The 120,826-nt window shown below is 47.2% G+C and overlaps 1 protein-coding gene across 7 annotated transcripts; it reads right to left on the minus strand.

Annotated features, from left to right (window-relative positions):
• Positions 1-2,747: 2,747 nt before the first annotated feature.
• Positions 2,748-60,186, minus strand: ARHGAP45 (Rho GTPase activating protein 45). Of its 7 annotated transcripts, none has more exons than XM_029613404.1 (23): positions 59,966-60,186; positions 57,159-57,495; positions 52,496-52,639; positions 32,279-32,363; positions 31,658-31,730; positions 30,931-31,009; positions 30,588-30,725; positions 30,310-30,374; positions 30,057-30,167; positions 29,454-29,534; positions 28,169-28,348; positions 27,936-28,073; positions 27,653-27,843; positions 13,881-14,023; positions 11,463-11,564; positions 10,830-10,931; positions 10,541-10,710; positions 9,795-9,983; positions 8,422-8,559; positions 5,485-5,699; positions 4,688-4,943; positions 4,339-4,441; positions 2,748-4,250 (listed from the first exon to the last, which is right to left on the minus strand). In XM_029613404.1, exons 1-23 carry the CDS (start codon positions 60,053-60,055, stop codon positions 3,730-3,732), a joined length of 3,651 nt encoding a protein of 1,216 aa, XP_029469264.1. In that variant the 5' UTR covers positions 60,056-60,186; the 3' UTR covers positions 2,748-3,729. The 7 variants fall into 7 exon arrangements, with proteins under 7 accessions (XP_029469264.1, XP_029469263.1, XP_029469267.1 ...); XM_029613403.1 differs by lacking the exon at positions 59,966-60,186 and adding an exon at positions 59,126-59,891; XM_029613407.1 differs by lacking the exon at positions 59,966-60,186 and adding an exon at positions 58,959-59,083.
• Positions 60,187-120,826: the final 60,640 nt, after the last annotated feature.

The following is a 120,826-nucleotide window of genomic DNA, read 5'->3' on the forward strand; positions in this document are numbered from 1 at the left end:
GAGAATAAAAGGGAAAGTATCGAATTGCTTCTATATCGATCCATGGTGCAACCGCACCTTGAATTTTGTGTACAGGTCTGGTTGCCCCCATCTCAGAGATATAACGAAACTAGAAAAGGGCAACAAAAATGATAAAGGGGATAGAACAGCCCCCTTGTGATGAGAGGCTATGCAGAATAGTCCTCTTCAGCTTAGAAAAGAGATGACTAAAAGGGGACATGATAGCAGTTTTATAAAATCATGAGTAGAGTGGAATGGGCAAAGAAAGGATGGTTATTTATCTTTTTAAGTAATGCTAACATTAAACTAACAACCAGCAGGTTTAAAACAAATCGTAGAACGTACTTTTCCGCTTGCCTCACAGTCGACTTGTAGAATTTGTTGCCAGAGGATGTGGTAAAGGTGACTAGCACAGCAGGGTTTAAGAGGTTTGGACAAGTTCCTAGAGGGAAAAGCATTGCCATCCCTGGGAGTGAGGAACAGGAAATAAATCTGCTTTTGTGGATATGCCAGGTACTTGTGACCCAAACTAGTCACCGTCAGAGACAGGATATCGAGCTTGATGCCCCTTGGCGTGACCCAGCATGGCCCGCTTTCTTAACGCACCCCAAAGGGGGCACCATGCAATATTTGTTAGGGGATCGCGTTAGCAAGGAGGCACTGGGGTCACTTGCGCGACCCTAGCACATCCTTGCTAACAAGAATCTGATCGGTTTTCGTGACGCGGCCGTCCGCCAGTAAGGAAAACCGACGCCGAAGGCTCAGGAAGCGAATGCTTGTCAGTCGAGCGTCTGTTTCCTAAACCTGTCTTTTTTTTTTTTTTTAAACTTTTTAGGTTTCCTTAATTTTTCATCCTACTTAATATCACAACGATATTAAGTAGGAGGCAGTACAGAAAAGCAGATTTTTTTTTCTGCTCTTCTGTACTTGTTTTAGATGCGCTCAGCTATTAACGCCTGCTCCAGGCAGGCGTTAATGGATGACAGTTAAATGTGCACCCGAGACGCACTTTTCTTTTTTTTTTTTTGTATCAGGAGTGAATGCCTAATATCCTCATTCCCGTGCATTTGCATGTGATTAGCGCTATTAGACTCACTCCGTGTGGGACGCGTGTTGAATAGGCGCTAATCCCCTTATTGCATTAGGGGATTGATTAGCGCCTATTCTACCCGCGTCTGTCTGCGGGTTAAACAGCGCGCTCGGCTCACGCCCCGTATTGCATGGGCCCCTATGTGATCAGCACCTACAGGGTGGAAGAACGGAAGAGAGCTGGGGAGTTAGGGAGGGGCTGGGTGAGTTGTGTGAGGAGGGACCGAGGAGATGGGTTTGTGTGAAAGAGTTGTTGGAATGAGTGGATAGACGTGGGTTGGGAGGGGGACAATAAAAGAAAAGGTGAAAGGGGAGAGAGAGTATAGGGTGGGAAAAGTGATAGAGCAAGGGTAGGGAGAAGGTAAGATGGGAGTGGGTGCAGGGCTGAAGCTGGGAAGGGGCACGTCCCTCTCCTCTCCTCTCCTCTCTCCGGGTCTCCCTCCTTCCCACCCCCGTTGCCCATATTTCATCCTGATCTTTCTTCCTTCTCAACCCTCATCCGCCCTTTTTTTTTTTCCCATTCCTGATTATTCCCGCTTCCCTCTTCTCTTCTTTGAGATCTCCTCCACATTAATACTTGAAATTCCTTACCCACTAAACATTAAGCTCTCAAAAGAACAAACTCAAAGAGTCAGCAAAAGAGCAAAGTTGAAAACAACTTTTATCAATGCATTTCCCAGGGCACTGGACACCTATAAGATCTGACTTGGTTTTGTAACGTTACATGAATGGTAGGAAAGCTGAAGATGCAGATTAATTGCTATTGTTAAAATGTGATGAGATAACAATTGTATTTTGAAACTGCAAGAATGCTGAGATTGCACTTGTTTTATGTAATTTTGTATCTTATAAATAAAAAAAACAAAAAAAACCTTTATTTTCAAAATATATACAAAACGAATAGCCATCATTAGGTAAATGACTTACATCTATGTAAATGTGCTCCATGATTTCCTCATTTTCCGCAGAATTTACGCCTGAGCTGCCGCAGGAAACTTTTCTCATATCACTCCATCGGCTCCCTCTTCGTTTCTGCAAACAGTTCAAGCTCCTCTTACCCCTGAGAAGCCTTCACACTGCAGCTCCTCTCTTAACCCTCCCTGTGACCTCCATGTAGCAGGCAGGTCTCTTATCTGGGCCCTTCTCTTGAACTGCCTGTTCTCAACGCCCTGCTTTCCACTTTGCTGTGTTCGACCTCTGGAACAGACTTCCTGAGTGGATGTGTTAAGCTCCCATTCGAATCGCCACCTTTTTTGAGGCTGTTTTTAAACCTTAAACACACCCCTCACCCCCCCCCCGATTCTCCCATTTATGGTCTTATGGATTTGAACCATTTTCTTAATGAATTAAATTCCCAAAGTCTCTTTTGCCCTGTATGTTTGTCTCTACTGAGAAGGGACTGGCCCTTATGTGTATCTGAACAGTGCTGCCTACACTAAGTAGTGCTAAAGGAACAATAAGCGACAGTAACTTATTTGGGCGCTTGCAGGTCGGGGAGAGCAGGTATGGTCGTGTCTTTGACGGAGGTGTACGGCAGGGCTAGCAGCTTCACTCGGTCCCAGCTACCTCCCCCAATCCCTAGGCCACTGCTCCTGTCAACTGAAACATTATCTTCTTAAGGTTTATTTGTAATGTGAAGAAAACACATTCTAGAAGCATTTAGAACAGGTGGAATATTTATTTTCAAGCATGACTGCACAGGACCTAATGCAACCCAGGGCACATGGGTATCTGGTTACAGCAGGGTAGAATATTAAGCCCAAATAGCCAGAGCCTGAAGAAGTCTCAGGCAACCCGCATCATACACACTTCCAGCTGGATCTTGATGCCACAAAACCTCTTCTAACAAAAGTAGGGAGTAACACACACGTCTACTGCCAGCAAAAAAAAGTGTGTTCCCTCCCTGTCCCGCCAGCCGTGGCTGTACCGTACCCTGGCCATGGGCATCTTTCCACCTTTTTTTAACCCTGGCATGTTTCTAACACCAAGCTGTCACCCTGCTGGGCTCATTTGCTTTCTGTTAAATGAATCCAGGCTATCTTTTATCTACTTTTACTCTCTTTATATCTTTAAAAGTAGTTCTAGCACTTTTGTGCCATTTATCAATGCAAAGAAAGAAAGAAAGGCGCACAGAGAAATAAATTATCCTTCCGCGTGTGTCCATCCAGAGAATTAGGAACTGTTCCCTGTATTACACCCTGCAGGGATATTTCTTGCATTGTTCCACCTAGGAGAACAAAAGGTACCTTGTGTTGTGTGTGCATCTCTGTGTGTTGTGAGGTTTCTGAATGTAATGAGCCTTTAAACTTGTACTTTGCAGTGACCGCAGCCCCTGGAGCTGCCACGTGCTCGGCCTGGACCTTACAAATCAGCAGGTTCTCGGGCTCAGAGCAAACACGGGGCTGTAAGATAGTCCTGGTCTAGTGATGGCAGCGCTGCCGTTCTCAGGGATAGGAGAAGCATCTCACAGTAAACAATTTTAGCTTGTGACACTCTTCTCTCTGGGTTTCTGAGTCGGTCCCTTTTTTGTGAGTGCCAGAAAAGTAGAGAGAGGCTCTAAAGTTTCTGGGAGAAGCAGTCGAGCAGCCCCTGCTCTTGTCTCTGCATTGGCCAGCTCCGGTCGCTCAGGTTCTGCCAAATTCAGATGAACTCAGGCTGTTTGTCCTCGGTGGTGCCTAGCACAATATTTCCATTCCACAGACAGACGGGGGGCAGCTGGCACCTGCAGCACCATGGCGGCAGCTGGTCCTCCGTGGACAGCAATGTGTTGTTGGACTGATTTGTGTTATATTGAGAAAGTAAGTTTTCATTCGCCCTGGAGTCTGCACCTAACTGCTCCTCTGTGTGCTGCAGGCGCTGGCACATGGCAGCGTTGTCCTCTGTCTCTCTCTGCTCATCTCCAGTGGGTGGCTGGATGCAAGAAACAAGGACATCTGATTGGCCCAGGCTGCAGGTGCGGCTTCGCGGGCCCTCACTGCTGTCATCTGCGTATGGAATGTCGTCCGCACTGGTCACACTTCCTTGCTTGGTGAATTGTCTTTTCTTGGTCTGTACCATTACTTCTGCTGAAGCTGTAGGGCTTCGGTCGCACGGTGCGTCTTCCAGCTCTGAGTCAGAGTCTTCGGAATGATCCCTGAACTCTGCGGAGTCCAAAGAATGTTCTGGAAGCAAGAGGATAAATAATGAGAGTGAGGCCTCGCGGCAGCTCAGGCCCGATAGGAAGGGAGGTGCAGGGCTGCCGTTACATACCTCTAAAGGCCTGGCAGTGCAAATCCACTTCCTCTGGTCTGCAGACCTTCTCCTCTGCTGCTAAGGGCACACACACATCATTTCTCTGTGGACAAGTGCTGTCCTGGAAAGAAAGAGAGAGAGAGAGAGAGAGAGGGAGCCCACAGTCAGTGTTAGAAGTAGTACTAACAGTCTAATAAAAGCTCTTTCTCAGAACTGTGACTAATTCTTAGAGTAGTACAGATGGGGAGAGACTCCTGGTAAATTACTCACTAGTCTATTAAACCAGCAGATGTTCATTATGCCTCCTACTTTATCCAGGACTCTGAAATACTTCCTGCTCAGACCCTGGGTCTCAGGTCTCCCTCACCTTGCTCGACTGGCCGGGAGTTGCTTCCTTGGGATCCATTGTGCCGGCGCGTGACACGGATGTGCCGGTCTCATTTTCAAAAACAGTGGGGTAGAAGACGATGAGGATCTCCACGACTCGGGCCTGGTGTGGATAGTCTACCAGAGAGGAGAGGGAGACGGTGGCCTCGGTGGGCCGAGGCCGCATCAGTGTTGGCCCGAAGACAATTCCCAGATTACTTGGGGTCATTTTATTGTCCTCTTCCAGCTCAGAAATTCTAATGCACAGACGGAAGAGAAGGACCGGTTATATCTGTGGTGGGAGAAGGCCTACATGTCCTTGCCGAGAGGCATCCGTTGAGGCTTTGAGAATCCCCCCCCCCCCCCCCCCCGAGCGCCACAATAATTCCACTCTGCAGCCAGCACCTGAATGTAGACCTTTCAGATGTTCCTCTCTTTCATCTATTTATTAACAAAGTCATGCACCAGCACCAGCAGAAAGCTGGGTTGGTTCCTGGTGTTCTCTACATTGCAGATCCTCAAGCTGGCAAATACACAGAGGTATCATTGCACAGGAGGGAGGATCTCTCTCAACGGAAAGGAGACTCTGGACCGTGGATCACAGGGCATAGACTGAGGAGTATTTCTTTACAGAAAGGGTGGGGCACAGGGAGTCTCTGAAGGAGTGAGAGGGATTGTAGACTAGCTAGGCCGTATGGGCTTTTTTCTGCTGTCGTGTTTCTGTTTGGAAAATAACGGGGAAATAAAACACACACACACACACAGAGCCCCATCTCCTTTCCCCTCTGGTCGTCTCACCTCTTCAGATGCTGGATGATGTATTGCAGGGTCGCCAGGTTCTCTGGCGGCAGCTCTTGGAGTAAGTCCTTCAGCTTTAGCGCTATAGACAGCAGCTGCTTGTCTGTCTCTAGTCCCCGGGCCACTACTTCGAGAGCTATACCATCCTGCAGGCTCTCCTTGGCTAGGCCCATCAGGTCATTGTAGAAGCGAAACAGCATTATGGGTTCTGGCAACTGAAAACAGAATGCAGACAGCAGGCTTGTGGGATTTCTTAGCTCAGTAGGAGCAGATAATGACAAATTGTCTGATCTAAGCACAGAAACAGAACCTGAAATTAACTCCAAGGCAGCTTCTTCCAGTCATTCCCATGGTTCATTCAAAATAAGCCTGTTAGACATGGTAAACAGGTACCTTTCCTGTAACTTCATAAGATGGCATGTCACCTCGCTCTTTTTTTTTTGCAGGAATGGGCACCCTAGGACCTTGCAGATAATTGCAGAAGTCAGGGAGGTTCATCAGACCCCAGAACACAGTCACAAATGACTTAACGCTGTCCATAGTTGATTTGTTCCAAAGAGATGTATTGTCAATTGAAATTAAAGTGCTATATAAGGGGCAATATTTTGTACCATTCATGGCACATGATCCCTTTCTGATCAGGGTTCCAATTGCAAGCGCATTTTTTTTTTTTTTTTTAAGATCAAATTAGATTTTGAGAATTTACAGGAATATCCTGGAAAGTCTGTGCAAATATGGTTTTTGGAGTTTGACTGGTAGAGTAACCAACACACAAATATATATAAGCAAACATACAGAGAGAGTGAAATTTCATCCCAGCACAGCTGAAGGCCATGCGTTAGGGCTCCTTCTGGAACCCTGAGTCCTGGGCCCTAACTCCAGCCACCAGGGGTCACCATCGTGCAATGACCGGGGCTCCCTCGTCAAAGGCTGTGAGCACTGCCTCTGCAATAGCGCCAGCCAGTCTGAGCAGCAGAATACCAACATCAAACTCGGGTTTCTCCCCGTGGCAGAATGCAGCATTGACATGCTCAGCTGGCCTTGAGATAAGCGATAAGAAGCATTGTAAGTAGATTGTAAGGTTAAATATCTTTTGTGATTTTGAGGCCAAGGTAATAGATCCTGCAATAAGACTCTGCGCTGAAATTCAGCCTACAGTTTCCTAATGCAGGTGCTAAAAAAAAAAAAAAGAAAATGTAACCCGATGCAGTAAGCAATTGCTATGCAAACAAATCAGGAGTTAAAAATGTGCAAAAAAACCCCCGAGTTAAAATGTGCACTCAGCACAGGTTGATTGCATGCTTTAACTTGGATGGGGGAGGGGAGTGTCTCTTGGACAGGATTTATGTGCACAGCATTCATGTTCTGCATGCATAAAAGACTTTGTGCACACAAAACACGACTTATTGTGTTCAAAAATACTCTCAGTGCAGAAAACATTTTTTGTGCACATAAATCGTATTCATGGGCAGAAAATATGCTTTGTGTGCCAAACGCATGTTTTCCGTGCAAAATTCCCAGCGTCAGAACTCTTGCTTCTGCGCATAGACTGACACTAGTGCCAGAAACTTTACTCCACCACTGACTGGAAGTAAAATTCCCAGCACCAAGAAAACCCGAGTTGAGCCAGCGCATCTCTGCGTACTGGGGGGGTAATCGCTAATGCCTTCATTAACACGGGATTTCCACGCCACAGTTTTAGCAACATATTTTTTGTTTTCAAAGCTGCTTGCTGCATCGGGAATACACTTTGCATACACCTGAGAGTAAAACTGTGCTCTGCTGAGTGCACCTCATGGCATCCAGTCCTTTGTTTGACCAGGTAAGATTAGCCTAAACCATCTCATTTGGTTTGGAAACCAGAAACCTCCTGGGTGTTTTTCTGCTGTTTCTTCTGGGGGTGGTTTAGAGCAATTATACCTGGAGAGTTGAACATTAACAGTCCTTCTAACTGGAACCCAGAGCAGACTGGGTGAGAGATCTCTCTTCTATGTCTGTGGACGCTGGGTAAATGTTTGAAGCCACGCTATTTAGTAATTCTTGCATGACTTGTCATTGTTCCTCTTTCCCATGAGAAACAGAAAAGGCAGAATAAATAAATATGAACTTTCAAAGAGCGTACACACATTTAAAACACCTTTATAGAAATGTTTGGGGGTAATTATCAAAGAAAATATATTTGTTTCTGGGTAAACTGAACATCTAGGCAAACTGGACTTTGGGAAGTGTTTTAAACCTTGCGTTTGCCTATAAGGAGCATATTCCTCTGTGGCTGTTAGTACATGTTTAGTGCTGATATAAAAGCTGAGTTTGTTTCTCAGACTTCCCTGTTACTGGAGCCTGCTATCTGTTAAGAGATCTCCCTTGAGAGAAGCTGGTGGAGGCAAAATGCAGGAACTCTATGGGGCCTGCTGATGCACTGGGGACTTCTGGCTCTCATCTCACATATGCAACTGTGACTTTGCATGAAGGGAGAAACTGAACCCTGCATTCTGGAGGACTTTTATTATAGATTCATTTCAAAGGGAATTTGTCAAAATTGATTTTGTTAATAAATTGATTTGCTATTAATTTGGGCCTATGCTATAAGTGGTGTACGTTATTAAAAACTGAATGACGGATGACTTTTTTTGAAATGCTTTTTTTTGAAGGAGCTTTTTCATTATTTATTTGAGGTAGGTTTGTGGGTGTCCTTGTCATCGGCTACACTATAAGAGCTGATGCCATTGCTCCTATTTTGAAATGTGCATCACAACTTGCCATCTATCTGGAGCCACCTGTCAGATTTTCACCAGGAAAGAAAGTTTTAAGGGTCGATTGACATTTCGGAGGCTGAAGGGTCCATTGCTTAGGGCAAATATTCCCACCATAGCCCCAGTCGTGGCACGGAGGACTCTAGTGTGCGAAGAATGGGATTGCGAGTGGCGCGGGGCTTACCTGCCGCAGGTAGAGTTTAAGAACGTTGCTGAGGTCATGAGGAGAGGCCTGGGAGAGCTCCACAAGCTCCTTTCCATTCTCAAAGGCCTGGCACAGTTTTTCTACGCGGGTCTTTACCCCGTTCACGCGGTAGATTCCCTGTGGTAGGAGGCAAAGGAGAGGGTAAAGCAAGCTTAGCCCAGACGCACATGTCACCCCGAGAAGTGATTGAAGGGGGCCGGCCTCCCCCTCTGCACTCTAGGCGAGGCGGCAGAGGATTGCGCTCGGTACATTTTTATTTCTTTCGGTATGTACGGGTTTCAGAATGCTCAGGGGACATTTATCAAAGAACAGTCCAACAGATACACAGCAGATGGATGAAGGAAAGAAATTCCTGGAGCCAAGGGGAATGTCACCTTCATTTTCATCACTCGCACACGATATCACCTCGAACACTGAAATTTTAACTGGCCCACCGCATCCAAATGATTTCATGTGACAAGCGTGTCTACGCGGATTTTATGTGTTTTGTCTAGATTAAACAAAGACAGGTAATTAAAAAACCAAAAAAATTTTTAAGGGGAGAAGAGGAAGGTTTCATATAATTTCGTCGTATCGCTGCATCCAGCAGTGTTTATGATTTTAATCACTAACCAACCTCCTCCCACCCATGGTAGTTTTCTATTATTACTTAGCGTGTACCATTCATGTGCATTGATATATATTTGCGGTGTTGAAATTTAAAACAGTGTACTGAATCGAAAACTATTTTATAAATATGTAGTGTGACTCACTAACTACTGTAGCAAAAATTCAAATAAATTTCTTTCAAAAACACCGACACTTTTTTTTTAATATTGGCAAAAAGCTGAAAACAAAAGTCAAATTCTCAAAACTTATCTTCTTATGTGTCCATATCCCATGTCCATGTCCCAACAGGGCCTTGTTTTGAATTAACGATTCTTCATCAGGGGACGTGCTGTTGTATCCAGATAGTTGATATTGTTCGGCGTTTTGCTAAATTCAACTGGCCGTACAAATATATATCAATGCACATGAATGGTACACGCTAAGTAATAACAGAAACCACCACGGGTGGGAGGAGGTTGGTTAGTGATTAAAATCATAAACACTGCTGGATGCCGTGATACGACGAAATTATATGAAACCTTCCTCTTCTCCCCTTAAAAACTTTTTTGGTTTTTTAATTACCTGTCTTTGTTTAATCTAGACAAAACACATAAAATCCGCATAGACACGCTTATCACATGAAATCATTTGGATGCGGTGGACCAGTTAAAATTTCAATATTCGAGGTGATATCGTGTGCGAGTGATACCAATATTATATCCCTCAGAATACATACTTAGTGCATCGTTAATTTGGTATTTCACCTTCATTTTCATGGCACGCCTCTCGATCTCTGTGATACATTTCTTGATGATGAAAGGGACGCCGTCGGCGCTGTCCCGCAGTGCATGGGAGAAGTCTCTGCCAAAGAGCAGCAGCTTGCCCTGGAGCTTCTTGTGTCCACACTGGATGGCCAGAGTCTCCAGACACTTTTTGTGGCAGGCCAGATAACACTGGGGAGAGAGAGAGAGAGAGAGAGAGGTGGGGGAGGGGTGACTACAACTGCAGATACAGGGCAGGGCCAACCCCTGGGAATCCAGAGGGAGGCATCAGTGAGCAGAAAGGGGAGGGGGGGTCTTTTAGTTAGATACCCCCTTGTGCGGCAGCCCTGGTTGTGGTGACAGATGTGTCCTTTTCCTTCTCAATACTTACTCTTAATATGCCTCAAACCACAATTTTTAAACTGATGTGGGCACAGAGTTCCTAATCCAGTTTGCCTTTCCAGTTCAAGTACAGTCCTGTCACGTTCTGAGTCACTCACGACCGTGCAAGCTGTCCTGCCACTGGACCAGGTTTGATGTGATCTCATACGTGGTGCCGTTTAATACCACAAGGGTCACATGTTCTTCTTTGGCCAATCAGATACATGCATTATTTTGCTCTCTCACTGAGTTGTTTCCGCCCTTAAGTAAATGTAGCATCGGTTACGAAAGACCTGACAGTCTGGGCCTGCCTGACTCCATCGCACCTCTGTCTGCCTTCCCGTGGGTGTTAAGCGGCAGTCACATACCTCCTCACACTCTGCTCCCTGGAAGTACACGTAGCTGTTGCACTCTCGGCACTTTGATGGTGTGCGCAGCTTCCGGAGACGGTGCGTCTGGGCGGCTTTCGATAACCCTATGTTTCGGAAAGGACCCGTGGGCAGTGGCATTGTAATTTCTGGGGATATGCCATTAATACCTAGAAGCAAGAGCAAAAGCTGAAGACCGCCCTGCCTAACGAGTCACCCCCCAAGCACAAGGGCCCGATTTGCCTCATGCCCTGTCATTCCAGAAGGGACACTGCGCCTGGCTACCTACTTTGCTCAAAGGAGTCAGTGTTCCCCTCTTTTGCATCAAGCTCTTCAGTTGAGGACACAGTGCCATTGGAGGATGTTCGTGGAAGCTTCCTGGAAAATTCACCTTCGGAATCAAAAATAAATTGGCAAGAATAATAATGAACTGTTTCCCCGTCCGTGTCTCTCACACCATTTCCTACAGAAGAGGTAGGCAACTCTGGTCCTGGAGTGCCACAAACAGGTCTGGTTTTTTCAGGACATCTACAATGAATATGTATGAGGTATATTTGCATACAACAGAGGTAGTACATGCATTACTATCTCATCATATTCATTGTGGATATCCTGAAAAACAGAGCTGTTTGTGGCACTCCAGGTCCCGAGTTGTCTACCCCTATCCTACAACTTTTTTTTATAGCCAGTGCCTGTACAATATTCCCTATAGCAGCTCCTGCTGGCAGAGGCTGTGACTACAGGAGCTGCAAGCTCCTCCGGACAACACTCCTGCACCATGCTCTACAGTACCACCTGCTGGAAGAGACCGGAAGTGCAGAAGTTGTGAGCTCTCTACTGCTGTAGAAAAGGGTGCTGGAGCATCAAAGCAAGTGGATCTCACTGTACACTGTACATGTGGTGGGACTTTTGGCTGATCTACCTGAGTTGGTGGATGAAGAGTCTGTAGCATTGCTACCACCAATGCTATCTGTGTCGCTGATAGCTGTCGGCCAGGATTTGTGCCCCTGATGCCCTCGTCCTCCTGAGGATTGAAGCAGAGCACAAGTTAGTAAGCAGGGGTCTGTAATGACATTCCTTATCACTGAGGTTTATTACCCACAGCTATACATATGAAGACAGGCACAAGGGTTGCTCTAAACCAGTGGTTCCCAGCCCTGTCCTGGGGACTCCCCCAGCCAGTCAGGTTTTCAAGATATCCACCATGAATATGCATGAGACAAAGTTTGCATGTTATAGAGGCAGTGCATGCACATTTTCTCTCATGCATATTCATGGTGGATATCCTGAAAACCCAACTGGCTGGGGGGTCCCCAGGACAGGGTTGGGAACCACTGCTCTAAACTCTGCAGTGCCCTGATATCTGTTGCATGCCCTTTATAAGAGAGATCTGAATAAAGAGATGCCCCATGTCAGCCTGCTGGTTCCGTTGCAATGCGCAGAGGATTCCCAGCTCCAGTCTTCCATTCCCTAGGGATTCTGTGGTGGTATTGGTTATAACCTGTGAAGGGGGTGTTCAGAGACATTGTGCAAGAGTGACACCTAGTGGACAGACAGTGTTCTGGAAGGAGCTCTGGTGCACAAACCCTGGCTGAGGACTATCGCCACAATGACTGGACCAGGGGAAGGCAACTCTGGCCTTGGAGTGCCACAAGTAAGTCTGGTTTCCAGGACATTCACAATGAATAGGCATGAAATAGGTTTGCATACAATGGAGGCAGTGCATGCAAATATACTTCATGCCTATTCATTGTGGATATCCTGATGATCAGACCTGGTTTATGGCACTCCAAGACCAGAATTGCCTACCCCTGGGCTGGACCAGAGTGAATTGGAAGGGAATATAAAATAAGGGAAAAATCCCTGGTTAGTTACAACTGAAGGTTCATAGGACCAGACCCCAGCCTGGCTCTGAAAAAGTTGGAAGCCCAAATGATCAGCAAGAAACTGTCTGGCCCTGCTGCCACCCAAAAAAAATAAAGAGCTGCCCCATCTTTGGAAGAAGCCTTGCACTGCCACAAAATATGAATTTGTCTCTTGGCTCTGATGTATTTGTCTTTTTGGATTTCAAAGGGGCATGAGATAAACACTGTGGATCCCTAATAGGCTAGAGGAAGGGAATACATAAAAAAGCTAAATCTAAGAGAAACATGGGGGTAACCTGCACAGAATGGCAGTTATTACCCTTAAGAGAAACATGGGAGTAACCTGCACGGAGCGGCAGTTACTTCCCTTAAGAGAAACATGGGGGTAACCTGCACGGAGCGGCAGTTACTACCCTTAAGAGAAACATGAGGGTAACCTGCACAGAGCAGCAGTTACTGCCCTTAAGAGAAACATGGGGGTAACCTGCACGGAGCGGCAGTTACTACCCTTAAGAGAAACATGGGAGTAACCTGCACGGAGCGGCAGTTACTACCCTTAAGAGAAACATGGGAGTAACCTGCATGGAGCGGCAGTTACTACCCTTAAGAGAAACATGGGAGTAACCTGCACGGAGCGGCAGTTACTACCCTTAAGAGAAACATGGGAGTAACCTGCACGGAGCGGCAGTTACTACCCTTAAGAGAAACATGGGGTACCCTGCACGGAGCGGCAGTGACTGCCTTGGGAAGCTTGCTGGGCAGACTGGATGGACCATTTTGGTCTTTTTCTGCCGTCATTACTATGTTACTATGTTAGTTGTTTTTTTGTTTTTACAGTATTTGGAAAACACCTTTTATTACTGCCACAAGAAATTCAGTGTGGGCTGTATATATATGAACGATTGCTGCCGCTCACGCTGTATTCTTGCTTTTGCCGGACAGCTTGAGGTTTAGATAAGGATCAGCACAGCAGTGCTGTAATTGATTAGATTCATAGGGGTAAGAGTGGAGGAGGTATGGGAAGCCCTGAACACTGATATCTTCGCTGCAATAAAATACAATTGCAGAGCAATGGTGAGGCATCTCAATTCCTTTGTTTCACCTGGCACCTGGATTCTTGTGTTGCCTACTGCTGGAAGGCACTGGGCCTCTCTTCTTGGGAATTTGGTAGGGGCAGGCAGAAGCATGTGACCTCAGACCTGCTAAGTTGATGAGACCGGGTGACCTCCCAGGAAGCAGTCTAAAGTGATGAATTAACAAGGTTTATGATTCAGCTTGCTCTAAGACAGCCGGCTGAAACTGATGCATACCATTTTTTTTTTGTCAACACTTTTAAGTCTATAAAAATATGTAAGTATAGGTGGAATCTCTGCTACCCGATCTGTACAATGCACATGACACACATGAGGGTCTGGACTCTCAGTCTAACAACCCAGAGCCTGCTCTTTAGAGGGTCAGACACAAGACACACTAACCCCTCCTTTCGATGTTAGTGCCCCGCTGGTCCTTCTGCGCAGCTCCGGCCTCACAACTGCCTGCCTCTTTACCCTCGGAGCCACTACTGGATGAAATATCACCGGCATTGAAGCTGGATTTCCGTGTCCTGATCCAGGGAGACCTGAAGGAGAGAGAATGTCCAGCTGTCAGATGAGAAATCTTTGTATCTGCAGGGTGGCTCTATACAGCTCCATGGCAGGGAGCCAAGCTGACCCAAGTCCTGGTTTTACCCCATTGCATGCATGGATCGTGGTCCTGCTTTTCTTCGGCTGCTCGACAGGAAAATCAGAACTGCATCTCCATACATGTGGTGGCACTGGCTCAGCTTTTCCCCAGATATCGTAATATGGGAGGCAGATCCCTCGGGCCTCCTTCCACTGGCTGTCATAAAATAGGCCTGCACTTACCCCCCAGGCCTTTGACATTTTTTTTTTAAATTTAAAACTTTATTGCAGACAACTAATTCACATACAGATATTTATCCACAGTCAACATAATGATTAAGGCATTTTTCGGCTAATAGCCAAGTACTCATTAGAAGCCTTTGCTTATAAACAAAAGCTGCTTATATAACCACAATATTTGCTTATGACACGACATTAATAAAATCTGTGTATCACAAACTTCCTTATAACTATTAAAACCTCTGGTTCATAATACCCTGAGTACATAATAAACCGCATGATACTAAGTTGTCTCTTGTTTTTAATTTTAAATCCCCCCCCCCTTTTCCCTCCCTCCCCCCTCCCTCCCATCCCCTTCCCTTATGCTTTAATCTGACCTAAAAGAAAAGAGAGAAAGATACCAGTGCACTCATTCATGACTGCAGGAGAGAAGTGTCACCTGTTCCAGGGGAAGCCCCCTTGATGTGTTACAATTGAGCTGAGCTCCAGACCAAGTATGGCGACCAAAATCTTTTAAAAACGATTCCACCCGTTTGTGTTTAAATGCGGTTCATCTTTGTTTAGACGATAAAGTTCGTCTGTCCGCAGCTGCACTGCCGCTAATGAAGGGGGGGAGGGGCACTCGGTCTCCCCACACCCGGGCCAATTCCCACCTGGCGGCGGTGATCACTGATTTAACTCATTTCTGCTGGAGGGTGGATAGCTGATCAGCAAGGGGCAGTTAATAAGGCAGATCCCGGGGTTAAAGCTATTTTCCGCTGAAGGACTGACTGCAACCAATCCGATATTTGAAGCCAATATTGTGTTATCAGTGGGCACATCCACCACAAATGAAAGACGGTAAACCCCGTGCACCACAGCCCTTCCAACAAATGTCTGGGCTGTTAGGATTTAGCCTATGGAGTTTATCCGGCATATAATACCATCGGTATAATCATTTATATCCATTTTCAATTAAGATGGCCGATGTTACATTTCTAGCCTAGGGATCGGAAGGTTGCGTCCCAGAAATCGTCCCCTTGCTCCCTTTCCCAGGTCTTGCCTCCCAAGCTCGGATATGTGCGGGGGGTTCCCAATTCTGCCCTGGTTGAACAGTTTATAAAGTTCGGACATCGGTTTTTGTAATTCATCTGACAACTTGCAGTCATTTTCAGAGACCTTTTTATTAAGATCCTGTTTTATCTTGGCAGGAAGTGCCACAACTGCATATAATGAAGATATTCTGAGGAAGGCGATTTTCAATTTCTGTTGAATTTTATTAAAATCTGTGATTCCCGGTGATTTCCAAATCTGGTCCAATTTAGTCATACCTTTCTTTATCCAATTAGCAAATGGAAGGCGAGTTTCACCACCCAAAAAATCTTTTATGATGGAAAAGCCAGGAACTGACCGATAATGATTTGGAACCAATAAGCGTAGCTTTCCATTTTTCCCGTGTTAAGAGTGTCTGTTGTAACGGTGGTGCTAGGGCTGCTATACACGGCCAGGTCCTTTTAGGTGGCCATGGCAGTGCCTGAATTGGCATCTGGCCAATAATTGCTTGTTCCCGTTGAGCCCAGGTTCTATGCCACTCAATGATTGCTTTCGTTTGAGATGCAGCGTGATACCAGAGGAGGTTTGGAACAGCCGGGCCCCCTTGTGCTTTCGATTTAGAATAATATTTTCTGGGCTCCTCTAGGGCGTTTCCCTTTCCAAATAAATGTCATCATTCTGCGCTGCCACTTTTTAAGTGTCGCCACGAGGGATACCGTAAGGTATAGTTTGGAAAAGATAGCTGAGTCTAGGGAGAATGTTCATTTTTGTTGTTGCTATGCGTCCTAACCATGATATATGATAACGATCCCATTCCTCGAGTTCCCAAAAGATTTGTGATAACAATGGAGGATAGTTTAATTGAAAGAGGTCCTTATTCGCTGCGATATAAATTCCCAAATATTTGATTTTGTCCCTGGCCCAACGAAATGGAAAGCCCTGCTTGAGCTCCTTTTCCAAGTCAGCTGGTAGTGTGACATTTAAGGATCTCTGTCTTATCCCAATTTATGGAAAATCCAGATACGGGACTAAAATTCCCAATAACTTTTACTAACTCTGGTAAGGATGCCATGGGATCTGCTATTGTGAGAAGCACATCGTCTGCAAACACTGATAATTTTCATGTATATCCCCCTGCATGAATGCCCAAGATTAAGGGGTTTTGATGTATCCCTTGGGCTAGAGGTTCTATGAAAAGGGCGAACAACAGCGGGGAGAGAGAGCAATCCCTGCCGTGTCCCCCGCCCCACAGGCAGGGAGTCAGAATGTCCCCTGTTTACCTTAACGCTCACTCTGGGTGAATCAATAAAGATTGTAAAGCCACTCTAGGTAGGAGGGGGCCAAAGCATATTTTCCGAAGCACTTGAAACAAGAAGGGCCAGTGCACTAAATCAAATGCCTTTTCGGCATCTATGGCCATCAACAGAGAAGGAATTTGTTTTTGTTTCGCCCACCATATTGAATCAAGAGTCTTGCGGACATTGTCCGAGGCCATTCTTCCCGGGATAAACCCTGCTTGCTCCGTATGTATTATTTGGGCTATACAACTATTAAGTCGATTGGCCAAAATCTTAGCCAAAAGTTTCAGGTCCACATCTATGAGGGAGATAGAGCAGTATGAGTGATGAGTTCCGTTCCCGGTTTAGCTATAACTGAGATTCCTGCCAAATTCGAATTCTGTCCCAAGGATCCCCCATTCTGCAAATGGTTAAACATGGTGGTCAAGGGCAGTATTAGCTCATGACGAAAGCTTTGGTAAAAACGTGCTGTAAAGCCATCTAAACAAGGAGACTTATTGGGTTTTAATTGTTTGATGGCGATCTCCACCTCCTGAGGGATTATATCTGTATCCAAAATAATGCTCTGCGCTTCAGTCAGAACTGGGAGGTCAGTGCCTTCCAGAAACTGATCTATATTAGCTAGGATAATATTCTGATTAGCTTTACACAATTCAGAGTAGAAGCGGAGGAAGCGCTGCCTTATCTCATCGTTTTTTGTTATACAGATTCCTGACTCATCCTTGATTTTAGATATTATAGTTTGGGAGCGTTTCACCTTCAATTTGTTAGCAAGTAATCTGCCTGCCTTATTACCTCCTTCAAAATAGATCTGTTTGACCTGTTCCATAGTGAACGCTTGATACGCCCGTCGGTCACAGACGGCTGCAACCTCTCATGCTCACCTCTTTTTTCCCTGCACCGTCAATTCTAGGAAGAATGGCGGCCTCCGCCAACCAACGCTGACCTCCCCGGCATCCCCGGGATGGCGTGGGCGCTGCCAACCGCCATCTTGTCTCTGGAATCATCTAAGAAGCGCGCGTGCGCAAGGGCCTCCTTTGGCGGGAACATCTGGGGCATCCCCTCCGGATGACGTCAACTCGCTGCTGTACTTAAGCTGACCTGCCCTCAGCTGCTACGAGTTAGCAAGGAGTTCCCTCGTTGCTGAATCCGCTCCATTCTTGGACTTCCAATTCCTGATTTCGCTCTTGGCGTGTGGACATTCTGGGTACCCGCTCCTCGGGGGCCCTTCCGCGTTCCTGGCTATCCGCTCCTCGGAGGGCCTTCCTGCCTTGGATATCTACCTGACCCACTTCTTGGGACACTCTCCTGGAACTACCAATTGTGAGTACCTTACTACAGACTTCAATGATACTAGCTTTACTGAAGCTTCTCTGCGGTGTACCCCGTGCCTCGGGCCACTACCGTTTTTTCTTCAGTAGAAGTTGTTCCAGTATAGCCTGAGCTGCAGAGTATTGCTGCACCAGCTACAAGATCCACTTCCGGGTTCCTGCACCTCAGTCTTCTCATCATCATCATCTACAGTACAGACATCCTCAGCGTACCCTGCTCTGCGGGCCACTACCGGATCTGTACTTCTGAGGTAATCTCTACTTGTCTGAAGGGACTTCCTGGCGTACCCCGCTCTGCAGGCCACTACTGGATCTTCACATCAGTGGTATCACCCTGGGTATACCCCACTGCTCAGAACTATACTTATTTGCATCTCTTGTTCTGCGGACTCTGCCTTTCCTGCCTTCATAATAAAGTCTCTATCATACAGCTGTGTCCTACTACCGATGGTGAGGCTCACAGGGCTACTCTCTGTGGGCAGAGACACCTCTCATCTCGGCCCAGGGTTCACATCCTTGCAAAAACATAACAATGCTATTTTAGCTGAATTGAGCTCTAGTAATCTGGATCTACAGATCTCTAGTTTATGGCGATTAATTTGCGTAGGGTTATCTTTATGGCTCTGTTCTAATTGTGTTAATTGTTGCAATAAATCTACCCTTTCTCGGAATGATTGCTTTTTAACATAGGATGCCCTTGCTATAAACTTGTCCCGCATCACGGCCTTCAGGCAGTCCCAGAGTACAACGGGGGAGATATCATTCAGTCTCCAGAAGCGACAGCCCAAATCATATTTTGGAAAGGAGAGTTCAAGCCAAACCGGTGCAAAGTCTGACCAGATTATAGGTTCTATAGATACCCTCTGAATCCGGTTTGCTATCTCTCTATTGACCAATAGTATATCTATCCTCGCGTAAGTATTATGTGGTTTTGAATAGAAAGTGTAATTTTTTGAGCGAGGATAAAAAAACCTCCAGGCATCTAAGACATTGTTACATGATATAAATCTCTTAAATTGAGTTCTATGTTTGCCGGAGACCGAACCACAGCCTGAAGAATTATCTAACACAGGGTTCACAGTAATGTTACAATCACCTGCTATGAGTAGATGACCCTCCGCTTGTCGCAAGAGTATATCCCCCACACTTGTAAAAAAACCCAAAACCATTGGTGTCAGTTGGGTGCATATATATTAAGCAGGGATGGACCCAAAAAACAAATCGGAAACCGATCCAGTTGGCTGTATTAGAGTGAAAACAATAGGAATCGGATGATCACACGAAGCCCTTTATTATGTGCCCGACTCTGGCCGAGTTTCGCTCATAGAGCTGCCTCAGGGGCAACTACAACAAAACAATATATCAATAAATATCCAAATTACACAATGGCGCATTAAAAATTGAAATCATAAAAACATGTATACATGTACAAACTCAAATCATAAAAACATACATGTATAAAAACTAACAACATGAATACTGTAAAACATGTATGAATATACTTATCAAATCATAAAACAAAAAACATCTATAAATAAAATAAATTCAAAAAACACCATACTTAGAAATATGAACTTTACAACATAAATAACTGTATGAACTCATGGATAATATATAAATATAAATAAAACTCAATTATATGCAAACATTAAAGAAGTGTAGACAGAAAGTGGAACAAAAACACAAAGGAACCGGAGAGGCTAACTAATTCACATTGGAATGCATAATAAAAAAATACTAAAATGGAGTCTGTATATAATACATCATTAATTATATAATAAAGATCTTACTTCAATCGGCAGGATATGAAAAAATGCCTGCTTGGCTGTTGTCACATGTCACACTGTAGCAAATATTAGTTCCTATATGGAAAGAACTTTTTTTCTTTCAATTGTGAATATTATGTACAAATTAAGGGAGTAGCGATGGGGTCACCTATGGCCCCATCAATTGCGAATCTTTACGTTGCGAATTTTGAAAGAATGTTTTTAACAGATCATAGGTACAAGACTAATGTCCTACTATGGAAAAGGTACATTGATGATGTGTTTTTATTATGGAGAGGTAGTGAATGTGAATTACAAAGTTTTGTGGAATGGCTCAATGGACTCGATTCAAATTTACATTTTAAAGTGCAGTTTGATTCAAAAGAGATCTCATTTTTGGATATACTGATAAAGAGAGATCATATAGGTTTTACCACTGATGTTTATCGAAAACCCACAGATAAGAATAAATTTTTAGTTTACGACAGTTGTCATAACAAATCACTCATAAAAAATTTGCCATACAGTCAATTCTTACGTCTAAAAAGATTATGTACTGATAATAAGACATTCAAAAAGAGATCTGAAGAAACAAAAGCACGATTTTTAGAAAAAGGTTACCCAGAGAATTGTATTAATGAGTCAATTAAGAGATTTGGATGGGTTCCGTGTTATCCAATTTTATACAAATGTTGAGGTATTGTTCCAATGATATGGCATATTTACTTTTGATCTCCATATAGGAACTAATATTTGCTACAGTGTGACATGTGACAACAGCCCAGCAGGCATTTTTTCATATCCTGCCGATTGAAGTAAGATCTTTATTATATAATTAATGATGTATTATATACAGACTCCATTTTAGTATTTTTTTATTATGCATTCCAATGTGAATTAGTTAGCCTCTCCGGTTCCTTTGTGTTTTTGTTCCACTTTCTGTCTACACTTCTTTAATGTTTGCATATAATTGAGTTTTATTTATATTTATATATTATCCATGAGTTCATACAGTTATTTATGTTGTAAAGTTCATATTTCTAAGTATGGTGTTTTTTGAATTTATTTTATTTATAGATGTTTTTTGTTTTATGATTTGATAAGTATATTCATACATGTTTTACAGTATTCATGTTGTTAGTTTTTATACATGTATGTTTTTATGATTTGAGTTTGTACATGTATACATGTTTTTATGATTTCAATTTTTAATGCGCCATTGTGTAATTTGGATATTTATTGATATATTGTTTTGTTGTAGTTGCCCCTGAGGCAGCTCTATGAGCGAAACTCGGCCAGAGTCGGGCACATAATAAAGGACTTCGTGTGATCATCCGATTCCTATTGTTTTCACTATATATTAAGCAGGGAATATTTTTCCCCTGCCACTGTAATTACAACCATAATGTATCTCCCCTTCTGGGTCTCTATAACAGGATACCAAATTGAATGCAAAATCTTTTTTGAAAAATATCCCCACCCCTGCATTCTTGTTTCGTTTTGAACTCGAGGACCACATTTGAAATGGGAACTGTTAAGAACACATTCAATGTTCAAGTCTCCTTTTTAAATGAGTTTCCTGCAACATCACTATGGCCGCGTTTAATCTAAGGAGGTCAGCATATAACAGCTTTTGTGTCCTGGGGGTATTCAGGCCTTTGACATTTAATGTCATTATTTTAAAGGAAGCCATGATGAATTTGCCAAGCTTCTGTGGAAAACACCTTATTCTGGTGGTAGCTATTATAATACATGACTCCTTTGTCATAAACTCCCCCTTTATAGGGCCCCTAGGTTTTCGATCCACCCCCTCATCCACAAGTGTCACCTTCTGGCATCTTTCAATCATATTAGCAAAGTACCCATTCCCCTGAAAACCCTCCCTCCCTTCCCTTCTCCGGGAACCTTGCTCAGGCTGTGTTGCATTTGTTGGTCGCAGACAGCTGCAACCGCTCTGCCTTACCTCTTTTTCTCCCCATTCTCTCTCTTTGGGCAAGGTGGCTGCCTCCGGTGCCGAGGGTCTCGGCGTTTCCAAACCAGCATGGGCATCCACATCCACCATGCTCACTCCCGTGGCCTCCTAGGGCGCGAGCGCGCACATCTCCTATGCTCAAATATACGTCATGGCGGGAACCTCGGGGGCGGCCCCACCGCATGACGTCAGTACCTCCGGGTATATCTAGCCTCCGCTTCCGCTACCACCTTGAGTTAGCAAGGACTTTGGTTTAAGCTACTCTGTCCGCTTTAAGCTGCTTGCTTAGACGCTGCTTCACTCCAAGGGCCTCGCTCCAGTAGAAACTCAAGATACCCGCTCCTCGGGGGTCTCTCGCTTCCAACTACCCTTCGAGGTCCTCTCTAACTAGACAACCGTTCCTCAGGGGTCTTTCTCTCTCTTCTACATTTCAGGATATCGGACCATCGGGTACTCACTCCTCGAGGGCCTACCAGCCATTATATCCTGCACCACGGATCTTCGGTCCCAACTTTCCATCATCAGGAAGACGCCATCATTCCTGTGAATTCCTCTACGATCCGGTGCACCAGCTCCACCTACCAGCTGCGAATTTACACGCACTGCGGGCTTCCGCCTATCGTGAAACATCTGGGTGAGGCTTCACATCTGAGCCTGTTGAACGTACTGGCACTTCTTGGATCAGTGCATTACAATAAAGCCTCTATCCATACTGTGTCTGCTATCTGAGTTCAGCCTATCGCAGTAGTTCCCCACGGGGCCCCTCCCCGTGGGAGGAGTCCTCCATTGCGACAAAGGGTCCACAATGCCACAAACACAACAGATTGCTAACTCCATGGACTTAGCTCAGCTCGCAGCCCTGCAGGCCATCCCTGGCCTAGCCTAGCAGATCACAGAACAACAAAAGTCTTTGGAGAGCCTAGCCTTCAATCAGTTACACGCTCAGCTGAACTCTTCAGCTCTTCCTGTGAAGGAATTGCTGTCACCAGTGGTAACCCTTAAGACCACTGTACCTTTATCCACACCTACCCGCTTTACGGGTGAAGCCAAGATGTGCAGAGGGTTTGTTAATTAATGCAGCATGCATTTTTCATTACAGCCTACCCTCTTTCCCACTGAAGCTTCAAAGACCATCTCCATCCTGTCGTTTTTAGGAGGACGAGCCCTGGCCTGGCTTCACCATTATGGGAACGTGAAGATCCTATCCTGAATGACCTACTAGGATTTCTAAAACTTTTTAAGTCTGTGTTTGATGACACAGTTCGCCAGACCATCGCTGGATCCGCCTTGCTCAACCTTCAGCAAGGTAACAAGCCACTTACAGACTTTGCTATTGAATTTAAGACTCTAGCATCTGAACTACATTGGGACACTGGATGCTTACGTGCCATATTCATGGAGGGTCTCAACTCTCGCATAAAGGATGAATTAGTGGCTCGCGATTTGCATGATTCCCTTGAGTCCCTGATGGAACTAACAGGGAGAATTGACCGCCGTATCCATGATCGTACTCAAGAGGCTAAGAGTCCACGAAGGTCTACAGTGGGGGCTAACCATCCTAAACCTGTGCCTATTGCTTCCAGCTTACCGTCTGCACCCCTAGAGGAGGAAGAGCCTATGCAACTAGGCCGAAGCCATTTGACCTCTAAGGAGAGACGTTATCGCAAGCGCATGGGGTTGTGTATGTACTGTGGCCAATCGGGTAATGCAGTCCAAACCTGTCCCATTTGTCCGGGATACTGACGGGCCTGGAATCTGCAGGAGGACTTCTCCTGGGCCTCACCTCTCCTACTCTTCCAATATCATGACCCATATCTTTGCTTTGCGGAGGTCTTGAGTTTCAGAGTCTTGCCCTCATTGACTCCGGTGCCGGAGGTAATTTTATTCTGAAGCGCTTGATTGAACATCTACGGATTCCTACCACACCAATAGCTAAGCCTCTGCTATTGTCATCCATCCATGGAGAATCATTTCCTAGAGAAGTTTCATTGACCACTCAGGCCATCGGCCTGCGCACTGGAGCTCTACATTCTGAATCATTTTCTTTTCTAGTGTTGGAAAAAGCCATGCATCCGGTGGTATTGGGGCTGCCGTGGCTTCAAGACCATATGCCACAATTTAATTGGGCTACCTTGGAACTGTCCCGGTGGGGACCAGACTGTCATGGTCGGTGTCTTGCTGAAGTTTCACCGCTCATCTGCATGCCCACTACCCCATCATTACCTGGCTTACCTCCACAATACACCTCCTTCCAGGATGTTTTCTCAAAGCAAGCAGCTGATGTTCTTCCGCCACATAGAGAGTTCGATTGTGCCATAAATCTGAAGCCAAATTCAGAACCTCCCAAAGGACGAGTTTACCCTCTTTCAGTAGCTGAGATTAAAGCTATGTCTACCTACATACAAGAAAACCTGCAAAAGGGATTTATCAGACTTTCCAAATCTTTTTCGTGGGGAAAAAGGATGGCACCTTACACCCCTGCATCGACTACAGGGGTCTGAATGAGATTACCATCAAGGACAGGTACCTCCTGCCCTTAATATCTGAACTGTTTGATAGACTCCAAGGGGCCAAAATATTCTCCAAATTGGACCTAAAAGGAGCTTACAACTTGGTGCGTATTCAAGAAGGAGATGAATGGAAGACTGCTTTTAACACCCATGATGGACACTTTAAATACCTCGTCATGTCCTTCGGTTTAAGTAACGCACCCGCAGTCTTTCAAATTATGATTGAACGACATCTTACGGGACTTACTGTATCAATGTGTAGTAGTATATCTCGATGATATACTGATCTTTTCTCAAGATCTGCAAAGTCATCAGGAGGATGTTAAGAAAGTCCTAAGACGCCTGTGTGAGTACCATCTTTACGCAAAGCTTGAGAAGTGCGAATTCCACAAAGAGGCTGTACCCTTCTTGAGTTACATTGTTTCTAAGAATGGTTTTCAAATGGACCCCAAGAAACTTGAGAGTATCCGGAACTGGCCTCAACCCACAGGCCTGAAGGCATTGCGTCACTTCTTGGGATTCACCAATTACTACCGATCCTTTATTAGAAACTACTCATCATTGACAGTCCCTCTAACTGCTATAACCAAGAAGGGAGCCAACCCAGCCAATTGGTCTCCTGAAGCCATCTCAGCCTTCCTGATGCTCAAAGAGACTTTTCAAAAGAAGCCATGTCTCCGCCACCTTGACCTACACCGTCCTTTCATCGTGGAGGTCGACACATCTGACGTTGGTGTGAGGGCAGTTCTAAGTCAGTACAGCGAATCCAATGTGCTCCATCCTTGCTCCTTGTTTTCTAAGCAGATTTTGGTCAGTGGGTCTTTGTCGGACATTTTTGAGCTTGGAAGCAGTACCAGACAGGGGTGCCTCTTGTCTCCCTTGCTGTTTGTGCTTGGATTAGAGCCATTGGCAATCCAGCTTCGTAGTTTGCCCTCTTCTCAAGAGATTCAGATTAAGCGTAAGGAATTGAAGTTGAACATGCTCGCGGACGATCTTTTACTTTTCATTGACAACCCGCAATGGTGTCTCCGGGAGATTACCAGCACGATTACTGATTTGTTTTTTTTTTTCCAGTCTGTGGATTAATTATGATAAATATGAGCTTTTCCCCTACATATTACCTTGATAGATCGATGGGTGGGCTCCTTTCCACTGCAATGGACTAAGGACCAGTTTCGGTATCTAGGGATTCATTTAGCTCGCACTGTGGAGGAACTATGTTCTTTTAATTTTTACGCGACTTCAGATAAGATAAAATCCTTCCTCCAGCGGTGGAAATCTTTACCTTTGTCGCTGCCGGGGAGAAGTGCTTTGGTTAATATGGTTGCTCTCCCCAGTGTGTTATACCCCTTTCAAATGTTGCCTTTGTGGATGGAGAATAACAGAGCACGGAAATTCCGGTCGCTTCTGGGATTGTGTGCTTGGAACAACAGAAGGGCGCGGATCCGCTATGATGTGTTGAGACTGGGCAGGGGAAGAAAGGCAGGGTAGATCTGCTGGACCTGAGAGCGTATAATGCAGCTTGTTTCCTCTGCCTACTGCAGGAATGGGTTTCAGGCAAACGAAAGTTTGAAGTGGAAGGCCTCTCCTTAATTAACAGTCAATTTGGTACATGCGAAGCGGATTACTCTCTGATCTTTAAGAGTATCCGCCTTCTGCTTGGTAGCTGTTGAGAATGCGTGGCTGTGGTGGTGAGGGCTTATGGGGCGCGATTGCTCGGGTGTCGTCTTTTCTTACCCTGCTGGGGAATTTGCAGTTTTTGCCTGGGCTCCAGTGCGCCGTGTTTCCAGATTGGGCTAGCAAGGGGCTGCATAACATGGCATCCTTAGTGGAGCCGGATACCCCCTTGTTGGCTTTCCTTTCAGCAATTGCAGGTGGAAAGGGAGCTGCCGAATAGTCAGGTTTTTTTTGCACTTCTGCAGGCCAGCCTGCATTATGGGGGTCAGTGTTTGTGCTGGACAGCTGTCTCGGGTTGTTCTCACGGATGAGGAAGACATTTTTCTCGATACTGCTCCTAAATTTAATAAAATTTCAGTGCGGGCCTCTCATTTAAAAGCACTTCTGCCCTCCTCTCATGTGGCCTGTTTGGCGGCACAGTGGAGCGAGGATTTGGGGAATCCATGTGTTTGGCCTTTGCGCCGATTCACAAATATCTCCTGGCTGTGGGCATGCGAGAGATCCAGTTTAAACTGCTGCACAGAGTATACATTGCAAGAGCTTAGGGGGTGAAAATGCGGCTTTGGGCATCTGACTATTGTATTAAATGTAACACCCGTATTGAGGCCTTATGTCCAGTGTTCACTGGCTGCTTTAAGCTACAAGGGTTTTGGCATGAGATTACAGACTTCTTAGATGAATTTGAGGGGGGGGGGGGGGGTGGAGTTCCTTGATCCAGGCTGTTAATCTATTTGCATATTTATGGATAAGAATATCCGACTCCCGCGGGGGTGGGGTGGGGTGTGTGTGCGGTTTTTAGCGCCGGCACTGTTGCTTGCTAAGAAAACCAGCGATGCCCCCGAGTTGGCGCATTGGAAAGCGCTGATGCGGAGCACTGCGCAAGCTGAGAAGCTGCGGCAGAAAAGATCTGCTCCCCCTCAAAAAACGGGCATTCACAGCTCTTGAAGGCTATTTTTTACTTTGGGAAAACGTTTTAAGGAAAAGCGTGAAGGTGATCCATTTTGCCTGGGTTCAAACAGTGCGGGCTTCGTTATAGCTTTCCAAGCTTGGGTGGTGGAGTGAGTGGGTGAAATGGGGTGAGACTGTGGTGTGTTTGTGTGTGTTGGGGATTCGGTTACTATTGTAAAATGATATTTGAGCCTAAGTTTGTTAATTCATGGGATATTCTTTTTGCCACGATTTGATGGGTATTTGGGCCGATTCCCTGTCTGATTGTTGGCTCAAATAAACAGATTGATAAATAAATAAATAAATAAATGTTTGGTGGGGAAAAGGGGCAGAAATTGGGGAAAATGCATGGAAAGGAACATCCCGGATTGTACACGGAGCCCCACTCATGGCCGGACTTCCACGAAAGCGCATGACACGCAGCCCCTGATTTCCAGATGAGCATTTTGCTGGTACAGTCTCTCCAGGGGTGAAAGAGCCGGGGGGGGACCTCTCCAGCTAGCTTCATTTTCCCACAGCATCCTGGCAGCTTTTCTCAACAATGAAACTCAAATCCCGGAATGCGTGGGGATGTAAGAGAGTTATTCCGCCTCGGAGAAACCTAGTGGTGGTCGAAAGCCTCTTGCAGGTAGAAGCTAGAGAGAAACTCGAAGGTTTTGAGAACCCGTGAAAGAAAGAAAGATGTCACAATTTTTTTTTTTTTTTTTAAAGGCGTTCCGAGTCTCTGTGAAAAGAGTCAGGGTGTGGATTCATAAAAAGAAGACGACTTCAAACCTCGCTGGTCATGTAAAACCCCCCCCCCCCCCACTTACCATGTGATCTGAGGCACGTAAGGTTGAAAATCGTACTGGGTGTCGGGCTCGTCCCCTCGCTGCAGCTGCCTGACATAGGAGGCGTACTGCTGCCCCAGGTCGTACAGCTTGCTGCTTTCGCAGAGGGTCTGGAAGTGCACCGGGAGCGGGGCCGTCTGCATGTGCATCATCTGATAGTAGGAGATGGTGGCCTGCAGCGTACACAGAGAGACAAGCGTCAGCCCGGCCCTGCTCCTGGAGGGAACCTGCACAGGGGGGCCGGCAATGGGGCAAAGACTCTTACCGCCTTGAGGATCTGGTCGCTTTGCTTGATCACATCCTGGATCTGTCGGAGCACGTTCACTTTTGTGTCCTCCAGCTCCTGCTTCTGTGTCTTCGCGTCGGCGATGCAAGTGCGGTACGTCGCCATTGCTTCCTCCGCCTGCAAAGGACAAGTCGGGGGGGGTCAAGCCGGCCTTGGGGCTGGAAGGGGGCAGAAGTCTCTTCTCGTGCCCCCCATCGACCCCCCTTCCTCACCTTGTTCTTGGCTTCCTCCTCCAGTTTGCGCTTCTTGTCCAGCGTCTTGGTGGTCAGGTTACTGCTGGTGTTCAGCTGCTCCTCCTCTGCCTTCACAGTCACGTATTTTGCTTTCTCGTATTCCTCACTGCGCTGCATGTAGCCCTGCTTTGACTTCCGCAGGTTGGACTCTGCCTCTTGCTGAAGGAGCAAATCAGAAACCCCCATGCAGGGAAAGAGAGGGTAGAAGAAATTGAAAAGCCAACGTTAACATGAATGGAATCCTTAAAACCGACCTAAACAGTTGTCAAGGACGAAGAGAAACGTGCTTGTCATGTGCCCAGCCTGAGGCTCGGCCCAGCAAGATACCCAGGTCCTGGTGCTGCCCTTCTGTCCCCATTAAATGCTAGAGCGCTCCTGTTAACCTCCAGTCTTTCACTGTTTCATTGCGGTTTACTGGTGCCTGTTACACTGAACTCTCTCATTATGAGTAGGGACCTTCGTTTTTATCATTTATTATAATGAACAAAAACAGGAGAAAGTCAGTGGGGGGGAAAAAAAAAAGGGTCATATTTTACACTGTTTTTCTCTTGATTTTGTTCGTTATTATAAACACTGATAAATTCCCAGGAAAAAATAAAATAAAAAATAAAAGCGAAGGTCCATAATTAGGAGCCACAAGAGAGAATGAGGGAGTAGAAGCAGGTTATACACATATAGGTAACAGGTGACTGTTTCGTTTCAAGGTCTGGAAAAGAATAAAAAAAAAAAGAGTTTATTGCAATTTATCTGCAGTGTGAGCTTGCATCTGTTAGATGGCACCAGAGACCGACTAACTGTGAGATTATTATACTATTTTCCAATCGATAATAGATGGATGCAGTGATATCACAGGATATGGGCGCAGCTAGTCTGTCAACTTATTGCCATGTATGGAAACCTAGAAAACTGAGAAGATAATATGGAAATTTGTGATTTATCCCTATACGTGAAACACAAAGAGAAGAGCTTTTGTTTGCTTTGCTTTTCTGTCTGTCTTTCTCTCTGCTTTTGCTGTCGTGCCTTTCTTTTTTTTATTTCTGTCAATGATTTCTGTAACTAGCAATAAAGAATACACTAGTTCCAAGACAGTCTCCTTGTGATATATGAAGGAAGAGACGCCGCCTCAAAGATGGATTTACAGTTTACACTATTCTTGACTTGTAAAATGAGAACTCAAAATAGGAGACAGGACCCCCTCACCCCCGTGTTCTCCTACCCTTTGTACAAGGCCCACCCTTATGACATGCAGGGTTGCTCATCATACCAGTTTCCTCTGTGCTCGCTGCCACTGCTCCTTAATCTCCTTCCTTTTCTTCTCGTGCTCCAGGCGCCTCACGGCCAGCGGCTGAACAAGAAACATGCCACGGGGTTAAAAAGGTAGAATGCATATAGAAAGGGAGTGGGGAGAGAAATCATAGCTACGTATCCCATTTCTAAAGAAAAAGGGGATTTAACAGATCTCTGGTGGAGAGGCTCACGGTGCTTATGTGTGTGCCTTTAATGTACCGGCTTTAGGCTGGTATACCAGCACTAACTGAGCACATGTTCTACCTATATGCCAGTCCTCCAGTATCATATGATCCTGGAGGAAGGAAGGGATTGGGGATCTTATCTGGTGGAAGATCAAAGAAAGGGGTCTGATCTGGGAGGGTCCACTGGAAGAGCTTTAAAGGGTGTCTTATCTAAAGGTGGGTTGGGCTTTTTTTTATTTACCTAGAAGGGGTCACATCTAGAGGAAGATCAAGGGGGTTTCACCTGCAGGAGAGTTGCAGGTATCTAACCTGAGGAAGATTATAAGGGGCTCACCCAAGACTGAAGTGGTCTCGCCCGGAGATTTGTGGAGGTATCACCTGGGGAAGGGTCTCACCTGAAGGAGAGTTTGATTTTGCAGGGTGCTTGCTGCTTGTAGGACCCCATGGCCATAATCTGTATCCTGCTCCAGGGCCAGTGAATAGATGGAGAGGAAAGGCATGTGAGGCTGGGGAGAAGGACAAGAGCAGTTAAGAGGCAGAATATGTGACGCTGAAGGCTGAATAAGTGAACAGGTATTAAGAGCCAATCCTTCTGTGATGCCTCCATGTGCTCCATGGCTTATAGGGAAAGGAGAAGCTGTGCTTTACCTCCTGCGTGATCATTTGCCTGCAGGTGTTCACCAGCTTCTGTAGCCCTTTAGCAAACTCCATCTCTGAAAGACAAGGAGAAGGAAAGTGCACGGTTAATGGCACAGCGCTCCCAAGCATCCCCTGACTCCCTGCACTAAAATCCCATCCGCTCCACTGACCCTCCCCCCCCACCCACCGTCCACATCTGGCAGCTGCCATGTGCTATGCCCACTTTCAAGCCACACAACGCCCCATTCCCCCCCCCCCAACCACTCGGCAGACAGCCCCCATCTCACCCAGGGTGGTCCTCTTCTCCAGGTAGTAAATGAGATCCTTCATGTACTTGGAGATATTCTTGGAGTATTGCAGAGCTGCATCCACACCACCCTCGTAGCGCTGCAGCATGATATCCACTGCCTCTGCAGATGGGCTACCTGTAACAGGGACACTGTGACATGCTCGGCACGCACACGCGTTCTCTATCCCTTTCTCCATTAGCGATCCGGGTGTTTTCTGTCCATTCTGCAGTGAACTGACCTCCTACCAGGCCTCTCCATTGACCTTCACAGTCTCATTTCTGCCATATTGGGGTTGGTTTTTTTTTTTTTAAATTTCTGAAACATGAGAAGTGACACTCACCTAAATCCACATATTCAGGATGAAGCTGTGTATAATCTGCTCCTGGCCCTGGGATCCCACCGTAGAGATTCTCCATTGACTGCAGGTGGCAAGATGGAGAGGAGAAGAGAAATCACAGGGGAGTTTGGGGGAAGGACGCTGGAATAGCAGCTTCTAGTGAAGATGTTGGAAGGAAATCTGGAGAGTTCAACCCCTATGGGGATTTGCAGTGACCGGAGGATACCGCAGATACTGGACCAAGGTGGAAGTCCATTCAATGCTCCATTATATTAAACACTATACATTGCTGTAACTATCCAGTATCATTTACTAGACTTAGAACATGGACACCTAGCAGTAAAGGGTATGGGTGGGGGAAGGGGAGTGGGGGTAGATCACATCCCACCGTATGCAATGGTTCAGACCCATTTCTCCCACAAAATCCCCTGTTCTTCCTGAAGCCCCCCTAGAAGAAAGTCCGCAGTCCCCTCCTGTACGTTGGAGGGGCAGTTCTACAGTCCCAATGCCATTTCTATGTACTTGGCAGGGGCAGCGGCAGTACCAGTACCACTGCAAGGTATCCGGCAGGGGCAGCTCCGCAGCACCAGTGCCTTCCATCAGTACTTGGCAGAGGAAGCTCTCCTGTGCCAGTACCACCTGTCAGTACCTCTGGCAGGAAAGCAGATGCACTAAGATGGCCATGCTGGGCTAGGCTTTGCATGCTTCTTTTTAACGTGGCAGAGCCCACCTGATAGTTGTCCCCTGGAGGCAGTGAGAGGAGTGTGCTGCTGTCCACTTCACCCATGAGGAATTCTGAGACACTGAAAGAGCAGAGACAGGAGAAAGGGCCCATCACCATTACAGAAGGCTGTGAGAGGGGAGGAGGAGGAGGATGGCGGCAGATAATTGGTGTACACTGTGCTATACGGAGAAAATGCTGACTATACCAGATCCAAGTCTGGCCCTGTTTAATTTAGTTTAGTTGCTTGATATACCACTTGTCAATAAAATATTAGAGTAGTTTACAAAAAAAAATGCAGATAATCATCATACAGAAAACACTATATATATTCAATATACACATACAATATAATAAAACTAATCAATATACAAAAATCAGCATACGTATCAACAAAAAACATACATCATAGGTCATAAAATATGAAAGAACAGAACAATTGCCTTATTCTTATCCCCTGCTAGCTCCTTATCATAAATATGTACACAGCTCAACCCCTACACTGACTTTACCTTTCCTCCTTTCATCACCTTGATCACTCTGGCGACACCCTTCTCCCCCCCCCCCCCCCCCCCCCCCCCCCCACACACACACACACTTATGGGAGGGGACCTCCCTAGGCCCACTTACGTGCTGCTGAAGACCACAGCAATGGTCTCAAGAGACTTCTCAAAATCTCTCTTGTCCAGCTCGTTATTGGACTCATAATGGAAGCCTAAATCAATGAGAAATACAGACGGTTAAGAATACCCTTTACAGACCTGAACACTCAGATAAATCAGCCTTTCCTGTTCCCTGGGCTGAATAAATTGATTCGTATACGGATCGGACCTTGCAGCTTACCCTTATCTCGTGGATGGTACCACCAGTCTCATTATAAGGCCCTCAAATTCTTCCCTCGCACATTCACTCCACAGACTTCCCTATTGCTCTGCTGTCTCTCACCTGGAAGACCATGCAATTTCCTTGGCTTGTTGTGACAGTAGATCATCTCACTTTAGTCTATCACATTGGAAGATCAAATGGATAGAATGTTGCAGTCTTTTGTTAGAATAACGTTAAGTGATTTTCCAAAGCCTGGTCATTGGTGTGCATTGTAGTGGAATAATTTATCGCGGCTTCCCTCTGCAGCTACCAGTCCAAGGAAACATACAATCACAGGCATTTTGAGGCACAGGCAGGTAACGTAACCTTGCCCATAAAAAAAAAAAGGCTTCATAGCAGAGATATGACCCAGCCCTGTGTACGAGCTTTATCCATTGTTTTAGCAGTTTTCAACATCAAGAGTAAGCCCCGGGACATGAAGGCGTGGTTTGTGCCTCCTACTCCTCTTACCGGCTGGCCTAGCCGAGCACTGTCTCTTCTCTAGTCATGTTGTCCCATGTGAGCCTGCTACTCCGAGATAAGGCAGAGAAGTAAGCAGGGAGGCTCTGAGCTTGTTTGCAACAAAACAAATTTCTTAGGAGCAAGGGTGAAGAGGCTGCTGTGTGCTTTGAGGGGCTCCTCGTGGCCACATTGAGAGACCGCTGTTATCAGCTTCATGGGGTTCCATATGTGTCTGTGGTTCATGAGTCTGTTTTCAAGGGTTCAAAAGCTCAGTTTGTGGGGTTTCATGTTTCTGTTTTGGTATTTACTGAGCAATTTTGAGGTTCATGGGTCTGTTTTGAAAGTTCACTGATCTGTTTTGGAGGCCTTGGATCTGCTTTGGGGTTCATGGAACCGATTCTGGGGTTGTGCTTAAGGGCGGCTAGAGAGGAATCAGCAGGACTTCCTTTGCTGCCTTCGTGTGCAGTCAGTGAAACCAAGAGGCAGTTAATCACCAGCTCTCTTTGCAGTTCACTATGGAGGAACTTCCTGTAACCATGGTGACCTTGTGGTATCCAGGAAATGAGGGCCGTGACGCACACGCTCTGTGTGGTGTGGCCGCCACCCTTCCCTCCCTCACTACTCAGCAACAAATAAAACAATTTCCTACAAAAAAACACTAAACTCTTCCACATACTCACTGCTTTTTGCCAGGGTCCTGTCAGAGAGCACCATAAGCTTTCCACTTCTCACACCTGATCCTACTCTGCATTAGAGGTCAGGACGAGGAGGGACGATGGCAAAATGATAAACGCAAGGAATTACTTCCACAAATTTTTATAGGATTTTAAATAGGATATTTCTGTCCCTTTGCCCAAGAAAGTTCATGAATGAGGCGCAACGCAAATTTTACAATAAAACAACCTTATGAGTCCAGGTCCTAAGCACCAGGCTGAGGTAGGCTTGGTTTCACCCTACTGTATCTATGGTCTTGTAACCCCAATTTCTCCAAGTAATGTGATAAATATGTGATTTTTTATTGTGTTTTGTATATTTGTTACTTATGTAAGTTTTAATATTGGTTGTACACCACTTTTGCAATCTTTCAGGATCAGGAAGGTGGTTTAGAAAATAAATAGTAAATAAATAATATGACTGCAGTCTTAATCCACACGGATACATAGAAATAAAAGTCAACAAAAAGATGTAGTTGATACCTTCTATCGGATTAACGCAATACATATCTGACTAGCTTTCAAGACCTATACTTCATCTGGTTAGTGCAAAATGTCTTTCAAAGCTAGTAAAACATGTATTAAATTAGGCCAATAAAAGGATCTCACCTACAACTTGTTTACTGACCTTTATTTCTACAATTTGTGTACGAAAAGCTGGACTACATCAGTGCTCTAACTCAGGCTATCTCCCAGTCATTAGGTCCACAAGCTTGACTGCCTACATTGCTCTAGCTCATCGTCACCGCCCACTGTAATAAGGATATCTCAGCTGACCACCTGCAGGAGGAGTGCAAAAAACTGAAAGGGGCATTTGAAAGAAGTGGAAGAATGGTCAACAGTTTTTAAACCATGCATGAGTGCAAAAAAAAATAAAATAAAATCATGCATCTGGGTAGCACAAACATTCATTAGCAACTTATCAATTAGGAGGACAAGAAACAGTTAAACCAGAAAGAAATCAAAGATTAATTATCTCAGATGTATAAGAAACATAGGCTTATGCCTTAGGTGACAAATTCTGAAGACACCAAAAACTTGGATTTCCACCTGCTACTCTCTGACTTCCAGGGGGGGAGAAGGAGGAGGGAATCCCAAGTTCTCTGCCTATGGGCACCGTGGCCTTAAATCTGGCCCTGCAGATGCCCTAAAGATTTCCATCCAGAGCAGTAAAGCCACAGGGATTGCTAATAGTATGCCTAGGTACATAAGGAGAGGTAGCACCTGCAGGAAGAAGGAGGTAATATTGCTCTTGTATAAATAACTAGGGAGACCCCCACCTGCAGTGCTGCCATTCAGTTCTGGAGGCTGTACCTTCATAAGGACACTGCAATGATGCGTACAGTTCACAAAATGGCTACAGGAAAATTGGTTCTTATCTGCTAATTTCCGTTCCTGTAGTACCATAGATCAGTCCAGACCCTAGTATTTCTGTCTCCAGCAGATGGTGGAGGTGCAAAATACTGTAGTCTGAGTTTGAGGGTCCTGTTGACCTTCTTTAAGTTGAGTATAGGCCAGAATGTGCCCTCCTTTTTGGGCACCATGAAATAAATGGAGTAATAGCCGGCCCCTCGAAGTTCTGGAGGAATTGGTACAATGGCCCCTAACTCCCTGAGGCAGCGAACAGTGTCCTCTTCTGCTCGTAAAAGCACAGGGAGACGAGGAAGCAATCTCAAAGTGGACGAGCAAATTCTAAAGCATAGCCTTGTCTTATTATGCTGAGAACCCACTGGTCCACTCCTCGTAGAACAGAGCCAGCGAGCCCCCTATCACTGGGAAGGAGGAGTGAACCGGCCTTGCTTCATTGAGAAACCTTGGCTTTTCCCGCTCCTTGGGAGGAACCGTCTCTTCCCCCACGTCGACCATGAAAGGACTGGCTCCATGATTGCTGCCTGCCCGAGATCTGCCTGGAGGAAGAACCCGACGACCTGGATGCTCTATACCTTCGATTTCCTTGAAACCGGGAGTGCGAGGGAAAGGGGTTTTTCAACTTCGACTTATCCTCCGGCAGCTTGTTGACTTTATTCTCTCCTAGAGATTTGATCAAGTCCTCTAATTCCTTGCCAAAGAGTAGCTTCCCTTTGAACGGCAAGGAACTCAGCTGCGCCTTGGAAGAAATGTCCGCCGACTGATTCCACAACCAGAGAAGCCATCGAGCGGAGACCACCAACACCATGGACTGGGCCGAAGTCCAGAGCAGACATATAGGGCATCTGTGCTGTAGGCCACCACAGCTTGAAGCCACTCCGCCTGCAAGGCCTCCGAACCAGAAAGGGCTTTCCCGTCTTGCAAGCGCTTCATCCAGCGAAGACAGACTCATAACATAAAGCTGCCACACATAGCTGCCCACGCCCCCAAAGCCGAAACCTCAAAGATCTTCTTGAGATGGGCTTCCAACATCCTATCCTGGAGGTCCTTGAGAACAGTGGCCCCTAACACCGGAATTGTCGTCTTTTTGGTCACTATAGACACCGCCGCATCTTGTTGTGCTCGGGGGTGGACCCTTGTCCTGGAGCAGTGGAGAACGGCTCCCTGGTAGGGACCAGGAAGCACCTGCCCCCAGGGGGGCGGAGCACTGGAGGAGACAGAGGCTAAGATGAGCTTCACCAATGGAAGCCTGAGGGCCCCTGGGAAGAGCCTATAGGGACCCGGGCCACTTGGACTTAGGTGGGCCTCACAGGGTCTCCTGGAGAGATGGGTAGACAGGTGTACCCACAGACAGGAGAGGAGCACGGTCAGGTTCGAGACTGGAGTTCAGCTAGAGCAAGGAGGACCAGAACAGTGTAGGTGACGACAAGGCTAGGAACAGAGCCAGAATCTGGAGACAAGGTCAAGCAGGCAGAGGTCAAAATCCAGGGGTCAGTCCGAGGAGTGGTCAACAAAGCAGGGGTCAGGTCCCAGAGGTCAGATGAGGTCACAGGCAGGCCGAGGTCGGAAAGCAGGTAGCAGGCAGACGGGTAAAGGAGCAGGCTGAGGTCAGAGGGTGTTGTGTCCGTCAGTTACCGACTCCCCCTTTCTGTCCTCCTCACCTCTTTGGCGCCTCCCTCTTCATCCGCGGGAAGATTGGCTGCTGCGGCGTCTTCCTGCCATGGTACTCTGGCGACCCTGGACTGGCTCCATGCTGCTAACTGCCATGTTTCGTGGAGGCCTAGGGGCGCGCGCGCGGCGCACCCCGACTGAAGTACCGGCGATGGCGCGAACCTCGGGGGCGCCCCCGACGATGGAGTCACCCGTGACGGATATTTAAGGTCTTAGAATTTGCTAACACATCGAGTTAGCAAGGATAAGGAATGACAACGGATTTGGATTCATTCTATCTAAGCTACTCTGCCTCCTCGGACTAACTAGGGGTTCCTGCTCCTCGGGAGCCTCGCTCTCTCTTACTTTATAGATTGCAGTCTGGAACCGGTACTCGCTCCTCGAGGGCCCTTGTTCCCGGACTTCTTCGAATTCACTTCTGCCTGGAAGTCAGCACTGCCTACTACATCTGTGAGTTACCATCGCTCTCTCAGAGCTTTCCCTGGAACCAGGTACTTGCTCCTCGAGGGCCTATACATTCCAGTTCCTGGGCTTCTATGAGACATTATGTGAGTCTTACCCATCAAGTTCGGTACATGAACTTTGCTTACCCTGCCTACTCACTAAACTCAGTTTCTCTACAGCTCAGCCTCCAGGGATCGCTGTTCCAGCTTCTGAGGGACTACAGCCCAGCCGGGCATTCCAGCTCACTACTGCCACCTCTGGTGGTTCAGTATACTGTCTAATAAAAGAACTAGTGTGTGTCTGTCACCATACTCTGAGCCTGACCGGTGGTCCCTCTCGGGGGTCTTCCCTGGGGGTGTGGTCACCTGCCACTGGTCCAAGGATCCACCCATTACTCTCCTAAATACTACAGATTGCTAACTCCTCATGGAGAACACACCAGATTGCTAACTCCTATCTGATTGCTCCTCCCATCAGATAGTGGTTTCATTACAGATTGCTAACTCCTCATGGAGACCACATCAGATTGCTAACTCCATGGATCCGGCACAACTGAGTGCTTTGCAGACCATACCGGGCCTGGCCCAGCGCATTGTGGAGCAGCAAGAAGCCTTGGAGAAACTTACTGCAGCATTTCATCAGCTACACACACCAAAGGTTCAAGGCACAGCCTCCAACCAAGAAGGTCAGTCACCGGAGGTAACTTTGAAGACTGCTGTACTGCTGGCGGCTCCAGTCCGCTTTTCCGGAGAAATCCAGAAGACCCGAGACTTTTTGAACCAGTGCTGCATGCACTTTGCCTTACAACCATCTCTATTTCCTACAGCTCTCTCCAAGACTACCTACATCCTTTCATACTTGGATGGTAGCACCCTGTCTTGGGCATCCACCTTGTGGGAATGCAAGGACTCTCTTTTGCAGGACATAGAAGGATTTATGGACTTGTTTAAATCCATTTTTGATGCCCCTGCTCGAACTGTTGCTGGTTCTGCTTTAGTGGATTTGAAGTAAGGCAGCAGATGTTTGGCTGAATTTGCCATATAGTTCAAAACTCTTGCAGCAGAACTCTGCTGGGACCCCAGATGTCTCAAGACTCTCTTTTGCAGAGGCCTGGATAACCATTTGAAGGAAGAGCTGGCTGCTCACCAGACACCTGACTCGCTGGATGAATTAATAGCCTTGGCCACTCGGATTGATCAACGACTCCAGGACAAGGTGAAGGAACTCCGGCCTAGGGTGTTACCCGGGTTGAAACAGGCCAGTGTTGTCTCTACACCTCAGATGGTTCCAGTAATTCCTGCTGCCGAATCAGATGAACCAATGCAACTTGGTCCTGGACACTTCACTTCCAAAGAGAGAAGATTTCGGAAGAAGAGTGGCCTTTGCATGTACTGTGGTCAGCCCAGCCACGAGGTCTCTACATGCTCAAATCCGCCCAGGTTCCAAGAACCTCCATGCTGATGCACTATCAAGATCATTTGAACCTGAAGACGTCCCTGAAGTCCCTAGCTTTATCATAGATCCCGCCTGCATATCCCTTGCTGTGACCACTACAGTCCCTACTGGAAAGACCGTCGTTCCACGTAGAGTACGTGAACAAGTTCTGAAATGGGCTCATGATTCCAAGTTGGCAGGACACCCGGGTCATGCCAGGACCTTAGAGATGCTACAAAGACACTATTGGTGGCCCAACTTGGTGCAAGACTCTCGAAACTATGTGGACTCATGTCCCGTCTGCGCCCAACAGAAACTGCCTACTGGGAAGCCTTGGGGCTTACTTCAACCACTTCCAGCACCTACTGAGCCATGATCTAGCATCTCAATGGACTTTATTATAGACCTGTCTCCATCCCAGAACAATACCGTAATTTGGGTCATCATTGACCGTTTTTTGAAGATGGGTCACTTTATTCCCTTGCCGGGCCTTCCTTTGGCCCCAGAATTAGCCTAGTTGTTTTTGAAAAATATTTTTCGCCTCCATGGACTCCCCAAGGAGATTATATCCGATCGGGGACCACAGTTTTACTGCCAAGTATTGGCATTCCCTATGTAAGAAGTTTAATATTGCCCTAAGTTTCACATCGGCCTATCATCCACAGCCAATGATCAAGCTGAAAGGAACAATCGGACCTTGAAGACATTCCTCCGCTCCTATGTAAATGAACCACAGGATAATTGGTCTGATCTTCTTCCCTGGGCAGAGCTTTCGCACAATACCCATGTTGCTGCAGCCACCGATGTATCTCCATTCTCTGTGGTATTTGGATGGCAACCTCGGCTGCCTCTTCCAGTTCCTCTTCCAGTTCCTTCTCCAGTGGCGCAATCCATGGCTCACACCATTCGTCAAGTGTAGAACCATACCGGGCCTGGCCCAGCGCATTCTGGAGCAGCAAAAGCTTTGGAGAAACTTACTGCAGCATTTCATCAGCTTCATCGCACAGTTGCACTGTTACTAGGACCTCATTACAGTCACACTGTTACCAGGGCCTCATTGTGCAGTCAGGGATTCAGGAGTTGAGCCTCTTTAAGATGCTCAAGGTTCTTATGGTCAGTGAAGATGGTAAACTTATGTTGCGCCCCTTCCAACCAGGGGCGCCACTCTTGAAGTGCCAACTTGACTGCGAGGAGTTCTCAGTCACCAACGGTATAACATTGTTCCATAGGAGAGAACTTATGTGAGTAGAATGAATAGGGTATCAGTTTACCCTTGGGAGAAAATTGGCTCAAGACAGCTCCTGCGCCAGTTGCAGAGGTGTCAACTTCTACGACGAATGGACGTCTAGGGTCCGGATGCTGAAGGCAAGGGCCAGAACAAAAAGCCTCCTTAATTGTCTGAAAGGCAGCTTGTGCTTTAGGTGTCCATACCCGAGTGTTGGCCCCTTTCCTGGTCATAGCGGTAAGCGGGGCAACTAAAGTAGAATAATTGGCAGTGAAGCTCCGGTAATAATTGGTAAAGTCAAGGAAACATTGTAAGGTCCGTAGGCCTACTGGCTGGGGCCAGTTGCGGATCCCCTGGACTTTCTCTGGATCCATAGAGAAACCTCGATCGGATAAGATATACCCTAAGAAGGGTAAGCGATTACGCTCAAACAGGCATTTTTCCAACTTGGCATACAGATGGTTCTCTCAGATGTTGAAGGATGATCCGAACATGATCTCGATGAGAGTCAAGGTCTTTGGAAAAGATCAGGATGTCATCAAGATATATGACTACGGAGGAGTACAGGAAGTCTTGGAAGATTTCGTTCATAAAGCATTGAAAGACCGCTGGGGCATTGCATAACCCAAAGGGCATCACAGTATATTCGTAGTGACAGTCCCTCGTATTAAATGCGGTTTTCCAGATATCTTCAGGTTGGAGGCGTAACAGGTTGTATGCACCTCTCAGATCCAACTTGGTGAAGACCCATGCCCCTTCAAGGCGGTCGAACAGCTCACTGATAAGGGGCAGGGGATATTGGTCTTTGTGAGTTATGGCATTGAGCCCCCTGTAATCAATACAAGGGCGTAGACCACCGTCCTTTTTCTTAACGAAGAAGAACCCCGCGCCAGCAGGGGAATCAGAAGGATGAATGAACCCCTTTTCTAGGTTCTCTTTAATATACTCAGACATAGCTTGGGTCTCGGGTTGAGACAATGGGTACGTTCAACCTTTGAGAGGCGTTGTGCTCGGCAGAAGTTCAATAGGGCAATTGAACTTGTGTAACGGAGGCAAGGTATCCACTTTCTGCTTCGAGAAGACATCTTTGAAGTCAGAGTACTGCAGAGGCAAACCAGGTAAAGTAACAGATTTCAGAACAGGGTCTACTGGAGATACAGAATGTAAACAGGTCTTCTGGCATTTAGAACCCCACTGCACCAACTGCAGGGAATGCCAATCAAACTGGGGTTTGTGGGCCTGGAGCTAGGGCAGCCCCAGGATAACTGGATGTGTCGATCGTTTTAATACATAGGACATCCCCTCTTCATGGAGAGTGCCCACGGTAAGACGAACAGCCACTGTTTGGTGGGTGATGAGCCCTGGAAGATGTTCTCCCTGGATGGAGGCGATGCGGAGGCTCACCTCTAATGGCTGAAGAGGAATGTTCAGAAGTTTGACAATGTCATCCATAATGAAGCTGCCACTTGCTCCAGTATTGACAAGGGCAGTGGTAGCAAAGGTGTGGGCCTTGATGCCCAAAGACACGGGAAGCAAGAGTTGAGGGCCAGTAACAGTTGCGCCTAAGCTTGGGACCCCCGCCGGGCTTAGGCATTGCAGTTTCCCAGACGAACTGGGCAAGACTGCAGACGATGTCCAGAAGTGCATACAGCAGTTCAGCTTTCCTGAGTATACTAAAAATATACAAAAGTTAATAATAACGTAAAAATCATAATATCGGATAACTAAAAGAAAAATAATTATAAAGACATTTTGAAAGCATCTGTCATACCAAATAAACTGTCTCTCTTAAGACCAATAGTAGAAAATATTCCACAGCGACGTCTGGCTGAACGCTTGTGCAGAATAAAGAATTCCTGGTGTTCACCAGTCCTTCTAATCTATTGGTTGCTATTACAGTAAAGGCAAAGACCCTCCTTCCGCCGACGGAGATGTTCGGTCGGAGACAATCGCCCAAGGTTCACCTCCATAAGTTCCATCACAGAAGAAGGTGACAGTGCTGAAGTCTTCACTAGAGGACTGGGAACAAACGTGGGACGTGATGTAGGAGAGCAGGGAGCCTTTACTTCTAGGCGTCTTTGCTGGAGATTTATTTATTTATTTATTTACTATTTTTCTATACCGGCTTTCAAGACAAGTGTCACATCAAACCGGTTTACATTTAACAGGGTGTGCATTATACAGTGAACTCGAGCAACTATAATTGGTGCAGAAATTGCAGTTACAATAAAACAGGGAGGTACACAACTGGGAGCAGAGGAAGAAGAAGAAAAGAGAGATTGATTGACAGTAAATTATATACAACGATTATTTACAGAGATGCAAAATTAATTCCAATGTGGAAGAAATGAAGTCGTGAATGAGGTTGATGACAGAGTGTTGGTGTTTAAACCCATTTATAACAATGTGTTTGTGATGACGGTGGCAGGGGTCAGTCTGTGTCTGGATTGGCTTTTTTAAAAAGCCAGGTTTTTAGCCTTTTCCTGAAAGTTGGTAGGCATGGTTCCTGGCGCAGTTCAGCTGGGATCGAGTTCCATAAAAGTAGCCCTGCTGTTGATAGCGCTCTGTCTTTGAGTGATTTGTGTTGAAAGGTTTTTGCATGTGGAACATGTAGTGATTCTTTATAACATTCCCTAATGGGTCTGACGGAGGTGTGTTTTTTGAAAGGAATTTGTAAGTTTAGCGGGGCGTGTTGATGGATGACTTTGTAAATGATGGTGATGGACTTGTACATAATTCTGTAGTGAATAGGTAGCCAATGAAGGGCTTTCAGGATTGGGGAGATGTGGTCGAATCTCCTGGAGTTAGTCAGAATTCTGGCAGCTGTATTCTGCACCATCTGTAGAGGTTTGGTATGGGAAGCAGGGAGACCTAGTAGAATAGAATTACAATAATCTAACTTGGAAAAGATTATTGCTTGTAAAATTGTTCTGAAGTCCTGGGAGTGGAAGAGTGGCCTAATTCTTTTAAGGATATGTAACTTGTGAAAGCAATCCTTGGTCGTTTGGTTGATGAATGGTTTTAGGTTGAGACGGTTGTCGATGATAACTCCTAGGTCTCTTACGTGAGAGGTTTGCAGGTTGGCTGGAGGGTTTGAGGAGATGTTATTGTTTTCCGGGGCTATAATAAGAAATTCCGTTTTTGAAGCATTGAGAATTAAGTTTAGACTGTTGAGGAGGTATTTGATCTCAATTAGGCAGCTGTCCCAGAATTCTAATGTTTTTGTAATGGATTATTTTACAGGGATTACGATCTGAACATTGTCTGCGAATAGGAAGTGTTTCAGGTTTAGTTTTATTAGGAGTTGGCAGAGTGAGAGCAGGTAAACATTAAAAAGGGTGGGTGAAAGGGAAGAGCCCTGTGGAACCCCTAGCGAGGATGTATGGTAGTGAGAATATTTGTTATGAATTTTGACCTTGTATCCTCTGTTCTCCAGAAAGGTTTTAAACCAGGTCAGTGCTGTGCCTGTAACTCCGATGTTTGCCAGCTGGTTTAGTAGGATGTGATGGTTGACCGTATCGAATGCCGCCGAAAAGTCAAGAAGGATTAGAAGGTAAGCGTGACCTTTATCGATGCCAGCTAGGAGGAAGTCTGTAAGAGAGAGTAGTAGCGTTTCCGTGCCTAATGCTTTGCGGAATCCAAATTGATTAGGGGATAGAATTTGGTGATCCTCGATGTAATTAGATAATTGTGTGTTTACTAGTTTTTCCATGACTTTTGCTATAAACGGGAGGTTGGAAATGGGTCGGAAATTGTTGGGTTCACTGGTGTTTAGATGATGATTGATCTTCCCGGCAAGGGAAATCAGGTCCTCTAGAGACGTGGGAGTCTCTCGGACGGAGAGCGCATCTTTGAGAGTGCAGGAGAGTCTATCTAGGAAGATGGCTTGCAGACAATCTTCTTGACACCCAAGCTCAGTAGCCAGAGTCCTAAACTCCACCGTATAGTCGGAGAGGGTCCGTGATCCTTGACGAAGGTGGAGTAGGTTATGGCTGGCAACAGCTTGGCAGCCTGGATCTCCGAAGGTCTGCTTGAAGAGAGCAATGAATTCAGATAACTTGGAAAGTATGGGATCAGAGTGTTCCCGTAAGGGGATGAAGGTCACCTTGGTGATTTCATTCAGTAACAACGAGGGTTGCAGTGCAAATTGCGTGAAGCACTGGTTAAGGAATCCACAATAGGAGCATGGATCCCCATTGTATCGAGGAGGTGCAGGAAGTGCCAATGATGCTTTGGGAAGCATGGAGGCCGATAGGTCCACAGGATTGGCAAAGCTGTATCCTGTAGCTGGGAAAGAAGCTCTTCCACCGAAGAAGCCAGCGATTCCAAAGCTTGGTGATGTTGTTTGACTGTGGCGGCCAAACCCGGTAGGGCCCTGGAGGCGGGAGACTCCGCCGAGTCCATGGCCTTGGCAACCTGTTGCACTCGGGGGTGAACCCTTGTCCTGGAGCAGTGGAGAACGGCTCCCTGGTAGAGACCAGGAAGCACCTGCCCCCAGGGGGCGGAGCACTGGAGGAGACAAAGGCTAGGATGAGCTTCACCACTGGAAGCCCGAGGTCCCCCCGGGAGGAGCCCGTAGGGACCCAGGCCACTTGGACTTAGGTGGGCCTCACAAAGTCTCCTGATGAGATGGTAGACAGGCGTGCCCACAGACAGGAAAGGAGCGTGATCAGGTTCGAGACTGGAGTTCAGATGGAGCAAGGAGGACCAGAACAGCGTAGGTGATGACAAGGCTAGGAACAGAGTCAGAATCTGGAGACATGGGCAAGCAGGCAGAGGTCAGAATCCGGAGTCAGTCCGAGGAGTGGTCAACAGAGCAGGGGTCAGGTTCCGGAGGTCAGACGAGGTCACAGGCAGGCCGAGGTCGGAAGGCAGGCAGCAGGCAGATGGGTCTAGGAGCAGGCTGAGGTCAGAGGCAGGCAGCAGGCAGGCAGGTCAAGGAGCATGCTGAAGTCAGAAGGCAGGCAGCAAGCAGGCAGGGTCAAGGAGCAAGCCGAGGTCAGTACCAGTGAAACAGTCCTACCTGGGGAGACGGACAGACAAACACAGGAACAGAAGGACGTAGGAATACTGGGATCCTGGAACAAGACTGGAACAAGGTTCAGACGCAGTGACAATCTAGCAAGGAACAAACCCGATTGACAAGGCAAGGAAGTACAGGCAGGGACTTCCTTATATCAGGGAATCAATCAGGATGCGCTGCAGAGCTAGGACTCGCCCCTGGCCCTACAAGAGGCCGGACGGTCTGCACGCGCATGTGTAGGGGCGTGGCCAATGCCACTGAGGACACCGAGCTCCGGCGTGAGGCTTGGTGTATAGTGGAGGGCCCGGCGACCATCGCCGCAAGATGCCGAGGCCTGGAAGAGCTCGCAGCTACCACTAGGGAGGCTGACCCTGGGACCTGCCGTGGAACCAGAGAGGTGAGCAGGCCTATGCACGGGCCGGGCGCGGACAGGATGCGTAACACATCTACCTTAGGAATCTTCAGGAGGTCCAGCATGTCTTCCGGCAATGGTTATAACTTGTCCATCACCTGACTGACCTTCAGCCCATGACAGGACTGTCCCACTCTCTAAACAAGAGGGCACTGACAGACATATGAAAAGAGAAAGACTTGGCGGGGCCGCGAAGACCTAACATGACCAGAGCCATGGCCCCCAGCTCGGTGACCTCCGGAGGGGACTCAATTCCTAGCTCCTCCGGAACTGCGGGGATAAGGGGTCCCAGTTCCTTTTTGCAGAACAAGTGGACCACTTAGGGCCATCATCCTCGACGATTGAGGCCGCCAACAACTAATCCTGGCTCTAATCGACTGGATCGTGGTCCACCTCATGAGAATCTGTCCCCTGCGGGTCATCCTGTGCAGAAGTCTCCTCAGAGGAATCCCTTTCTGGCTGCGAAGCCATGGATCGAAGGGGACGCTTGGACCTGGCAGATGCCTCCTTCTCCTGGAGCCTGGAACAACTGGAGACAGGTATCGAGGAACTGGACCATACGAGGACATCTGAAGACAAGACAGGAACATTTGGACATCTGAAGACGAGGACATCAGAAGACAGGAACTTCTGGACATCTGAAGACGAAGAGACGGGATCTGACGAGAGACCAGGAACAGTGGACGAAGACAAGACGAAGATCCTGGAACCACAGATGAAGACGGCAAGGGAATTCCCACAAAGACAGAGTACCTTGAAGAAGCTGGACAGAAGAGAGGTCCAGGAGCGGACTGGCTCCTTGAGAAGGTGCTGGAGGACTGGCGAAGGGCCCTTTTATACGGCAGAAGTGGAGATGCCCGGATGACATCATCAATCAGGGCCACAGGACCTCTCCCGCTGCGGGCCCTTTAAATAAGCAGGAGAGGTGCGGCCTCGTGTCTAGGAGGCAGGGCCATGGAGAGCGGCGCCCATGCCGTGAAGAGGCAGCAGGAGCGGCACCAGGCTGCAAGGCAGGTCCCAGGTCGGCGGCTCCTCTAGCCGCAGGATACTGGCTCGGAGGCGGCCTCCAGGTCGCAGGAGTGGAACAGAATGGTGGCTCCAAGCCACGTGGGCAGCAGGGCGTGCGGCAGCCCTGCCTCTCAGGAGAGGACGTCGGCAGCGGCGGCCCTGCCCGCCAAAGGAAGAGGATGACATCGGCGGCCTCCAGGCCACGTGGAAGCGTGGCAGCAGCGGCCCTGCCTGCTGCAGAAGAATGGCGTGGGCAGCCTCTGGGCCGCAGAGGCTGAACGGACGGTGGAGGTAAGAGGCTGCTCATGGCTAGGCCCACGAGCAGCTTCGCAACATTATGGAGGGGCAGGACAAAGTCAGAGGAAAAAGGGGAGGAGGAGTCTGAGTCATTCCCCCCCCCCGGGACTCCTCAGAAAATTCGACCCCCCCCCCCCAGAGGCTCCTGGCTGCGGGGATAATGGAGGAGGGGATTCCCCCACCCCTGCACAGCCTGAGCGGGAGCCGCAAAAGCAGACAAAATGGCCTCCGTTACCACGCTGAGTGGGAACTGGTCCCTTGAGGCCAGCTGAGAGGAGCGAGCTACCGGGATGAGCCTCCACGACTCCCGGCAAACCAGTGAGGTACTTCCCGCCCCCTTCCCGGTGGTGCCCTCCCCCCCCGGGGAGGCAGCGGGAACATAAGCCAGCACGCAAAAAGCGTGAACGGGACTCCCCACACGCGGTACAGGCTGTGCCACGAGCCATTGGGAAAATGGGGCTGGCCTAGGAAAGCTCAGAAGAGAACAGTGCAGCGCCGGGGGAGCAGGGAAAGAACCGGAGTGGAGGCTACCGCAGCGCCTACCTGACCTGACCGAAAGAGAGAACTTCCCCCCACCGAGCTCTGAGGTCTGCTCCGATCCGAGGTCCTGATTTGATTTTTTTTTTTTGTAAAACTTTATGAAAACACGATTCAGGCTCCAAAGCTCCCCCAGATCTGCCCCAGGGTGAATGAGCCAGGACCCCCGGTATTGCCCTGATGGCTGAGCTTACAGGGTCCCTGACCCTCTGCTCGTCTGCCTCAAAAACCAGGAGGGATGTCCCACCAGGACCTGCCAACCCCCTTGAAGGTGAAGAAAACTCTTCTAATGCTGCTTTTTCTTTTTTTCCAAACTCAGACTGCAGGATTTTGCACCTCCACCATCTGCTGGAGGCAGAGAAATATTGGGGTCTGGACTGATCTGGGTACATACAGGGAACAAAAAGATAAAAGGCCTGCAACGCAAACCCTACAAAGAAAGGCTTAACATATGCAAAATCTACTCCCTGGAGAACAGAAAGGAAAAGGGATATAACAGAAATATTCAAATATTTAGCAGCACTGAATAAATTGCAGGCAGGGGAAATTCTCCAAAGAAAAAAAAATGCACGAAGCAGGGGTCATGATATGAATTGGGAGGGATGATGGCTCAGAGGATGCCTGGCATTACCACCAGCAAAGGTGGTAAGAAACCAAACTTGTGACAGAATTTAAGCATGCTTGGGATAGGATTGCCAACTTTACAAAAAAAAAAAAAAAATGGTCGCTACAATCTATCAGCGGCCAGTCCAAGGCCCAATCACAGCATCAGAAGCAGATTTAGATTATGAAGGCACTTGTGGACAAAATCAGCTCATATTCCTCTCTCAGGTTCCATGATGGCCATGTCCTCTCCCCTCTTCCATATGAAAGGTGGGGCCTGGGAGAGAAGCACCCGCTGACTCCATCTCCAGCCCTATGCGCCTCCATATGTTAAATCTGCTACGACTGCACTTGAGCTTCAGCCTGGTCCCTGTTTCAAGAATTAAAAGTCTGCAGGGCAGTGCAGAGGATTCCATGCCAGTCTGGAGGCTAACAGTCAGCAATAAGAATGGCACTTGCACTGGCTGGTACTTTCTGGTCCTGCCAGACACTGGCCTCGCTTGAAGAAAATCTGCCAGGCTGGCAAAATACTGATTGATTGACCACCCTGGATGAGACAGATACAGAGGGCAATGGTAAGAACAGTGGTGGGGAGATGTTAAGTAAAAGAAATAGGGCCTGGGAATCGTGCAATCTGACTGCACGATGCGGCCCTCGATTGCATGATGAGGCCTTGGTAATAGTGTGATTGCACAATGAGGCTCTGATAACAGTGCAACTGCACAAACAGACCCTAGTAACAATAGAACTCATGATGAGGCCCTAGTAACAGTGCAACTGTGTGATGAAGCTTGGTAATAGCGTGACTGCACAATGAGGACCTGGTAACAGTGTGACTGTAATGAGATCCTAGTAACAGTGCAACTGTGCGATGAAGTTTGGTAATGGCGTGACTGCACAATGAGGCCCTGGTAACAGTGTGACTGTAATGAGATCCTAGTAACAGTGCAACTGTGCGATGGAGCTTGGTAATAGCGTGACTGCACAATGAGGCCCTGGTAACAGTGTGACTGTAATGAGGTCCTAGTAACAGTGCAACTGTGCGATGGAGCTTGGTAATAGCGTGACTGCACAATGAGGATCTGGTAACAGTGTGACTGTAATGAGATCCTAGTAACAGTGCAACTGTGCGATGAAGCTTGGTAATAGCGTGACTGCACAATGAGGCCCTGGTACAGTGTGACTGTAATGAGATCCTAGTAACAGTGCAACTGTGCGATGGAGCTTGGTAATAGCGTGACTGCACAATGAGGCCCTGGTAACAGTGTGACTGTAATGAGATCCTAGTAACAGTGCAACTGTGCGATGAAGTTTGGTAATAGCGTGACTGCACAATGAGGATCTGGTAACAGTGTGACTGTAATGAGATCCTAGTAACAGTGCAACTGTGCGATGGAGCTTGGTAATAGCGTGACTGCACAATGAGGACCTGGTAACAGTGTGACTGTAATGAGATCCTAGTAACAGTGCAACTGTGCGATGAAGTTTGGTAATAGCGTGACTGCACAATGAGGATCTGGTAACAGTGTGACTGAAATGAGATCCTAGTAACAGTGCAACTGTGCGATGGAGCTTGGTAATAGCGTGACTGCACAATGAGGCCCTGGTAACAGTGTGACTGTAATGAGGTCCTAGTAACAGTGCAACTGTGCGATGAAGCTTGGTAATAGCGTGACTGCACAATGAGGCCCTGGTAACAGTGTGACTGTAATGAGATCCTAGTAACAGTGCAACTGTGCGATGAAGCTTGGTAATAGCGTGACTGCACAATGAGGCCCTGGTAACAGGTGTGACTGTAATGAGGTCCTAGAAACAGTGCAATTGTGCGATGAAGCTTGGTAATAGCGTGACTGCACAATGAGGACCTGGTAACGGTGTGACTGTAATGAGATCCTAGTAACAGTGCAACTGTGCGATGAAGTTTGGTAATAGCGTGACTGCACAATGAGGACCTGGTAACAGTGTGACTGTAATGAGATCCTAGTAACAGTGCAACTGTGCGATGAAGTTTGGTAATAGCGTGACTGCACAATGAGGACCTGGTAACAGTATGACTGTAATGAGATCCTAGTAACAGTGCAACTGTGCGATGAAGTTTGGTAATAGCGTGACTGCACAATGAGGACCTGGTAACAGTATGACTGTAATGAGATCCTAGTAACAGTGCAACTGTGCGATGAAGTTCGGTAATAGCGTGACTGCACAATGAGGATCTGGTAACAGTGTGACTGTAATGAGATCCTAGTAACAGTGCAACTGTGCGATGGAGCTTGGTAATAGCGTGACTGCACAATGAGGCCCTGGTAACAGTGTGACTGTAATGAGGTCCTAGTAACAGTGCAACTGTGCGATGAAGCTTGGTAATAGCGTGACTGCACAATGAGGCCCTGGTAAGGTGACTGTATGAGGTCCTAGTAACAGTGCGAACATGTGAGATGAGGCCTTGGTAATAGCGTGACTGCACAATGAGGACCTGGTAACGGTGTGACTGTAATGAGATCCTAGTAACAGTGCAACTGTGCGATGAAGCTTGGTAATAGCGTGACTGCACAATGAGGCCCTGGTAACGGTGTGACTGTAATGAGGTCCTAGTAACAGTGCAACTGTGCGATGAAGCTTGGTAATAGCGTGACTGCACAATGAGGCCCTGGTAACGGTGTGACTGTAATGAGGTCCTAGTAACAGTGCAACTGTGAGATGAAGCTTGGTAATAGCGTGACTGCACAATGAGGACCTGGTAACGGTGTGACTGTAATGAGATCCTAGTAACAGTGCAACTGTGCGATGAAGCTTGGTAATAGCGTGACTGCACAATGAGGCCCTGGTAACGGTGTGACTGTAATGAGGTCCTAGTAACAGTGCAACTGTGAGATGAAGCTTGGTAATAGCGTGACTGCACAATGAGGCCCTGGTAACAGTGTGACTGTAATGAGGTCCTAGTAACAGTGCAACTGTGCGATGAAGCTTGGTAATAGCGTGACTGCACAATGAGGACCTGGTAACAGTGTGACTGTAATGAGATCCTAGTAACAGTGCAACTGTGCGATGAAGTTTGGTAATAGCGTGACTGCACAATGAGGATCTGGTAACAGTGTGACTGTAATGAGATCCTAGTAACAGTGCAACTGTGCGATGAAGTTTGGTAATAGCGTGACTGCACAATGAGGACCTGGTAACAGTGTGACTGTAATGAGATCCTAGTAACAGTGCAACTGTGCGATGAAGTTTGGTAATAGCGTGACTGCACAATGAGGCCCTGGTAACAGTGTGACTGTAATGAGGTCCTAGTAACAGTGAAACTGTGCGATGAAGCTTGGTAATAGCGTGACTGCACAATGAGGCCCTGGTAACAGTGTGACTGTAATGAGGTCCTAGTAACAGTGCAACTGTGAGATGAAGCTTGGTAATAGCGTGACTGCACAATGAGGACCTGGTAACGGTGTGACTGTAATGAGGTCCTAGTAACAGTGCAACTGTGCGATGAAGCTTGGTAATAGCGTGACTGCACAATGAGGCCCTGGTAACGGTGTGACTGTAATGAGGTCCTAGTAACAGTGCAACTGTGCGATGAAGCTTGGTAATAGCGTGACTGCACAATGAGGCCCTGATAACGGTGTGACTGTAATGAGGTCCTAGTAACAGTGCAACTGTGCGATGAAGTTTGGTAATAGCGTGACTGCACAATGAGGCCCTGGTAACGGTGTGACTGTAATGAGGTCCTAGTAACAGTGCAACTGTGCGATGAAGCTTGGTAATAGCGTGACTGCACAATGAGGCCCTGGTAACGGTGTGACTGTAATGAGGTCCTAGTAACAGTGCAACTGTGCGATGAAGCTTGGTAATAGCGTGACTGCACAATGAGGACCTGGTAACGGTGTGACTGTAATGAGGATCCTAGTAACAGTGCAACTGTGCGATGAAGCTTGGTAATAGCGTGACTGCACAATGAGGCCCTGGTAACGGTGTGACTGTAATGAGGTCCTAGAAACAGTGCAACTGTGCGATGAAGCTTGGTAATAGCGTGACTGCACAATGAGGCCCTGGTAACGGTGTGACTGTAATGAGGTCCTAGTAACAGTGCAACTGTGAGATGAAGCTTGGTAATAGCGTGACTGCACAATGAGGACCTGGTATGTGTGACTATACAGTGCGACCATGAGATGAGGCCTTGGTAATAGTGTGACTGCACAATGAGGCCCTGGTAAGAATGCAACTGCACAATCAGACCCTGATAACAGTGTGATTGCATGAGAAAGCCCCCTACTAATAGTTAAAATAAACAGTTATATCCTCATTTAATAAAAGTGTTTGAGGACTGCATAAAGGATAAAGAGAGATGGGAGTGAAAGAAATCTGGGTTTTGTGGTCTGAAGAAGAGTTAGTTGACTGTTAATAATTTTAAAGAGGTTTCCTGCTCTAACAACTAACCCCTAAATGAATCAGGAGAAAAAGAGGAGACTGGGAAGTGTTCTGTCTTCCTAGTGAAGTCTGATGTCATAAGAAGAGTACTGTGACGTCACAGAATGTACTCTGCAGGAAAAGACCGAGGCAAGCCTTTGTTCTGTCTTGAGGGATTAGAATGGCAGTATCACTGACAGTTTTGGTAAACTTTTGTGTTTTGCCCGAAGAAGGTTATCTGAGCAAAAAGCTACTCGAGGACAAAGAGATAAGTCCACGCATTCCAGTCTCTATGCTGACATCATTGCACCGTTGCCATGGTAGCAGTGTAACTATCCCACTTAAGAATCTCTTTTCAAGGTACGCAAAATAAAGTCTATTTGCTGACCTTTGACCTTCGAGATGAGGGTGCCAGCAGCCGTGAGGGTCTCCACGGTGTTGAGAAGGGGGTACTTGTTGATGACCTGCCTGAGGATTCGCAGCACTTCTCCCAGACATTCGTGAGCCAGCGGGCGACGGGAGTCCAGCGTTTCTGCAGCAGGACAGACACAGCAGAGATCCAAACAGGATAGAAATCCCCAAGTCCTCCTCACCCCCCCCCCCCCCCGCCATGAGGTGAATATTACCTTCCCTGGCTATGTGCACCTGACCAGCCTCTGCAGGGATAGGATTGCCAGCGCCACTCCATACAGACAGCATCACTGCCCCATGGATTTACAATGCCACCCCCTGCACGGGCAGCGGTACCGCCACAGATTCAGTGTCACCCCGTGCAGGGATAGCATTACCCCCTCGTGGCTTCACAATGTTGCCCCCCTGAATGGGCAGTATTACTCCCTCCCCCCCAGAGGATTCATGGTATCGCCCCCCTGCATGGGCAGCAGTACCCCCGGCCTCCTTCATGCAATATCACAGTGGAGTGGGGGAGTAGCCTAGTGGATAAAACAGCAGGCAAGTTATGCCGCCCTCCATTGCCTCAGCTGCAAACCTAGGGCCTGATTTACCAGGCTTTATCCCCGTAGAGAAAGGCCTTGGCAAATCAGGCCCTTAGACTGTAAGCTCTGTGGGGACAGGTAAATACCTAAAGTACCTGAATGTAATCTGCTCTGAAGTGTTTGAAAGGTGGAATATAAATCAAATACAAAAAACACAAGTGGGACACACCGTTGAGAGGATTCGAAAACAATTCATTCGAACATCTAGAAAGTTACCAGAGACTAAGTTTATCTACTTAGTCTCTAATTAATAACAACATATTAATGTCATAATAATGATATACATTATATAGGTTTAAAGACCTAGTGGTGTTTACCACACAAGAAGACCAATAGTATTATTGAAAATGTTATTCTCTGGTGTTATTTGGGGAATTGAGGGACAGATTGAGATTAGAGGTAGTATAAAGCTGAGGGCAAATATAAGACGGGGTTAAGATGGTATGATGTGGATATTGCTATTAAGATTCAACTTAATATATATAAAAAATATTTTTATTGTTGGAATGTTTTTAAAACATAAGTTAAATTGATATTAAATATATATTTTTCAATAAAGCATAATTACATTTATGAAATCACAGAATTTTGAAATTAATTATAAGAGGGATACAATAGTGCTTTTTCCCCAAACAATGTATGTTATTGGGGTTTTTTTGCGTATATTACATGGTAAGCACTATCAATAATAGACAATACGTTGCCTTATTTCTTTGATTTCAAATAAAAACCCTTCATGGCCAGTATTCCCCCCTCCCCATATGAACAATGTCACCTAACTCACACACACACACACATCCTTATAGCCTTACTCCCCATGTACAGCACCATATGGGCCCCCACACCCCACCTTGGACTATATCAAAGCCCCCACCCCCTAGACACACACACACACTTTTTCCCCCTCCCCATATCTCTGTACTGCAAAACGATCCTGTGTGTAACTCTTAGCACTGTCTCTGTTGCAGTGGTCCTGACCTGGCTGCCATTAGCAAACGTGGTTTTCCTATCTCTGCCACACCTCAGTCCTCGGTGCTTGGGGGGGGGGGGGCATCCTGGTCCAGCTGTGTGCCCCACAATCAATGCCTGACAGTCAGCACACAGGCAGGACCGGAGGAGACAGGTCAGCTCCTCCTCTGGCACTCCCCTTGGTCTTGGGGACTAGTCTGTGATGGCAGGATCATGGGGCAGAGAGCTGGCGCTCCTGCATCTTAGCATTCTTCACCCATTCAAAACCCCTAGGTACTATCTGAACACATACAGCAGGAGTCGGGAGCTTACAGAGCCACTGTTGTGAAAACGACGAGATTAAATTACATCAAGTCCACACAGGGAGCAAGAGTCCACACAAACTCCCAAACCCCCGTTCTCCTGAATGGGCTGGGCTGCTCTATGAAAGGGGTGGGTGACTGCACTTCATTTCTCAGCACAGATTCCTTACTCCAGCATTTACAGCAGAAGATCAGGGGCTGCACTGCATAGCCAGGGCTTGCTTGGTCCCTTTCTCGGTGTTGTAGATCAGTGACTTGGTTTTGCTGGTGCTGGGATGTCACATGTGTCAGCAGGAGCAATGCGTTTATGTGAACTGTGCTGCACTCCACCCTGATGAGCATGAACTGTTTCCTGTGTCTTCCCCACAATAAAAAAAGCTTCCTGCAGGTTTAGAGCAGAAGCTAAAAGCTTTACCATCTGCCATCACTCCCAGTCCTTCAGCAGCCCAGCACATGGCATGCCCTGGAGCTGCGGGCACAACTAGAAGGAGGCAGCTGCAGCCTCGTGGCCTCCAGCGATGGAAAAGTTTTTTTTGTATCAGTGCCCCAGGCGGCCACTGGTGCTACCATCCTGTAAACAGGAAGGCAGACTGATGAAAATAACTCAAGCAGGAAGCAGACCTCCCTGCTCTAAGAAGGGCTGGCTGCTGCCACCACCCTAATCAAATTCCTCAAACCCAAGGGAAACCCTTGCAGACCTCACTCTTTACGTTTAAGCCCCCTCCTCCTGCTTCCCCCACACACAGATACACACACACACACACTCACACACACACACCCCCCCCCTGAAGAGATCTCTGATGAACATGCACTGGATGATCAGCTCTCGCTTGCCTGCTGCCTGCCAAGGAGAACAGTCCCAGCTGAGACACAGTCATTAACCTGCCGGCCAATCTTGGTGGGGGGGTTTTTCCCCTAATTTTCTAAACTTTTTTTGAGGGTGAATCCTAGAACTGCACATCACACACTTGAGTGTTTTATGGGAGAAGCAATTAGAAAGATGATCCATAGGGAAACGCAGCAGAAGAGAAATAGGGGAAACAGACAGCTGGACCTATAGAGGAGTACAGTGAGAGAGATGGATCTTTAAGTGAAACGATGGGAGAGTTGATCTAGGTTGAAAGCCAAATGAAAGGCTGATAAATATAAATATATGGAAAAAAGCAGAATACCAAATGTCTATAAATAAATATACAGGGGAAAGCAATGTATGAGATTATTCTGTAGGTGGAAACCAGGTGAGAGACTGATATATCGTGGAAAGCAATGTGGGAGACTGATCTGTAGGGGAGCACAATGTGGAAAAGACTGTTCTAAAGGAGAAAGCCAGGCAAGAGACTGATCTGTAGAACAAGTCTTTACATCTGACCAGCTGACCCAGGCGATGGCATGTGAAGAGGCTTGGCTGACCCACGTGGGCACGCATGAGATAGGCACTTCCAGATTAAAGATCAGGGCACAATCGTGGGTGGTTATATCTGCAGGATACCACCTAACAACGTAAATGCAGAGCTGGTATGCCAGCAGAGAGTCTTACAACACAGACAAGCAGGCGGCTTGAAATCTCCCTCTGCCCAATAGCAGGTTAGGTCAGGGGCAATAGGATTCCACTCTGCCCCCCCACCACACACACACACACACACACACACACACACACACACACACACACACATAGTCCCAGACAGGTGAGGTCAGCAGCAAGTAAGAGCCCCTCCCCCATCCCCCCCACAGTCAGGGAGGTGAGGTCAAGGAACATTAGGATTCCTTGCCCCTCATAGTGGCAGGCAGGTGAGGTCAGAGGGCAGCAGGAGTCACCCCTTCCCCCTCACAACTGCAGACACATGAGGTCAGCCAGCAACAAGAATCCTCCCCTCCTCCACAGTAGCAGTCAGGTGAGTTCAGACAGCAGTATTACTTATTTGATTTATATTCCACCTTTCAGGCACTCTAGGTAGGATCCCCTCCTTGTCAGATAGGCGAGGTCAGCGGGGTGGTAGGATTCCACCACTCCCAGGTGACATGAAAAGGTAACCAGATTCCCCCTCTCCCCCCACAGTATAGCAGACAGGCCATGTCAAAGGGCAATAGGATTGCACCCCTCCCTTTCCTGTCAGTAGCAGACAGATGAGACCAGAGGTCAGTAGAATTCCACTCCAGGTGAGGTTAAAAGGCAGTAGGATTCATCTCTCCCCCCCAGTCAACAGGCAGGGCAGCAGAAATCTGGGGAGCAGCAGCCTAGCTGAAGATTTGCTGCCTTCCAATAAAAATAATATAAATTATACTAATAAATATTGCGTGAAACTACTTCAGTTTCATAATGGACTATAAAAGATGGAAATGTTTGCCAATTTGCTTCAGAATTTTTAAATTTTTGCCACAGGATCTATTCCTGAGCTGCAACAGAAAACTGAGGGGGGCGAGGGGGGGACTGTGCTTTACACCTTCTGCCCCCTGCTGTCCAACCTTGGGGGAAGGGGTGATAGCACCAACAGTGCCTAGCGGCATCAAAATCCTAAATCTGTCACTGACCACAATAGCAGACAGAGGATGGCAGAATTCCATCTCTTTCCCACAGCAGCAGACAGGTCAGATCAAAATAAGTACGATTCCACCCACACCCCTCCCCCCATCCTCCCTCTCCTCAAAACCATGACAGTCAGGTGAGGTCAGCAAGCAGTAGGATTTCACCTCTCCCCACAACAGCAGACAGCTCAGGATTTGGCGGGCAGTTTAATCCCTCCTTCTGGCAGCTGCTGGCAGGGCTGATATTATGCCCGTCACTCACCATCTCCCAAGACCACATCCCGGAGTTTCTCTAAACGCTCGGCGAAACGTGCCACATCCGGGAGGAGCTGCTGAATGTCCTCCACCTCAATGAAGGGCCCCTCGTTGCTCTCCATGGGGCTGGGAACCGCCGGGGGTTTGTGGCCCTTGCTGATCCAGGTGTTGGGGGAGGAAAGTGGGATGCCAGCTGCACTGGCATGGCGACTCAGGCTGGTGGGTCTCTTTAGCGTGCCTGCGAAGCTCGGGCTGGTACTGAGCTTAATGGAAGAAGCTGCTGGCTCTGTCACACTGGGGCCTGAGTGGGACACGGGCTCCAAGCCATCTTTGCGGGGCAGCTCCTGGAAAAACACGAAGCAGAAACTGAGTCGTGAGTGTGCCATCAGGAAGCAAGTCATGAGAAGGGCTTCATGCCATGCAGTTAAAGTCGGAAGGATCCAAAGTGCCGGATAATTAAAGGAAAGAAACTGGACCCATTGAAATGGGGCCATGAAGGCTCACCACGCTTGAAAGTGCCACTGCTGATTTCCCAGCTCTTGATCTAAGAATTTAAATTTGTAAAATCCTCTAGCTCAGCACAAGGGCGCCTGCTGCTGAGGTGAAGCAGGTTCCCTCAGCTCTTTGTTTTATCTTACTGATCTGTCATGCAGCTCTGGGAGAGTAGCTTGATCCACCTCTCCAGTGCTTGCTTAATACAAGTCTCCCCCTCTCCTGTTATAAGGTGAACTGCATTTCTCTATTTGTTTGAGGCCCTTAGCCTTGGTGATCTCTGGGGTGCCACTGGCTTCAGTTTAGATGCCTGTGCCTTACACTCCCCTGATTGCTGAGAAGCTATTCCTCTGCCCAGGGCAAGAGCATCAGTCTTGTAGAATTGTCCAGCAAGAGCTGCCCTATGCATTCAGCTTTTTTTTGTCCGACATCTGACTGAGCCTGGAGTCCAGGTACATCAGTGGCAGATTGGGTAGATGCATCACTGGAAATGTTATTTCCTTTTTTCATATATTCATGATGCTGGCTTTTAGAAACTTGGTGCTCCTGCCGTCTGGAACTCCTTCAGTAGGAGGCACTGTAGGGCTTGGTGAGAGACCTCCCAGCTCCTGCAGTCCCAGCCTCTCCCAGCAGGAGGTGCACTAGGGAATGATGCAGCAGTGCTGGCTGTGTGGGAGCTCACAGCTTCTGCAATCCCACCCTCTCCCAGCAGGAGGTGCTGTGGGGAACGGTGCGGGAGAGCAGGCTGTGGTGGGAGGGAGCTCACAATTCCAGCAGTCCCAGGCTCTCCCAGCAGGAGGCGCTGTAGGGGATGGTGCAAGGCGCACTGGGTGTGGTGGGAGCTCACAGCTCCTGCAGAAGAGGCTGCAGCTGCGCCAGTAGGCGGCATCTCACAGGGAGGGCAGTTTTAAGAGCCTTTCACCCGGGTAGAGCGGCCTCCCTCCTCTGCACCGCTGAAGATGGTGGCAGGTTTCCAGTGTGTACTTTCAGCTGGGTTAAACAGAGGCGGGTGCAGGAGGAAAACGACATGGGTTCATTCCGTTTCCCAAAGTACACAAACGGCAGGGGCGGTGCATGCGGGCGCCGTTTAGCGCCGAAACGTACGGCAGTTCATCGTTGCAAAGTGGCTGCAAGTACAGCGGTAAAAGTATCCCTGTGCGTAGCAATCGCGTGGGTTATGTGAAACTTGCACCCACAAAACTGGTCGGAAAGCAGCAAAAGAGGCAAATAAAAGTCACATGGCCGGGGGGGAGAGAATATTTACAGCCCGAGCACACTGCTGGTTGCCCAACACTTCCCACAAGTAAACACATACATGAGCTTTCACAACAGGATTCGTGGTCATGAGAGCAGGAGCAGGGCGGTAACGGGAACGCCAAACCGGAGCCGCGTGCGTCCCTCCGTGCCCGAGGGAGCTTCCCGCGCACCCCCTCTAACCGGGTGGCGAGCGGTGCCGCGCAGGCTCTGTCCTGGGCCACCTACCTTCAGCCACGCAGGGGGCTGCTGTAAAAGCCCTTCCAGGGTGGGGCTGCCAGATTCGCCCTTGCCCTTCTTCCTCCTCAGCCCCAAAGAGTAGGGGCTGTAGCTGCGTCTCCCAGCCGGGTGCTTACTGAGCATGGCGGGGCTAGGACAAGGCACAGACACGCGCTCGGAGAGAGGAGAGTATCTTATCTGTCTGTCTGCAACCTCCCTATGCCTCGCTCAGAGAAAAGCGAAGCCAGGAGAGAGCAGGGAGCCCAAGCTCTGACAGGTGCCTTTGAGCTCTGGAGATCTGCCCATTCCGAGCTCCCCAAAGTCGCTCTCAGGCCCACTGCTTCTGTCCTTTCTCTTGCCAGGCACCCAAAGAGCTGCAAGAAGTAACCAAAACAGCTGCCTCCTTTCCGCCCAAGAAAAAAAAAAAAGAAAGAAAGATAGAAAAGAAATTAAACTTCTGGCTTGGTTCTTTCCTCACTGTCTGCCCCCTGAAACTCCATCATTTCACATCCACGAGATCTGCATCCCAGTGCCCCAAAAGACCCACATAATCTGGAGGAGAATCACCCATCTCCCTACCCTGTTCACCTCCCACACAGCCCTTCTACACTTGAGATTGACAACAGTCCAGGACTGAACTTCCTGTATTCTCCAAGTGTTAAAATACAAACTCCTTTCTTGGTCTACTCTTGCCGCCTTTGATTTTGGTTGTTGCCCTTAAACAGGTGTCTCTCTGCTGTGGCAGCCCCCGTTGCCCTTCCTCCCTCCTGTCTGCACCCGGCTTGGCCTTGCTACAGGCAAGATTAGCAGCAGGAACACGAGTGGGGAAGAGGGCAGGGTTGAACTTACAGCTGCGCTCTGTGGTACGGGGCTTCCTGCTCTGTTTTTCTTCGATATGGACGGTGTCTTCTTCAGCTCTTTTTTCTTTCTGGAGAACATCGCTTTCAGAATTGGAAGAGTCCCTGCAGCTCCCCCTTCCCTCTCGCCCCGCTGCAGAAGTCTCAATGAGATCCCAGCTCCTTGCTGGCGGGAGCACCTCAGTGCCCCATCGGTTCTCTGGATGTGGAGGTGCTGCCCCCCTCCCCCCGTGACATGCGCCCCCCCCCCCAACCCTGCCCCCTGCTTTCTTACTCCCCGCTCGGGCTGGCTGGCCCCTTTCGCTCAGGCACATCACTTGTGCCTCTGCACTGTCAGGAGCGGAGCACGTGACACACACCCCACTTCCTGACTGGCATTCTCACACACCAGAAACCTGCAAAACAAAAAGAGAAAAAAAAAAAACCCAACATAAAATGTAATAAGAGCATTTCCTTTTGACGTGGGCCACGAATTCCAGTTTCCTCCCTGGGTAGATGAGCAGGGACTGCGTTAGACAGTGCTCAGCCTTGCCGATGAGTGCCCCCCACTGCCCGCTCCATGCCACATAGTCCAAGAACAGAAAAAGAAATAACCTCTGTATTTATGGCTTGAACCATGACAGGGCAGATCTGCAGGGTTTGCACGGCACGTAAACGTGTACACTTCTGGCCGGCCTGATGGTTCCCGGGTCAGGTCTCCCGCTCTTCTCTGGCACTGGGAGGCTGCGGAGGTGGCGCTCACAGTCGCCGCAGGAAGGCGACCGAGCCATCATGCACTGGTAACACCCAGTGGCCAGATTTAGGGCTCACGATTTCCAGCTTTCGGGATGAGCCTTAATGCCTGGCCCCGAGCGGAGAACCTTCTCTACAGTAACTAGACAAAAGTTAAGTTGGAAGGAGATGTGAAGGAGGAGAGAATCCAGGGATACCCATGCATAACACTTCTGTCCCTCGCCTGGGGCATCCTCTAATGAACATGGGAAGTTATAAGTTTTATAAATTGAATGAAAGCTCCTAGTTCCACGTTCCAGTCCTGGTTCCCGGTGAGCTTGACGCGCAAAGGAGAGAAAGAAACCGCTGGGTCTAAAAAGGTAACAAAAAAGGATCTAGCTGCCTAAGTACGAGGTTAGCAATCATATCTAGTTTGATGAACATTTTACCCTCGGGTGGGGAGAAAAGAGCCGGTGGGGGGGGGGCTGAGGTGAGTTGCAGATCTGAATTTTAGGGAAGAAGGGTGGATGGGGTGTAGTTGGTCTGGGGGAAAAGATTAAACCTGGATTGGGATTTCCCAGGGCAGAAGGGCTGTTTCATTGGTGCAGGGTTAATGGGATGAGATGATCGGAAAAGAAGGCAGGTTTGGTTTGGGTTTTTTTTTTTTTTTCCGATTATCGAGGAAATCTATTTTCAAAAACCTCGTAAGTGCCCAGCTTAGCCAGCAAGATTTTTAGCTGTCTAAAATTAGCATAGGCAGACTTTTCAGCCAGCAACCTAGCTGGTTCATTTCGGCTGAACATCTATCTGCTCAGACTTTGTGAGCCAAACTTTGGCCAACTTGGGGGGAGGTGCCCTGTCATTGGCTGAAAAGAGACCTCCATGTAAGAGCAACATTTCCATGACTTTCGGTATTGTAGAAGGGATTGCAGAGGAAGGCTTGTCTTTTTGCTGATGATACCAAAATCTGCAACAAGGTAAACAGCCAAGAAGATATGGAAAACAGGATCTAGCAAAGCTCAAGGAATGGTCTAGAACAGGGATGGCCAGCTCTGGTCTTCGAGAGCTACAGACAGGCTGGGTTTTCAAGATATCTGCAATGAATATGCATGAGATGGATTTGCATACAATGGAGGCAATGCATACAAATCTAACTCAGGCATATTCATTGCAGATATCCTGCAAACCTGGCCTGTTTGTGGCTCTGAAGGACCAGAGTTAGCCTCTGAAGGACCAGAGTTAGCCACCCCTGGTCTAGAGAATGGCAGCTAAGATTTAATGCTAAAAAATACAAATTAATGCATTTAGGATGCAAAACCTCAAGGGAGAGGTACAGTATTGGATGAGAGATTCTTCTAAGCCCAAAATAAGAGCAGGATCTGGGGGTGATTGTATCTGATGATCTTAAGGTGGATAAAGCAAAAGGCAAAAGCCAGAAAGATGCTTGGCTGCATAGGGAGAGGAGTGGTCAGCAGAAAAAGAGAGGTGATATTGCCCCTGTATAGGCCCCTGGTGAGACCTCACTGGGAATACTGTGCACAATTCTGGAGCCCGCACATTCAAAAGAATATAAACTGGAAGGCGCCGGTCCAGAGGGTGGCTGCTAAAATGGTCAGTGGTCTTCATTATAATGCATATGGGGATAGACTTAAATGTATATGTAGCAGACCCGATCTGGCCACTAGATGCCACTATCCTTTTCCTTAGAGGTAGCCATCCATACCATTCAGTCCTCACCTGGAGGTTCTGAGTGGATGACTCAGAGTTATTAAGCCCAGCTTAGAGAGAGCAGCTGCAGAGTAAAGATGGATTTTTTTTTGCACACTCTGGTAGGGCCTCCTGGCCTTGCCCTAAGGAGTTTTCTTTCAGAGGGGATCTCTCATCGTGCACTCCCTGCCAGAGGGTCCTTCTTATTTTGAGTCACAGAAAGACAGAGGGTTGAGCTTGATACCCTTTAGGGGCAAAAGAGACTCTCACTGGGGGAACCAAAGACTGTGAGCCTTCTCTAAACCCGAGGTAGGCAAGCACCAGTGATGGACCCTGCTGCGAGAGACGGTGAAGGCTAGAGGAGTCCTGTTGGTAGAACAAACTGAGTTCACCCTGCTTCTTTGGGGAACGTCATCCTCGCTGGCCGTACTCAAGGAGCAGGGGCTGAAGACTAAAGAGCCCATTCACAACCTGAATGTGGCAAGCACCTGTGACAGAGTAAACACCAGTTCCCTGTATGTACCAGGATCAGGACTGATGAAACAAGAGGGTAGGTGAACTAAGAACGCCGTGTGGGCAAATAGTGGATTAGACACCAGATGTTGTCCAAAGATTCCTTTATTTGAATGGAGACACAAGATTCATACTTTTGCCCGACTCAGGCCGAGTTTCGCCCCCACGGGGCTGCCTCAGGGGCTGTATGTAGATTTATCTAAATTCAAAATTCAATATATTCATGTATCGTGTTTCTAGTGTCTGAAAACTGCCGAAATCGCGATGGATGCTCAAGGCAAAATTTGCATCTCAAAACGCTTACACGAACGTAACTTTGATTTCAATGAATTATAAGAGTCAACAAACTCTGCTCGGTGCAGAATGCAGCAGGCTGCTGGTGCGCCATCACCCAACCCGGGGGCTGGTCCGGAGGCCTTGACCACACCCCCGGGCTGGCACCACGCCCCCGTCCCACCCCGGACACGCCCCTCCCCGCCCCTTTTACGAAGCCCCAGGACTTACGCGTGTTCCGGGGCTGTGCGCGCGCCGGTGGCCTATGCAAAATAGGCCGCCGGCGCGCAAATCCAGCCGGATTTACGCGCACAGGGCTTTTAAAATCCAGCCCTATGGGAAATGTAAGTAGAGAAACAAATTTAAACAAGTAAAGTCATTGAGCTTTGCAAGGGAATCAAGAGCAAAATCCATTTTATTGAAGTAGCCACTTTTCCCATTGTATCCTGTTTTCCAGATGTTTTTCCTCAGCTACATAGATTAGGTGCAAATCTGAGTACGTGGACTTGCTTGTAAGTATAAAATCTGAAATAAGTCTTATTTCATTCGTAGAGCTACAGAACTAGATTTTCATGATTCCCCAGAAAGTTCTTCCAAAGCAGATTCTTCAGCAAAGCTTCCGAAGGGAAAACTAAGCGAGGTAATTCTTATGTATGTATGCAGCCTGCCTATAAGCCAAAATTTGGAATCTACTTTGCATTTCATGTTAAACTGTATAAGAATGTAGTATAACTTCAAGGATATATAATGTGCAGTATATGAGGGTTTATGATCAGGATATATTTAAAAATGGAATTGCTCAGTCTGAGGCCAACTTTCAGTCTTCAGCAGTGCATACAGGCCTGATTTTCAAAGGGAAATACACAGCAGAGCTTTCTTTTGAAAATCTCTGGCATACTGGGGTATGTGAGACTAGGAAACTTATAATTAAATCCCTGCACTTGCTTTCTCTGGCCCCCCCCCCCCCCCCCAGCGTCTCCTGTTTTCTCCATAGGGGCAGCCATGCACTTTTACCTTCAGAAGTTTGGGGGCAATTTTCAAAAGGGCCTTCTCTGCAGGAAAACACACGTTTGCTTATAGAGAATCCCTTTGAAAACTGCCCCATAATGCAAGGAAAATGTGGTTTTCATTTTGCCTCTTATGGTTTAATTGGCTTATATTTGCATAATTAATGGGAAAAAAAATCTAACTTTTGTATACTGTATTACATTTCTATATTGAAAAATAATCAATGGCATTTAAATGCTTGAAATGTATTACTTGTACTTCACTTTAGCTATCTCTAAAATCTGAGTCATAAAATACACCTCAAACTATGTTTATCTTATATATAGACTACAGAGAAAATTTCAGATGTAATTGCAAATTCCATAGAACTTCCTCCTAATGTAGAAAAGATTGAAGAGCTCATTGCTGCCTCACAGATCTGGATTTCAGAATCAGAGCACATGCTTAAGGATGTTAAATTGAAAGGATGCACAGAAGCTCCAGGAGAAGAATTTTTAAAGGTAAAGCATTAATTCAACCCATTCCTTTGTCTTGTCAGGTAAATCACAGGGATCTATTTAAAGAAGTGACTCTCCACTTTGCCCTTGTCTTTAAAACACGAGATAGACATGGGGATAGGGATAGGAACTGTCCAAAAAGGTAATTTTTTTGTGGGCTTGACATGACTTCCCTGTGTGTGGCTGGCAGTTTGTGAACTGAAGAGTGGCTAAAAAGCACAGTTTTGGAGAAAAGCTCCCTTTCTCAAAACCTTCATGGTCTGGTTTCATTCCATCCCCAAACAATGGAGAGAATCCAAAATCCAAGTTGAGCACAAAGCTGTCAAAAGTGATTAGCCTCAGGTTTGGACTGAAATCCTATGAGAATAGTTCTTAGAGCATTTCCTTGGGTGGAGACGCAGTATGTCACTCTGTCTGCAGACATAGGCCTTGACCATGTGAAGGATGTTGGACCTTATGGTCTCACCAAGCCATATAATTCTTTGTACTGTTGCATAGAGGAGAAGGAGTGATGGTGGACTGAAGAAGGGCAGGCTGGACCGCTGTAAGGGATAGGGAAACTTAGCAAGAAACTGTTTAAAGAAATTCCGCTTCATTACGTAGTTGGTGTTTTTCAATCATGGTCCATAGCATATAAATTTTAATAAATTCAATTTGTTGTCTGAGGGGGGTAGTTCCACTGATAGATATTAAGGCAGCTGTCAAAAATGCAGAAATTCTGCCGCCAGAAGAAAGCCAGTCTTTCACCCGGAATCGATGCTCTGGTCCGGAGCTGAACATCAGAAGTAGTCCTGTATTCATTTCCTCCATGGCCTATGGAGTGCTTCACAGGATCTCAAAACTTCCAGATCTGATAATTCTAGTAGCTCCTGAATTGGCCACGACATCTTTTGGTAGACAGATCTTATACAGTTGGTGAATGGAAATCCTTTGAAGCTTCCATCACACAGGAAGTTGCTTCACAGAGTCCGGTTTGGCACAAGGATCCGGATCTATTTCATCTTTCGACTTGGCCTTTGAAAGGTCGCAATTGGTGAAGAAAGGCTATTCTCAAACTATAGTGGCAACTGTTTAAAGGCTAGAAAGTTTTGTACTTCATTAGACTGTGTGGATTGGAGTGTGTTTGAGGGTTGTGCACTGGAAAGCAGTGGATTCCTGATAAAGATTTGGTGCCAATGATTCTAGGATTATTACAGGATGGTTTTCCAAGGGTTTGGACTTCAGTTCCCTGAAGGTGCAGTTTGCAACTCTTGCATGCTACAAGGGATATACATTGGGCACACCCTTGACTTCTCTTCCAGATTTATCTTGGTTTTTTGAGGGGCATGTAGCACATTAGGGCAACTATTTTGTTCTACTGCTTATTGTTCAGCCCAAAGAGGTTCAAAGTTAAAAGCATTTTCTGATAGAGAACTCCTTTTTATTGATTATGAAAGATATGGTCCAGATTTGTGTAGTTCTTTTCTGCAGAGGTTGATCTTGAATTTCTACATGAATCAGACAACTTATTTACAAATGTGCAGCAAATATTTAGGTGTGGCTGAGTTCGAAGTACTTCACACCTTAGATGTGAGAAAAGTTCCTTTTATCTTGAAGTCTGGAGAAGGTTTTCATGGGTAATGATTCAGATCAACTGAACCAAATCCCGGTGAACCTGGAAGATGTGGTAGGCCTGATTGACCAATTGAAGAGTAGTAAATCACCTGGACCGGATGGTATACACCCCTGGGTTCTGAAAGAACTAAAAAATGAAATTTTAGACTTATTTCAATTAATTTGTAAGCTATCATTAAAATCATCCATTGTACCTCAAATTTGGAAGATGGCCAATGTAACCCCTATTTCCCTGTACGTACCTGGATCAGTCCAGACCGTGGGTTATGTCCCCAATCCAGCAGATGGAGTCAGTCAAAGCTTTGAGGGGGCGTCACCATAAGTAGAACTACCCCCTCTGCAGGAGTTCAGTATTTTCTGACTCCAGCAGATGCGAGTAGGGAATTTGGAGTGCTCCCAATTCAGCATAAGCTCTTGCCTTTACCTTGGTCTTGTTTTGCTTGGGCTACTGCCTATTTATTTTGAATCAAGTTTGTAAAAAAAAAAAAAAAAAAAGGATTGATTAAGTTAATTAACTAATTAAGGGGTTCAACTTTGGGGAGGCGTGGCTTACCCTCTGTGTGTGTCCTTTCCTTTCCTATTCTACGGACGGGGTAAGTTTATGTGCCTTTTGCTTTTCAGCTCCCCAAAAACCTCTGGTACCTCGCGGATGCCGGCAGCACCGGCCTCTCCGCCCTTGCCAGACTGACAGCGGCCATCTTGAGCGCCTCGTGGGCGGCTCGAGAAGGCAGGCAGGCAGGCACCTTTTTCTCGGCGGGTAGTGCGGCCAGGAGGGACCCCCCGCGGCTTCTTGTTCCTCACGTCGGCGGGCAGTGCAGGCCATCGGGCCCCCCCCGCGGCGGCGGCGTTTCAGCTCGCGGGACCCCGAGGCTCACTTTTTGCCTTTCTCTGTGGCGTTTCGTTTTTCGCGGTTTTTTTTTTTTTTTTTTGACGATCCGATGCCGCGGCCCACGCGCTGCGCGGCCTGCGGCGAACCGGGGTCCCGCATCTCCCGTGAGGGCATCTGTGCCCGGTGCCTTCCCGGGGGGGAAGGCACTTCACAGCCCGTCGCCGATTTCTCTTTCCTCGCGCCTCTGCCCGGACGCCGTGGGCGGGCCCCTCCCCCAGTCCTGGCGGGAACGGCGGCCATCTTGAACACCCGGCGCCCCGAGGGACCTCAGGAGAGGCCGAACGACAGGGAGTCGGAACCGGATTCGCCCCCGACCTTGCGGCCGGAGCAAGGCCCGCAGGGGCAGGAGAGCGCGGATGTGCCCCCCTCCAGAGCCCCCGCAGCGAGACCGGGGTTTTCCCCGGAGTTTGTCCTGCTTATGCACACGGCATACCTGCAGGGTCTGGATGCGCCGGTGGACCCCCCCCCTGCCAAGCTATGCCGGACCTCGCCTTCGGCTCAGGCCCCCCCCGTTGCGGCGGGAGCGGGGGCCCCTCGTCTTCCCGCACGTGCCCGGGTTTCGCCAGCGACAGGGGGAGCGACGCCGGACCCAGTGGACCTGGACTTCACGGATCTGGGGCAAGGGGACGCCACGACGGAGGGGGACGACCCGCGTACGCTGCGCCTCTTCCAGAGGGAAGAGCTGGACGAGCTCATACCACGCATCATTCAGGAGCTGGATCTGGATCCGCCGCCGGACCCGCCCGCTCCAGTAGCGCCGGCGGTGGTCACATCCTCGAAGAAAGGAGATCCGGTCCTGGCGGCCCTGCGCCCGAGGGCGCGGGCTTTTCCCATTCACGAATCGTTCCTGCAGCTTCTCACGAGGGAATGGGATACCCCTGAAGCGTCTCTGAAGGTGGGTCGTGCCATGGAACGGCTGTACCCGCTACCGCAAGATTTCCTGGATCTCATCAAGGTTCCGAGAGTTGACTCCGCAGTCTCGGCGGTTACGAAGAGGACGACAATACCGGTGACAGGTGGCACGGCCTTGCGGGATACGCAAGATCGCAAATTGGAGATCTTCCTGAAGAGAGTCTTCGAGGTCTCCGCGCTGGGTATGAGAGCAGCGATGTGCAGTTCCCTCGCCCAGCGGGCAAGCCTCCTGTGGGTTCAACAACTTCTCACCTCCCAGGATCTGCCAGCGGCGGAGGCCGCCCAGGCGGATAGGTTAGAAGCTGCAGTGGCGTACGGGGCGGATGCCTCGTATGACCTGTTTCGCGTCCTGGCAAGGTCCATGGTCTCGGTGGTGGCGGCCAGACGGCTGCTGTGGCTTCGCAACTGGGCGGCAGATACGTCTTCCAAATCGAGTCTGGGCTCCCTGCCTTTCAGGGGTAAGTTCCTCTTTGGGGAGGATCTGGATCAGCTCATCAAGTTGCTGGGGGAAAATGCGGTTCACCGCCTCCCGGAGGATAGATATCGCCCTTCCCGGGCGTTCGCTTCGTCCCGGACTAGAGCCAGAGCGCAACGGCGTTACAGGAACTACAGGCCGGGGGGCTCCAGGCCGGCCGCTTCCCGGTCCCAGCCCTGGTCGCGCTCCTTTCGCGGCCGCAGGCCCGCGCGCCCCGCTCTCGGGACAGGTAACCCCTCCCCCAAGTCCTCGCAATGATGCCAGGTTCGCCCACTCCACCGTCCCCAGGATCGGGGGGCGGCTGAAGTTCTTCTACAGGGAGTGGGCGCGGATTACCTCAGACCAGTGGGTCTTGGACACCGTAAAGCAAGGTTACGCATTGGAATTTGTCCGACCACCGAAGAGTCGTTTCGTATTTTCCCCTTGTGGCTCGGCTCTCAAGCGGCAAGCGGTGCAGTCAACGCTGAACAGGCTTCAGGAGATAGGCGCTATTGCGCCCGTGCCCTTCGGAGAGGTGGGCTTGGGCCACTATTCCATCTACTTCGTTGTGCCAAAGAAGGACGGATCGTTTCGGCCCATTCTGGACCTCAAGGAGGTCAACAAGTCCCTCCGAGTGCTCCGCTTTCGCATGGAAACGCTGCGGTCGGTGATTGCAGCGGTGCATCGGGGGGAGTTCCTCGCCTCCTTGGACCTCACGGAGGCTTACTTACACATCCCCATCTGCCCGGATCATCATCGTCTCCTTCGATTCAAGATCCTGGACCAGCACTTCCAGTTCATAGCTCTCCCGTTCGGGCTGGCGACGGCACCACGCACCTTCACCAAGATCATGATAGTCGTGGCTGCGGCTCTCCGGAGGGAGGGTATCCTGGTTCATCCCTATCTAGACGATTGGCTCATTCGCGCGAAGTTGTTCACCCAAGGCCAGGCAGCCGTGTCCAGGGTGGTACAGTTCCTGCATTCCCTGGGATGGGTGGTGAACTTTTCCAAGAGCTCCCTCGTGCCCTCACAACGCTTGGATTTCTTGGGGGCGACCTTCGACACCCGACTGGGCAAGGTCTTCCTGCGACAGGACAAAGCGTTCTCTTTGCGGGATCACATACGACGATTCTCTGCGTTACCGGAGCCCACCTCCTGGGACTACCTGCAACTCCTGGGGGTGATGGGATCCACCATCGATATGGTCCCCTGGGCGTTTGCGCATTTCCGGCCCTTACAGTGGGTGCTCCTCTCCCGTTGGAAGCCGGTCTCGCAGGACTACCAGATGATTCTTCCACTCCCTCAGAAGGCCAGGGACAGTCTGGGCTGGTGGTTGGATCCGGTGAACCTAGCCCGAGGCGTTTCCCTCGACCTACCGGATTGGGTGGTGGTAACCACCAATGCCAGTCTAGCGGGCTGGGGCGCGGTCTGCGATCGCAGCGCCACGCAAGGAACGTGGTCGGCGGTGGAGGCGACATGGTCCATCAACCGTCTGGAGACCAGGGCGGTCAGACTCGCCCTGCGGCATTTTCTCCCGCTCCTCCGAAACCGGGAAGTCAGAGTGCTATCGGACAACGCGACCACCGTGGCCTACATCAATCGCCAAGGAGGCACGCGCAGCCCACAGGTCGCGCTGGAAGCAGCGCTGCTCATGCAATGGGCGGAGCGTCATCTCGTCTGGTTAGCAGCGTCACACATCGCCGGAGTGGACAATGTTCAAGCGGACTTCCTCAGTCGCCAACGGCTGGATCCCGGGGAGTGGTCTCTGTCCGACGAGGCGATGCAACTCCTCGTCCATCGGTGGGGGGCCCCCCACCTAGACCTGATGGCATCCGCTCTAAACGCCAAGGCTCCCCGCTTCTTCAGCCGGCGAAGAGAACGCGGGGCGGAGGGGGTGGACGCCCTGGCGCTCCCATGGCCGGCACATCTGCTGCTCTACGCATTTCCACCGTGGCCCCTAGTGGGACGGATGCTCCGCAGAATAGAAGGACATCGGGGGGCTGTGATCTTCGTCGCCCCGGAATGGCCCAGGCGACCCTGGTTCGCGGACCTGCTGCAGCTGGTGGTCAACGGCCCGATCAGGCTGGGGCACCTCCCCTTCCTCTTACACCAGGGCCCGGTATTTTTCGAGCAGGCAGAACTCTTCTGTCTTGCGGCCTGGCTTTTGAGAGGCGACGCCTCCGGCGCAGGGGGTACCCGGAGGCGGTAATATCCACTCTGCTGCGGGCGCGCAAGACGTCCACGTCGGTGGCCTACGTTCGAGTCTGGAAGGTGTTCGAGCTGTGGTGTGCCAGCCAGGACACCAGTCCCACAACGGCTTCGGTCCCTCAGATCCTTCAGTTCCTACAAGCCGGGGTGGACAAGGGACTAGCCTACAACTCGTTGAGGGTTCAAGTGGCCGCGCTTGGTTCGCTGTTGCGTGATGGGGGATCTCTCTTGCAGCACACGGACATTGCTCGTTTCCTCAAGGGTGTCAAACATCTACGGCCTCCGCTACGGGATCCTTGTCCCTCCTGGAGTCTCAACCTGGTGCTTCGTGCCCTGTCGGGGCCTCCGTTCGAGCCTTTGCGCACCGCGACACTTAAGGATCTCACCCTCAAGGCGGTATTTTTGGTGGCAATCTGTTCCGCTCGGCGTATATCAGAGCTACAGGCTCTGTCGTGCAGGGAGCCCTACCTCCGTTTCTCTGACTCTGGAGTTTCGATCCGTACCGTCCCTTCCTTCCTACCGAAGGTGGTCTCTGCCTTTCATGTGAACCAGACGGTGGAGTTGCCATCCTTCTCCGCCTCCGAGCCGAAGTCCTTTCGATTCTTGGATGTCCAACGCACGCTGCGTTTCTATCTGGAGGCTACCAACGAGTTCCGGACTTCCGATCATCTGTTTGTCCTTTGGTCCGGTCCGAAGAAAGGCTCCCAGGCTTCCAAGACAACAATTGCAAGATGGCTGAAGGCGGGTATTGCCGCTTCCTATGTGGGGGCGGGGCGGACGCCTCCGCCCGGCATTGTAGCGCATTCTACAAGGTCTCAGGCGGCCTCCTGGGCGGAGGTTCGCTCGGTCTCACCCCAGGAGATCTGTCGGGCGGCTACCTGGAAGTCGTTGCATACGTTCGCGAGGCATTATCGCCTACACCTCGCCTCTTCAGCCACGGGACATTTTGGTGAACAGGTTCTCCGAGCAGGCCTCGCAGGACCCCACCCGATTTAGGGAAGCTTGGGTACATCCCATGGTCTGGACTGATCCAGGTACGTACAGGGAAAAGAAAATTATTACTTACCTGCTAATTTTCGTTCCTGTAGTACCATGGATCAGTCCAGACGCCCACCACTTTTGGGTTTCTAATCCTGCTCCACCTTGCTCGTGGGAACGGTAAGGGTATCTGTACTTCACCACTTGTCAGTTTCTCACTGTTGTCCCAGCTCCTCACAAGTTGACTTGTTGTCTCTGCAGCCTCCTACACGTTGTAGGACGCTCACTGTTAGTTGGTTACTACAGTTACATGGCTGGTTGTTGCCGATTTCTATAAACTTGATAAACTTGATTCAATGAGGGGGTTCGGTTTTTCTACTCGGGCTTTGATATACTCGATACTGAACTCCTGCAGAGGGGGTAGTTCTACTTATGGTGACGCCCCCTCAAAGCTTTGGCTGACTCCATCTGCTGGATTGGGGACATAACCCACGGTCTGGACTGATCCATGGTACTACAGGAACGAAAATTAGCAGGTAAGTAATAATTTTCTTATTTACAAAGGGATCCAGGGGTGATATGGGAAACTATAGACTGGTGAGTCTGACTTCAGTGCCGGGAAAAATCATGAACACTAACAAGTCATGGGATAGGAGGCAAAGTCCTTTTGTGGATTGCAAGCTGGTTAAAAGACAGGAAACAGAGAGTAGGATTAAATGGTCAATTTTCTCAGTGGAAAACATAAACAGTGGAGTGCCTCAGGGATCTGTTCTTGGTCTGGTGCTTTTTAATATATTTATAAATGATCTTGAGAGGGATACGACAAATGAGCTGATCAAATTTGCGGATGACACAAAATTATGCAGAGTAATTAAATCTCAAGCATATTGTGATGAATTGCAAGAGGACCTTGCGAGACTGGAAGATTGGGCTTCCAAATGGCAGATGAAATTTAACATGGACAAGTGCAGAGTAATGCATATAGGGAAAAATAACCCTTGCTGTAGTTACAAATGTTAGGTTCTATCTTAGGGGTTACCACCCAGGAAAAAGATCTAGTCATCATAGTGGATAATACATTGAAATTGTCGGCCCAGGGTGCCGACAATTTAAAAAAAACCAAAACAACAAAACAGAATGTTAGGAATTATTAGGAAGGGAATGGTAAATAAAATGGAGGATGTCATAATGCCTCTGGATCACTCCATTGTGAGACTGCACCTTGAATACAGTGTGCAATTCTGGTCACCGCATTTCAAAAAGAATATAGCTGCACTAGAAAAAGTTCAGAAAAGGGCGACCAAAATGATAAGGGGCATAGAACGGCTGCCCTATGAGGAAAGGCTAAAGAAGTTAGGGCTGTTCAGTTTGGAGAAGAGACGACTGAGGGGGGATATGATAGAAGTCTACAAAATCATGAAAGGACTTGAACAAGTTAATGTAAATTGGTTATTTACTTTGTCAGATAATAGAAGGACCTGGGGGTACTCCATGAAGTTAGCAAGTAGCTCATTTAAAACAAATCAAAGAAAATAATTTTTTACTCAGCACATAGTTAAGCTCTGGAATTCATTGCCAGAGGATGTGGTTACAGCAGTTAGTGTAACTGGGTTTAAAAAAGGTTTGGATAAGTTCCTACAGGATAAATCCACAAACTACTATTACGGTAATTAATAAGCAATAGTAGCTTGTGATCTATCTAATGTTTACTTGCCAGGTACTTGTGACTTGGATTGGCCACTGTTGGAAACAGGATGCTGGGCTTGATGGACCCTTGGTCTGACCCAGTATGGCATATCTTATGTTCTTATGTCTTTTTGGCTGTTTAGTAAGTCTAGAATAGTGAGGCAGCAACTATAGTTATGTTTACCTCATTGGATTCATGAGGTTATTTCGGGAGTCTGTGTGGATTTATTTATTTATTTTATTTATTTATTTATAGGTTTTTATATACCGATAGCCGATTGCACATCGTATCGGTTTACAGATAACTAAAACTTTTTGACAGTGTCATTATACAGAACTTTTGGCACTGCCATTACATAGAACAGTAAACTTTGCATACAAGAAATAAACATCAACAAACAGTAACTGGGTAACTATTTACAGGGAACGAAGGTTCCTCAATTGGAAGCAGATGAGGGAAAATTAACAAGAGCACATAGTGACGGTAGTACGTGGAAAGCATTGTAATCAAATCAAGAGGTCATAGGGGAGAAGGTAATTGAGAGATAAAGACAGCAGAGGCACATTGTAAAAGGTGATACAGGGAATGCATTATACACAGCTTAGGGGGTTATCAGGAGGATGATTGTTGAGGGAGGGGTAGGCCTGTAAGAATAGCCAGGTCTTTAGGTTTTTTTTGAATTTGGGTGTGGATGTTTCAGTGCGCAAGTCTGGGGGCATAGAGTTCCACAGGGTGGGGCCGGCAAGGGAAAAGGCTCTGTTCATTGTGGAAATAAGATTGGTGGATTTGATAGAGGGGGTACGGAGTGTCCCTTGGAGGGCAGTGCGAGTCGGTCTAGTGGATGTGCGAGAAAGCAGTGGGGGGTTGATCCAGTCAGTATTTTCATTGGTGATGCTTTTATGAATGAGGGAGAGAACTTTGAACAGGATGCGAGACTGTATTGGGAGCCAGTGGAGATCGATAAGGGTAGGAGTAATGTGGTCACGTTTCCTGGAATTGGTGAGGATGCGTGCTGAGGCGTTCTGTAGGAGTTGTAATGGCTTAGTATGTGTTGCAGGGAGACCAAGGAAGAGTGCATTACAGTAGTCTATTTTGGAAAAGATAATAGACTGTAGTACTGTGCGAAAGTCAGTGAAGAATAAGAGGGGCCGGAGTTTTTTGATAGTTTGAAGTTTGAAGTAGCAGTCAGTTAGGATAGATTTAATGAAGGGTTTGAAAGAGAGCTGGTTGTCAATGAGGACGCCCAGGCTACGGGTGTGGGAGGGGAAGAGCGTGGAGGAGTACGCAGTGGGAATGGAGAGAGAGGAATGTTTGTTGGAGATGATGAGGAGTTCAGTTTTTTGCGGGTTAATGGCAAGGTGCATGTCAGTGAGTAGCTGGTACTCCCTTAACTTTTTGGGTGGCAGTTCATGCCAGGAGTGCTCAAGCTACTTTTTTAGGCACAACTGAGGTTTGATATTATATTTGGAAAGTTTTACAGCAGCAGCTTGATCATCATTGCTCACATCACTCACCCTGGCATCCCACAATCCACGCAACTGAGAGACCTTGGAGTTTTAATTGACAATCGGATGAATTTGAAAGCTTCTATCAACAAAACTACCAAAGACTGTTTTCACAAACTCCAAGTCTTGAAAAGGATAAGACCTCTCTTTCACTTGCAGGACTTTAGAACAATCCTTCAGGCATTAGTTTTCTCAAAGTTAGACTATTGCAATTCTATCCTACTAGGTCTCCCTTCCTCCTATACCAAACCGCTTCAGATGGTACAAAATGCGGCAGCACGAATATTAACAAACGCCAGAAGAAGAGATCACATCTCCCCTATCCTAAAAAGCCTTCATTGGCTGCCAGTGCACTTCAGAATTCTCTACAAATCCATCTCCGTTATCTACAAAATCATTCATCAACATACTTCTATCGACCTGCAAATTCCTCTCCTCTTACACAATTCTTCAAGACCTACCAGAGACGCATATAGAGGTTCACTCCAGGTTCCTCCAACCAAAGCCACTAGACATATTACCTTGAGAGATCGGGCCCTCTCTACTGCCGGTCCCCCTTTATGGAATTCCATCCCCCCAGACCTAAGACAGGAACCCTGCCTCCCAACCTTCAGGAAGAGACTTAAGACTTGGCTCTTCAAACAAGCTTTCCCGGACTCCAGCTAATGTCCTTCAACTGCAAGTTCTATAACACAACCAGCTCATTTAACTCTTCGTTGTAAATATTTAAAATGCTATTAACCTTTTCTTTCTCCTTCCTCTCCCAGTTTAAGCATCCCTGTTTTTTGTAACTGCTTTCTTCCGCACTACAGTTCCAGTTTGTTTTTTCTTTCTGTGCACCACTGTTTTAATGTAAACCAGCATGATGTGATTTTATCATGAATGCCGGTATATAAAAACCTTAAATAAATAAATAAATAAATTGCATTCTTTTCTAAGCATTTTTGTTTAGATAGGAGTGTCAGAGAGTAGGTTTTCTTCGCCTCCAAGGTATTGAGAACAGATTTGACAGTGATGGGGAGATGCTTGGGTACATCCCATGATGGGGGAGATGCTTGGGTACATCCCATTCATTTGGACTAGTCTGATTGAATGAAGAAGAAGGTGCAGTTAGTTCTTACTTGATAATTTCCATTACTTAAGTCCAGTTAGACCAGACCGAGACCCTCCCTGTGCTACCAAACTTACATAACTCTTTAATTGCTACGTAAACTGATAATAGAGAGAGCAGCTTCCATGCAGCTGAGTGATTTCACATTTGCTTCTAAAACTGACTATTTTATGGACGTCAACTGGTAGTTTAAAAAAAAAAAAAAAGAATAAAATCATGTTTTGTTTGTTTGCATTGATGTTGTCTACAGTTAGCTTATACAGATAATAGTGGCAGGCTGAGGTCAGCAAGGATGCTTATAAGGAGTGACCATATCAAACCTGTTGATCTCTGTCTCCATCTGCTGGTTGGTCAGCATAACCCATTTGTCTGGACTGCTCTGACTGGATTCAAGGAAAGGAAATAATTGGGTTAAAAGTAATTTCACCTTCTATGCCACCAAAAACTGTTTGCTTTTTTGTCAAGAACAGAAAGCTCCATATGTATAACTATAATGAACTGCTTTTTTTCAGAGAAAGCCAAATTGCAGATGTTTTCTGAAGGCAGCAGTTTACAGTCACAGAAACCTTCCCTTCTTCCCTTTGTGGAGTTGAGTTTATTAATTATAGAATGGAGGCACACTTCAAAGCTGCACAAATGCTGGAAGTACTGCATAAACTTGTCGGGCCCATCATATGACTAGTGAGACTGCTGTCTTCAGAGAATACCTGCTACAGGTAAGCAATTTTGCTTTATACAATTAGGAAAACTAGGATAGTAGAAATAGAGTGCCATGTTAGCTCTTTAAAAAAAGACATTTCTAAGGAGCAAACCAACAAAATAATTGGTTAGTGATGATGAGGTCCACATTCAGTAAGCTGGTTAGTGAACAAGTTATATGGCTAGCATGAGCCAGGTAACTTGTCCTGGATATTCAGTTGGGTAAAACCCCCATTGAATATCCCCAATTAAAGTTATCCAGTTAAAAGTTAGCTGGAAAACTTTACACATAACCAGATATTCTTTTGAATATCCGGTTATGTTTAAAGTTATGTGGACCCTTCTGACAAGCGTGGCAACACTTAAACAAGTTCTTAGGTACCCCATCGGTCTGTGCCCATTTTTTTACCAATACAAGGAAACCTCCAATTTACACTGGGGTTCCAGTCCGCAATTTTTGTTTTTTGGGCTGCCCAGGGTATTACACAGTTGGGGTATGTTCTCCATGAGACTGGGAGCCTTTCTGTATTTCCACAACTAAGGGCACAATTTAAGCTACCGCCCACATATTTATTTATTTATTTGTTTGTTTGTTTGTTTAACGCTTTTATATACCGAAGTTCGTATGGAACATCACTTTGGTTTACATAAAACGGATAGAGAGGAGGAAATGGAAAAGGAAGGGAAGAGGAAAAGTTACATAATAACAAATAACTGTTTCAACTTAATAATTAACGAGTAGAGTTTAAAGGATAGAGGGGGACAGGATAGGCAAAGGGGAGGTGAAGTAATAGAGAAGCAGGTAAGATGGATTAAGGGTAATAGAGAAAACTCGTAGGAGGAAAATATACAGGGGAAAGTATGTACTCAATACGGTTTCCGCAAATCGCTAAGCACGGAAACCCTCCTTATTTCCCTCACGGACCACATCATTATGGGCCTAGACAAAGGACACTCATTCCGACTAGTACTTCTCGACATCTCGGCAGCATTTGATACTGAGAATCACTCTAACCTTCTAAATCGCCTATCCGACATAGGTATATCAGGAACAGTCTTCAGATGGTTTGACTCCTTCCTCAGTAATAGAGGCTATAAAGTTAAAATTAACAACAAAGAATCCCCTAGCATCAAATCATCACTAGGAGTACCCCAAGGCTCATCACTGTCTCCCACCCTCTTCAATATCTACCTCCTACCCCTCTGCCAGCTGCTAACAAACCTAAAATTAAAACATTATCTTTATGCCGATGACGTACAGATTCTGATCCCTATAACAGAATCCCTACCGAAAACACTCAAGTTCTGGGAAAGCTTCCTCCAATCTATCAACCTCCTCCTTACCAGTCTAAATCTTGTCCTCAACTCAGCCAAGACTGAACTCCTCCTCATCTCCTCTGACCACACCGATTTTCCTCAGCAGACCCCTCCCAACACCATGGTCACTCAAGTAAGAGACCTCAGAGTGATACTTGACAACCGTCTGAACTTAAAGAAATACGTCAATCACACAACCAAAGACTGCTTCTACAAATTACAAATTCTAAAAAGACTTAAACCACTCCTCCATTTCCAAGACTTCAGGACAGTCCTCCAAGCCACTCTTTTTGCCAAGATAGACTACTGTAACGCCCTCCTATTGGGTCTCCCCACCTCCACCACCAAACCACTTCAGATGCTTCAGAACGCGGCTGCCAGAATCTTGACAAACACCAACCGTGGAGATCACATCACACCCATCCTCAGGAACCCGCACTGGCTCCCAATAAGTTTTAGAATCCTACACAAGTCCCTCACCATCATCCACAAAACCATTCACAATCAGCTCCCTCTCGACCTTCAGATCCCGTTTAGACTCCACACCTCTACAAGGCCTATCAGAGAAGCTTACAAAGGAACCCTGCACGCCCCCACAACCAAATCCAGCCTTCATACAGCCACTAGAAAACGGGCCTTCTCGACAGCGGGACCAGCCATCTGGAATGCCATTCCTCTAGATCTCAGACAGGAACCCTGCCTGTTGACATTTAGGAAAAAACTCAAGACCTGGCTGATTCAGCAAGCCTTCCCTTAATCCAGCCCACCCCCCCCTCCACTCCTTAATCCCAGAAAGCCTCCCCCTTCCCCCTGCCAATCCCCCTTATTGACACTGCATCGCTTTTGTATCCAGTTTACGGTTCCTGTATAAGTGCCACTTATACAGAGCACTCTATATCTGACCCAAGGCACTTCCAGTATACCCTTGTTAAGTTTACTTCGTTAAACCTCTGCCTCTAGCTACTTCAGCTCCCAAGTTCCCACGACCTTGTTTTATTGTAACTTTGCTTCTTCTTCAATGTTAATGTTATAACCCCCTTGTTCCTTGTATAACGATATGATCTGATCTGTATCATGAATGTCGGTATAGAAAAGAGTTAAATAAATAAATAAAATGTACACTGGAGAAGGGTTTTATGATGGTACAGGGGGGGGAGGAGAGGAGTTACGTGAAGGCCTGCTTAAAGAGCCAGGTCTTTAATTTCTTTTTGAAGGTCTGGGTGCAGGGTTCGAAGCGAATATCGGGGGGCATGGAATTCCAGTGATAGGGGCCAGCAATAGATAGCGCGCGGCCTTTGGTGGAGTTGAAGTGTGTGTATTTGGCGGGGGGGTACTTCAAAAGTTCCACAAGAAAAGATATTGGTAAAGCAGGTTTTAGCACTTAACGAGGTATTTTTGGTTCACTGTGGTTATTGTTAAAAAAAAAACCTGACAATTTGCTTGGAGCCAAAGCTGAGAATTGCTTGCTTTAGCCTGACAAAGCTTCTTATATAAGAACTGAAACAGTGGTGCAAGCTTATTATGTTTTCTTATTTGCAGATAAGGCACTATGTTAACTCGTTGCCTCAAAACACCAAATCCATCACCACCTACACTGCTCACAAGACTCTGAGGGGGAAAGTTCTGGAATCCATGTTAGTCACAATGGCGGAGAGATGGAACCAAGATAGAATCTATACAGCTACACCTCCAGAGCTGCTTCCTGGAGGCTGTGCATAAAAATGCTCCTTAGGGAGGTACAGAAAACATTTCTGAGAAGAGAATAAATTTCCCCTCAGAGTGTGGAAAGATCTTCTTCCGCTGCCACCAGAGCATGGTGGACATGTCCTCCCCCTATAAGGGAATTCTTGGACCTCATTACAAATTCTTTGTCGGGTCTCCTGGTGGCTCCCCTGCTCCTGTCCCCAGAATTGATACTCGATGGCCTCATTCCTTCATCAGCAATTAGGGGATATAAAAAAGATAGTCTGGTAGGTAAACGCACAATTCTACTTGTATGGAGCCTAATTCTCAATTTATTGTTATTTATTTTTATTTAATTTAAAATCTTTTCTATATTGTCGTTAAGTTATATACCATCACAATGGTTTATAGATAGGCACATATACTAATACTCTCGGTCATGACCCACTTCTCTAAAAATTATTTTGTCTAATGATATATTGTAACCGAACCTTTGACGGCACCTGTTAGAATGTACTATAGTACACTTTTACCTACATTAAATATGTGCCTACATGTAAACCGTTGCGATGGTGTATAACTTAGCGACGGTATAGAAAAGATTTTAAATAAATAAATAAATAAATGTTAAGAATTGTATTGGGCAATATGTTCTATAAAAGTGCCAACAAGGTTCCGGACATAATTTCACAATAAAGACTATTTGATGAATGTCATAAATCTTGTCCTTTTATCCATGTAACAGTTTTATTTACATGTTTAACTCTTTTATACTGTATATTTTATCTAATGTTCAATGATTAATTGCAATGGATTTCTATTTCTCTTCCAATGGATTTCTATTTCTCTTCCGTGGTTCAAGAACTGTGGACTGTGACCCCTGGGGAGGTGGGGGAGATTTTGAGGCTGGGGAATTATGTTTCAGTAGAGATGGTTAATGATATGATGCATCAGTGCTGTTGCATTGCCAGCCAGGGTGCATAAGTGTTCCTGCACCCCGGCCTGGATGGTTGTTCAATTTTGATCTCTGCAATCGTTGAAACTAAAGTTATGTGGATATTCTTAGCCGGATAACTTTAGATTTAACTGGCTATATTCAAAATATTTTAATTGGTTAAGTGCTGAAGGATTAAAAAAAATATATAACTAAAACAGTTCATGGGCCTGCAAGTTTTAACCAGCCCCTCTCCTCCTCCCTTCCACCCGAACTCCAAAGGCTTGGCCCTGCCAGGCCAAGCCTGCCGCGTCCCCAAAGCAGCCTGCATTGCATAAGATAAGAAATTTAGGGGCCAGTAGAATGGGCTGGTCAGGATCTCCTTTTACTCCCCCCCCCCCCCTCCCTTCCCATCCTCACAGTGCCATGTATTTTTCTTTATCTTCAGTCTGGATTGCAGTAGCCTCCTACCTTGACCCGGGCCTGACACTTCTGGGGTAGCTAGACGCAGCCGTGGTGGAAGCGCAGGCTTGCAATGCGCAGGGCTTGTAGGAGCTATGCTGAAAGCATATGCTTCCATCGTGGCTCCTTAGCTACCCCAGAAGCGTCAGGCCCGCAGGAAGCTACCATGATCGGGGCTGAAGATTAGGAAACATATGAGGTACTGTAAGGGGAGGGGAAGGTAAGGGTTGAGGTGAGGGGAAGAAAAGAGGGGGCCCCGAGATACAGATGCAAAGAAAGGGACCCGGGCAAATTTGGAAAAATCCCATATTATGCGCATAGTTTTTCTACTGACTTAACCCTGCTCGCGTGAATGCCTTCACTTCAGTGCGGGTAAAAATGCGCGCTTTATGGGACTCCAAGCATTCTTCTACCTATATACAGAATGGGCAGCTTTTAGACAGGTGATTTGGTTGGGTAAAATTATTTTTACTCATGGAAATCCCTTTGAAAATTGAGCCAAAAGCAGAATTTAAATTCCTTTGATATAAAATATTGTTATTTTTTTTAAATACCTTAAAATATGACCATGATTTATAATTATATTTCCTGAACATACCCAGATCAGTCCAGACCAGCGGATTGTGTATCCCTACTAGCAGATGGAGTCAGAGAGCAAAAACTTTGGGCACTGCTATATATACGAGAGTGTCACCTGCAGTCCCTCAGTATTTCTCTGTCTCCAGCAGATGGTGGAGGTGCACTCCTGCAGTCTTTGTTTTTCAAGTTTAGTTAGATAGAAAATTTTCCCTTGGATCTCGTTTGCTTCCTGAGGTGTTAGGCACCTTCGTGGGCCATCCCTCAGTGGAAGCCGGGTGCCCGGGGGGTTGGACACGCCTGTCTGTGCTTTTGCCCGCTACGACTCAAGGTATGAAGGCCAGGGGTTCCTGGTTGGCTCACCCCCGAAGCTGCTCCCTCGACCTCTTACTTGGCTGGCTCCTTAAAGTTTATTTAAAAAAAAAAAAATCTAGTTTGTAAAAAAAAAAAAAAAAAGTAATAAGGCTGATCGGCATCTGAGGTAAGGAGTCGGTGCCAGGGGGGCCTGCTTATCGGCGGCCGGTCGGGGAGCATGTTAGGGCTTAGCTCTGTCTTCCCTCAGCTCCCGGGGCTCTGGGTTGCTTGTGGAGGGCAGGGGGAGGGGAGGAAGTTTGCTGGATTCGGGCCGGAGTTTCAGCACCCACCGCTGTGTCGGAGGCTTTGTTGATTTTTTTCCCACGCTGCCGGCAGCGCGCGAGTCGGCAAGACTTCGGCCTACCCCCCCTCGCAGTTTTCAGACCGCGTGGCTGAGTGGCCCTTCATGGCTCCTCGTTCTAAATCAGCGGCCTGCCACGCATGTGGAGCTCGCAGGCAGGTGTTAGATTTGGCCTCGCTTTGTTCAGCCTGTTCCTCCGGGATGGAAGGCTCGTCAAGGCCGCCCCCCTACGGAGGGGGGGGGGTGGCCTCGCGCCGCAGATCGTTGGAGGAAGATTTCCCTCTCGTTTTGACTCCCATGGGGGAGGATCCTTCGTTGTGGGTTGGGGAGCCGGCACCACAGGACCCCCCCGGAGGGGGGTGCAGACCTGGAGGAGTTTTCTCCGGCGTTCATTTTACTGATGCATCAAGCCTTCCTAGCCAGGAGGCAAGTGTCACTCAAAAGGCCCGGGCGATCTATGGACCCCTCCGAGCTTCCTCTCAAGCAGGGACGGTCCGCAGATTTTCGGCAGCGACTGGTTGCCCAACCTCGCCCAGGGGAAGACGTTTCCCAGGGACCCCAAGAACCAGCTCTTGGGTCGGGATCAGCACCGGTTCCGGGTCTTGGTTCAGGTGCAGCGCCGGCTCCGGGACCGGATCCAGACCCGACTCCTGATCTGGGGGACACGGATCAGGATGACCCGGAGGGGGACGACCTCCCGCCTGCAGAGGGAGATCCCAGCGTTGTCCGCCTGTTCAAGACGAGCTGCGGCCCCTTATTCCTCAGGGTTTGGAGGTTCTGGGCCTTAACATTTCTCAGGAGGAATCCGATAATGAGGGAGTTAACCCAGTCCTTGATGGGATACGGGGTCTGACAACATCGTTCCCTCTGCCTAAGAAGGTCCGCAAGCTTGTGACCCGCGAGTGGGATGCTCCGGATGTGGGATTGAAAGCTCTATCCTCTGTCGGCAGATGTTTTGGACCTGCTGAAGATTCCGAAGATGGACGCGGTGGTCTCTGCAGTCACGAAGAAGATCACTATACCTGTAGAGGGATCGGCTGCATTGAAAAACATGCAAGACTGCAAGCTGGAGATCCAGTTGAAGCGGGTCTTTGAGGTGGCCGCTTTGAGCCTTCGGGTGGCAGTCTGCGCTAGTCTTATGCAGAGGGCGTGCCGGTATAGGGTTCAAGAGGCTGGTTCCAGTGCCGGGGCTGCCGGTGGTGGTGCGCTGCAGGCCGCCCGCTTGGAGGTGGGCATCGCGTATGGCGTGGATGCGCTTTACGATCTGGTGCGAACCTCGGCTCAAAGCATGGTGTCCATGGTGGCAGCGCGGCGACTTCTCTGGTTGCAGGATTGGGCAGCGGATTTGAATTCAAAATCCCAGTTTTGTAACCTTCCCTTCAAGGGCAAGCTCCTTTTCGAGGAGGACCTCAATCAGCTGGTTAAACTGCTCGGGGAGTCCAAGGGCAATGTTGCCAGAAGATAGAAGATCTTCCAAGAAGGTTTTTCCATCTCGGGCTCGTTTTCGGGATTCGCGCCGTTTTCGGGCCAGCAGATATTCCGCGCCTTCTGGTCCTAAGCAGCCTCCTGGATACCAGCAGTCCTTTCGTGGTGGTCGCCATTCCGGCAGGGACTCTGGTCACCTCGGTGCAGTAAGCCCATCCAATGAAGCCACGAGCACCCATTCCGTCGTCGAAGCTGTTGGAGGCAGATTATCCAACTTTTACACGGAATGGGCAAAGATTACCTCGGACCACTGGGTTCTGGAGATGATCAGAGATGGCTACGCTCTGGAGTTCGCGCGTCCGGTTCGAGAGGTGTTTGTGGAGTCCCGCGTGGCCTCCCACAACAAGCGCAAGGCGGTACGGGAAACCCTACAACGCCTGCTTGATCTCAGAGCCATTGTCCTGGTTCCGGAAGCACAGCGGGGACGGGGATGATACTCGATTTACTTTGTGGTGCCCAAAAAGGAGGGCACGTTTCGTCCCATCCTCTATCTGCAGAAGGTCAACCGGTGTCTTCGGGTTCCTCGTTTTCGCATGGAGACCCTGAGGACGGTAATGGTGGCGGTACGAAAAGGGGAGTTTTTAGCGTCCCTGGACCTCACGGAGGCGTATCTACATATACCAATCCGGCTGAGTCACCAGAGGTTTCTGCACTTCAAGGTCTTGGGACAGCATTCCAATTTCGATCCCTCCCTTTTGGTCTCGCAACAGCTCCTCGAACTTTCACCAAGGTGATGGTGGTGGTGGCAGCCTTCCTTCGCAAGGAGGGGATTTTAGTCCATCCTTACCTGGACGACTGGTTGATTTGCGCAAAGTCTCAGGAGGACTGCGAGAGATCAGTATGCATGGTGATGTTCACCTTACAGTCGCTTGGGTGGGTCATCAATGTGCAGAAGAGTCACTTGGAACCCACTCAAGAGCTGGTTTACTTGGGAGAGCAAGTCCTGGGGTCCTTGGCGTCCACCTTAGATTTGGTTCCATGTGCATTGTCATGATGGAGTCCGGAGTCAAAACAATTCCACCTTCCAATGTCGCTGCTTCCAGAGTCAGTCTATCGTGGTGGCTATCGCGTGACAACCTGGGCAGAGGAGTGGAATTGGCTGATAATCTCCACCGATGCCAGCCTGTCCGGTTGGGGAGCAGTGTGTGCAGACAGGTCCGCCCAAGGTCTCTGGTCGCCGACGGAAGGAGCTTGGTACATCAATCGACTCGAGACAAGAGCTGTTCGACTGGCTCTTCAAGCTTTTCTACCCTGGATCCAGGGCAGGATGGTACGAGTGTTCTCCGACAATGCGATGACGGTGGCTTACATCAACCGGCAAGGTGGGACGAGAAGTCCCGCGGTAGTGCTCGAGGCGCGACTCCTGTTCACCTGGGTGGAGCATCATCTTAGGGGCATTGCCGCATCTCACTTCGCAGGAGTGGAGAACTTACAGGCGGACTTCCTCAACAGGCAGCAACGCGATCCAGAAGAGTGGGAGCTATTTCTCGAAGCGTGGAACCTCATTTGCGCCCGGTGGGGCGTACCAAGTTAGATCTGATGGCGACAAGGGCGAACACGAAGACTGAACACTTCTTCAGCCGTTGGCGAGAGCAGGACCCAGTGGGTCTCGACGCGCTGGTGTGCCCTTGGCCCACGGGAATTCTTCTTTATGCCTTCCCTCCCTGGCCCCTCATCGGGCGGCTTCTCAGGTGCATAGAACTCCATCCAGGCAAGGTGGTGCTGGTGGCGCCGGAGTGGCCATGTCACCCGTGGTTTGCAGATCTAGTGCGCATGGCCCTAGAGGATCCATTGCAGCTTGCTCATCTTTTGCATCTGCTCCGACAGGGACCATATTTTTGGATTGGGAAGATCGTTTCTCTCTCGCGGCTTGGCTTTTGAGATGTTTACGTTTACGCTTGAAGGATTATTCCGAGCAGGTCATTTCTACTCTCCTTCAAGCGCAAAGCCTGGCCACTTCTATGGCCTATGTTAGAGTCTGGAAGCTGTTTGAGACGTGGTGCCACCAGCGTTCCTACGATCCGCTAGCAATGGATGTCCCACGGGTGTTGGAATTTCTGCAGCAGGGGCTTGCTGAAGGTTTAGCATTCAATTCCCTTCGGGTACAAGTTGCGGCTCTGGGGGGTCTTACAAGGCAGGATTCATGGCTGTTCTCTGGCAACTCACCGTTTTCTCAAGGGGGTCAAACATCTCCATCCTCCCGTCTGTCCTTTGTGTCCAGATTGGAGTTTGAACCTGGTGCTTCGTGTGCTTTGCGGAGCCCCCTCTGAGCCTCTCCTCAGGGCTTCACTGAAAGATCTGACCTTAAAGACGGTGTTTTTGGTGGCCATTTGTTCGGCTCGTCGGATCTCTGAATTATAAGCGTTGTCATGTCGCGACCCCTTTCTTCGGATTTATGACGATAGGGTATCTTTGCGCACGGTTCCATCTTTTGTTCCCAAAGTGGTCTTGGCCTTTCTTGTCAATCAGACGGTGGAACGTCCAGGATTCCCGCACTGGTCTCGGGACTCCACTCAAGGCAGGGCCCTTCAGTTCTTGGACGTGCGACGCACCTTGTTGACCTATTTGGAGGTTTCCAAAGACTTCTGACGCTCGGATCATTTGTTCATCCTGGTCGGGGGCCCAAAAAAGGGGGACAAGGCGTCTAAGGCGACAATCTCTCATTGGATTAAGGAAGCGATTTGCATGTCTTACATAGCCTGAGGGCGACAAGTGCCCTTGGGTCTCAGAGCTCATTCCACCCGGGCCCAGGCCACTTCCTGGCGGAGTGTCAGCTCCTCTCACCACAGGAAATCTGTAGGGCGGCAGTGTGGTCCTCATTACACACTTTCACTAAACATTATCGATTGGACGTTCAAGCGACGGGGGAATCGTCCTTTGGGGATAGTGTTCTGCATGCGGGTCTTTCGGGTGCCCGCCCAGTGTAGGGTGGCTTGGGTATATCCTACTGGTCTGGACTGATCTGGGTATGTTCAGGAAATGAAAATTGGTTCTTACCTGCTAATTTTCGTTCCTGTAATACCACAGATCAGTCCAGAGACCCACCCCTCTCTTCAGATACCGAAAAACTGCCTTTGATAGAGGTTACTGTGTGTTTCAAGGAGCTCCTTGTTTGCAGATAATTGATGGAGCAGTTTCGTAAATTTGCTTATATTTGTTCGATGGGGCGAAGAGATTGTAGGTTTGTTTAGATTTCATCCTCTATCGCCCGTTGTTTCTGTTAGTGTGGGCTTGGGTACAGGCCAATACTGAGGGGACTGCAGGTGGCACTCTCATATATATAGCAGTGCCCAAAGTTTTTGCTCTCTGACTCCATCTGCTGGTAGGGATACACAACCCACTGGTCTGGACTGATCTGTGGTATTACAGGAACGAAAATTAGCAGGTAAGAACCAATTTTCATTTCTCTTTAGGAAATTTATATATTCCAAAGCTAGAAATCTAATGTGCATATGTAGTGCCCCCCTCAGGTAATATTGTATAACTGCCACCCAGGTAGATGGGAACTGGCACATAAGAGATTCATTGGGCCCCACTATAAATTAGAGAACTAGTGATTTGGGCCTCCCTTCCCTTACCCCAGCTCGCTGGCGCTCCCTGCTGTCTTCGGCATGCCGGATCAAGCCACGCTGGGGCCTTGCTGCGGTGTTCTATCCATGAGGGAGACGCTGCTGAACTCTGCTGGGGGCTCCTCCCCTTGGAATCTGACGTCACCAGCAGAGGCTTATTTAAAGCCACTTTAGGCTTCCCTGCGTTGCCTTGGCAACAGGTCAGCTTCTATGAGTGCCATTTGCCAGTTCATATATCCGTTACAGCTCCTGTTTGATCCTGCTTCAGTACCAGTTTCTGTTTGTTCCAGTTCCTGTGATCCTGCTCCTGTGATCCTCACTCTGCTTCCAGCCCTTGTCTTCAGATTGTCTCCGTGGTATTGATCCGGCTGGGTATATTGTTTCTCCTGTCTGCTCATCCCGGCTTCTGGTGTGTTTTTGAGTTCCTGCTTGTCTTCAGCCTCATCGACTCCTGGCCTGGTTTATCGAATAGCTACACTGCTGCCTGCCTCGACTCTTGGACCGTCTCTGTTCTTCCAGATCTCTGCCAGCCCAGACGCGGGCTATTTATTGGACATCCTCCACCAAGAAGCCTTTGCTCAGGTCCTGCCGGCCCCGGCACCCAAGGGCTCAACCTGCAGGGAACGCGGGCTGGTAAAGGTAAAGGTTCAGTCTGGTCTCCTGGTCCTCACCGCCTACCGGCTACAAGCACCTTCCGAGGGCCTTCCCTTGGTAGTTCCAACTGCTCTCAAGCTGGCTGAAAGGTCCAAAAACCAACACTCTCGCCTCACTTTTCAACCATGCTGGTAGTCATTTAACCTTCTTTCCACCATTTCTAATGTGTCGAATACATCTGATTTGGGCTTCCAAGATGGTATTTTTAAACAGCAGCCATGCCTGAGCTAAACTCTTAACCTTTGCAGTTGCTCCTTTAGGTTTTTTCCTAACCATTTTCCTCATTTTATCATATTTGAAAATTAAATGCTATCATAGTAGATTTCTTTTTTGCGCTCTCTCCAGTTATGTCAAATTTGATAATGTTGTGATTACTATTGTCAAGTGGCTCCAACACTCTTAACTTTTGCACCAAATCCTGGGTTCCACTCACGATTAGGTCTAAAATAGTTTCCCTTTGTGTTGGTTCTTGTTCCAGCTGCTCCATGAAGCAGTCATTTATTTCATCTAGAAACTTTACTCCTCTAGCATGTCCTGATGTATCATTTGCCCAGACAATACTGGGGTAATTGAAATCACCCATTATTAGTATGCTGCTGATTTTGTTAGCTTCCCTAATTTCTTTTAGCATTTCATCACCCGTCAGTTCATTCTGGGCCAGGTGGATGGTATTACAGCCCTATTACTTATTTTATTCCCTTTTTCATCTGGAATTTCTGTCCATAAATATTCAACATTGTATTTGCTTCCTGCAAAACGTTTATCCTGTTTGACTCAATGCTCTTTTTAACATATAGTGCCACCCAGTCCACCAATTAGATCCTTCCTTTCATTTCAATATAATTTGTACCCTGGTATCACAGTGTCCCATTGGTTATCCTCCTTCCACCAGGTCTCTGAGATGCCAATTATATCTACCTCTTCATCCAGTGCTATACTCTCTAACTCTCCCATCTTATTTTTTAGACCTCTAGCATTTGTCTATAGACATTTCAAAGTATGTTTCTTGTTTATATTAACAACCTGCTCATCAGATGACAAGAATAATTTGGAATCTTTCTGCACTTTACTTAAAGGCACCTGGTCCACTTTGGCATTTTTTGCAACCTCTCTACTGGGATGTCCTATCTTATACTATAGAACCCACTTATACTATAGAGATTGAAACCATTCTTAAGAGAATGAAACCCTCCACTCACCCCCTCGACCAAATTCCAACCAAATCACTTCTTCTAGTGCCGGAGTCCATCTCCAAACATCTAGCAGATATGATCAACGGCTCACTTTCGCAAGGAATCTACCCAGAGGCTCTCAAATTGGCTACTCTTAAACCCATACTCAAGAAACCGAATCTGGACTCTGACGACCCCAACAACTTTCGACCTATTTCCAACCTGCCGTTTGTAGCCAAGATCATGGAAAAAGTGGTAAACAATCAACTATCAAACTATCTGGAAGAACATAAAATTCTCCATCCTCCTCATCTCCCTCACAGACCACATACACATTTATTTTATTTATTTATTTAGGTTTTTTATATACCGGCATTCATGATACAATCACATCATGCTGGTTTACAGTTGAACAGGGGTGCATAATAACTTCAAACTGTAACTATAGTGCGGAAAAAAATCAGTTACAAATAACAAGGAAGATTGAACTGGGCGAAGAGAGAAATAAAAGGAAAGGATAACGTCAGTTAAAGATAATTATACATTGCTGAAACTAAAATGACTGTGAGATATATGTTGATGTAGTGAGAGATTAATTAGGGTCCGGGAATGCTTGCTTAAACAGCCAAGTCTTAAGTCTTTTCCTGAAGATTGGGAGGCAGAGCTCCCAATCTTCTCAGATCGGGGGGGAATGGAGTTCCATAAAGGGGGACCGGCCCGATCCCTTAAAGTAATATGTCTGGTGGTTTTGGTAGAAGGTACCTGGAGTGATCCTCTGTATGCGTCTCTTGTCGGTCTTGAGGAGTTATGTAATCGGAGTGGGATTTGTAGGTCAATTGGAGCATGTTGGTGGATGCTTTTGTATATGATGGAAATGGACTTGTAGATGATTCTGAAGTGTATTGGCAACCAATGGAGGTTTTTTAGGATTGGACCTTGACAAAGGTCATTCCTTCCTGCTAGCGCTCCTTGATATCTCCGCGGCGTTCGACGCAGTAAACCACGCCACCTTATTAAATCGGCTGTCAGATATAGGAATCACAGGATCAGCTCTCAGATGGTTTGATTCATTCCTCAGCAATAGAGGCTATAAGGTTAAAATCAATAACAAGGAATCACCACGCACCAATTCTCCACTTGGAGTCCCCCAGGGCTCCTCTCTATCTCCTACTCTGTTTAATATCTATCTTCTCCTTCTCTGCCATCTGCTCACAACTCTAAACCTGAAATTCTACATATACACAGACGACGTTCAAATTCTGATTCCCGTCACTGACTCGTTGGCAGCAGTAGTCAAGCAGTGGGACACTTACCTGCAAACGATCAACCTTCACCTTACAGACCATAATCTGGTGCTTAACACAGCCAAGACGGAACTCCTGCTTATCACTCCAGAAGACGGTCACTACCACCAACAACAGTCGCTTGCTAACATCCAAATCTCTCAAGCAAGAGACCTGGGAGTCATAATCGATAGACACCTGAGCTTAAATAAGTTCATAAACCACACTACCAAGGATTGCTTCTATAAATTACAGGTGCTCAAAAGACTCAAGCCTCTACTATACCATCATGATTTCAGATCTGTTCTCCAGGCTATCCTGTTCTCCAAGGTAGATTATTGTAATTCTATTCTACTAGGTCTCCCAGCATCCACGATAAAACCCCCCACAGATGCTTCAAAACGTGGCAGCGAGAATCCTGACGAATACTAATCGGAGAGAGCACATTACACCTATAGTCAAGGATCTGCACTGGCTTCCAGTTAACTTCAGAATACTACACAAATCACTCACCATTATTCACAAAAACATCCACCATCAGACCCCCCTTGACCTGCTATATCCGCTCAAACTACACACCATGGCGAGATCCATTAGGGAAGCTTACAAGGGATCTCTACATGCCCCCACAAACAAAGTCGTGCACCGATCAACTATCAGAGAACGGGCATTCTCAACAGCGGGCCCTTCAATCTGGAACGCCATACCCCCGGACCTCCGGCAAGAAACTTGCCTCCTAACTTTTAAAAAAAAACTCAAGACATGGTTGTTCGGTCAAGCCTTCCCCTGTTCATAAATTAGCATTACGTTTGCAAAATCTATCCTTCCCCAGTTCCTAAACAAACATTATGTTTGCATAATCTACCTAGCATTTCTTTTGCAAACCTAGACAAACCTTACTTTCGCACCAACATGACATAGTTTAGAAATAGGCCATTCATGCCTCCCCACCCACTTTTTTGTAGTTAGTTTTTAGTATCGATTTCTCCCCCTCTTCATCTTCAATTCCCAGTGATATTCCCTTGATTTATTGTAACTTTTACTTCCTCTGGTTATAGTTTAGTGTTTATTGTTATTGTTAAGATCTTTGTTCTCTGTAAACCGAGTTGATTTGATTTGTATCAAGAAAGTCGGTATAAAAAAGCTCTAAATAAATACATAATAAATAAATCTTCCCTGTTCTCTTAGGACCCTTCCACGATACATCATTCCGAACCATGCGCTTCCGAGCGACTATCGGCTTTCCCCTATCATCTGATTTAAAAGCTGTTTTTTAAAGGTTGGTGCCAGCAGCCTGGTTCCACTCTGGTTAAGGTGGAGCCCATCCTTTCAGAAAAGGCCCCCCTTCCCCAAAATGAAGCCCAGTTCCTGACAAATCTAAATCTCTTCCTTGCTCTATCGTCTTATCCACACATTGAGACTTTGGAGCTCTGCCTGCCTCTGGGGTCCTGTACGTGGAGCGGGGAGCATTTCTGAGAATGCTACCCTGTAAGATCTGGATTTCAACAAGTAACCTTGTAGTTTTAAAAATTTCCACGATAAGACTTTAGTTGTCTGATTTCACTTGTGTTCTGATTAGTTTGAATATTACGGTGCATGGGTCTAATAAATGTTTTATTCTATTCTTTCTTAAAATGTCGCACATGAAGATTTCAGGAAGACTTTAGTAGCTTGAAGAAGTGGCTGACATGCCAAGAAGGGAAACTGCAAGTTGACAAAGAGAATAAAAAGCAACTTGAGAACTTTAACCAAATGATTATGGGCCACAGGTAGTTTGATTTTGGATTTTCTTTCTGCTTCGAATGATTAGTGGGCAGCGAGAGTATGACTTTGTTTTGTTTTTATTCATGTTTATACAACTTTGGTGGCTGTGAAGATTATCACAAAACTTGATAATAAGCCACAGAAGGGAGCTTGCGTGTTTAGCTTAAGTATTGGTTTTGAAAGAGGCAAAGTTGATGATGTCAAGGTCGGAAATGGCCTACTAGTGGAGATGGTGGAGGCGATCAACGTGGCATATTTTCAGCATGCTTGGGTCAGATATGGATAGCAGTGGTAGGAAAAGGGTTGAAAGAGGAGGGGGAAGTTGGCATTTGGAAATTCATATGTGCATCTATCCAAAGTGGATGAATCTCAGCTGGCAGACAGGATGTACTTTGGGCTTTTTCTGCTGTCATTTTCTATGAGGTCCATAGTCAGTAAACTGGCAAGCAGGCAAGTTATTCAGTTAAAGTTAGGTGGGATAACTTGTTCAGGATATTCAGAGGTGCCCTGCTGAATGAATATATTTGGATAAACTCCGTCTTAGCCAGATACATTTTAGGACTGCTTTCCATGTAAATAAATTTAGATTGATAACTGTAAATATCAGCATTATTTGGCTAACAACTTTGCCCTCAGAATGCCTCTGGCTTATTCAGATATGTTTTATTCAGCTAAATCCTTAGTTGAATTATATACCTGGATACGTCGGAGGCTTTGAGAGCAACAGGAAATTAAAAGCAACAGGATTTGTTCAGTTAAATCGTACATTTACTCGGAAAAAGCTCATTAAATATGGACCTTTTTGTGACATTACTGTGTCTTAACAATTATGGGTCATAGAGAGTATGATTTTGGGTCTTCTGTCTTGAAAAAAATAAAAGTATTCCTTCACCTTATAGTAAATAACATTCCCTTGTAAGCTTTTGGAATTTGCAGAGAAGCATTTGATTCTCTGGAACAACTGGCTAATTATTGGAGAGAATTAGGGTTTACAGAAGATGAAAAAGTAACCCAAGTCCTGCCAGTTGTTCAGGAGATACCAAGCACTACTCACACAAGTAAGCGAGAAGCTAGGTCTTACCCAGGAGCTTTCTAAACAAGTCCAGAAATTTAAAGAAGACGCACAGAGCATATCTGCATGGATAGATCAAGTGAGACCATCACTCGACAATTCGAAGTCAGTGGAAGGGAACAAATCCCAGCTCGAAGAAAAGACACATCAGATGAAGGTAGGATGACAATTCATGTTTTAGGGTTTGGCAACTGTTTATATTATTTTACAAGATGTTTAAGAGTCAAATGTATATCTTCACCAAATTCACCAGGCATCCATCCAGGACAAAAAAGTTAGACAAGGGGGAAATTTTGATACTGCCTGTGTGGCCTGCAAGCTCATTTTCCAAGGGAAACACTCTGCAAAGTTTTCCTTTGTAAATATGGAGCTGTGTGCGGAATGTGAGTACTTGGTTAGTGCAGGCACAAAGTACATTAATGAAGGTACCATGGGAATTTTAAAATGAAATCTCCGGGTAAGCTTTCAGTCTCCCTACCTAACCGCCTCCTTTTACCTGCAGGTAAAAGTACACATGCTGTGATTAGCTCGCATACTTCTATCCGTATTGAGGGGTGAGAAGGGTGACAATTTTCAAATAAGTTTGACAGTTACTCCATTAGGGGTAGATTTCATAAACTTGCGCAAACGCGTACTTTTGTTCGCGCACCAGGTGCGAACAAGAGTACGCGGGGTTTCAATAGATACGCGCGTAGCCATTAAAATCCGGGGTCGGCGCGCGCAAGGCTGCCCAAAATCGGCAGCCTGCGCGCGCTGAGCCGCACAGCCGGCCTCCGTTCCCTCCGAGGCCGCTCCAAAATCGGAGCGGCCTCGGAGGGAACTTTCCTTCCGCCTTTCTCATATTCAGACATACCAGAACTTTGAAGTATACCTTTCATTTCTTCATCGAGTCTTTGAGCTGCGGTGGTTCTAATATTTTCCTCAAGAACTGAAGGATCAAGTTGTTGACTAGGCACTAAATACATTTTTTCTGTGTACTGCATTAGTGCTTAGCTCAAAAGACCCGTGATGAGCGGTAATGCAAAGGTTATGGTTATGAGATTCTTAGGCACTGTGGTGGTGGTCACTCCCAAGGGGAGGAGCCCCGTGAGAAGCTGCACTACCAGGCTAGACTCTATACACGCAAACATAGAGAAGCTGTATTTATTGTACAGCTCGGTGGTACTTCACGGGAAGCGGACAGCAGTGGAAGGTAACCCCAGGGGTCCTCAGCAGAGGGAACCCGTCTCACACTTGAGTAGGTGACAGGCAGCGCGGAGTAGCAGGAACAGGTCCCGGATGTAGAGCGCTGAAGCTGTAGGTGAGATAGACTGAAAGGGTTAGTACTCACTGAAGCAGAAAGCTGTATCGTTGTAATTCCCGGCAGACAGAAGTAGTTCAGTGGCAGTTTAGGGAGAGCAGGCCCTCAAGGAGCAGGCCCTCAAGGAGCAGTTTAGGGAGAGCAGGCCCTCAAGGAGCGAGTACCCAGTGTCCCAAGATAGGTACCTGAAATAAAGCAGAAGGGCCCCCGAGGAGCGGGTACCCAGGGTTAGAGAAGAATTACCCCAAAGGGCAGAGAGAGCTTCCTGCGGCAGACGAGAGCTATTCCAGTCCTTGCTAACTCAGTTTGTTAGCAAACGAAGGGCAGACTAAATACCAGGATGTGATAGCATTACTCGGAGGGGACGCCCCCGAGGTTCCCGCCGTGATGTGGATAAAGACGTGGGTGGCGTGCGCTCGCACACCCTAGGAGGCCCTCAGGAAAATCATGGCGAACACCGCTGCCGATCCGGGGACGCTGGAGAGAGCGGTATGAAGATGCGGCAGCAGCCATCTTCCCAAGGCTTGAGGAGAGAGAAGGGAAAAAGGTGAGGCACAGAGGTCGAAGCCGTCTGAGATCGACGGACGCAACAGTAAAGCCTAGCAGGGGCCCGATATACCCCCCCTGACTGCTTCACCAGCTTCTTTTTTTTTTTTTTTAAGTGTTATTCTTTTATCACCCAGAATCCTTATGGCTTGACGTTTCCTTTTCAAGATGTTTATCTGCTGTTGTGATAAAGGAATATTACCTTTCAGGGTCTTTAATGCCATCTCTGCTATGGCCCCCACTAAATCGTTAGAAGTGGCATTTAGGATAGCTTTTCTCCGCTGCAGAGAGGCTTGAACTAAAAGTTTTAAAAGGGCTAGTTTCCGCTTTAAGCGAGCAGACATGATCTCTGGGACACACACAAAACAAATATGTGGGGGGGGGGGGGAGATTATATATTCACTTCTTTTTATGGAGGGGCTGTATTTTTTCACAACATACCGTGGTCCATTCTGGTGGAAAGATGTTTGTCCTCAGTCTGTAACGCTCAGGAGTCATAGCATTTAAATCCACGATGAGAGATATCCATATGGCTTTCTGGTGGCATCCTCAAAGGCTTCTAAAAAGAAGCATGACTTATCAGGGTACATCTGTCTGGCTAAAACAGCGATTTGCAACTGGTCTCTAGGATTCTTAAAGAGCACCATATATTTGGTATTTAAGGCTGTAGTTCTGCTTGTTTTGCCTTGACAGAAGACATTTTGTATAATATATATATAATACTCAGATTTCTGTGATGCACGTATTGTGTGAAGGCTTTCTCGATTTCATCACTTTTACAAGCAGAAGCCATCAAATCATCTACAATAACCATATTTATTTTATTGGTTGGAAACAGTTGATCATCATTAAAAGTATCAGGCAAAGAATCCATAAAGGTAATAAAAGGATATTTACACAACATTTATTTATACAAAGGTTGCCAGCAACTATAACACCATACAATATTATTAGGCATGTCAGTCAACACACGTCCCACGTGATCTAGCAGGGGTTTAACAAAGAAGCTTTTGCTGCTATTCGACGGTCCAGCTAAAATACACGAAAAGGGGTGCCTCCAGCGCACATCCACAAATTCAATATCCATAGGGCAGCGTGTTAAATCCCTCTTTTATCACCCTATTATCGTATACGACTCTTTGTGTTTTCTTAAGTAGGCCAATCTCTATCGACCAGGTCTTTTTGTTTCTTTTGATCCCAGATTGTTGTACCTGTATCTTTTTGGGACTCTTGTCCACAGCCTCAGTTTTATAGTCAAAGACGAGATCTTTCAAATTAGTGAAATTGATCTTTTTACAATTTTCTACATTAAGCGTAAACCTTTTCACTTTCATACAGGTCTTTCCGCTGGATAGTTTGTAGCCGTATGTTTTGGGCCCAGCCGATACAAACTCTGTGATATGCTCATCTGCTGGTATCTCGCTCGTCAACTGACCTAACTAAGCTCCCAAAGGGGGGTCCCTGGCACCCTCACGACTCACAAATATCACAGAGTCTGTATCGTGGTGCAGACAACGTTCTTGCAAACTGTCAAGCAGTTTGTACAGTTCTAAACGAGCATAAGCAGTTGTGAAACAGGCAATGAAGATGTTTGTATTACCTGACAACACGCTGCGGTCTTTTGAATGCTTCCATGTCACACAGGCTGTTTCATCATCAATAAAATCGTATGATGAAACCTCATATTCGGGTGAAAACAAATACTTATACAGATCGTCAGGATCTCTCACAATACTTGTAACAGGTAGGTTTGTTCTTTGGCCAAACTTCCCCCACAAAGAGTTTAAGAAAAGCTTGGCAATTTGGCGCTTTGCGGGGTTAATACTAACCTGTTCAGGCCTTAAAACTACACCTTCTTTTTTGTAAAAATCAGATATATACATATTTTGTTTTTCTACATCGGTACACCACTGAGGGTAACCAGAGGCCTCCTGTTTTTGACGGAGATGCATTTTTATGTATTCAGAATACAGACTGACAGATTTACATTCAAAGTGCCATATTTCACATATTTCAGCAACCACATACCCTTTTGCAACAGCCTCATTCATCTCCACAGTGCGCCAAGTCCCTACGAGGGCTCTCTCCTCGTCCGTGTGGGGGCAGATATCCTGCAGACTATTGTCAGCGCAAGTGCGGCACAGTGGGAACATGAGCTTACCACTCACACGGACCGGTAATACAGGAAAAAAGATCTTTCGTGGTGGATACGCTTTGGGGCAGATTTTTAAAAAGAACGCGCGCGCGTACTTTTATTCGAGTAACCGGCGCAAACAAAAGTACGCCGCGCAAGGCTGCGCAAAATTGGCAGCCTGTGCCCGCCGAGCCGCGCAACCTGCCTCCGTTCCCTCCGAGGCCGCTCCGAAATCGGAGTGGCCTCGGAGGGAACTTTCTTTCTGACGCTTCCCTTTCCTTCCCCTAACTAACCTTCCCTGACCCTAACTAAATCCCCCCCTACCTTTATTTCAAAAGTTACTTGCGCACGTTGGCCGGCTGCCGGCGCGCCATGTTCCGGTCCAGGGGGCTGGTCCAGAGGCCGCGGCCATGCCCCCGGATCGCCCCTAGGCTGGAACCATGCCCACGGCCCCACCCCAGAACGCCTCCGATGACACGCCTGCTGTGACACGCCCCCCGGAAAGCCCTGGGACTTATGCGCGTAAGATAGGCTCGGCGCGCGCAGGGGGTGGAAGGGGCAGCTTTTCGGGGGTTACGCATGTATCCCTTGGAAAATCTGCCCCTTTGGCTTTAACAAGACCAAAATAGTCTGAGAGCGGACCAAAGCTGTCATAAATGATTTGCAGGTGGCCAACCGGATATTCCTTGGTTTTATTGACAAAGGGGTATAGACTGGTAAAATCATAGTAATATATTTTTTCATCAGGCCTGGCTTTATAGTACAAACAAACAGCATTGCTTCTACCACCAAAGAGGGCATCTCTGGGTACTAATGGCTGCGGTAGGCCAGATTTAACCAGAATGTCTGCACAACCCCTGATATTTTCTTTCACCATTCTCTTCCATTCATGTTCCCACAAGCTTATGACCTTAAACCCTCTTCTTTTCAGGAAATCTGCTTTGATTTGTGTTTTGTAACTGAGAAAACCAAAGGTTGTAGCTGTTAAGGGGTTCTGGTCTTTATCGTTATAACAGCTCGGACAACCGTGGTAAAAAACAGCCATTAAATTCAAAAGCTGTTTGTACCCCATCAATAAGTGCATAACCATCAAGAAAATAGGGACCCACCTGCTTTTCACCCCCCTTTAAAGCATGGGTGATCTTTATTTGCTCTGCGGCCTCTGTATACATCAGCCACTGGATAGAGGGCGTTGAATGTCTCTTTGTATGTCTATGATAGTTGTCTGGAGGGATAAGTGCCATGGTCTTGGATACTAAAAACATAAACCTGTACATAGCCATGCACACAGATGCCACTGTTATATATTGGAAGGGATCTATACATCTTTTCACAGTTTTAGATCCGCCATCCTGCTCTATAACCGCCTCTCTCTGTCATAGCCATGATTTCTGTTCTGTATAAGATACACGCCTGTCTCAGAATGTTCACATCCTGCTGGCAATAATAGGTGAGCTCCTTTTGTAAATCAAAGGTGTTCTATTGATTGTCCCTGTACCACTTTAAAAATTTCTCTCTTTCTTCAGGCATCATATACACATCTCTATAATACACAACACCAGGCATAGGCCCCACATAATTTTGATTAACCCTGGTGTTAAAAAAATGTGGGAAATAGCCCTTACAGCCTTGAAACCCCAGGGCTTGTGGAAGCTTGCTAAGCTTCATGGGCAGGAAATTTAAAGAGTCTTTAAACCGTATACCCAGGGGTTCTATCGTGATTTGTAAGAGCTTAGCACCCTGAGCTAACAAGCGCACATCCATCTTTTCCTTTAGCAGCTCTCTAACTACAAAATAACCATCATAGCCTTTAGAATTATGCGCTATGAAGGTGTATCCTTTGAACTTTTTGTCACAAAACAAACTCAGAAATACTCTCAAGAACTTAGAACTCCCAGTTTCTTGTGTTGTTTAAATCTGTTGCATATATATTTATTTATTTATTTATTTATAGCTTTTATATACCGACATTAGTGTGCAACATCATACCAGTTTACATTGGAACTGACAGATGGAAAGTACAATAAACAGGAGCGGGGAGGGGGATAAAAAGGAACAACAACGAAAGCCAGGCAGAGCAGAAAAAAAAAATGTAACACAACTAACAAGTTATATATAGGGCCAGATTGTAAAAACTACGCACGGGCGTAGATTTGTGTGCGTAACCCGGCGAGCACAAATCTACGCCCGATTTTATAACATGCACGCATGCTATAAAATCGGGGTCGGCGCATGCAAGGGGGTGCACACTTGTGCACCTTGCACATGCCGAGCCTAGAGGAGCCCCGATGGCTTTCCCTGTTCCGTCCAAGGCCGCTCTGAAATTGGAGCGGCTTCGGAGGGAACTTTCCTTCTGCCCCCCCCCCCCACCTTCCCCTACCTAACCTGCCCCCCAGCCCTACCTAACCCCCCCATACCTTTGTTATCCAAGTTATGCCTGCCTCCAGGCAGGCGTAGGTTGCGCGCACCGGCCAAGTGGTCCTACGGAGGCCTCTGGCCTCGCCCCCTGCCCCGCCCTTTTTTTCAAGCCCCGGGACATACGCGCATCCTGGGGCTTGTGTGCGTCGCCGGGCCTATGCAAATTAGGCTCGATGCGTGCAGGAGTGGAAAGCCGCGGTTACGCACGTAACCATTTTAAAATCTGCCCCATAATTTGGAACATGAAAGCCTGTTTCCTGCATACATTCACAATCATAAAATATATATTTTTCAGATACTTGTGCATGATCAATAGAAGGCATAAAACACATATGCTTGTTGCCAGCGGTCAAGGGTTCAGAACACAGCTTACATTGTCTGCCCCTGCATTTATGCCTCTTGTCCACATACGTTCACGTTTTTCACACAGTATTTTAAACAAGCACTCAACTTCTTTTTTTAAAGCCAAAACCGTATGCCTTTCTAAACACTCTTTAGAATTGCAATATAGTCTGCATTTAGGACATTTCTGTTGTGCCCCAACATTGTCTATACATGTTGCTGCTAATCAGAGACAGCACCATAATGTGCAATTATGATTGTGACTGTACGGCTTCTGGCAAAATTTACAGAAGTTTCGCTCCCCATAGAGCTTTTTTACATCTAAGATTCCAAAAAAATGGTCATCATGTAGCAACATAAAAACAGTTTTATGGAATTCGGGTCTGTCCTTTGTCTTAAAGCAACCCCATTCTTTTGTATAAAGCACAACCCCTATGTTTATATCTAAATGTTGTTCAAATGTTGAGACAACATCTAGCATGATCTTTTTATGTTCTAACCACCCTAGCTCCACGTGCAGTTTTTTTTAGCATGGTCTAATAGCTCTGCATCTGTGAGCTTTATTGGTGACATGAGGGCTGCAAGGCTCCCTGCAAAGCATAGAGCGTTATCTGTGTTATTCAAGTCTATTAAATACATTCTCTTTTTATGTACGATTTGGCTGTATAGAATAGACTTTAAAACCCTTCGTGCCCCTTCCCCCCCTGTTTCGTATAACAAGAATGACTATACGGAATGTCTCGCCAAACTGTATCTCTCTATAACTCTGCAGGAGTTTACTAACTTGATCTAAGAAATCATCAGCGTTCAGATCCTGAGGGTTTAACTTTCCCGAATACAAAGAATTATGAAAATCTGTAGAATGTAAATGTACCTGAATATAATCATTAGACAAAACTATATTGCTTATTTCGTTTAGAACGTGTTGTATGCCTTGCCTCACAATGTTTTGTGCACCTATGAATGAACCTATTCTATTTAAATTAATAAAACGAAATTCTTCTGAATAAAGCACGCCATTAATTTTTCTAAATCACAGCTCCACCTTCTCACAAATTGCAGAAAATTAACCGGTTCATTTTCTGCAGTTGCATTTTCAGAGGTCCCTGATATACAGTTATTTACTACCACCCCTGAAACATTGTCATCGGTACAATTATCTAAGGCCATGCTTTCACATTCTTTCTCTACTTCCTCCCTGTGTTCTGGTCTGCTGTCTCTGAGGTTCTTGTTGTCTTATAAATTCTTTGTCAGTATAAATTCTTACTCTTTTGTTTATCTCTTGGCTTTTGGTATGGTCTTTTGTCAGATTTCTTTGGCATATGCTGCTCATGGTCTGTTATGTAAAAAAAAAACAAAAAAAAACCACATGGTAATACCTTTTCTTTTACACAGCTGTAAAATAATTAGAGGTTTACCTGTATATATATAAAAAACTGTTTCTTACCTTCATTTGTATTATTGTCAGAAATGTCTTGGGGTTTTGTTTTTTGCTGTGAGGCCTTGCTGCAACCTGGTTGTTGTTCTGTGCTCAACTCTGTATCTGTTTTGCAATGTTTTCTTGTTCTAATAATAAGTTTGAAGAATCCATTTCTGTTTCAAACTCTTCAGACTCTTTTCTCTTTCTTTTGGAAATAGGTTCGTTTGCATCATTTCCACGTTCTAAAAATTACAAAAAAACCCAACACTGGGTCACACATGCTTTTGATGTCTTTGCATCATAGCTCTCTGCTTCGTTGGTTGTTATGGTGGAAAAGAGACATTTGCACATAGACATTAAGGAAAAAATTGTTTCTTACCTTCATTTGTATTATTGTCAGAAATGTCTTGGGGTTTTGTTTTTTGCTCTGAGGCCTTGTTGTAACCCTGTTGTTGGTCTGTGCTCAACTCTGTATCTGTTTTTGCAATATTTTCTTGTTCTAATAATAAAACAGGCAAACACTTTTTTTTACCACTGTTTTATATAGAAATATATAGAAATATAGAAATGACGGCAGAAGAAGACCGAATGGCCCATCCAGTCTGCCCAGCAAGCCTCACACATTTTTTCTCTCATTCTTATCTGTTACTCTTAGCTCCTTGTTCTATTCCCCTTCCACCCCCACCATTAATGTAGAGAGCAGTGATGGAGCTGCATGCAAGTGAAGTATCTAGCTTGATTAGTTAGGGGTAGTAGGGGCAGTAACTGCCGCGATAAGCAAGCTACACCCATGCTTATTTGTTTTACCTAGACTATGTTGTACAGCTCTTGTTGGTTTTTTTTTTTTTTTTTTACTTCTCCCCTGCTGTAGAAGCAGAGAGCCATGCTGGATATGCATTGAAAGTGAAGTATCAGGCACATTTGGTTTGGGGTAGTAACCGCCGTAACAAGCCAGCTACTCCTCGCTTTGTGATTGCGAATCCTTTTTTTCTTCACCCCTGTTGTTGAAGCTATGCAGGATATGCGTGAAGCATCAGTTTTTTTGTTTTTGTTTTATTTTTCCCCCTGCCGTTGTTTGTTGTTTGTTTGTTTGTTAATTTTTTTTTCCCCTGCCGTTGAAGCAGAGAGCTATGCTGGAAATGCGTGATGTATCAGTCTTTCTCCCATGCTGATGCAGCAGAGAACCATGCTGGATATGCATGGAAAGTGAAGTATCAGGCACATTTGGTTTGGGGTAGTAACCGCCGTAACAAGCCAGCTACTCCCCGCGTTTTGAGTGCGAACCCTTTTTCTTCTCCCTTGCTGTTGTAGCAGAGAGCTCTGCTGGATGTGTGAAGTATCAGTTATTCTTCTCCCCTGTCATTGAAGCAGAGAGCTATGCTGTATATGCATTGAAAGTGAAGTATCAGGCATATTTGGTTTGGGGTAGTAACCGCCGTAACAAGCCAGCTACTCCCCTCTTTGTGAGTGCAAATCCTTTTTTCCATTACCTCTTGCTGTTGAAGCTTAGAGCGATGTAGGAGTCACAGTAAGCATGTGTATGTTTATTTAATAAGGGTATTGTGTCAATAGCCATCATTCTGGCGAGTCACCCACTCTTCATTGGCGGCCTCTTGACTTTATGGATCCGCAGTGTTTTAAAATCATATCTAAAAAAAAAAAAAAAAGATACAATAAAACTATTAACTCACCTTTCAGTTTTCTTTGTTGCCTCCGTTTAGTGAGTGACAATTTATTAATAAATCCAGACTTCTGCCTTTCTTTGTTTGAAGCATCCATTTCTGTTTCAAACTCTTCAGACCTTACAAACTATAGACTGCTGAACCTTTCTGGTCACTGGCTATACCCTTTTATCACACCACACATATATAGGGAGTCCAATAACATCAATCTGAGAGTTCTAATACACCATATCCTCATATAACAATTTATTCTTAATTTATTCTTAATTATCTCAGTCAGTTACAAGACAATATTAATACAGTACATATACAGAATTTTCATAAATGTATCCATTAAAACATACATTAACATTGATGCAAAGACCTGTGCAACCTGATATACATACCACCATAACATCAAAAACCCAAGTACATTAGCAGCAATACATTAGCAGCAACATCTTAAAATACCTCATTCCAGCCATTCATCCACACACACTCCCCCCCCCCTTTTTTTTTTTTTTTAAATCCACCCCCGTCTAAGATCACCACTAATTGTCAGGATGAGATTCTCTTCATTTGGTTCTGTTCAACCTCAAATATAGTGTATGTGGGAGCAATACTCCACGTCCCAACAAGGATCCCTATTTCGCCGCAGCTTCTTCAGGGGACAATTTACTCCCGACTCAACCAAAGAGAAGCGAAGCCTTCCAGCCTTCCGCCCTCTGGAATACTGCACCTTCACAAGAGTCAGCAACAAATGTTATCTTCAATGAATTAATACACATATATCAGTGACTCATAAAAACACAAAATCCAAATCCCTACCCACTATTATATGTATCCAGGACCCCACTTCCTCCACAAATTTAATCAGCAACACAGCTGCACACCCACCATGTGGATTCACCACCTATGGTAAGAAAGATGACATCATAACTTCAAGGAGGTTTTATACACACGGTCTAAACATATTGGGGTAGATTTTTTTAAAAAGCACGATCGCGTACTTTTGTTGGCGCACCAGGCGCAAACAAAAGTACGCTGGATTTTATAAGGCTGCCGATTTTGGGCAGCTGGTGCGCGCCAAGCCGCGCAGCCTGCCTCCGTTCCCTCCGAGGCCGCTCCGAAATCGAAGCGGCCTCGGAGGGAACTTTCTTTCGCCCTCCCCTCACCTTCCCCTCCCTTCCCCTACCTAACCCACCCCCCTGGCCCTATCTAAACCACCCCCCTACCTTTATCCATGGATTTACGCCTCCCGGAGGGAGATGTAAATCCACGCGTGCCAGCGGGCTGCTGGCGCGCCGAGACCCGACCCGGGGGCGGTTCCGGAGGGTGCGGTCACGCCCCAGGAACGTCCCGGGCCGAAACCACGCCCGCCCCCGAAACGTTGCATCCCGCCCCCAAAACGCCGCGTCGTTCAGCCCCGCACCCGACACGCCCCCTAAAAAAACCCCGGGACTTACGCGCGTCCCGGGGCTCTGCGCGCGCCGGCGGCCTATGCAAAATAGGCCGCCGGCGCGAGGGCACTGCTCGCGTAAATCCAGGAGAATGGTACCAAAGAAGCATCACAAGATATTGCAGCTAAAGTCAAGGATCTGCATGAAAAAAGGAAAGATGTCACCGAAAAGGTACCTTCTGTATTTCTCCTCTTCAGCCATGTTTATAACCTTCCTCGGGGGATTCAGGTTTCTCAGAAGGAATGGCATTGGGTATGAGATTGATCTGCAATGGCAGGTAGCATCGTGGGTACGTTTACCTGCAGAGGGAGAGCGCATTTCTCAGCCCCCACTTTTTACCTGGATAATTGCTTAGTTACTCCGGTAAAATATTTTGAAAGTTTCCATCATGCGTGACTTGATATTGATACCTGGTACTAAATTTATGATGGAAAGAAAAATATAGGAAATGCAAATTTAATGTAAATAAAAAAAAAATTCAGAAGACACAATAGCATCCAAATTCCAGCCCAGGTTTAGACTTAAGTGCAAGTCTGTAGCAGGGGACTCAGATAGTCCTTCTTTCAGAATACTCACATCATCGTAACAGAAACTGGGACTTTCTTTGGGTGCAACAGCCTGCAGACAGACCCTTGCAGCTGCTCCTGGTTCTCCATCTGTAAGATTTCCTTGGTTTAAACTTCAGTAGCAGACAGAAGTCATTTTCCTCTCATGGGTTGTATGCAGTATGTAATGCAACGACTAGGTCTCTCCCAGTGGGGCATGCAGGATTTTCCATTTATTAAAAAGAAATAGGATTATTATGAAAAGAAGATTGAGCGCATTAGTCTCCTTCTATGCTACTCATAGATGCCTTAGGGAAGGCGCTCCCCCTAGTGGTGAGATGGTGTAACACCTGTTTACTGTTTGTAATTGTATCCTGTTACTTGTGTGAAATGGTCGTGTCCTTCCTAAGACCATTTTGGGGGGGGGGGGGGGGCCAGTGGAGAGTGTGACAGACCCTCCCAGTCTGGCCACTAGATGCCACTAGCTCTGTCCTTAACAAAATGCAATCCCTTCCACCTTAAGATTCTGATTGGATGACTCAGAGTTATTTAGCCCAGCCATATTAAATGTTTTTTTTTTTCCACACTCTGGCATTGCCCTAAGAGTTTTCTTTCAGAGAGGATACCTCATTGTGCACAGAAACATTACTTTTATCATTTTCTGACATAATACCGAGAGGTTTTGATAGTGGAACATTCTGGTTACATTCTGATTTTATTGGATTTATCATTGGCGTTTGATACAGTGAATCATGAAATTTTGATTAAAAGATTAATGGATATAGGCATTCAGGACAAAACTTTAAATTGGTTTAGATCTTATTTAAGAAATAGATTTTACCAAGTGCAAATAAAAAACACAATATCTGAGAAAATAAATGTACATATGGGTGTGCCACAGGGATCAGCTCTGTCTGCGACCCTTTTTAATATTTATTTATTACCGCTCTGTCAGATGCTCACAGGATTGGGGATTGTGCATTATATATACGCTGATGATATTCATCTAATTTTACCAATTGACGATACTATAGAGAAAACACTAAAATTAGCTAATATTTATCTTGACATAATAAAACAATTGTTGAATCAAAAGGAATTAGTGATAAACATAGATAAAACAGAATTCCTTCATTTAGAACGTAAAAATATGAACACAGTAGAAAAACCAATTAGCTTAAAAAATGGTCAATCGGTGATTTTAGCAGAAAAAGTGCGCAATTTAGGTGTTATAATAGATTCAGAATTAAATATGAAACAACACATTTCCCTGAATGTAAGAGAAAGATATGCTAAATTGATGATATTGAGAAAATTGAAACCTCTGTTAACATTAGCTAATTTTAGAACAGTATTACAGGCACTCATATTTGCAAGTACCGATTATTGCAATGCTTTGTTATTGGGACTACCTGATGCTACATTGAGACCGCTTCAAATACTACAGAATTCTGCGGCAAGAATATTGACAGGGAAAAGAAGAAGGGATCATATCACAGCTACATTGGCAGATCTTCATGGTTGCCGATTGATCAAAGAATTCAATATAAATGCTATAGAAGGGAACGCTAGGAGAGCGATCCCAACTTGAGGGGAATTATGTGCCCTTGGGCCTCGGTATGACCCCAGACAAATCCAAGACAGCACCGAGGGTTGGCGAGGCGTGTCCCAGCATGGGCGAAGACAAAGTCTGACCCTCTGCTGGACCTGCATGCTTCTGGAAGACCAACAACGCAATGTTGGTTATTGAACAGTCCTCCGACCGTTCTCAGCCCTTTCGGACCTGCCGCTGGGTATCGGCAAGAAGCAGCAGGCCGGACTGAGGATGAGGGCAGACGGAGGCCTTGTGACACATAAGACTCAAGACATGGACAAAAAGACTCTGGAAATAGATGAGGATCTTGGAAGACTCTCAACGAGATGAAGAACTTGAAAGACTTTTGGACGAGACGAGAAGCTGGGAAGGTTCAGACATTGGCACTGTCTCTCTGGGCGCCCTACACAGCCCACCGACATAGGCGGACCCAATGGGCTGGTCACAGACCATCCTGTCCCACTACGTGCCCTACACAACCTGAAGAGGCTGGTCACGGACCATGTGGAGAGCGGGACAAGTGCAGGAAGGGAATCCAGCTGAGACGAAACTCCAATGATGAGGCCGGTGTCAACTGGAGACCCACAGGAGCTGGAGGGTCAAGAGGACTCGGAAACACAGGAAGAGAATCCAGCTGAGATGAGACTCCAGTGACGAAGCAAGGTGTCATCTGGAGAACCAGGAGCTGGCGGATCAAGGAGGACTCGAAAGCACAGGAAGTGGAACACCAGGAAGCCTGGACTAGGAACCTCAGGACATGAAGACATGGAAGATCAGGAGGGCACAGGAAGCAACGAAGACTCAGGAAGCAAGACAAGACATGGAGCTTCAACGAAGAATGAAGACCTGATGGAGCGCTGGAAGACGAGACTTCCAGGGACAAGTAACTCCAATGCAAGGCAAGGCTGAAGTGGAGAAGCAGCCCTTAAATAGGGCTGACACAGGAAACAGTCCTTAGGTGGGGCCCAGGGCATATTTGGCCGTGGGCCCTTTAAATCTGGTAAGGAGGCACAGCCCGCACCTTAGGAGCAGGAAACAGGAAGCTGTACAGGACCATGGTCAGCGGCCCTGCAAAGACGCCGACGACGAAGAAGCAGGGCTGGGCTGAGGGGCAGGCCCCGACGTCGGCAGCGGCTCCTGACGCTGCAGGAAGAATCAAGGGCGGCTCTGGCCACCAGGAAAGACCAGGGACTGCGGCCGCGAAGATGAAACAGACGTCGGAGGCGGCCCCAGCCGCATAGAGACATGGCGGCAGGCCCACCTAGACTCTTCCATAAAATCTAAAATATCTAAAAAACATTAAAAACATTAAAAAATTAAAAATTATAAGAATATTAAAATAATAAATAAATACTAATACAAGTCATTATTATTTTAAAAATACGCCGTTCGGTTTTTGTGCTGCAGGGTGGAGCCGTGAGCGGCCAACTAAATGAGAAGAATCCCCTGAAGCAGGCGAGATGAGCCGCGGAAACATTGCAATGTTGGGAGGTTGAAAAGTTTTTAATAGCCATAAAAACAGATACACTGAAGGGTGTTAATGGCACATCGGGCTTTGAGTCACGAGAGGAGGTGACGAAAGTACTTGGAGTTTTCACGGAGCATTTTTAAAAGATAAGTGATTTAGTAAATTAATGAGTAGTTTTAAAATAATAATAAATTAAAATTGTGCTCTAATGGGAATTGGTAAATGAGGTTAACAACTAAGTGCTGTTCTTACCATGAATATGGTTGTAGCCCTGTAAGGGCAAGAGCCTAAAGGATTGAGCACAAAACATTCTGATACTAATTCCCTGAGTTATGGAAAAATTTTTGAAAATTGAGTGAGAAATTTGGTATTCCTCATTTGTTTTGAATATTGAGTACAAGTATACATGGTGAGGAAATATTAGCCCCAATAGTAGGATTAATGCCATGTAGATGCCATATATTAGCTATTACTCCCCTGATGTAGAAAATTGCCGCTCGGCTAACACATCCTTGATAACGTGGCCAATTTAACTCCAGCCCTGGAGCTGGCATTAAACCGCGAGTCAAGGGTGCATTAGCCGAGCGGTGATTTTCTGCCTCCTTCTACTTGTGAAATTAAGAGCTGGTTTGGCATGAATGAAGGAATGATGCGTGCGCTTCACGGGAGGCAGAATAAAGTCCAGATTACGTTCAAGTGAAACCCTGGAGAACATATTTGGTCATGGCCTGAGTGCAGCAGTACAAATCTGCTTTCACGCAACCAATTGAAAAAAAAAAAAAAAATCAGGACGGCTACAGTCCAAGCCACCCGCTGCTGTGCAAGAAATAAATCCCACACGGCCCCTGCTCTCACGCACACGCTAGAAGAAGAAAAGCTTATCTTAAAAAACCAATCCAGCCATTTCTTAATAACCTCAAAGGCATTCGATCTGGCCCTCCTCCCACTTTCTGCATTCTTCCTCCGTTCTGGGCTCCGCTTCCTGCGCAGCCGATAAACAACTTAAGCAGTGTTGGTCTCCCAGGGCATCCGTCTTCCTAACCCGTGCTGGGCGCCCAATGCAGAGTGCTAGGGATGCACAATTTATCCCTAGCGCGTCCTTTTTAGCGCGGCAACTCGTTATAATACAGCAATGGGCACCCAGGAGGGGTGGTTATGCGGGCTTCCAGTACGAGCGCCCGCTTTACCGCAGCATATGCACCTGCCACACATAAAATGTGTGCATTCAGGTTACTGCACTTGTATGCGAAACCAGTGGTAATGAAGGCCTTACCTATTGCAGGCCAATGCAGGGAATCGTGCACAAGCCCAGACGTCTTCATGCTCGTTTTTTGTAGTGCAGGTAATGTAATTCCTGCCCTGAGGCGGAGTAAAAACAAACGTTAGCTCACTTTTTCTATGGCTGGTTAGTGAAGGTTGCGGTGTCAGTTTCTCTCCTGCCAGCATGATTTGCCCGCGATTCTTCTTTCGAGTCAGGGCGAGAATTAGAAGAGCAAGAGCGACGGAAGAAAGAGAAAGGCAAGAGAGACAAGTTTGGGCCAACGAAGAAGAGAGGAGGAGGCCGCTCTGACTCACGCCATCATCAAGTAGGGATGTGAATCGTTTTTTGACGATTTAAAATATCGTCCAATATATTTTAAATCGTCAAAAATCGTTAGGGCCACGATACAATACCAATTCCCCCGATTTATCGTCAAAAAATCGTAAATCAGGGGAAGGGGGAGGGCAGGAAAACCAGCACACTAAAACAACCCTAAAACCCACCCCCGACCCTTTAAATTAAATCCCCCACCCTCCCGAACCCCCCCCCCCAAATGCCTTAAATTACCTGGGGGCCCAGCGGTCGCCTCACATTTGTCTGGCCAGCGGGTCGTTCCAGAACACAGAGTGGCTGGAATGGAGCGGTCATCCTTTTCCAGGCATCCTGGCCAAGTACTCCGGGCCATGCCAGAGCACGTCGGGGACTAAATCCGCAATTCTTGAGAACAGGAACAACGGCAGCAGATCAGACGTGCTTTCATTGAAGTGGCCAGCACGCCAAACGTGATGGGAGCAATTGGCATCGCTCACGTTGCTCTTTCCCCGTCATCTCTTCGTGAAATGACCTTTCCCGTCAGGTAGCATTTCTACTCCCTGAATATCCGGGTTCTTTGCGATGCACGGATTGCAGCCTTTAATGTAGTTTCAAGGTTTCCCGGGAGCTGCCACGACTTTTGCATCCTTTCAGAGTTGGCACTTGGGCGCCAGTTTGTTGAAGGGCGGTGGTTGGGTAAGTCTAACATGGAACAGGCCGTCTGTAGTAGCCACTTATTGCATTATGGTGTGTTTGCCACTGTGATTGCCGTTGGTAGTGCTGTGCCTTCATTTTGGTTAATTTTACCCATTAAACGTGGCCCTTCCAGCCCCATAACCAGGGAGTGCAGAAAATAGTGTGCAGGTTGGATGGTGCTAGAAAACATTGATGGCTTCCTCTCCCCCGATCCTTGCATTGCATTGACGTGGGTGCACATAAACCTTCTGTAACGTGGGCAATCGGGAAGGGGACGAACCCTCCTCCACTAGCATCCACTCCTTTTTCGTACCCACTTGGGCAACCTTGTAAGTCAGGAACTAAGAGCTATCTACCTTACAACCTTAAACTAAAGTGAACAGTTGCCAGTTTTCAAATATTTATTGGTGTACAGTGCAACAGGTAACCAACTATCCAGCTCAAACACCCCCCCAAAAGCCCCATTTAACCAGGAACTGGAAATACAGGCACATCACTAACACGTGTCTCGCCAAAATCAATGGGAAGAAATTACATTCAGTAGCAGTTATTGTTTTTGTATCGCGTGTACATTGATTAACATGGAGGGTTCTTGAAATTCGCTGCCTTGTGAGTTTAAGGTTCCCGATGTAACCCCATCCCCGGGTACAGCCTGCACTCCTATGGGGGCCATATAAGATTTGTGTTGCCTCTTTGGGGCTGGAACCTCAGACTAGCTCGAGCAGTCTCTCAGACCCTGAGGCCTGGGTTCTTTGTTGGTGGGGAGAAAGATTTCCATTCGAGGCCCAGAGTGCTAGGGGTGACCCTTCTTTATACTCTTCTCCCTGGAAGAGGGACATTTTTCCTCAGCATATGTGCTGGATTAGTTCCTAAACTGCTGCAAAAGTCAGGTGAAATATGGCACGAACTCGTTCCTCAGCACTGCGGAATTCCTCTCTTGCTACAGCCCTTTTCTCTCTATCTGTGCAGGCGTCTCTGTTACCAGGGCAAGGGAACACCTGCCCTCTGGGACTTGGCTAGGTGGAGCTCTCAGGTGGGCGCGGTATTATTTATTTATTTATTTATTTATTTAAGGTTTTTATATACCGGCATTCATGATAAAATCACATCATGCTGGTTTACATTAAAACAGTGGTGCACAGAAAGAAAAAACAAACTGGAACTGTAGTGCGGAAGAAAGCAGTTACAAAAAACAGGGATGCTTAAACTGAGAGAGGAAGGAAAAAGAAAAGGTTAATAGCATTTTAAATATTTACAACGAACAGTTAAATGAGCTGGTTGTGTTATAGAACTTGAAGTTGAAGGACATTAGCTGGAGTCCGGGAAAGCTTGTTTGAAAAGCCAAGTTTTAAGTCTCTTCCTGAAGTTGGACAGGAACAACCCCTTCCAAAACCGCTAAAAAGGTAAAATTACTCTTTCTGCACACTGGCAGGCCGATACAGTAAGGACACGTAAGAAAGAGTGCGGCAGTGCCGGGCGCACCCTCGTTTGCCGCGCGCACAGTTTGGATCACATACCGCTGGATACAGTATTCAAATGAAGCGGTAGGCATGCGCAATCCATTTTACTGTATAGGGCGGTATACAGCGCCTATACAGTATCCTGGGTGCGCTGGTACCTGTCATTTCAAATGTCATTCCACCAGGAAAGCGGACGGATCGTTAAGCCTCCTTCAAGCTGGGCGTCCAGCCGGGCGCTCAGGTTGCCTCGTGCGCCCGGCTGGACGTCCAGGGTCACGGCGTTCGTTCATGCACCTTCCCGGTGCCTTGAGCGCCCAACTTGGACGCCCAGCATGAACGCACGCCGCGACCTGAGCGCCCGGCTGGACGCCCTGCTTGAAGGAGGCTGAACTTGCTCTGTACGAAAGATAGTTAGATAATTTCCCTAAAAAATTAATTTCATCCTACTATCTTTATAACAAGCAGCCATATACTATGAACATGAAACGTCCTAAACCTACCAGTGCTGCAGCCACCCCCTCGCCTCCAGCATGTGAGGGTCTGGCATACACTCCCTGGAAGCCTCCAGTAGAGCACTCAGCGCTCTGAGCATGTTGTGGGGTTTCTATGTGTAGCGTGGGGGCTGAGAGTGGCAAGGGCAGGCTATGTTTTTTTTGTATTTCATCTCCTGGACACTAGGTGTCACTCTTGTAACAGATTAGGCTGATGGAGAAAGGGACCCACTTACGTTTTTGTCTGCCACCCCTTCAGGTGACACACAGACTTTAATTCCAAGAGTCCACAGACTCCCCTGCACTATTATCAGGGGGAGCGTCATGGGGTTTTGCTTCCTTATAAGTGCATTTCCGAAATCAGCCTCTGTGTTCTATTGGGTGGATGATCTGCCTAGTGGTTACAATATCAGTCTGTGAACCAGGAAAGCCAGGATTCAAATCCCACCGCCACTCTTTGTGACCTTGGGCGAGTCCCTTCACCCTCCATTGCCTCAGACACAGAATAGCAGGCCCTTAGATTGTGAGCTCTCTGGGGACAGAGAAATGCCTACAGTACCTGAATGTCATCCGCTTTGAAGTGCCTGAAAAAGCAGAATATAAATCAAATAAATAAATAATGCAAACAGCACTGGAGGAGGGCAGGAGGATGCTCGTGCCGTACAGCTGACTGTTCCAGTTGTATTGGGTGCCACCGGTCTGATGTAAAAGATCTTCCAGACACATCTCTGGTATGTTGCCTGTGCATACAGCACCCCATGAACTCCAGAAGAAATCTCTCTTTGGCGCAATGCAAGTATTAGGAAGGGCATTAGATATAAATATGAAAGATCAAGAGCAGACTCGATGCACTCTGGCTTACGAGTGAGGTTCATTCCTGTCAAGGTTATATGGCAATGTAACCCATCTTAGCAGGGGGCCAATGCTCAAAGTGTCCCAACCCACCCAGCTCCACCTCTTATGATCCAGAAGTTGCGGAATGGGGTAAGTTATAGCCAAAAAAACATTGTGTCCGGTGTCCTCCCATTCACAGATCGGAGTGCAGAGGGGACGCGAAGATCCAGCTGGAAGAAGGAAGAATTCCCATGGCCACGCAGTCTCCGTGGGGGGTGCATCTAATTTCTGTTTTTATTCCCCCCCCCCCTTTTTCTCAAGGAGATTCAGAATGGCTTACAAAAATAATAATGATTTGGATTTTTAGCCCACTCTTACAATTAATGCTCAAGGAGGATTACAGCATTGTTAGTATTCAGGTACAACAAGTCCCTTCACCCACCCTGTGCACCTGACGCAATGCTAGATAATGTATCTGGGCACACAGACTCGAGGGGAGTATATGTGGGCACACAGACTCAATGTGGGTGTATGGCACACAGTCTCTATTGAGAATGTAGCTGGGCCCTCAGACTTGATGTGGCAGTATCTGGACACGCAGTCTCCATGGGGCTGTACGGGCACACACACTCTATGGGCTCACAGTCTCCTGACCTTGGTGTGCTATGGATGGACCTGATAAAGGTACATGGACGGACACACACACACACACACATTTCCTAGCTTCTAACTTGGGCTTCACTGTTGTAGTGTCACATTTCCTTTGCAGGCCAGCAGAGGCAGAACCTTGTTCAGATAATTTCTTGAGCCCTGTACTGGCTAAGTCTTGTCATGGCCACGTTCTTTCAGATTCATCAGACATGGCTGATGTCCTGGAACTCTGTGCCGCATTTCTATTTATCCAAAATACAAAATAAACCATAGCCTAGCCTCCACACCCTCCCCAGGTAACCTCAGTGACAATAGCTCCAGGCCCAGCTCCAGCTCCCAGCCCGCTCCTGTGCAACCTCAATAACAAAAGCCTCAGTCCACACTCTGCTCCACTCCCATCCCATCTCTGGGTAACCTCAGGGACAAGATCCCTCTCCCCATTCCCACCCCACCCCTGGGTCAGTGCAGTGACAATAGCCCCAGCATCCACCTCCCCCCTTCCCCTGGGAACCTCACTGACCCAACATGGGACTTCAGATCAGGGCTGGCAGGATGTGAAGCAGCAGCATTCTTAGCCCCTTGTCTTCCCTAATGGAAGGAGTTTATATATCTTCTATTCCCTGTCAACTGAAGGGTGATATACGTACAAAGCACATTCTTTTCTGCTTGGGATGTGTCTCGTATTGTTTCCTAACTCGGGGTGTTTCCATATGGGAGTGGATTTATATGTGTGTGTCTGGATGTATCTGAATATGTCTCAATGCGTGTTTGTGTCACTGGGTTTGTCTATCTGTCTATGGGCAAATCCACATTATCTGTATATCCATGCATCTATGTCTGCATGTGTCTGGGTCTGTATATATCTCCCTATGGCTTTGTATCTCTGAATGTACATTTGAGTGTGTTTGTGTTTGAGTGTGTGTCATGTTTCTGGATGTGTTTTCCCTCATGATGTATGTGTGTTTCAGGGTGGATGTGAGCAAGCGTGCATCTGTGTCTGTGTGGATGAGAGTAGGTGAGTGTGTGCCTTTGGGTGGCAAAGATTGAGTGGATGACTCGGGCTGGATGAGTGTGAGTGAGCATGTCTCCATGGGTGGTTGTGAGAGTGCTTCTCCAGTGGATGTTTGTGTGTTTGGGAGTGAGTGTGCACATCTGGGTGAATATGTGTGGGCAAGAATGTGCTTTTAGAACATAAGAAGTTCCCATACTGGGTCAGATTAAGGGTCTATCAAGCCCAGCATCCTATTTCCAACAGTGGCCAATTCAGGTTACAAGAAACATTAAATAGAGCTCATGCTACTAAAGCCAGTAATAGCAGTGGCTATTCCCTAAGGGCCAGATTTTGTAACGTACGCGCGGGTGTAGATTTGTGCGCGCAACCCGGCGCGCACAAATCTACGCCTGATTTTATAACATGCGCATGCAGCCGCGCGCATGTTATAAAATCCGGGGTCAACGCGCACAAGGGGGTGCACACTTGTGCACCTTCCGCGTGCCGAGCCCTGGGGGAGCCCCGATGGCTTTCCCCGTTCCCTCTGAGGCCGCACCCCCAGCCCTATCTAAATCCCCCTCCCCACACACCTTTGTTGTATTATTTACGCCTGCCTCTGGGCAGGCATAGGTTGCGCGCGCTGGCCGAGTGCCAGCCCGCGATCTTCGGGTCCAGCGGCAGTGGCGAGGCCTCTGGCCACGCCCCCACCCCACCCATTTTTTCAAGCCCCGGGACATATGTGCGTCCCGGGGCTTGTGTGCGTCACCGAGTCTATGCAAAATAGGCTTGGCGCGCGCAGGAGGGGTTTTAAAGGGTTACGCGCGTAACCCTTTTAAAATCCGCCCCTAAGTCAACTTGATTAAGAGCAGTGTATGGACTTCTCCCCCAGGAACTTATTCAAACCTTTTTTAAACCCAGCTACACTAACTGCCCTAACCATATCTTTCAGCAGCGAATTCCAGATCTTAATTGTGCATTGAGTGAAAGAATTTTCTGATTTGTTTTAAATGTGCTACTTGCTAATTTCATGGAGTGCCCCCTAGTCCTTCTATTATCTTAAAGAGTAAATAACCAATTCACATTTACCCATTCTAGTCCTCTCATTATTATTATTTGAGTGTTTTATATCCCGTCGTTCCATGTGAGAATCACTAGACCTATATCATATCCCCCCCTCAGCCATCTCTTCTCCAAGCTAAGCAGCCCTAACTTCTTTAGCCTTTCCTTATAGGAGAGTCATTCCATCCCCTTTCTCTGTACCTTCTCCAGTACAACTATATCTTTTTTGAGATGCAGTGACCAGAATTGCACACAGTATTCAAGGTGCGGTCTCATCATGGAGCGATACAGAGGCATTATGACATTCTGGGTTGATGTCTGTGGGTTAATTTTTAAAAAATGGGTTTATTTATAAAATTTCATATACAAAACAAGAATACATTCCTTGCGTGGAAAAATGCATCCAGCAAGAAATATAACAAAAAAGTAAAACATATTTTAAACATAGATACAAGCTTGCTGCTGCAACCAGTGCACAAATTATAGGCTCTGTGCAGCAGAGAACCTCAAAGAAAAACATCATTATAGCAGAACAAGAAATGGGCCACAAGACTCCAAACATTTTCTGAAACAGGCATCAATGGCAGAAGCACTTCTAAATGGGAGGAACCACAGGACAAAAAACCGTCTGTACTTCAGATATCCGTGGGTGAGTGTGCATGTCTGGATGAGTGTGTGTGTGAATTTGAGTGTGTACATTGGCTGGATGTATGAGAATGTGTATCTCTGGGTGAGGGAGTGTGTGTGTGTCTGAGTGGATATGTGTGAGTAAGGAGTGTCTGGGTTAGTATATGTGGGTCTGAGTGAATGTGCATCATTGGGAAAGTGTGAGTGAGTCTATTTGGGTGAATGTGAGTGTATTTTTGGGTGGATATGTGATTAGGTATGTTTCTGGGTAAATGTGAGTGTGCATCTCTGGGTGAGTGTGAGTGTATTTTTGAGTGGATATATGATTACATGTCTGAGTAAGTGTGAGTCTCTGGGTGGATATGAGTGTGTATTTTGCTGAGTAGTTATGTGAGTGTGGGTGAGAGTGTATCTCTGGTTTGATGTCTGTGGATAAGTGTATGTCTTGATGACTGTGTATTTGAGAATATGTCTCTGCTTTAAATAGTAATCTGGAAGGAGGAGTCCCCAGGGAGGGGCCGTGACAATTTCCTGTCGTGGCCCCTTTAAATCCAATGTTACAGCCGCGTGCGCAGCTCTAGGAAGACCCGGCGAGGGAGGAGTGTGTGTCTGAGTAAGTGTGAACCTCTGGTTTGATATGTGACGCTCTTTTCGTGGCAGTTGCTGCTGCTGAAACTTGGCCGTGTCTTGGCCCACCGTCCTCCTGCGTGCTGACTCCTCCCTCGCCGGGTCTTCCTAGAGCTGCGCACGCGGCTGTAACATTGGATTTAAAGGGGCCACGACAGGAAATTGTCACGGCCCCTCCCTGGGGACTCCTCCTTCCGGATTACTATTTAAAGCAAGGTCTGCCCCTCAGACCTTCCCTTGGTTTCTTGGCTTCTGGTCCTGAGTTGTGTCAGTGCTCCAAGTTCCTGTTCCTGTTCCGTTCCTGTGCTCCGCTACCTGTTCTCCTCAGTCCTGTTCCTGCCCTTCCGGTCCCTGCTTCTGCTCCTCTCCTCGTTGGACGGATTCTTCTGGCTTCGACTCCTGGACCGGCTTCTGACCATTCTTCTGGCTTCAACCCCTGGACCGGCGTCCGACCACTCTTCTGGTTTTGACCCCTGGACCGGCTTCCGACCATTCTCCTGGCCTCGACCTTGGACTGTACTTCAACCTTTCTACCTTCTTGAGGGGCTCACCTAAGTCCAGCTGGCCCCATGCACCCAAAGGCTCAACCCGCGGGGAACGGGGCTGGTATTGGTGAAATTCCAGTTGGCCCCTGCTTCAGTCCAGCCTCGCCTTCCGACGGTAGGGACCTAAGAGGGTTTACTCTCTCAGGTAGCGCTAACTCTACCTTGGACAAAGGGTCCACCTTCAGAACCGTAACAGTAAACCAAGCAGAGGCTTCAGCCCTGCTTGCCATTCCAGTCTTGGCCCAGAAGATCCTGGAGCAACAGCGGGTATTGGAATCCTTGGCGTCCTCCATGGATCGACTCAACACCCACCTTGATGTGGTGGTAGCGGCTCATGCAATTCCTCCACCAGCAATTCCTCCACCAGAGCCGATGCCATCTGTAATATAGGGCTACCCTCACCCGGTAATACCACTGCCTGCTCCTCCACGTTTCTCTGGCGAACCCCACCTGTGCCGGGGGTTCCTCGACCAGTGCGGCATGCACTTCTGTCTTCAAGTTCCCTCTTTCTGGATGACTTAACGAAGTCGACGTACATCCTATCCTTGTTAGCCTGGGCCTCACCACTATGGCAACGTTCTGATCCAGTCTTACAAGATTTCCTCGCTTCTTGGAACGGTTCCGAACTGTGTTCAAGGAACCGGGGAAACAAGCAGCCGCCGGTTCCGACCTTCTGCATCTCCATCAAGGAGGACGCTCACTCACGGACTACATGATAGAATTCAGGACTCTAGCGACAGAACTCCATTGGGAGGAGAGCTGTCTCCGGACTATATTTCTTGAGGCGCTGTCGGCTAGGATCAAGGATGAGCTGGCAGCTCGGGAACTCCCATCTTCACCGAATTCCCTCATTGAACTGGCAACCAGGATTGACCGCCGTCTGCTGTCTGCCTGAATGTCTGGGCTCGAGAAACGCATGGCAGTTCCTTTTCCTCCACACCCATCTTCTTCTGCCTCCCGAACTTTGTCCACCACCGAGGGGACCGTTGAAGAACCAATGCAGTTAGGACGAGGCCCTCTCTCTCCGGAGGAACGACAAAGGTGTTGTAAGGCAGGTCTCTGACTCTATTGTGGAGGATCGGACCATCTCATTGCTTGCTGCTCAACTCGTCCGGGAAACTCCAAAGCCTAGGCTCTACTGGGGGAGTAACCCTAGGCATTACTTCACCAGCTCCCCCGCTTACCTTGCCTATCACCTTTTTTCTCGGAGGTCACCAATTCTCCACGCTGGCCCTGGTAGATTCTGGGGCCGGAGGAAACTTCATCCTGCAAGATGTTGTGGAACAACTGCTCATCCCCACTTGTCCATGCCCGAGACCGTTGATTCTCTCCTCCATCCACAGGGACCCTCTGCCGGGGAGAATAACGCACCACACGGTCCCCCTGGAATGCCACATCGCACCGGGCCATATGAAACATATCACTCTATATGATTGTGCCATTAATCTGGTCCCTGGAGCCACTCTACCTCGTGAAAGAGTTTATCCATTGTCCGCCCTAGAGACCCACGCCATGGCCAAATATATTCAGGACAATCTTCAGAAGGGGTTTATCCGATGGTCCACGTCCCCAGCTGGGGCCGGCTTCTTCTTCGTCGGAAAAAAGGATGGGACTTTGCGTCCCTGTATTGACTTCCGTGGGCTGAATGCTATTACCATCAAGGTAGGAAATACCTACAGTTCCTGAATGTAAACCAATGTGATATCTCAGATCAAATGTTGGTATATAAAAATAATAAATAAATAAATAAAATAAAATAAAGGACCAGTACCCATTGCCTCTAATAGCTGAGCTCTTTGACCGTTTACAAGGAGCCAGGGTGTTCTCGAAATTGGACCTGCAAGGAGCCTATAATTTGATCAGGATTCTAGAGGGTGATGAGTGGAAAACAGCTTTTAATACCAGGGACGGCCATTATGAATATCTCGTCATGCTGTTCGGACTGACTAATGCTCCTGCCGTCTTCCAGCACTTCATCAATGAAATATTTCAGGACCTGCTCTATGTATACATAGTAGTCTACTTAGACAACATCCTGATTTTTTCCCAGGACCAACAGACACATCGACAACATGTCATCCAGGTTCTGCAATGCTTAAGAGTGAATCAACTCTATGCCAAGATTGAAAAGTGCATCTTTGAAAAAGAATCACTACCCTTTTTTGGGTACATTATGTCTAATCAGGGCTTTCAGATGGATCCCTCCAAGTTGAAATGTATCCAAGAATGGCCCCAGCCTAGAGGGTTACGTGAGCTCCAGCACTTCCTCTGTTTTGCTAACTACTATAGTAGTTTTATCCAGAACTTTTCTAAGCTGGCTGCATCTCTCACTACTCTAACTCATAAGGGGGCAAATATTAAGGCCTGGCCTTTGGAGGCAGAAGAAGCTTTCCAGGCTCTCAAGAAATCCTTCTTACAGAGTCCTTGCCTCCGGCATCCTGATCCCAGACGCCCGTTTACGGTGGTGGTAGACTCCTCCGCTGAGGGAGTAGGAGATATCCTTAGCCAAAATGACGAATCAGGAACCTCTCACCCCTGCTCTTACTTCTCAAGAAAATTCTCTCCGGCAGAACGTAACTATTCCATCGGCGACAAGGAGCTCCTAGCCATTAAGCTTGCGTTCAAGGAGTGGTGACAATGGCTGGAGGGAGCACAACACAAATAACGGTTTACACTGACCATAAGAACCTGGTGTATCTCCAGCAAGCCCAGCGTCTGAACCTGCATTAGGCTCGCTGGGCGCTCTTTTTTACAGGTTTTGACTTTGGACTCCGTAATCGACCAGCTAGTAAAAACATCAAAGCGGACGCCTTATCCCGCTCTTTCTCTGTTGAAGACACTGATGAGACTATTCAACATAATGGTCATAATTGTTATAATCAATTAACAATCATAATTGTTAATCAAGTCGCGTTTGTCATCTAAAGTTATAAAGTTATACTGTTAAAATTATATAGTTATAATGTTAAAGCAGAGCGTTGAGGCAGTTTTTCTTACAAGTTACAATGTAAAGATAATA

This window comes from Rhinatrema bivittatum, chromosome 8 (assembly GCF_901001135.1).
Source record: "Rhinatrema bivittatum chromosome 8, aRhiBiv1.1, whole genome shotgun sequence".
Taxonomy (NCBI): Eukaryota; Metazoa; Chordata; class Amphibia; order Gymnophiona; family Rhinatrematidae; genus Rhinatrema; species Rhinatrema bivittatum.

Coding starts and splice junctions, on each gene's coding strand:
- ARHGAP45 (XM_029613403.1), bottom strand. CDS start 59,260: ATGCTCAGTAAGCACCCGGCTGGGAGACGCAGCTACAGCCCCTACTCT. Junction 28,074..28,168: donor AGGAGGAAGCCAAGAACAAG/GTGAGGAAGGGG, acceptor TGTCCTTTGCAG/GCGGAGGAAGCAATGGCGAC. Junction 14,024..27,652: donor TACGTGCCTCAGATCACATG/GTAAGTGGGGGG, acceptor TCTCTCCTTCAG/GTCTCCCTGGATCAGGACAC.